Source organism: Agelaius tricolor, unplaced genomic scaffold, assembly GCF_023055355.1.
Source record: "Agelaius tricolor isolate 1412-34295 unplaced genomic scaffold, bAgeTri1.0.p SCAF_1, whole genome shotgun sequence".
Lineage (NCBI taxonomy): Eukaryota > Metazoa > Chordata > Aves > Passeriformes > Icteridae > Agelaius > Agelaius tricolor.
This window is the reverse complement of record NW_027269261.1, coordinates 78,739,366-78,882,115: the sequence shown is the minus strand read 5'-3', so window position 1 is coordinate 78,882,115 and position 142,750 is coordinate 78,739,366. Positions and strand designations below refer to the sequence as shown.

At 38.1% G+C, this 142,750-nt stretch overlaps 1 long non-coding RNA gene across 3 annotated transcripts; it reads left to right on the top strand.

Annotated features, from left to right (window-relative positions):
- Positions 1–34,226: 34,226 nt before the first annotated feature.
- LOC139591998 (uncharacterized) lies at positions 34,227–141,766 on the top strand. Of its 3 annotated transcripts, none has more exons than XR_011679851.1 (4): positions 34,227–34,416; positions 54,386–54,474; positions 54,592–54,642; positions 141,717–141,766. It is a non-coding gene; the product is annotated as an uncharacterized lncRNA (long non-coding RNA). The 3 variants fall into 3 exon arrangements; XR_011679843.1 differs by lacking the exon at positions 141,717–141,766 and adding an exon at positions 102,076–102,412; XR_011679862.1 differs by lacking the exon at positions 141,717–141,766 and adding an exon at positions 82,309–82,376.
- Positions 141,767–142,750: the final 984 nt, after the last annotated feature.

Below are 142,750 nucleotides of genomic sequence, written 5' to 3'. Positions count from 1 at the left end.
CTGGCTCTCTGTAGGTTGACTGGTTCATGCCTGATGTTGCAACCCCATCACCCATGACAAATTACACATGCAAGTCTTGCAAAATTGTATTCTGAATAAATAAAGGCTTGGAACTTTATCCCTGTCTTTCTTCAGCAAACAGGATCTTAGGTAGGATGGAAACGAAGAGGTTTGTGTGCTGCCGTGTGAGCATGAGGCTGTGTGTGCACCTGCATAAATGAACAGTCCCGAATGGGAGGGGGGTGGGCACCATTCTGCTTCTGTGCACCAAGCTGAGTAAGAAGCTGAAACAGGAAATTATGACATGCTCCTCAGCTGCTTCAGAGCAACCTAGCTTATCTCTCCAGTAAGAGGACCTGGGAAAGGTTTGGTGCTTGTGTAGGATGGAGATTTCCAACAAGCAGCGCTGGCAGCTGGAAAGGGAGAGAGCTGGTGGGATGGCAGTATCCTGGCTGTCATCTTTTCAGGAGATCCTTGTCTATACAGATACACAGGTTTTGTAATTGAAAATTTGTGTTACCTTGTGCATATATAGAAGAATAACAGGGAAAGAAACCAGTTCAGTTCTTAGATTCTTTAAATACCCTCAGGTGGGTTTCAGCACACAGAACTTCAGGTTTCTGCAGGAAGGATGTCTCAGTTTCTGACATTTCATGGAGACCCAATCTGCCCAGCCTGTGGAGCCCAGAGAGTGATTTATGTCATCCCAAAGCAGACACTGATATTTTATCAAATTAGTGGTGTCCTACACCCTTTGTCTGAGACCTATTTAGTTTTTAAAGCAGTGACCAAAACATGTAGCTCAAATATAGAAAGCAAAGTTGTCATCACCAGAAATCAAGAGAGCTGTATCCTACTTTTAGCCTGACACAAAGGCTAAGAAAATAAATGTAATAATTTACATTCCCATAGGTTTCCATGGGCCTTGAACAAGGACATTAAAAGTAAGAAATAAAAGAAGCATATGTGCAAACAGATATTTTTTTACATTAAAAAGTATGCATTTAAAGATAATAAGGTTTTTAAAGAATATATCTATTCATATGCTAATCCTATTACAATGTAAACTTGGGTTGCAAGTTCTTTGGGATGAGGACAGGAGGTTTCTTCCCTATATTTGTATATAGCAGCATAATAAAGGATATGCCTAGGTTCTTCTGACTACTGAAGTAAAATTAATATCTTAGAATGGTTGAATAGTTTTAGGATCAAGTACAATATGTCCTATCTTATGAGATCAGCAGCCTCCTGGTATTCTTCAGACAAGGCCTCTGCTCTTTTCTAATTGAATTCTCTGTGGATTTTTTGTACAAATTTTATCTATGAACTTTAGCTGCAACTGACCTAATATTGCAAAACCCATTTCTCACAGAACCTAAGCAGGTTTTAACCCAGCTTTTGAAAGGAAAGCAAAATATAATAATCTACTTCAGCAACTGGACTCAGAAAGCAATCTATTAAGGGCAATTTTCCTTCCATTGTCTTTCTCTGATGAAAGGTCACATAAAAATCTTGTAAACTGAGGTATTGTTTGTCATTTTAGATGCTCCCTGTGTACCTTGGAAGATCAGTTCAAGAAAAACATACAGTATGTTTTCTGAAGGCTTTCTTTAAAGCAAATAGATTTTTAGTTACATCAGACAGTTCATTACATGCTGTATAACTACACTTCAGAGTAAGCAATCATAACAGATTTATGAGATAAAGAAGAGATAGAAGTTTTTAAAGTTTAAATTTACAGGTTTGATAAGCATGGTTTACTGGTTTATAAAACCAAACTGAGTGAGACAGTGTCAACAATGATCCTTTCTGATCTGCACTGATGTTTTGTACAGTCCTGTTTGGTTTATTGCTATTGTTAATTTTATGAATATATTTATTCATTTATTTATTTATGCTCAGTCCTGACAAGTACTGAAAATATTGCCAGGAACAAGGCTTTTATGTTGATAGTCATAGCCTTGAACTTCTGTTAGGAAGGTTCCTGTGCCACTCCAGTGAGCTGCCCACATTGATCCATCTCCAATGCCTGGACCTGATTTCAAGCACACCAGAAAAAGAATTCTCTCTTCAAGGGTCCTCAGGCTGCAGTCGGTCTGCAAAGCCTCTGTTTGGGGTTCCAAAGCATCTTCTTACCCTAAGCCAGCACTGGCAGACCCAGGTGGGCACCACTGTGTGAAGGGCTGTGGAGTTTAGGAGAGTCCTAAGAGGAGGTGCTGCAGTTTGGTTTTGCTACACACCCCCAGCCCAGCCTTCAGATGGTTTCACACAAAAAGAAGTGTGTGAAGGGCAAGCTCAGTACCTTTGTGAGGTGGAGGTATGTCCTCTTGTTTATAACCCAGCATGGTGTTTCTTGCAACAGGAAATGATGCTGTAAAGGAATATTGTTGAAAATTATGTCTACTTAGTCCTTGCTGGAGGTTATTGCAACACAGATTTACTGATCTATTAATTATGGTAGGTTAATTATAACAAATCCCTCTTCCTTACTCAGAATGAACAGCCTTCATGAAGGGGAGGTTGTGAAACGGGAAGAGAAAGATTAATTTATTTTTTAAAAAAGAGAGAATTAGACAAAGAGAGAGGAATGCAGAGCACTCTCTCATCCCTTCTCACAGTTTGATACATTCCAGGTTCCTTTTTTTGTCGCTACTGTCACTTGTCCGACCTCCCATTGCAATGCATAATTCCCAGTCAATGCATTCAAGTATTTCATACATTAACACAAATGTCTTTCCAGCTTGTTCTGTAGTGCTTTCTCCTCTCATATTTTAACAGAGGTTTTGTAGTTTAGGGTTTTTTTTAAGACCTCATCTTCTGGAGTGTTTTCTTCTGCCCCTGATTTAAACTCTGTATTTATGTCTCATGATTGTACAGTGAAACTAAAATGACAGAAATGTAATAAAGTATTTTCAGATGTAGGTTTTTTTTTTTAAAGTTCAGAGTTTTTAAACAACCTGTGTGCGTTTTGAAGGCCTGACTTGTTTATTATTTTTGGTGCTGAAGTTGAACTGAACTACAAAAGCCAAGAAATGTTGTAAGCACAGTTCTAACTACTGTGTTGTAATTTTATTTCATTCAGCTGCTGTGGGCTTATATGGCCACTGAAAGGAATGCAATCCTGGCCGAGTACTTTTCCAGTGAAAAAATGTTAATTTGTTCCATGCCAGCACCATTTTTTCGTGTACCTATATTCAAAGTCAACTTTCACTGATCACCCCAGGTAAGATACAGAAGGAAAGAGAAGAAAACTGAATTTTAAAAGTTTAAAAGTTTTGTATTTTAGTGATTTTTATAATATACATAATTGTTTTACAAATCAGTATTCCTCTGCAAAATATCTCAAATGTCAGAAATAAAAGATAATAAAAATAATGCACATTATCAGTGAAACAGATAAAATAGAAAATTCCTTAGATGGCCATTTCACACCAGGAACCTTCAGAAGTAATGCTGTTTTGATCCCATTTCTGGCCCATGAGATGTTGGAGGTAGCTTAGAAGTTCCAGACCTGTGTTCAGAAATAACTGTCTGAAGCTGAGTTTCAATATACAAAAAGTATTTTGTATCATTATTTATTTCTATTAATTAGGTATTTTAAAAATATATAACATCTATCTAAATATTGCCTATAATTAATACCATATGATACATATTATATATTAAAATGATGTAGTGTAATAAAATATATTTCTGTGTGAGTGTAATTTGAAAATACTTACATCTTTAAAGCTATGCATTTATATATAGACAAAAACACAAAGGCCATTCTGTGGTCTCTTCTGTTCAGCTAGGTAAGGAACAAGTTCTCATGCTGCATGGCAAACACCTGTTTCATCAGGCTGCTCTGTCATTCCTTTCATATAAACAGGGCTAAGCAGAACCACTAGTGACAAAGAAGCAGGTTGCAGATGCCTCATTGCACAGATTTTCCTTTCATTCTGAGGAGCTTCTAGGGCAGAATGACTCAGGTGGCTGATGGTACCAATGCTTACAGGAAATAGGAAAAGGTTAGGTGGAAAGAATGCAGCAAACTGATTGAAAGAACTCAAATCTCCATAGTCATCCAGCGTCTTCCTGATCTGAATCTATTAATTTGCTTCCCTTCCCTTCCCTTCCCTTCCCTTCCCTTCCCTTCCCTTCCCTTCCCTTCCCTTCCCTTCCCTTCCCTTCCCTTCCCTTCCCTTCCCTTCCCTTCCCTATTTGCTCCCTTTGGACTTCCCCCTGTCCTGTGAATGGTGCTGAGGCTCCTGAATCATGAATTGAAGAGTGCAGTGATCTGATGAAATAAATTTTTGTTAAAAAAAAACCACCTCTCTATTGTACAGTTTCTCCCCTTCAAAATCCACAGTCTGAAAGGGAAATATCCCCTCTTCCATTCCCCACATGTTTGGAGAGTCACACAGAAACTGAAAAGAGTGGGCAATTTTGGATTTTCGTAATTGCCGCAAGCCAGTTGAGGCTTTAGGCTGTAGCACAACCACTATCCCCTATCCACTATTCAATCACACTTGAATGCACTGCAGCAGAATTTCATTTAGATTTTGTAAGATTTGGCCTTTTGAAATCAGCATAAATTATAATGTTCCAGTCAATAGTTTGTCCAACAGACAGCAAGTCACTTGATTTTGCTTTAGCATGTCTCAGTCTGATAAACAATAGGGCCTTTTCTTTGCTGAAGTGGGACTGGTGTGCATTCAGTAAGAATAAGCTCATTCTAACAGCTTTTCTTTGCTTTTCTGTTTTAGAGAGAGAGAATTTGTAAATACACTGCATTAAATCATGTTTGGTAGCAACCTGTGAACCATGCTGATAAAAGAAGAATTGACCCAAACTACTCAACCTCAATCTAATGAGATCAAAAAACATCAGGTAATTTTAGCTTATTTGTTTGGGGTGGGTTTTTTGTAGCTTATTTTTTCACAGCTATTTAATGGTTTGTTTTGGGCTTTTTTTCCACCAAGAACATCTGAAAACAGGACTGTGAAATGCTGTGGGATAGGGAATTCTTACATCATTTTTCTAGCTAAGAATGAACAAGAAATCCCACAAGAAGGATTCTTTTGATCTTTTCTGGACAATATAATTATGTGCTAACTTCTCTGTGGGGTTAACTGAATAGGATGTTGCTAATTACTAATCACCATCAGGAAAGGGATTAAATATGAAACCATACATATCCAAGATACTTTCCAGGTGGAGGAAGAGGTTTGCTGACTTTAACCTTTTGCATATTGATTTTCTCAATCTTGTTTCTCTTCACTATACTGCAGACCAGACACTGTAAGAAGCTGAAGGAGAAACTGTCTTTGGCACAAAGCTCCTTCTTAAACCAGCATCAAAATATCCCAGCTATTCCAGATTAAAATAAGACTGATTCCTCTCTTTTTGGGACTATTGCCCATTGCTTACTATTTTGGGGTTTCACATACCATGCTGTTGCAATCAGAAAAATTAATTTGCTACCACAAGCTAGAGGTATATGTTCTGATTCTTACTCCTCGTCATTTCTAACCAGTTAGTTATTTTTGGAGAACTGTTTTGGCTGAATATCACAAGCAAATTATTCAAACTATTCATCAGTATTGAGAAAAACTAAGCCTAGGTTCTACATGGATTTCTTAAAAGCTCTGTGGTAGAAATATTGGACCAGCTAAAGAGAATCAAAACCCAGCATTGACCTTGCTGGGACCAGATTTTCATTTTAGATGTTCTATAGGGCCACTGAATTATTTTTCTTTCTAATTTCTAAATGAAAATATAAAGATTTTTAAAAACTTTAAAAATGCTTACACAGTGATGTACATCAGTAATGTACTCAGTAAGTTCAAAAGTAATGATCATCTGCTCTCTCAGGATTTGGCTCCTTATTGAGTAAGAAGATAGGAATTAACTTTTTAGGTACTTTTTCAGGGGAAAAAAGGCTATTTTTTTTGTTTCCTTGCTCTCTTTCTACCTGGATGCTGTATGTAATTCCCTTTGAATCCTGGGGTATGCGTGTAGGTGGGGAGGTTTTTCTGTCTTCAGGATACCATTCTCTTTAGTGGATATTGGGATATTTCATATTCAGCTTCATTTCATATTCTGCTTTCAGTTGGAGTCATCCCACACTGTTAATTGCACCCATTTGGCAAAAGCTGAATCTCTGCAAACCAGAGCCCTGGGTCTGGAGTTTCTGTGGTCTGTAACAGTGGGGTTTTTTTGTTTGTTTTCTTTTGGTGGGCTTTTCTTTTGTGGGTTTTTTTTTTGTTTGTTTGTTTTGGTTTTTTGTGTTTTTATTTTTGTTGTTTGTTTGCTTGATTTTGTTTGTTTGGGTTATTGTTGTTGTTGTTGTTTTGGTTTTCTTTTTTTTTTTAGAGAAGAAGAATGGATAAAAGAATGATCCTGTTTTTTCCTCTCATTTCTGAAGGGAAATTAAATAACAGCCATGGCTCCACATTATAGCCTTCCTTTCTGCTTAACTTTAATTTTAGTCATCTTTTGCTGGTTCCTGTTATACCCAGTTCCTGAACTCTCAATACAATAAATGTTATTGTTCATGGGGAGAATGAGTTGCATAAATGTCAAGTCATCAACAATCAGCTGGCCAGTTGCCTGAAGCCTTTTTTGTTTTCTTCATGGGACATAACTACGAGCACTTGTTCATACAAATGAGTCTTACACACCTAAGTAGGCCTATTGACAGTAGTGGTGAATTGAAGGTGGGAAAAAATCAAGGTTGTGCAACATCTTTTAAATCTAGACTGAAGTTCTAGTTGTCACAAATCTTTAGCTGATGGTGTATATTTACTTGCTTTTGGCAATGCATGCTCCCCTATACAATTTTTTTTTTTAAAGACAGATAGAAGAAATCAAATTCAGAAGTAGCAAATTGTTTTGCAAGTAATTTCAAAAGCAAGGGATGATGTGTTTAGGGCAAAGATAGAGGCTCTAGATATGCTTACCAAAAACATAAAATTGGTTCTGTCTCATGCTATTAGAATCTCATTGAGTATTGATATCACTGAAAGAACATACTAATACAGAGATATTTTTTGTCCTACTTGATATACCAGACTCTTAAATTCAAGGCTGTGGAAGACAGACATGACAAATTTGACAATGACACCATCTAAAGAGGAGGAAGGAAGCTGAAGAGTAAAAACTAGTTATTAGAGAGCAATATAATGAAAGGGAACATTATACTTCTTGCAGTAGCAGGAACGGGAATTAATATTAGTTTGTTCAATAATAAAAGATGAAACCTGTAGAAATTTACAATACGTTTCAAGCAAATATTCAGTCTCAAAATCAAGCTCAAAAGGGAAAAACACACTTTGAACTTGATTAAAGTAGAAGTTTCAGGCAATAATATTGTAATTTAACAGGATCATATCAGGGGAACCATCAGCTTGAAATGACTGGTATCTGAGGAAGGGTCATGTGCAGACTTCTGAATTTACCATCATGAAGGTCTTCTGCCACTCCCACAGCAGTCACTACATGGCATGCTTCCCCACCTTGTTTAACATGCAGCATGTTTCCTTTCTCCTTACCTAATATGAATTATTCCAGGCTGCAGGGTCCCTTTCTGGGACCACCAAGCAAAACCTGTGCTTCTCACCTAAGGTGGGGTTCAGTTACTTAAACACAGGGGTCTAGCACTGCTTGAGACACCTTGGGCTGGCCTGCCCAGCCTTCAGCTGCTGGTTGAGACAATGCAGGTGCTCTCTAAGACCTCTCATAGCAGCATGTCTTATGCATCTCAGGTGTTATTCAGATACTTGCTTAGGTCTCTGACAGTTTTACATGTGAGCTTGGTATCTGGGCTACCAGTGAAGTTCAATGAGCTTCATCTTGTTCTGGTCACCTCCATGTGGCTCCTGACATGCCTCACAAACCCTGACATCTTCAGCTTTATTTCTCACCAGTTTATAGACCCTCAGATCGGCCCCACAGCCGTGCCCCCAGGTTACCTGCTCCTTAGCTCAGCAGCAAGCACCCATCCATCGTCCCCCCAGCACCCTGCAGGGTCTCTCTGTTCCAGCCCAATGCAACTAGGGTGCTGCTGTTGGCTAATAGCTTGGCAAGTGCCAGTGACAGTCCATTGGGGAAGGATGAGGATCTGCTGCTGAAAGGAAGCTGATTGTTCTTTCTGTTAGAGTCCATCAAAATCTGTACAGAGGACACCACAGCAGATGGACAAAGAAATAACTCATGCAGGAATTCTGAAATGCCATGAGATTTCTTTCTCTTCTCTAATACCTGTTCAATAATTCTGCCTTTCTGTTGTAAGGTCGGAATCCCTCATCTACAATTTGTGAGTCAATGATACTGGTGAAAACATGAGTGTCTGAGTGTCTGGAACTATGTGAACTTTGAACAGAGGACTTGTTTCCCAAAAGTTAATTTGACATTTCCTCTTCTTGTTTGGTTGTATTGCTTTGGTGTCTTAAAAAATCATATTTCTTCTTTTTTCTTCTCCTTGCAGCTGGAGCTGGTAGTTACTTCTCATAGAGAGATTCTTTTCTGCTTTACATCCTCTTTCAAGGTGAATTTTAATAATATCTCATGTGCTACAAACAATCTTAGTAATTTTAGTATTTTGTAAAGTGTCCATTTTTTTTAATTAAAAAAAATCTCCACAACAGCCTATCATGAAATCCATATTCAGTTTTTTTCCACAGTGGAAACTGTGAATTATTTATAAGAGTAGTTTGATTATATTAAAAAGCACAATCCCAAGTCTGCAGTACATTACTGGCTCCATTCCTTGCCTAAAACAGGCGTGTTTATATTTTTCCTCAGTAAATATGTGATAATTAAATGCAAATAGACCATATTTTTCAAATGAATTCCCAACCCTGGAAACTTGGATGATGATAATCTTGCCTAATAAATGCACAACTGCAAGTGAAATCAAAGTTTACTGAAGCAGAACATTCTTAGCAGTCAGTAGCAGCCATCATTTAGTGAAAAAAACCATACAGGATTAATACAGACACATCATTGAAAAATGGATAGCCCAAAGGTATTTTATAATTATGGAGTATACCTAAGTATTAATTGAAAACACTGTGCACTCTTTATGGGATGTTCTCAGCTAATCCATTCCTTTAAATTATTAGGCTATATTGAAGTCATGCCTAAGGCTGTCATCAGCTCTCTTGCATGTTCCCCATTGTGTGTGTTATCCCCTGTTTCTAGGTCAGCTTTTCAGCCTTTTCCTTTCCCTTTGTGAAAGAAAGCAATTTCTCTCCCATGCATCTCATTTATGAAGAGACATGTGCTTGTGTCCTGGCTGCCAACACCTGGTCTGCTCCCTCTCCCTTACAGCCTGAGGTCCTGGGTCTCCCTTGGAGCTAATGGAAGAACTTTTGCATTGCTCTGGTGGTTCTCTCATCCCATGAGCAGCTCTGTTTCCTCTCTTTTTGATGAACCGTGTCTCTCTGATGTCTTTCCAAATCTGGGCTAAAGACAGAGGAATGTAGAATCTCAGAGAAGAGATTATCAAAGAAAGGACTATTGCCTGTCAGCCTGCAATGAAAAACTGACACATCATCTGCAGCCATCCTTGTTCCCTCCTCCTTTTCTCACTCTTCCCAGAATGCTCCACTTTTACACAGCTGTTTTTTAACATCTGGAAATATATCATTGTATGCCCTTAAGAAGAGCCTCTCAGTGTGGGATTTTGTCTCAGTGGCAGGATGCTGGCAAGAAGCCAATCATTGTCTTTGTACTACCTGCCTGGTTGTTCTCCTTGTCCCAGATAACTCAGTTTTCCTTTCTGGGATTCCTGTAGCTGCACCCCCAAGACCATATTCAAGGGGTATTTGGAGAGATTCCTATGAATATATCCCCTTCTTTCCTTATGACTTCCTGACATTAAAACTGCTTTTCCCCTTTAACTAATTCTCCTTAACAGTTAAAGACAAAGGCTGCATTTTGTTCACTCTTTATTACCTTATGAATGGGGAAGAATATTATCCAGCCCATAGGAAGCGTGAATTTAAAGTCTGATGGCTATTCCTTCTGTAGCTCTCACTTTCACACAGTACTGTTTTCTTGCCTGAACCTGGAGCAAGAGAGCAGTGTCAGGGGAGGGAAAGGCAGGTTCCTGGAAGAAGGAGTAGCTGACAGGATGTTGCTTTTGTTGGAAAAGATCCGTCCTGTTGACAACAGGGAGGACCCAGTAAGGCTGAGTGTTAGCTACCAACCAAGCAGCATGCTGCCAATCAGTGTGGAGGCCAAACTTTCCTTCTTCCTGCCAAGAAAAGGCATTTAAATAAGGACTGATGCATGATTTCAATTTCAGTCCAGTTTAATGCAGACAGCAGAAAAACACAGTGACTCACTCAATACGTTCTTGCCTGTTCAATACATAAATTTTTTTCTCAGAAGCCTGCAATTTGGAATCAGTAGAGAGGCATGGTGAACACTTGGTCCTAGGATGTACACAGCACAGCAGCTGAGATTTCATGCTCAGAAAGGCCAAGAAATGAACATGTTGGAAAGGTCTCAGGAAAGGCCACAACTTACATTAATTTTCTGTTTCCTTCAGAGATATAGAAATAACTGCTTAAAAAATATGAAAGGATAATAGCTGATCCTATTCCAACAGCTTTAAACCTTAAAATAAACAACCTGCCTCAAAGCATCCACCTCTTTACCCTTGTGTCCTGTAGCTCTCTCCATGATGTATGGTGGAGAGAGTGAGCCAAAGGGGATGGCTGAAGGATGTATTGCCACAGACAAGGCTGTAAAGTTACTGTGTAAACTACTGTGTAAATTTACTCCCTAGCATTGCTACACCAAACAGTGATGGGTAGGGGAGTTTTTTTTCCTAAGTCTTCCCTTGCTTGTGTTCCTAATGCCTGAGCAGTTTCTCAGTCACATAGGCAAGGCCAGATGACCCCCAAAAGTTGGCAAATGTATTGGCCAGTGGCATCGTTTGTTCTTTATCTGAAGGTGACCAGGAGATATGAATAACAGCTTAATTTTGGATTTTAGATGCAAGCCTGAGGTTTTCACTTTATGTAATGCTTTCTGAAATGTCCTGAAAAGAACTGAAGAGTTAGGCTGAAGTCCAGGAAAGGAAATGAATGGTAGAAATGATACATAATCTCCCCTGACATCCTGTTAACATAGCCTCGTGCTTAGCCCAAGAACTCTGCCTTGCAGTGCTGGCAGGGTGAACAAGACCCTGCCTACAAATGTGTTTTTGCAGCCCTGTCGTGGTTTGCTGCGTACCACAGCCTTCAGTGTGTGCCAAGATCTCTGTGTTTGCTGCTGGAGCACTGTGCTGAGAAAGCCACACTTCGTGTGCCACATCCCACCCCTCGGTGCTCCTCCTGCACTGCAGCCCGGTGCCCAGACTGCCATTGTGCAGGTCATACAGGCTCATGTCTCTTCTCAGGCATACAGAGCCCGGCTCAAAGTCTGCTAAATGCAAAAGAAAGATTTTAACTGACTTCAGGAAGTTGTGTTCAAGTCCTTTGGGAAGAGCTGGGATGAAGGACAAGAAGTAAAATGTAATGTGAGGTGGGTTTTTCCCAAATAATTTTTTATTTATGAATGTATTTATTGACTCCTTTGATGTTTTAATCACTGTGGAAGCACAGCAACCTGATGGATCTCTATTAACATACATTTAAATACAAAAGGGGCAGTTTACTTTTCAGCAGTTTGAGCACCTACAATTCACATTAGCTTCAGCTGGAATTCTGTGTGTTCAGCAAATTAAACATTCAGTAAACAATGTTATAACAGCGTTGACTTTAAGATGAAATCATAAAGGCATGAAAACAGGACAAAGCCTATAGCTATTTGTAGCTATATTCAAGCTGTTATGCCTCTTGGTCCTGGAATAGAAGGCTGGAAAAGATCTCAGTGGCTGTGGATTAGCTCAGCTCTGTAATTATAGCACCTGAGATAAGAGCTGTTACTTTGCTTATATTAGATAACCAACACAAAATTGTCATATAAAAGGAGGATTAATTTTTTATTACAATACTAAAACCAAATTCATCTTTGAGCTACATTAGTCTGATTTGCTAAGTCCTGCAGGCCACCACCTTTCTTGTTAAATATGCTGAGGCTACTAATTCTCCACTTCTGGTGGGAAGAATTGGCAGGGTGTAATTTTTTGCAACCTTATTTTGCTTCTGCAATACGCTCTTCCCCACAGAATCCCATTTGTGCTGTTTGCCATCTAATACCCATGCATTTCTGGCAAAATCATGGTGCAAAAAAGAGTATCTTAATAAACATACTAAACCCAAGCATTTGTGCATAGTGAGTAACTTGACCTACTAAATTTGATCCATTAAGAGAGACTTAAAGGACCACTCAGGCCCTGTTTTCAGGTCAGTCCCAAAGTGTATTAACCTGTTTTGAAATGTCTGGAAGCTGTGGGAAATGCCCACTAAATATGCTAACAAAGTGAAACTAGAGAGCTTAAATGTAGCCAGAAAAGAAATAAAACCAATTTTCTATCTGCTTTGGTAAGATGTTACTGACTCAAGAGATTATACACACCAGAAATGAGATTTTGAGTCCTGCTGTTGGAAATCACCCCAACAGGAAAAGGCTACATCCTTCCTTGGATTTAAAAAATATTGTGAGAAAATCCCGTCATTGTGCTTGCCTTCCCCACCTCGTGCAGAGAGTACCATGGAGTCATCAGAAATTCTTCAGTGTACTGACACAGTCTCTGACCTTTTGGAGGATTATGGAAGTGTATAATAAGAGAAGTGAGCAGTTTGGAGCACTCTTTCTTGGTTTCTTACACAGGTACACCAGCATTTTTCTCTGTTTTTGATGTCACTTCACACAGCAGTGAACTTTGAGAAAAAGAGGAGCTGAAGATGTTAAAAAATGACCCATTATCTACTTCAGAGGAGTAAGAAAGCTAGAGGATGGAGAGATATGAAGTCCCTGTGTGGAAAAATAAAAATAAAAATGCACACAGTAAAGAGAAATAAGATCCCAAACTGACACCCTGTAAGTGTGCAGAAATTAAGAACATATATGTTACTTAGAAATGGGGACCAGAGCAGGTAAAACATTGACTGTGTTGTCACAGAATGTCCTGTCTAAAGTGGTCAGGTCCCCGTGAATGTCTTCCCTTTCAGCTGAGACCAAGGGTTCATCATGTCTCTCACTGAACAAAGGGCAGTCCCTTCTACCTTTGGAGCAATCCGATTATTTATCCAGGACCAGAAGCAGCTGTTATCCCCTCTCTTTCAAAGGGATTTTTTTCTGATCCATGAGAATTAGGGAAGTGCCCTGATGAAATGCTACCATTTATTATGAAAGCCTCCCTCAGATCCCTGTACTTCAGGGACTGTGTTATGAGCCTGTTTCTCTTTTGCAATCCCATTTCTAATACTTCTTGCAGTAAACAACAGCTGACCCTTATAAGTATGTGGAACTGACTGGCCCCAGGCTTTCTCATCTCTAAAAGAGTGAGCTGTGCTCTTGCATGTTCTTTAGCATGGCTGGAGGGTGGGAGGGGAAGGTTGGGTTTTTTTGGTAGGCTGAGGAGTGTGGATGTACAGTTAGTTTTGGATGGAGGGAACCATCATAAAACTCAGGCAGGTCTTGGGATTCTGCAGCTGGTAGTTCTGCTGTTGTTTCCCCAGATGAAGCAGTCGTGATGGGATTGTGGAGGAACTAGGAGAGACAGGGAGATTGCAGTTTTATGACAGAAAACAGGAGAGAGGAAATCTCTAAAGCTATATCTGCTTGTGGTTTCACCTTTACTGTATGAGAGTTAGTATTCCTGGGACCTGAGACTCTTTAGCCTGATTTACTGCTCTAGACAACTTGGTGTGATTGTTTACTTGGGACAGGGAAAAAGAAATGATGCAGAGTTGGATTGATCTTCCTCCAAAAAGAGGAAGACAATGCCCACGCATGCTGCTGGATAAATAAGGTCCCAACATGCCATTAGACATCTAGCTGGCTCTGAGACCATAAAGATGTGTTTATTGTTAGCAAATTTTGCTATTTGCACAGTGCTTGCCCAAGGCCTTTGTGGCCAGGTTCAAATCCTTTTTTATTCCTCCCACTGAGTAGTGGTTTATTTCGTTATAAATAATTTCCATACCTCATGTGAGACAGATGCCACTGTTTGCTTCTTTTCCATTTGAGATTTGGATGGTGATCATGAGGGATTCTTGTAAAAATCCTACAGAACAGATCCAACACAAAGTGGGGACATTCTGTCAGCACCTTGGCAGCTCCTTACTGACTTCCACATGCTTTCAAGGAAATTTTCTGGTGTGTTGGTCAGCACCAGTGGGCTAATGGAGGTCTCAGCCAAAAGTAAAATTTTCTTCAGTATGGTGTTTACATCTATAAATTCTACCTTAGATGTTAAAAATTCCAATGCCATCAGTTTCATGCATGGTAAATGAGAAGACATAAATAAGGTACAAGATGAACATAGTTTATATACATATCTGTTTCTAATATATAGCTCTAAAGTTGTAAATGTATTTTAAATACACTCCTAATTGAACCTTTTTCTTTATTTTATAGGCAAGAACTAAGCCCCTCTTTCCCTGCTTTTAGCTTTTGATTGTTTTCTATTAACTGAACTCTCCTTTATTATTTGGTGATGAGGAACTAGGGAGAAATGAATAATTATCAAAATAAATCAAATATATAAAGATGTGGGTGATGCCAATCCTCTAAGTCTGTATGGAAAAAGCATGTGTGGGTATGGAGAGCAATTGTGTCTTTAATGTGCCTGGATATGGGAATACATTTTAAAATAAGTGTTTTATCTCTCAGCTTGAGTAATAAAGGAATTTACACCAGAGTGGAGAGAGTTTGCTCTTGGAGGGATAGAGCTATAGCTACAGAAACATGCACATGACAGAGGTTAGGTATTTTGGCCTTGACTTTTAGTAGCTACTAAATCAGTCTGAGAAGATTCTTTCATTCCTCTCATTTTAGAGGCCAGCAAGTTTCCTACCTGTGGCCAAGGACTGCCTCTGAATTAAAATGTGGATCTCTAACACTTATGCAGAACTTTGTTCTGATTACTGACAACTGAAATTGCTATAACACAAAAACCTGTCATCTAAGAGTGATGCTGGATCAATATGACTCAAGAGAATAAACTGGACCACTTCACAGATAGTTCAGCCATGATATATTATCTCAAATTGAAATCAAGATCAGAAACACAGCTAGCTAATTCTTTTGTACAATCCAAATGGAGATCACTAATGTACTCTTCTATAAATCAGAAATGTCTTCATCTGTAATTTATGTGAAATAAAATTATGGTCTTCTGAAGAAAGTATTCTGAGGAGCTATTCAAAACAAATTGAAAGTGCTCAAGAGACTTTGAAACAGACCACTCATAGCAGGAGATTGATGTGAAAAAAATGTGCAAAGCAACAACAGAGATAGAGATAGGAGGAAATGCTTTTTCAGCCAACCTGTAATTAGCTTGTGGAAGTCACAGCTACAGAGAGTCAAGGGTAAGAATATAATTAGATTCCAAAAGGGACTGGAAATATATATTGATGTAATTAATTATAGCTCTGAATATATTTCCTAAAGTGGTTTTTTTTCAGCAATATTAAACCTCACTCTTCTCCCTGGAGGGATTGTGTTTTTGCAGAAGGCCAAAGAACACATGGGCAGGAAACAGCTCTTAGGTAGTCTGCAGTGCACAAATGACACTCCTGAGGGAGAAACAAAGGTGCTGTTATGGCATGAGCAGAAGGGCCAGTAAGGGGCTGGGTGGTCTGTGTGTGTGAGACTGACACAATAATGACTTAGACTAATACTCAAACATACAGTCATGGATGCCAGATGGTCACCAGCTGGGAGACAAGTCTCATTTTTGAAATTGTACATCCCATGTAAAATATCTCTGTCGCTATCAGCCTCTGTAAACTTTAACAGTCTGCTCAGTTGGCTGAATTTTACAGTACACTGTAAGTATGGTAATTATAGATGCTGAGGTAAATATAAGTTACAACTGGAAAGTTTTTCAAAGGCAACTATTATCATTAGTTTACATAAATTAAGAGGCTACTGTCACATGCAAAGACCACATGGAGCTTTCCAATATTGCACATTCATTTTTTAGTGATATGCAATGCTAGGCAGTGCCCTGGAGATGACAATGTTTTTACTGGGGGCTTATTTTGCCTTTTCTTATCACAGAGGATAGGAGCTAATATTTTCCTCAGGACTTAAACACATAGCTTAGCAGCTAACACGTTAGGAAAAACAAAGTAATCAGAAATAGGGTGGTGCAATCCCAAAAGTAAAATAAAACCTACACTGGAATACTAATAAACCATGTGATAAAAATACTGAAGGTTAGAAGTTCTTTTGCAAATGAGGAATAACAACTTTCTGGAACTTCTGTTCTTGGCAGGAGAGACTTGTGATTGCATTTGCCATGGGAGGTCAGAAGCAGTCAGGTGACACCATCTGACCAGGTTACTTGATGCTCATAACCAAACAGGCTCAGCTCCCTTGGGATCTGCTCTGCTTGGTTCCAAGGGTAGTTTTGACCCAGAGGACCATATGCAGAGTTATAAAAAGTATTTGTGAAAAGGAGATTGTGTAACTGAGGTAATAGACACGGGCACATGATCCCTTGACGTGCTCACTGAAATTTAGGGGTGCTTCAGGGCATTTGCATAGTTATTTTCTTCTTGGCCAAGGTAACAATTTCCTTTGGGTTTTTTTTGTGGTTGGAATACATTGGAAAGATATTTATAGGTGATCTCTGACTATTTCTGTTTCTTTCTTTGGATTTTCCATGTATGATGAAGCAATTCAAACTAAAAGAAAAAAAAGAATCAAAATAGAAATCTTTTGCACTGGCTTGATATGGTCATGTCTAGATTAAATTGTGAATGAAACAAATCTGGCTGTAGTTGTTTGTCCAAGTTGCAGAACAGTCCCATTTCACAAAAAGACTGCTAGAAGCACAGAAAGGGTATTGTAATGCACTGCAGAAACACACTGATAAAACTCTGTGAGTAACCTAGTGTCTGCTCTCAGTAGCAATATAACCTTGAACCTTAATAGGTAACAGAAAGCTGGAAAGCTTTGTCTGTGTCTCAAAAGTAAACTGTTCCTCCTAACAAAGCACAGACAGATAACTGTTTCTGTCACATATCTCTTTGGAATAACTGCATTCCATGCATGACCAATCAGTGAATGCTAGATCTAGGCTACAGCCTCCTCCTTCCTTTGAGGAACAACTGAAGCCACACCTCAACATGGACTTTCACAGATGTCATTGTAAGTGTGGAAAAGTGCGGTACTCCTCTAGAAAAGAAGACAACTTATATTATCTGGAAAAAAAAAAAAAGTGCGCATTTTCAAAGGGGCTGTTTCCTGAACGTCCTTTTCCAGGTCCTTCCTGTATCCAAAGAGAATTTTGTATGTATTTGCATACAACTTGCATTTGCATATGCAATTTGCCTGTTTTATGGAAACCAAACTGGTATGTTTTCTTCAGCAACAGTCTGAACCTTTATGGTGCTAACACTTGATTAAGGCCAGTTTAAGCTGCTGTTGACGAGTGACCCACTGGCTTTAACCCTCATTTATTCTAAACTCAGTTGGAGAGGGATCTCCTTCTTCCTCTCATTTTTTCAGGCTCCAATTGGAAATTTAGTTGGTTTGACCTAAGAGAAAACAAATTTAAAAATTCTGAATCTACCTTTTGTCCATTTCCTTTCCCCTTTCTTAGTCTTGTACCTCTTCAGGGACATGTGGACTTGAAGGAAATAGAAAATGTTGGAGCTGACAGTCACTGAAAAAAGTATGACATTCCATTAGCAGGACAAGCATAATTTTGGGCAAATGCAGTTCTAGCGAAGTACAGCCAGTGCTTAAATACCCACTGAGCAATCAGATGCCTTCCTCTCTACATGCAGCTTTCAGAGACATATTCATATTTCATGTATTTTACCTAGTGCTTATACGAGGGATGACAGTGAAGTTCATTGCTTTCCTGGCTGTCCACTCTCAAGAATACTATGCATTAAATGGAATCTGTTAATTCTGTTGTAAACTTGTAGGCCAGAGCACCTGAGATAAAGGAATTATCTATGAGAATAGCAACTCAGTAAAACGACATCATGGTGAGAACGTCAGACCCTCAGAGAGCCATGAGCTGCTCACAAAACCAGTAAAACCAGGTAAAATTTCTTAAACTTTCTGTCACAACCTTGACTCTGAATGCAAAAGCATAGCTAGAATAGTTTTGCAGCTTGTGATTGCAAGTTGATTCTTTACAGACCCAAAGGCATATGCTAGACAGATGTTGTCCTCAGTCTGATAAGTTTGCATATGGCACTGATGAGTTGTAGATATCAAAAAATTCTTGGATTTATGTAAGTAGATATGTCCAAGTAAAATCTGTGAATATTAAGGGGTTGTTATTCAGAACTGATGTAGCTTGTGACTGGAATATTAGTATTCTCCTTTAGGCTTCAAATATGTAGGATATCACCATGAAATAATTATTTTATCTTCATTTTTTAGATGTCTCATTAAAATGCAGCATTTAAGCCCCATTTCAGCAATATTTTTTACAAAAAAGTCAGCAGCTTTAAGAATCTATAATTTATTCAGATTTTTAAAATTAATTACAGTGCTATAGACGTTTTCATTTCTTTGGATTGTACTTTTTGGGACTTTGGGCAGGATGGATGGAATCTTCAATGGAAAACTACATTTTCCTTTCTGAAGTATAACAGCTCTAGTGCTAAAAAGGCACCTATTATAAATATTCTTATGATCTTCCAGAGGAAAATAGCATTTCCATTTGTAAATATAATGAAGAAGAAATCTGTGGGAAGTATTTTTCATCCTTATCTGAAACCTCTCATGTCACACTGTCTTGCAGCCTGAACATGTGAAAATCCAATGTGGGAGTATAGGAATTAGTTTATGTAAGGATTTGATTAATGTCTAGCAGTTTCCATAAGTTCCACTCTGATGTTTCCTCAATTTTTATCAAAAAAAATATACTATAATGAACAAATTTTGGTTTTTTGAAAAAGTGCAAAGCTGAAAGTCTGTCCTGCTCTTTCCAAATATGATGTGTTTCCTTCCAAGATATCATGGCAGTGGTGAGGACAACCTGAAGACAGGTTGTGTTTGAAGCATTCTCTTTTAAACAGGACTTGCCATTTCAATGAGTTGCTTTTGAGATAGGGAACTTCAGCCCTTGTCAAACAAATTCTTGTGGGCACAGGAGTGTTACAGAGCTTTAAGGGAACAGCATTGTTCTGATTCTTATATCTGCTGTGGGGGGCAATACCTACTTGAATTATGTATCCAGTACCTCATTTTACCCATGGGTACTGGATGCCTTTCAAGCACTCCCAGCCCATGTGCTTTTGAGGAGCTTGACCCAAGCAATTCACTCAGTGTCTGCCAGTTTGTTTGCAGCAGAATATACTTAACCTGTAAATTAGTAAATTAGCCAGTTAGTCCTCAGAGGAAGTCTTGAAGTTAACACAGGGTGCTTGAAGTTAATCCCAGCTGCTTCCAGAGAGTGAGGTGCTGTAGCTGCAGATCTCCTCTGGAGTTCATCACTCCTTAAGGATATGAAACAGCTCTGTAATGTACATTAGCTGTTCATGGTTAGTGGAGGACTGCCCAGCAAGGACTGCAGGAATGTGCTGTGTTCTAGCAGTGGCTGGAGCCCTGATACCTTTTCTAGTTCCTGTCTTGCCTGTCCAGGCTTTTTGCAGTTTAATTGCTGCCAGTACACATAGACCAGCCATGCATGTGTGGGTGAAGCACCCTTCTTCAGTCTAGCATAAAAAAATACTGAAAGCATCCAGGTCAGTACTTCTTAAGGCATTTTCCTTCAGTTTGACTCATATAGAGAAATTCCTCAGGTGACTTTCATTTCATTATTGTGGTTTCACACCTCTGCCCAACAATGAAATCAAAAATAATTAAAGTAGAGAGGTTAAGAGAGGGGTGAATAATTCACTGTGAAAGATGGACCCGCCAAAACTAGTCTGTTTCTCTGTTCATGGAAAGTCTGCAGGTTGGTTGTAATTTCCAGACATTTATTTATGACTTTAGTTTGCCTGGTGTTCTCCTGAAAATTTATTTTTATGCTTAGGAGGTATCACACAGAATTTGCTTCAAGTATTTGAACTGAAAATCTGAGCTGTGTTAGTTAATTGTGGTTGCTCATAGGTAGTTACATGAGATGTCAGGAATACAACAGAAGTGAAAGCCATTGAGAACAGGAAATATTGCCTTGGGGAGAACTCTGTCTGGGATGGGCTGATGATCTGCATACGTGGAATTATTTTAGTTTCTAAAAAATCATTGGTGTTCAGGAAGAATAAAACCAGAGAATGATTTAGGGTGGAAGGGTCTCTACAGTTCCTCTGAAAGTCGTGGGCTTTAACTAGTGTAAAAGGAACACAGCACCAGACTGAGGGTAAATGTATTTTTTCTGTAGCTCTGTTTCCATACAACAATTATCTCTGTGTGGGAGGTGTAATTCTCCCTAATGGATACTTTTGTAGGACACTATCTTATTATCTGAGTGTACCTGCCCTTAAAGGAGGATCTTAGGATTTTAAGGATTCTTCCCTGTTGTCTAAGGTGTAGGTGCATGTAACACAAACTCCATTTTACATTTTTGCAAATCCCTGTCAAACACGTTTGGGAGTATTTGCTTAGCTTCCCTGTTTTTCTTACAGAAGGAACATTTGCCTCATATGTTACTGCCACTGATTCCTATTTGAGGCCAAATTATTTTTAGTGGGGATAAATCTTTTATAGAACTAAATTTTTTATTACTCTAAATACAAAATATTTATGCTCCATTACATATTTACAATCCTATTCATGAAAAAATAACAGTCATCCTAAAGAAGTATTTCCTTGGGAATTATTAAAAAGAAGAGGAAAAATAGAAGGAAAAGACAATTGCACTGCAAGTTTCCCCCTACATTAAATGAAACACTTGCAGGTAAGATTTACAGGAGGGAGTTGGCAAGCACTAGATCTGTGTTTGCCACTTTTAAGTCCTGCTTTGAAATTCCCATTATGTCAGACATGATTACAGTGATGGACTGCAATGCTTTGGATAGAGACCTTTTCCTAGGCTTCTTCAAAAAAAAAAATTAAAAGACATAATTACTGCTTGCTATTCTATGACTACTGTTGCAGTGCAACTGGTGCTAAATTTTGTTCAAACATCTTCAAAGATCTGCAGTATTTCATTAAAAATTGAGCCAAATTAATGTTTGGAGCAATACTATTGAAATTCTGGTCAATGACCGAAGCAAAGCCCATAAGCAAGTGTGTAAGCAGTGGGGTAATCCTGGGAGTTCAGTGGAACTATTATCATGGAGAAGGTTAAATATGTGCTTACTTAGCTGCATAGTGCATCTCAATGCACAGCATCTGTGGGCCTGAAAGCCAGCTGAAGTTAATAGGAGGGCAGATTGAGAGATTCTGGGTCAGCCCATGAATGATCCCATGAATGTTCATTCATGGTGTATAGTAGATCAAATGACTTATTTGGATGATGGATCAAATGTTTCTCCATATCTGCAGACTATCTGCTTACTCTTCTCTAATTTTTTTTTCTTCTCTCTTTCTTTTTTTATTTTTTTTTTAATCAAAGGATGTTGCTCATTGCCTGCGACTACTCCAAGATCACCCCATTCAGCTTGAAGAGTCGTCCTGGCTCAGAATATGAGATTAGAAAGTTCAGTTTTGTTTTTCCATGCAGTACATAACATGATTTTCTTCCTGGACTGCAGAAGGTTTCTAGCCATGACACTTTTCTCTTCTGGGTAAGAGGCAAGAATGTGTGGGGTAAATATTTTCTTTCCCATTGCCCTCTTTTCAATAAGACAGTTACTGAAAGGAGCATTTTCCTGACTAGAATTTGTAATACTATTCTTCATAATGCACCAAGAAATCCTTTGTCAAGCAATTGTTTCCTATTTTAAATTACAAATATAAAGCAAACTAAAAAGGGGGGACAAAAGAAAAGAGAAATTTGCTTAGAGGGTTAGAGGAGAGAGTAAAGAGAGGTTGGGCTGAATATGTTCTATGGCAAATTTCCCAAGTAATTTTTGCATCAGATTTGCTAAACATTTCCTGTAATGTGATGTCAGGTCAAAAATTCTCTTTTTTCTTTGTGTGCCATTAAGGCATGCTGTCCAAGCAGAGTGGCTTTGTATTGTAAGAGGACAAAGTGAGTGCACACATCAGTGTATGTTCAGAGCTTCCCAGCATCATGAGCTCAAAGCATTTGCTGCCTCTTCACTGACACTTGGTGCTCTCAAATTCTTGAGAATACGCATGATCACATCAGACCTGACGCCATATATACTGCATTCACCTCGGAGACTCGCAGTGAACATGTAATCATTTCTCTCTAACTTCAGAAACATGACTCCAAGATACTTTTGTTCTGACTCTCCTTCAAGTACAGGAAGTTGAGTCATGGCTGTTTGGAACTGCAGGACTGCAGGTCATGTCCTTGTGTTCTCAGTGGATCCATATGATTCTGATGTTTTTGTCATGGTGTCAGAATGGGAGCAAGGAAGGGGTCAGTCCCTTTGCGACTGTGCTGGCTTTTCCTGCTGGGATACGTACAAGTAACATTTATATCTAATTTAAGTAATGAAATGTTCATCACCTTTTGGGTTTCCTAAAATACCCTGCTTCTCATCTCTTTGTGCTTTTTCTAGGGATACAAACGTGTTTACATCCTCATGTGAAAGGTGAACTTGCTTTCATAAAGAGATATCATGGGCAAGAGCCCTCTTGGAAGGAATAATAAACAGAATTAAGGAGGAAGCACTGTCAGGTGATAAGAGCAGAGTGATAAAACAACTCCCAAAACCTAGTTTCAAGAATACATAGAAAGTCTGTTTTGACTTTTCTTTCTAGGTACACCTGCTAATTTACAAACCTGAATACATGCAGTTATAGGGAGCAGGAGGCAGTTAGAGAGGTTGGGATTTAGAAAGGTTTTCAACACAGTATCTCATCTGGGACAGATAGAAATCTGATGTGATGCGCTCATGATCTCCAGCACTCAGAGTGACCTAATCCTCTGGAGTGTTTCAGCTGTTGGAAGAGCCCTGCAGAAGACCAGGTATGCATTCAGGAATCACTAAGAGCTGGGAAATCTGGCTGAGTTCAGCTTCTCTGAGCAATTGGGACATTGCCTCTAACACCATCATTGCAATAGCTCTGAAAAGCCTATAAAGATGCTGTCCCCTGGTTCCCACCAGCCAGACCTGTCAACTCTTTTTAGTCTTTTGCTCCCACAGTTTTCTCTCTTCTCATGTTTCCCTCCCACACAGCAAGCCTTTAGTGGTCCTCTCTGCTGGTCTCTGATCCTCTGTGGTGGCCCAGCTGGTCTCCCTGATCTGTCATGTGATGCAACCACTTCAGCCTGTCTACAGTCACAGGCTGTGAAACTGTGGCTCAAAATCTTCTCATGGAAAGACACCCATTGCCTTCCTTCACCAAATGGCTCAAATCTGCCGTTCTTCTACCCTATTACTCACCATGCCCAATGCACGTTCCTCCTGTCTGATCTGAGTCAGCACCTTTCTGCTTACCAGGAAAGAGGCTTCCTGAGAGAGGTCTCTGTGGCAGGAGTGTGTGGAGGGTCAGACTGCTCTGGGAAAAACATATAATTTTGGAAAAAAACGTTCCCATGGAGATTCCCTGCTAAATTTTCCTTCAGGTTCTCTCAGTACTGAAATGAACCTCAAATTATTTCTTGCAGAGTTCAGTTTCCTGAGATTTGAGCTTATTAAAATGTTGCCTGAGATACCAGTAGCTGTCTCAGTCTTTGCTGCAGGGGTTTTTCCCTCGCCCCTGCCAAGGCTTTCAAAGAGTATAATTTTCTTTCTTTAACTTGAGGCTCTCTATCCCTGAGCTATTCTCTTCACCCCCAGCCTTTTCTGCAGCAAATCCCATGGCTTTATACCTGAAGTCAGTTAATAGCTTGGTGTTCTCATCAGGAAGGAGCAGTGTGATTAATTCTCCAGTGTCTCTTCTGTTCCTCTGAGCTGTTTCCTTATGGGGAATCTGTAATGCAGCAGTGGGAGCCAGCACGGAACTCTCTTCTGCTTAAAATAGGTGCATCACCTGCTCCACTTCACATTATGGAATAAGCCACAGTGAGAGCAAAATAAGCAATGCTGTCTCATCATTGACTTGCAGTCTGTCTTTTGTCATCTTGCAAAAAACAAAGATAGTCTGTAACAAAGAAGATATGACTCAAGAGGGATGTGGGCAAAATACTACAATTGAGCATTAATAATTAGCCACATAATTATGCCATCTAAGGAGCACTCCCTGAAAAGATTTTGATTTACAGTGTGTCAAAAAGGAAGTGCAAATCAGAAGCATTTTGAGATAGATGCTTCTTAGCACATTCAAATGTGCACCACATCCAATATCATTTGTAGAGGTTATTTTACCCAGTAATGCCTTGATACTCCTGAATATCACACCCTTTTAGAAGGGATGAAGAGGCTTAGGAGTTGAGAAGTTTTGATTTGCCTTGGGAAGCTTCCTATTTCTCTCTGTTGACTCCAGGGGAAAACTGAACCAAGATACCTCCTTGCCTTGATCAAGTATCTGCAGCAATTGAAACTGATCCAGGTGAATAGACACCATCAGAACATGGTCTCTTCCTGCAGCTACTTACAATCCCTGATTTGTGCCAGGAATTCAGTCCTACACCAACCTCACTGGCTGATAACATGATTTGTGGCCTGGAAACAGCCATTACAGCAGAAGGTTAGAGACTCTCAGGGCCATTTAGTTCCTTCTTCAGGAAGAACAAGTTTTGTTCCTTCAGAGTTTGTCCTTCAGACCCAAAAGTTCATTGTCACACAGACAAGCTGATAGTGTTGTAATGGAATGTATTATATGCCCCTTAAGGAGAATGGTCTGTGAAAGAAACAGTTAATTTTCTCCACCTGGTAAAAAAAAAAAGTTAGGAGGTTTGGCTTTTGGTTCAGAGCAAATGATGGGCAAGCTCTGGGAATGCAAGTTGTATGGCAGGAGCTCACTTCATGCCTGTTGGGCTCTTTGGAAAGCAGGTGTTTGTACATTTTATTAGTCAACTTCACAGAGGAAGTGTTGAGTCATCCTAGCATTTCCTGTGACAGCACTTCCATCTTCCATCCAGTGTATTCTCTGAGCCCTAGGAATCATTCTTCTTGGAAGGTCATGACAGTGCAGAGGCAGAAACTTGGGGCTCATTTATAACTTTAAACAGAAATAACTCTAGTGAGTGAAGGCACCAGTTAGTTCAGAAAGATCTTAGCAACAATTAACAGGGCTGCTCTACAAAAATTGCCCCAGTTCTCAGTGTGGATTGTGGCATTCTTAAGCACTGACAAAAGATGCCATTTGTTGTGCGCTTTTTTTTATCCTTTTTTTCCCCTCAAGACAGCACAAGTGTGCATTATGTCCAGCAAAGTCAAGCTTGTTTCACTTTTGATCTTAGAGACTTTGGTTCTGTGAATGCTTATGCACATTGTCATCCTTAACTTCATTACTACTGGAGCAACTCATCAAATGTGGGTTTTTCTAAGTCTGGAATTTCAGACAAACAATCCTGTGCATTTCTTCAGAGACTGAGTGTTTCCAGAAAGATCAGTGGGTCTGTATGATAGACAAAAATACAAACTTTCTAATGTTAGGATAACGCCACCAGTCAATGTGAGTGTCTAGACTGTGATTTGTGAAAGTAAAAAATATTTTTCCTCCAGAATTCCGGCCTTGAAACTTTAGGACTGTGTAAAATAAAGCATTCCAGTTAAAAAAAATTGCAGAGATTATGAAGGCTTTTCATTGTACTTTAAGTAAAAAGTAAAAAGAAGTTCCTGGTAATTATCAAGATAAATACTTTTAAATATTCTATGCATGTGCTCTACTTGTAAATTTACTTTGAATCATACGCATAAGAATGATTTTAAAATTGCTATTGAGTTTTATACAAGAAGCCTGCCATTGAGGAAATGAGTGTATCATTTGGTTTAAAATTGCAGTGGAGAGGAAAGAGGCCTTAAACTACTTCCCAAAGAACAGGACTGTAGCAATCATGCAATCATGCTATAATAGTTTATTGTTTCTTATAATACAGCAAGTGATAAAAAGGCTTAATCTATAACCTAAATGGATGTTTACTTTAATAGTTATATACTCAGCTTCTTGTGCCAGAGATTTAATCTAGTCTGGGCTGCCTTTATATAAAAGTGACTTGTTTGTGTTCTGTAGGACATTTCTAGTCTTTTATGTGAAGTCTTACATGTCTGGAGGATTAAAACTCCTGCAGTGTTTTTAGAAAATAATGAATACTAAAGACTCTAAGTAGTTGGGCCACTAGAGGGAAAAATGTGTTACAAAGGGATTTGTGCTATGAAAATGAATAGATGTAGATAAGCAGGAAGGATAGAGTAATTTTTTTTCTGGCTCCTAATAGGGCAACTTTAACATGCAAAACATCTATGAGCTCTCAATTTTAATTTAAACTATTTGCTTTAATATGGTTTTTAATAGCTTTTCATTGTTTTTCTATAGTGATTTAAAATAGTGCTAATATTTTTACTTCCCTTAACTGAAAACATTAAATTCTCATCTTAGATGAATGAACTACCAGTGCAAAAGTTTTAAAATGATAAATGATAATAAAATACATCAAGCTGACTACATTTAATTGCAAAACTGACGTTCTATCTGGACAGGTGATGGCAGATTCCTCACTGGCTTCTAATGGCCAGGATTTTTTCACTTGAATTTGTTTTAACTCCAGCTTGTGGTGCAAAATTTCCTTTATTATCACTACTCTACAGGATGGGTCCCTGTGTCTTCCCTATTTTGGAAGGTATGACACTGATGGTTTGCATTCATACAAGGCTGAACACAATCCAATACAGCACATAAACCCATATTTAGGGCTTTTTTTTCATTGTAGCATATTAATTTTGCTCAAATTCTGGATTCAGGAATTTATGCAAAAATGCTGATTTGTTTTTTTCCAATGAGGAATAGACCCCTTTTAGTCAAGAAAACATAAGGAAAAGCTTAATAGTTCTAAAAGGTAGTAGGTTAAGAAGATAACAACTTTATTGTTCAAGAATTTGTGTGTGTATAAATCTAAGTGTGTGTGTGTGTGTGCATATGTATGTATTTACACCTTTTAAGCCACATTTTAAGGGGAGGAGATTAGAGGAAAAAGGGGCTGACTCACGATCCAAATGCTGTGTTAACACAGCTTGAAGGAAGCATATTCCCATGTCAGTGGGAATGTCTATGCTGTTATTTTAGCTCCTCTGTGTCCCCACAGTCTCTGTGCTGCCTTCCACCCTGGCTGAGCCTTGGGGTGAGGAAACTCATTTTTCAGGCATAGACTGGGAAAACTTCCTGTGTAAGATCAAACTCAGTCCTTACAGGCAATATGGGTGCAACTGGGGTTATGAGCTGTTCAAACCCAAGCTCACTGTCAGGCCTTGTAAAGAAGAAAGGAATAGAAAAAGCTGTTAAACCTCACACATGTAGTGTTTGGGCAAGGGATCTGTGTTGGTCACATTGGCTCTTTACCCAGGAGTTCCCATGAGCAAGCTCTCTTACCCTGGAAGCAGTAACTACACCAAAACAAGAGTGAAATCTGCTCATTTGGGATAGTAATGCAACCAGAACTAGTTTAGCCAAGCAAAATCTTTTAATCCTTTGCAAAATTACCAAAGAGATTGAACAAGAATATAAAAATTAAAAGCAATGTTGCTTAGCTGAAAACACAAGCTAATCTAATATTTTTCTGATAAGACAGATAAATCCCAGTAATTTAGCTCTCATATTGGGTACATAATTATTGGCATCAGGCAACAGCACTATTAGATTAGGACTTACTTCCTGTCTTTTCCAGAATATTTGGTAATAAGACTGAAGACAATCTTTCTGTGACAGCCTCCCTTTACAACAAATCCATAAATATCAACTATTTAGTTCTGTGATTAAGTGGTTAGCTGGAAAATGGATGAAGATAATTGAAATGATACACATTCCCATGTTTCTTTTATCTGGGTTTGTATTTTATTTAGCACAGGACTATCTGGAACACCCTGATTTTCCATGTGGTGTTTCATAGCTGCATAAACCCCTAACCAAGTAGATGTTTGCCCACTGTTCTGGCCAAGGGGGTTATCAGCTGTGTTTTACACCTATCCTGAGTATGTCCTCCTCCCTTATAAAGCTCTGGGTCTGTCCAGCTTCTGGCCTGAGGAATGGCTGAGGGGAGGAAGCACAACTGAACCCTTCCTCCTGAGCTGTGGTCCCAGCACACCATGGTGCTGGCACACTCACCCTGGCTGGCTCAGAGGGGACAGCTGCTGCCCAGCTAGAGCAAACTCTGAACCCCACACTTAACAAAGAGCCACTATTTCCTTCTTTACCTGCTTTAAAACCGTATATTAGAACTTTGGGGAATTCAGCATCACTGAGAATAAAAGCATGGTAGAGATGCTTTTAGGCTTAGCTTTGAATTTGACAGTTTTACCTCTTTGCTGCTACTGCCTTGTCACCATCTGCTGTGTTTGCACTCAGTTGTCTGCTGGGACTTGTGCACGTGTGCACTGCAATCCTCTTGCCTTCACACAGCAGTTTGCATGTTAGGGAGGGTGGAAGAGCACTGCAATTTATACAGCCCTTGATCAGCATCCCTGTATGCAGCACCACATTGTTTGAAATTTAACTGACATAAAATCATGAGGTGGAACAAATAGGTGCTCACTCAGATGTGTAGCTATATGCTGCATGCATGCCTTGCTGTAAAGGCAAACTGAAAGTGAAATAGGACCCTAAGACACCTCAGCTGTGGCCAGTAAGCCCCAAGAATCTCTCTGTTCCTATTCACTGAATGACTTTTTTAGAACCTAAATTTTTCCCTCTGTAAAATAGAAACAGTGAAACCTGCCCTTCTTTCCATCCCTAAGGGAGTAAAACTTTCATGGAGGAGCTTGGTGCCGTTCACTATTACAAGCTACGGCTTGGGAACATGCACTTCAAGGTAGGGCTGACTCCTTGCCCCCAAATGAAAGAAGGCCTAGGGAGCCCAGGTCTGAAAGGGAGTTGGATGCTGAGGGCTTGAGGAAGTGAGGTGCAGTCTCTCAGAAAAGGGAGGCAAAGAAGAATCAGCTGCATCCTCTGCTGAAACTAATGGGAAAGCTTTTACTGATTCTGACTTCCTCTTGGGCCACAGGAGCTCTCACCTTGTTCTCTCTTCTTCTCCTGTCCTTTGTGTCTTCTCAGGCTTGTCCATGGAGGCTGGGGTAGTTGAAGATTAAAAAGGGAGCACATGCTGTATGGCATCTGGCATGGTAGCAGCAAGATTCTGGAAGAGTGCCAGCAGGCAGCCATGCTAGTTGCTGGTGAAGATGGGGATGGAGTAAATGTCCTGTTCCCTTCTGTGCTGCATGGGACAGTCTGGAAAAGCCTGGAAAAGGGTTGCCATGAGCAAAGGGCCTTGCAAGACTCAGAGATGATTGCAGGATATTTTCCCCTATTATGCAGCTCTCCTGCACTGGAGGATATGATTTGTTATCCCCATAGTAAGGAATGGTGCTTTTAAATTCTACTAAATATTTCTTGATAACATCAGTGTTGACACAAATTCTCATTTAAAGAGCCTGAAAAAAATCATAATCCAAACACATTTGGATCCAGAATTTGAGCTTGAACTTTTCTCTATTTTCTAATTTATAGGAGCACTCACATAAGGATTTGACTGTCAGAAGGATGCAGAAACAGAAATCATTGAAACAGATTTTTAGCACTAAGGGGTCACTGATTTCTATTTGCAGCAATTCAGAGCTTGCCCCATATCTTCAAGGCTTGCTTACTGATGATACGTGCTGGTTAATTTAGTGGGTAGTTTACTAACGTTAGGACTTAAAGCTATGCTGCCTACAAGTTCTTGATGAAGATTTCCACTTATATTCTTTATTGATTATGCTGGGTGCAAAGTTTATAATGCAGTGGCTGCAAAACACCATGGTCTGATACAACTATTACTTCAGCATGCATATGTTTTGCCATAGATGTTTACCAATAGCTCAAGCAGAGAAGCCATCAGTAGCAATTAAAATAATCCATCCTTGTAATTTAAAGCTTCCTGCGCAAGGAAGTGGAGGAGCATTATTGTCTCCGGATTTAAGCCTGCTGAAGACTTTCAGATTGCGAATTCAGGAACCTGAGGGAGGGCAGAAAATTTGAGTAAGCACAATACCACTTCCTCTGGAGGAGTTGGTTGCTGTTCCAGTGGTATTGTAACCACTAAATGTCACCACGATCTCTCTGGTCCAGCTCAGCACTGCTCCACAAACTCATCTTTTTACAGTCACTGACTCAGCTTTATGAGTAGCTTCTGTACCTTTTTTTGAGTTCAGTAGGAAACTCAACTGTATATTTAGGGTATCTTATAAATAACTCTGCCCTCTACACAGCTGACACAAAATTTCTCACTTTGGTAATGATATACAGCTGTTGTTCCATTTGGCTTATGAAACATATATATGCTTCAATGAACGTTTCATATGTATATTTTTATATATAAACAGTGAAAAATTACTTCTGAGAATCACTTGCAAAGCCACCATATTTTATGCAGAAAAATGTCTTGCAGATATACTAAACAGTTCTTGCTGCTATCACAATTAAGCAAAGAAATCCTCATGCTTCCCTTTGTCTTTCTACATATATATCTCAGTAATGATGATAGAGCTATGCTTCAATATGACAATTTTTGGACAGGAGAGCTATTTTTCTGTTGTTGATTTAGGGCAAATGAAGAGCTGTTTATTCTGGAAAAAGCTTTGGTATATTTTCTTTTTGAAAAAAAAAAGATTACACAAGACTAGCAGTTTTTTTCTAATTTGAATTGAATTCTAATCTTGGCAATATGCTTGGCCTTTTCTTAGGGTGTTGGGGTTTTTTTTTGTGTCATCATTTGGGGTTTTTGTCTTCTTTATCATCAAATGATCCAGATTTTTTCTTTGTCTTGGCACTTGAATTGGAAAATGAAAGGTGAATGAAAAGTCAAGAAACAAAGGGAAATTTTCCCCTGCTGGAATCTGGGCTGTGACCTCAGATCTGCTGTATGAGATGAGCAAGTCACTTGGCCTGTGCCTCAGCTTCCCAGTCTGTAAAGAGGGACTATAACTGTTTTTCACTGAGATGCTTCACAATTCACATCTGAAAAGCACTAGGCGTGATTAATATCCAAGCATGTGATGTCTGACATGCAAAAATACCATGCTGTTTAATCACTGGTGCCTTATGGATGTTTGACATAAAGACAGCAGCTGGGTCTCTTCAAAACAATCAAAAAAATCTAATCACTAATGATTTACTTGCTATTCACAAGAGGTGTTTTACGCAAGTAATTACACAGGGACTAGGAATTGAACAGTGATTTGATCAAGATTCATCTGCATGATTGCAAACATTTTTGAATTATTTTTCAAATATTTATTTTTAAAGAAAATTAAATTAAAATTTCTTAAAGCCTGGTGTTTAAGATTGTGATTTTTTCAAGTGTCTAGTGGGAGTTAAAGGAAGTCTAGAAATGTGGAATGCATAATACCGAAAAAGAGGAAAAATGGCTTGTCCTTTTATTGCTTGCTCTCACCCTCCCACTTAAGAGGGACAGAGGAGGTCATGGAGGATCCTGAAATGATCAGTCACTTGCTGCATTACAGGCACTCCTGTGTCTTCCTGCCCACCACCCACTTCTGGCTCCCACAAATGCTAATCGTAATTAAATGGAACAGCCAGCGCGAGTAATAGCATTGAGGAGCAAAGACAAATCACTTCAGTGGGGGTAGTGTGCTTAGTTCTTTTTTGATTAAGAACTTCTCCTTGACTCCGTATACCTCTTTCTATTTAAAGGATTCACTCTCTCTGCTAACCCCAGTGACATTTTCAGTCCTACTTTTCTTGCTCACCCATTTTCTGGTTTTAGTATCCCCACCTATTTTTGTGCATCAGGGAGGAAGGAAGACACTACAGCAAGCTAGGTAAAATTCTAGGCTTATTAATACCTCTGTCATATTTTATAACTCGTGAAAAAGCTGATGTACTTTGTAATCAGACTACATGTTTGTTGTAGGTCCCTTCCAACTGAACTATTCTTTCTGTTTTGTTCTTTTCTATTCTACAGATGACAGGAATGTTGAGCTTGGTAATGCAATAGCTTTGTTCAGGGAGGGGTTCAAGAATAGATGCATATATTTTAAACCATATGTACAGCCTTGTCGCTGGCAGTAAGTGTCTGAAATTCCTCTTTGGCCTTCAATGGAGCTTGCTACTTCCATACATCCTGAAGTGTCTTTTAGTGATACTGATATGCCTAGCAATAAGATTAGAGTCTGCAATTGATGATTTTTTGTTTTATATTTTTTCTTTCTAATTGCTATCTGCTTCAGGTTTTCTTTTAAAACATTATCATTCCCTACATTTTTTCATCTTTCACTTCCTGCTCTTCCCCAGTGCCTGTGCTGCCTGCCTGAGCGAGGAGCACCTCCTTTCAACCTGACTTCCATTTCAACTCAGCAGGCACAGCAATCTTTTTCTTGGCTCCTGGTATCTCATCTAATCAGACACCACACTTTTATGTTGGCTCCCTGCATCTGTACTAGGTATTTTGTTAGACTATCAGGCAGAACTGAAAGCTTCCAGCTTGCCTACCTTCTTGTCTGCCAAACTGGAGAGAGGGGAGGAGAGAAGGGAAGGGGGTAGAGAGAGACAGTGAGAGCTCTTTAGTGTGAGTCATTTTAACTTCAGTCCTTTCCCTACTCCTGTGCCAGTGCTACTTGGTATCTCTAGTGTGCATGAAGATTCAGCCCTTTGCCCTGAATAAAAAGAATTCCCAGACCCTTTGACAATTTCCTGATAAACAGTGAATATATCTTTATGGTGAATTGCAGGAAGTTTAAAATAAAATGAAAAAGCTCTATCTCAATGAGCCGGTTAAGGTCTTCATATATAATTCTGGCAGTGAACACAAAAACAATAGCAGAAAGACAACTTCATCTCTAATTAAACTTTCAAATTTAGTAAGGAAGTCTGGTGTTTTAGTAATACAGGGAAAGGATCACAATTTTCAACTGCATTTATGTTCCACTTTTCACTACTGCATATCAAGTTTCAGTTACTGCACACTGAAAAATCAAAAAAAGTTCTCACACTACTCTGATGGTTTGGGATCTTCTAAGTTGCATGAAGTAAGTTAAAATGGTGATAAAGGCGTGCCTGGCCAGGATCATCAATCTGCACATAGTAGATGTCAATAGTGCAATTGGTGGCCACATAAGTAAAGGTGAAACGATGGGTATTAATGTTAGGCTCGTATTAAATTGCATCTTGACAAAAGTGTGGGTTCAGCCAAAAAAAAAAAGTGCAGAAACTAAATTATGAATGTGAAGAGATCATAATTTGGTGCCTAGGTAGATTTGGTGGAGAGAACTAGGCATTCTGCTGTACATTTTGCTTCTCAGTTGTCCTCCTGCCTCCTTTCTCTTCACTGCCACTTTGCAGGGAAGTGTTCATCTCCCCTTCTCACCAAGGCTTCATCCCCTTTCTGTGCCTGCACACTGGAGGGAATTAGATGTTTATTGGGAAGAATTACGGTCCAGAGTAGCCATTGCATGACGTTCACAAAAGCCACAGGAGACCATTTTCTGTTGGGTGTTGACATATCAAATTCTTTACCCCACAGCTGCTGTTACATATAGTTAAAATAAGCCACAGATCAGTTAATAATACACATGAAAAGCTGCTGAAAATAGCTAACATGCTTTGTGGTGACATACATCACTTGCTGATTTGTTTAAGAGAGGACAGTCAACAGCACATGTTTGATTACATCTGTTTTGGAGTTTTACTTTTGGAAAATCGTTTTTAAGAAGATGAAAAGCATTTAGTATAGTTTAAGTCAGTCTTTCAGGGTTCATGGAGAAATGCATGCTTCAATTTACATAATTCCCTGACCCTTTGCTACCTACTTGTTCTGGTTGAAGTGAATAAGTCAAACTTTAATGTGATTATGTGGTTGGATAATAACAGAGAGCTCTTCATCCAATTAAACTGCTCTTCAAGGTGTGTAGTATCTGATAAACCACAGACATGAAAGAAAAGAAAGAAACCCTTGTTTTCTCTTTCCCCTTTTTTGTTCTCTGTCAGTTGGCCGTTGTTTCCTTTTTATGTCATGAGATTAGGTTAAGCAGTTTATGCCCCTTGCTTATTTTTCCTAGGAAACCACTGCTTAATCCTTGTCTTTATGCTAGTTTTCAAGTCTGCAATGGACCTTTTCTTTTCTCTTCTCTTTTCTCTTCCCTTGTATCTATTGCAGTATTTCAGGTAAATTCTTTTTTCAGTTCCTTTATGTGGCAGCAAGTGCTGGTATTACATTCTTTCCTCGGCAACCTTGTAAAGCTGATTCTCCTATGCTCACCCCTGTATAAACCTGGAGTGTTTCAGGTAGAGGCAGTGAATCTGTGCCAGGGCAGAACAATGCAGATAATGGTGAGGTAAGAGGATACAAACTGTAAATAAACATAAAAGTGGCCTTTGCCTGCATATGGCAGCTACAAGCATATAGACACAATAATTTCACACAGTCCAGCCTGGATTGTATTTGCTGCAGGTTCAATGTGACCAGGAGCAAACTATATACTAATATACAGTCTTTCCTTAATGCAAGATCCATCATTTTGCACAAGATCATAAGTATGAGACTTTATTTTTGTGGACAAAAAGGGTATCTCTGGCCTAAACACATGATGTTTGCTTTTGTACAAATCACCTTTTTCTCTCATGTGTTCTCTGCTTGTTTATGTGAGCAGAATATAGCACAGAATTTTATTAATGTATCTAGAGCTTTAAGAATGGCAATTTTCCTCAAAATTTAGATGATTGTTGGTGTAGTAAAATTATCACCTTCTTGTAGGCAGTATTAAAAAAGATGGGATATTTTACAGCCTTCCTTCCAAGAAAGTGAGAAGTGACGACTCCTTAAAATCCAGAAAACTTGTTGCTTTAATAATAAGCTATTTAAAAGACAAATGAAAACCCTGTCGTACTTGAAGTCAATGATAGGACACTTAAAAAAAAAAAAAGCCCATATCAGGAAAGAAATTCATTGTGAGGTATATCTACCTCAGAACAGATAAACTTGTTATATATATCTCTGATAGATAGAAGAACTGTAACTGTTATTTAAATCATTAATAGCAAGTCTGAGGAAGACATAACAACTTGTAGTAAATCATGATAATAGTCTCATGATACACAGTGGTGTGAGGTGCCAGCTTAGAGGCTGGTAGGCTGACAGCCAGGTAGTTGGTAGATCTGAAGATCCTATAATGAGACTGTGTCCATGGGTAGACATTGATGTTCTTTACATTCTTTTTCTAGTTTTCTTTCTCTTTTTTCCCCCCTCTTAGTCAGTAAGGAGGAATAATACCTTCATAGACAACCACCTCTATCAGAACTGTGTTAAAGGCTTATCATGAAAGACTGATGTTGTGTTGGGTTATGTGAGAGTATTATGTAAGAGGAAAATGACCTTGTCTGTAGTGAACTTTGTATGTGTCAAAGGAATTCTGAACACAGGGAACTGATGTTCAATCCAGATGTCAGGTGAGGGTGAATAGATAGAGGATTCGAGACGGTGTTGGATTCTCTGTTTGAGGTTGTTAAAATGAGATTTACATACATTTCTGGCTTTGAATTCAACTTTGGGCAAATTCCTGTCATCTTTTATGTTAAGTATTAAACTGGCTAGCCTTTTGTGTATTTAGGTGCCTTACATTCCCCTGTTCTTTTCTTCTTTTACTTTGAAACCTTTACTTAGCCTTTTCACTGTTTTCTCCCTTTGTAACTACAGGATTTGCAGCTCTTTCTCCACAGTAATATTTCATGCTGGAGTCTTCTCTGCTGCAGCACTCAGGCAGCCCTGTGGAAATCACTGAGCCTCGTTTAGGGAACAGAGGGTTAAGCATTGCCTTAGGTATGCCCACAGCATTTGCAGCTCTAAATAAAGATATGGTTTTAATCAAATCTTATGCTTCAGGGCTTTTATGACTGTAAGAGTAGAGAAGAATATTTTCTTTCTTTTTCTCCCTCTCCTTTTTCCTTAAGAACAATAGACCATTTTTATTTTAGACTTTTGCTTACCTTATCTCTTGACTTCTCCAAAACTGGTGAGGAGGGCCATTTGTTGAGAATGAAAATGGAAAGAGCAAGCAGAGGTTAGGATAAAAACAGGAAGCCTGCTCTGGAGGTACATATACTGATGAGCTTTCTTTGTGCACTTAAAGTCTAGTAAGCTTTGGGGAAAATACAAATTTTGCAACTGGGAAATCCAGCTGTTTTAATAGGTTTTGGTTTTGTTTTTCAGTCAGTGGTGTGGATTATTATCTTCTTGGCATGGCCTCAGTTATGAGCTGAATTGTCTTCCCTGTCCTCTGCCTGTGGAGTGGAACTGTTTATTCCCTGAAGGACAGAAATAATCCTTCTGTCCTTTAGCCTAACAGTGTAGTTCAATGACACAGTTAATCAGGGGTACCTGTTTTCATCCACCTGAGCATTTCATTGGTTTAACTGTACCTGAAAAGGCAACCTAAGTATTAAAAGAGGAGAGAAATATAAAAGCCTGTATTATTCAGGAAATCAAAATAGATGATACAAAGGTCTCTTCTGTCTTTAAGTTCCGTGAAATGAAGAAACAGCGAGTCATACTTCAGTTTTTTTCACAGTTTACAAATACACTTAATTTTTTTCTTTAACACTGAACTTTTTAATTTATTATTTCTTTTTCAATATCACAGCTTGAAGCTATATGACTGTTTTTTTCTTTTTCAGTCTGTTCCTTTCACTAAGTGCATGTCCAGATTACTCTTTCATGCCTCATTTGCTGTGGCTTGCTGTACAAAGATATCAAGTGTTTCGTTAGCTAGTTTACTCATCCTGCTGCACTGCAGGTTTTCTGAGGCTTTTCTCTGCCCTTTCTGCCTGCATGCTTCCCTTTGTTCTGCTGCAGCACCATGGATGCTGTCTTGACTGAACACCATCCCTACAAATTGTTTTGATCTCTCCATTTAGCCCTGGTATGTTAAAAGTGACATGGTTTAAAAATAAATGTATAGAATAAAACAATAATTTCTTTCTGATCCAAAGACAAGGCAGATGAAGGCTGAGCATTAGGATTGCATACCTTTACCCCATGGAGGTATGTGATGTTGTGTGTGTGAGGTGCCAGGAAAAGAGCCAGGCTGTGGCCAGTGTGGAGCAGCCATCCATGCATTCGGGACTCTGGTTCCAGTGAGATAAGGGAGCCCTGGGCTATGTCTCACTCTTTACCATTACTGGTTTAATGCAGACACTTAACTTTTAAATGCTTAAAGCTAAAGATGTGCTTTACCTCAGTTGCTTAGGTGTGACACAGAGGCCTGAGGTAATGCTCTCCTCCTGCGCTGAAGCTGAGCTCAGTGTGAGTGCTTCAGGATCATCTCCTTGAAACCTTTTTTGAATTTTGATGCAGCTTATGACATCTCTCCCTCAGGGTTGCTCTGTTTAACTACTGCTTCCTTTGAGAATTGCTTCCAGTCCCTCTCACTGCTCTACAGCTGAGGAAGGTCCCCAGGAGATGGGTACACTCTGCACTTGCAGAAAGGGATGCATCTGCTGGAGCAAGCACTGTGAAAGCCAGATGGGACAGCAGCAACATGCCCTGCACCCATGTCTCTGTCGTGGGGCTTTAAGGGGGGCCAGTTTGCTTGTTTATTCTCTCCATGATTTTGTGTAGTGTTGTATAGCAGAACTATTCCCAACTCCATGGTTTTCAGTTTCTTGCATTTCAGCACTTAAAAGGAAAGTCTCCTGTCATTTGGAGATCCTACATCCATGGAAAGTCATATTACATCTGTGCTAGGTTGATCCTAATCTAGTTTTGGCAACTATTACAGATTTATAAATCCTGCCATTTCACACTGTTTAAGAAACATAACAAACTAGTGTTTGGTTCAAATGGCGAGAGTGGGCATGTTTCTACATGCAAAATGAATCAGCAGAATCTATAAACCAGTCAAGTATTGTATATTTTTTCCTGAAGTCAAATTACCTTCCAGCATGATGGAAAAACCCAGACACTTAATTTTCAGTAACTTCACTCCCTCTCCAGCCTCCTTTTTTTACTAAAGTTCTTTTAAAATTAATTGGGAGTTAGCTGCTGTTACATGTGTGGGTGGAGAATCAACCCTAAGCTCAACAGAAAAAACAAAAAACGAAACAGATGTAAATCAGAGGAAATATTTATTTTTAGTAAACTTGAGTATTTGTGCAGAGTTGGGGAATAAAAGCCTCACATTTGCAGTTATCTAACCTGAGTTTAAATTGTACAGATTGAAGTCAGGGGTGTTTATATCTTTTTCTTTGGTATTCTTAGGATACTTATTCCAGCTGACAGCTAACAGCAAAAAACCACCAACTTCTAGCAGCCTGTTCAAAAAATGTGAGGTCCAATATTTAATTGTTTAATTAAAATTAACTTTCATTTTTAAAATTAAAGAAAAGACTCAGTAAAACAGCAATTTAGTTCTTGGAGAAGATGATTATTTAATCTCAGATGTTTCCTTGTTGCTTATCTTTATTACTTGAATAAATTAAACTTTGCATTTGCTATAATAAAAAATCCTTGCTAAAACAATAAATAACCTATTTTTTCTTTATTTGGCAAGCAATATGCTCCATGTAGTTGATTTCTAAGGTGATTATCCTCTTGAATTATTGGTTTTTAAGTGGCTTCTTATTGAATTTCTTCTTCTGACATCCTGCTGGCCCTCAAGCCTTCCTGTCCTTGAGATCTGGGTACAATGGGGTTTCCACAGACTCAAATGAACCCCTCTGTGCAGAAGATGAGATTCTGATGGCTTTCAGTGTCTTCCCTGCCCTGTCCTTTGCAGGAAGGAAAAGCTTGCTGTTACCTGTCTAACCTGGATAAATTAATGAGAGGAATATAATGTGGTCCAAGGTGAGATTAGGGTTTCTGTTAAATGACTATCCTGTAAAGAGAAGATTAAGATATTTCTCCATCATTGTGGCTTCAACAGATCCACACTTGGCGGAGGAAGATACAAGACTGCCAGTAAACCCAGTAGGCTCTGGGTAATCCCTGAGCTTCCCTGGTGTTACACAAAGCTTTGGGATATCTGCTATGAATTTGGATTAGAGTTTTGAAACCATTTCCTCATAGGCATTCCACAACACTTTTCTGCCATCAAGGAAATAAATTTCCCTTGTAGAACAAGTTATTCCAAGGAATAGGGTTAGGAAGTCCTCTTTCTCTCTTTTTGGGGGTTATTTATCTCATAATCTTTCCCTGTGGCTGCTGGAAGACAAGGATCAAGATGCTAGCAAAAGTGTAGGAGGTACATAAGCAACTTTCCACTCAGTTTGAAGTAAACAGGGAGGTAGTCATCATCACAGGACACAGGGTGACATAAAGCCTCCAGGCTGTGAAACCCTACGCTCTCTTCAGAATAGCTTTTAAAAAACCTGATTCCATCCTAGATGGAAAATACAGTCAAATTTTACTTGGGCTTGCCACAGTTCCAAATATGTAATTGCTCTCCCACTTCCTTTTGGAGACCTAATATTTCTTATTGTTCCTGTGTTCTTTTTGGGAAGAACATTTCTGATATAATACTTCAACACTGTTCTTCCTAGTTTTGCGCATATTGCATATCTGGTCTGGCAAATAGGAGGAAACTCATAGCTCTCTGCTAGGATGATCTCAGAAAATGCATGCAGGGGGCAGCTGCATGCATGAATTATGTGGCTGTTCTCTGCAGACTGCACTCCTCCTGCTGTGAACTACATGGGATTACATGAGACTTGTCCCAGGGTGGCAAACTGCAGGATGTGCTCTGCCCTGGGATGTGGCAGAGAGGGCCCTGGGTTGCTGTAAGCAGAACTTGCTCCAGGATCAGGAAAGGGAGATGCAGTAGCTCTGGCTCTCTGCAGTAGCTAAGGACTCCTCTGAGCTATGGGAATGTATGCCTCCTTCAGCTGCACTGCCTCAGGAACTTCTGTGAGCCTCTCCATTTTTCCACATAATTGTGTTCAGAGAAATGGCTCAAAAAGGAAAGTTGCCTATCAGAAAGAATGAAGGGCAGATACATGGCCACACAGAGGAGGCAAGATGAAATACTGATCCTTGTTGTAATAGCAATTTTGACGGTTCTCTGATTTATTTTGATGTAAAATCAGTGTAATTGCAGTACCCTTAGGGGATTATAGTTTCTTCTGATGTGGAAAAAGGAATTGATGCTGTATATGAGTTGTCAAAGATGCTACTCTGACTATTTTAACATCAGATAGATTGTCATCTCTGCCTTGTATAAGCTTCTATGACTGCTTCTTCCTCCTATCATCCCTTCTGGATTAGGGGTGAGCCTGTTATCCCACAGCCCATGTTTGTTTCTCCCCTTCCACCCTGGGTCCCAAAAGGGTACCCTCAGGATGACAGAAGAAATATGTGTTAAGGGGCTAGACCAGAAAGGAATTTTTGTTGGACATCCTTGACTTGTCAAGGCTATGAAGATACTCTGGAGGCATGTATCTATGATGAATATTTCAATATCAGAAGCTTTTGAATTTACTGACAGAACCTATTTAGAAAATTTTGAAACAGAATGATTGGCTTGGTTAATACTTTTATTTGAGTGTTTAATCTTGATCTTCACTAAAAGGTGGAGCAAAAAAGCAAATGTCAAGACTGAAAACAAAGAGCTTGTCATTGAAAAAATTCTGAATTTCCCTGACTCAAGTTATTTTCAGAGAAACAGCTTGCAAAACAATAACAAAAATTTCAAATTTTTGTTTCATTTGGTATCAGAAATAAATTCAAAAGCTGAAAAATTCTCCCATAACAGGGAGATTCTTTCCCAGAAGTCTACCACACCCACTCTCCTGGAGCCAAGAATTGCAGCAGGCATCTGTGAAAGGGAGTTCAGTGAGGACCAGAGCACACAGAATGTTTTAAATACTGTTAGTGCAATAGCAGGAGAGCCTGCCTTCTCCAACCTGTCAAGTATAAATAATGGATTCCTACTTTGACATGAAGCTTGGAATCCAAAGCTGAAAAGCTTAAAAGGGATGTGTTGCTAGCACTAGGCTTCGAGTAGGGCAGTTGCTGGTCCTGCACCTAAAATCAAAATCTTTCTTTTCCCTGCCTGATCCCTTTCCTGACCTAAATTATTCATCATGGCATAGAGAAACTGCATCCTTTCATGAGTTGTTCTTTGCTACCTTGGTGTTTTCTGTTTTGTGTGTTCCTTGGCCTCTCTAAGGCCTCTGTGAGCAGCTTACTATATGTGGTTTTGCAATCATTTTCTGCTCTGCTTATCTGATTGGGTTCGTTTTGAGCTATTTGTAGACAGTACAAAAAGAGACCAGATTAAAATCAATGCAGACATTGTGTTCCCACACATGCCCTGTATTCCTAGGTATTAGAAATGGGAATGAGTCATCCAGCAATACAGTTAAGTACTGACAAATGGTTGTCTACATCTCTGATAAGTAAAATCTCTTTGACTTATTGCATATTTTCTGTCTCCACATGCTGCTGGTATAAATCTAAGACAAAAATCTACTCTTGGCCTCCCCAAGGACAGAACTTGCTGTCTTTGTTCAGGTATATTTTCCAATGAAATGTGTGGGAGTTTTGGGGACTAGAGCACTGAGACTAAATTTATGTTTTAGAACAGTGAAAAATAAATCCTCCTTTATAGACAACATTTGTCTGTAACAAGGGAAATGCACATGTGTCTCTGCAGCCAGAGAACAATGATATTTTTAAAGCTTTGTTTGGTAACTCTGCTTCTTTCCAGCTCAAGAGATGTCTCACTTTCTAAATCATGCTGGTTTTTGCTGTTAAAAAGCTAACAATGGAATGAACAAAAGTGATGATTGTGATAGAGAGGATAGTAAAATATCACCTGAAGACAACTTAATGTTTTATTTGCAGTGTTTATTTAAGCATATTCCTTGAGAATTGGGTTGGTTTAGCTACAGGGCTGTAGTTAAAGTCTTTTTACAACAGTTGAAGGACAATTTACTAGATATACTATTTATATGAAAGCTGGTACAGGAGTTTATTCTTAAAGCTTAAGTGAGAAACAGTTGCACAAAATCATATTTCAGAAGAATAGAAGAACGCACTGAATAAATTACTGCAATTATTTATTTGCCATTAATGCATGTATTCCAGCCAAAGGTAAATTCACTTGTTACTACTGGGAAGAGGATGGAGCTGGCCTCACCTGGCTTTTCATAAGAGTCTCTTAGAATCCCTCTTAATGGAGCACACTGTTGAAAGTCATGTAAGTTTACCTTCTAATTGCATAGTGTTTAATTCTCAATACACAGAGCTTTGCACCCCTGTTCTCACTGGCTGCAAGGTCCTGGCAATTTTTTTTCCCCTTTCTCTTACTCTCCTTTTAAAATACATGTGTGAGATATATTTGAATTTCTTAAGGTTGTCCTGAGCTGGACATTAAAAGAGTGTAGGCAGTAAATGTGCAAACATACCCTCCCAGTCTTCCTGATGCCAGTGACAGGCATCACTGCCACAGCCCTCTTGTTTCAAATCTGGGGTGCTTGGGAGAAGCAGCAGCAGCAAAGTGAGTAATGAATGGCTCTGATGACACTATGAGGGAATTCAGCTTTTTTTCTGCATTTGCATTTTCAACATAAAATTTGAATGCAAGCAAAAAAAGATGCAAAAATAAAGTCTCACCCTCTCCTTCCTGCATTCACAGTTTGCATGAGTAAGCCCTTGTCACAGCTCCTTTTAAGCCCTCCCCACCTTTTCACCCTCAGGACCCACCCACAGCTTTTTCCCACTTCTGGGCATAAATTGCGCTTCTTCTGCCAGAGGCAGCTGTGGGCTACAGCATCTTGTGTACCCTCTGTCCTGACTGCAAGTCATATTTCTTTGACTTGTCTAACAAAAAATAGCACAGACATTTAGATTTTATTAAAAATAAATTTGAAAAGAAAACACTCTGCTGAACACACATCTTCCCCTGAGGAGAGAAACAGAGAGCACAAACATTTGACAGATGTTGGATGTGTTGTTTAGTGTGTTACTAGAAGGCACTGAGACACTGCAGTAACAGCAGCAGCATTAGAACTGGAGTGAATGGAGCAAGACTTGGTGTAAAGAATGGAGTAAAGACTTGGTGGGATATTTAGTGTACTATATTTTGCTATTATCTCACCTTCCAGTCCTTGAAGAAATTTATGGGAAGTTATAATGAGAATAAAGCCTAAAAATAAAATGGATTTTTTCCTAAACATTCTGCAAAGGTTATTGCAAACTGAGCTATGTTCAGCCCTTCTTTAATTTGCTTTTAAAGCTTTGATTAGGGGTTGTTTCATAAACTCCCTGCCTGAGTAGCATACCATCCCCTGTACGTAATGTCCTTTGCTTCCCAACCATTCATACGCAGTAGAAATGGTCAAGTGGAATTGACCCTTGTGTACTAAAATAGCATAAGTTTTAAGTTCAGCTTCAGGAAATCTGCTCTTTTAGAACAAATACACAGTAGAAGTTGATATGCTTTAAGGCCATTATTTGCCCCAAAAAAACTCTCTGAAAACAGTCTCACACTCTCATATTGAGCTGTGGCTTAACTTTTCCTTTTTGCATTCTACATTAATTTATTTTATTTTTCAATACCTGTGTCAACTTTGTGAAATCCACTTTGGCAAGATTCAATATGTGCATCTTCCCTCCCTGAATAAGCAGTGTGCAGCCCTGGAAAAGATTTCTTCTGGGTCAAGAGAAAAAAAGAAAATAATTGGACACTGTATTGGGTCAGGAAAAGATAACTAATGGGTCAACTATTTATATACAGTGAAGCAGATCCAGAAATTAGAAGCATTGTGAGAAAAAATAATCTGGAACAAGGTCAGAGAAGGTATTTGACACTGGACCTGTTGTACTTCTTGTGTTCAGATGCTTTAACTTGCATAACCTAAATTAGTTACTGTTGCTCTTGGAAATTTAATCCCACCTCAGTTAAATTCAACTAATTCAACTTTCCAGGCAGCCATTTTTCCAGATGTAGACAAAATTCTTGCATTTTTTTTTTTGTGTTCCATGAATACTTCAGTATGCAGGTACTCAGAGCTTTACTCCACAGAGCAGTATTACAAAATTGAAACTCTTTCACTGGTTCATATGCTAACATATAATCCATCTTAAACAGGTCAGAGAGCAATGCCTCAAATATGTAACAAAGCTCTTGAAACCTTCATAAAAATGAACACTGTAAGGATGAGAGACTCTGAAATTCTTTAACTGAAATTATTTTAGATGTGCTCACTAAATCAGATTCTGAAGCAAGTTGTCAAACAGAGTAAAGGAAATATCAATGTGGGTGTGAATACATATATCTCCATCAAAATTGGACAATTATCGAAGAGTGATTTTTTGAGTACAATTCTTGATAGCCCTTATTAGACATTAAAATCAAGGAAAAAATTTATTGTTGCTTCTTTCCCAGAGTTTACATAACCCAAACTAATTCTTCACCTTGTTTTCCTAATTAAATCTTACTCCACATGCTAGGATTATTCCTGTGATTTGGAAAGACAGTATTTAACATCATCTCTTGCTGACATCTGTTGCAATTCTGCTGGAATGCTGTAATGAATTAAAGGGAAACTAGTGTTGATTGCAAGGTATCTTGTAATTGCAGAGATACTGCTTCTCTTTGGTTGCTTACCTTGTGATTTAGTAGAGATTTTAAAGCAAGGCTACTTCTTGAGGCTTGTAATCAGCCCTGCTTCTTGAGAATTTAGGTGCCTCCAAGACTACTTTCACATTTCTTGTGTTCAAATGAAATACTTTGCAGATCATCACAATAATGAGTGAACAGACACTGTGCATCGTGCTCTGTCTGAGCCAACCTGAGATCCTCAGTTTATCTGCTGCCTTTACTGCCAGACTGTCCTCACCAGAATACCTTCTTAAGCCTGATCTATCAAACGACTGCTCTGCTTTATGCTGAGATACCCAAAGAAGAGGGTTGTTAAGAAGTGTTTTTGAGGACTGCCAAGAAAATCTCAGCCATTAAGTGCAGCTTTATTAGAAAGGGTGACTGTCTGGCCTTGTTGACCTTTAGCTTCCACTTTGCAACTTGTTAGCATCACTTACCACTCAGATGAGTATGATTACAGTCTTTTTCTCTGAAGGATCATGTGTACTTTGAAAGGCTCTAAAACCTGTAAATGCCAACTGTTGATTTTGATTTACAGCTTTACCTTTCTTCTCAGTCTGTCTGCTGAATCCCTTAGTGATGGCATTTAACCATCATTGCTTTTCATGGAAACCTCTAATACACTCCTAAATTGTTTGCAAGATTCAACTCTGGCATTGTGTTGAAGGTGGAAGTCTCAGCTAGCTGGGTAAATTGTCCATGTTCTGATCTCTGTAGGCATTCAGGCAGACAAGCAGAGATCCTGCTGTAAATTATTTGTTATTTGTTGTTAGACTACATTTTCCACCTCAAATTTTCTGTCACCTTTATGGCTTTGGATCAGGTCAATATAGAAATTCAGTAAAGTTGGATCATTGCAAGTTAAGAATAGATACATATCTACTTCACCCAACCCCCTTTCCAGGAAAGAGAGGTTTTCAATGTGGGAGTCATGAAGTGTCAAGATTGCAATTATTTCTCAGATTATTTAGTACAGACTTTCCTGCTTTCTAGCAGGAACAAAGAAATCTTTCACATGAACTAAGGTGTCCTGCTTCTGAGAAGCTTGAGCATCTCAGCTGCACAGGCTGAAAGGCTTTTACCACTTAAAAAAAACCCTTGTCAAACAAAAGAATTACAGCAATAGTGATGAGCAGAGCTATAGCTATTTTATGTACTCCAGACTTTAGGAATATTCTGAATTGAAAATGAACTTTGATGCAAGGCCTACTCACATACATGAGCTCTTATTGCCTAATAACTTTGTTTAGAAAGGAAGATTGGATGCAAGATTTGTATTATATGGGAGAACATGATGGTTCCTACTTGTATTTCCATCAATGCAGACTTTTTGGGTGGGTTTTCCTAATTATGGTAGCAACAAGTATGTTCACTTTTGCAAATACTGGTTCTATGTTTCATAAGACAATGCGTCAATTATCAGCAGAGCATTATTGGTTTAAAATCAATTTTTTTGATGCAGCCCAGATTCCATGTATGAATGTTACCTGTTTTTCCAGAGGAGATGGGAAAATCTCAAGTAACTGCCCATTCTATGTGATATAGGGTTTTGTTTCATTAGAAGAAATTTGGTTGCCCTTAGCTCCCACATGTCAGTTCCAACAGCTGTTTGCAGCCTAGCAGTATTATGTTGCATGCAGGAAAGGAATGTGGGGATACCATAGTCCAGATTTTCAGATGGTACAAATCTGCATAGCTGCCTCAACTCAAAACAGATCTCTGCTGTTTTGTGCATTCTGAGAACACATCAATGCTGCAAAATGAAGTGTGGTGCAGAAATCACTGAAAAGAGGTAAGACTGTGGCAGTAAATCCACATGATATAGTAGACTCCATTCACATAATGATATTCTGAGCTTCATAATCAGGATAACCTTGGTCTCTGCAAAGCCAGGTAAATAATTCAGCTGCAGGATATGGCAAATGTTGCTGTCATGCTTCAATGCTGAGTATGTTCTCAGCCATGTCTTTTGGTAAGACAGTTCCCCACATTTTCTGGTGCAAGGTTATCATGTGCAGAGTTAGCCCTTGGATCTCTCAGTTGGCGTTGGTGTGCACTGTGTTCTTGACTTATGGCTTGAGTTCTACTTTACATTTCCTAAATGTAAAGCTAAAATTTTGCTTTTCATTTTAAACGATGAGTTTTAGTCCAAAGTCCCAATCTTTGAATTTTGAATTCTTCACTGCAGGCCTTGTATGTGAGACCCTTTAGGATTTTCCATATTGTTCATGACTTCCAGACTGCCACAACTGGAGATGGAAGGGATAAGCACAATCACCACTGGGAACTCTCTTATCTCTGATGATGTACCCTGGAACAAGTAGGGGCCTTGTTTTCACAGCACCATCTTTCCCTTATCTGCTGGACTCTAGTTCTAGCCATATTTTCTGGTTAGCTTTCACAGTTAGTTTCACCATCTTGAGAAAAGGATCCTCTGGTTTTTCAGCTTTCCCCCAGAGCACATTTCAAATCAGCTGCTCATCATGTGCTTTTTAACCTTTTCTTTCTAAATGCAGATTTACCCTTTATATATATTCCTTTGGAATTGAGGTTTACCTCATTCCCATAGCCCTTGACTGTGCTCAAGCTTTGGTTTTGATTCTCACACTGGCCTTTGAAATAGACATTCAAACATGTTTTCCCAATTTTTACTTTTCAAATAAAATACTGAAGCGAGATCTGCATTTATTCCACAACACCTTGAAAACTGAGTGAGTGGGGAGATCTGCTGAGGGCACACAACTGACCTAACCTGGGGAGATGTTTCTCCACAGGAAGAATCCAGCTACGTGTAAGACCTGCAAGGAAATTGGTGTTGTTAAGCATCATTACTAAGGAATAAGTTCCATGTTTATTTTTTAACTTCTATGGTTATTTTTAACTATTTTGGATTCTACTGTAAACAGAAGGGTCTGGATTGCGCATTCTGCTTTGAGCAGCTTCCAGCAGTTGGGGTTTTTGTTGGGTGTGGATATGGGACCCTCCATATCCTGAGACATGGAGGCCCAAAAGAAATTAAGGTTATAATCACAACAGACGATGCTCTTCAGGATAATCTGATTTACTTTTTATGATATTTTCCCTAAAGAACAGAATCTACACAGCACATAGCGAATAACCACAGCTACCACATGTTCATCCCCATGTCTATTTTTGGCACCCACCAGTCAGTCACAGGGGGCTGTTGGAAGGCTCCCATGGCTACTCTAGAAATGGTGAAGGTGCTAGGTATCATTTGTGCTTCACTGTTGTGTCAGGGCTTGAAACAAGTGGGATTTATTTTTTTAGGCAAATCATCAGCTAAGGGGAAACATGCTCTGTGCATATACATTTGTTGATGCTTTGTTTGCTCTTGCTTGGAGCTGTTGTACTGACATCACTGCAGAGCCATGGGTCCCGACAGCAGCTGCCAATTAGAAACAGAAGGAACATATCATTCTCAAATGGAGGAAGTTCACAACTGGCCTTTATTATCATGTAATTAAGTTAAGGATCTGGTCTTGGTCTTCAAAGTGTTTGGCTCGAATTGTTGCTTGGACTGTCTTTCCTTCCCTAGTCAGTGGTCACTAACATCACTGCTTCCTGAATGAAGCACAGAAGAAGCTTGCTTGCTTAACTTGTTTTTCATGGCATAAATTATTCAGCAGACATGCAAGACACAGAAAATAGGAATCAAATGGACATATAAAAGACACTTATATAGCCAGTAGCCAAAAGCAACTTTTCGGGGGGAGAAGAGAAAAATAAAAATTGGAGAAAAACTCAGCTATAATTCACTGTGGGAGGGCTTTTACTGCTTATATTTTAGATCTGTGCAGTTTGTGCCTTACCTGGACCTCTTCATGTTATGCACCGAGACAGAAGCTGTGCCCTTCCTCACATTTGTACATCCCCACTGGGACGGTGTTGGTTCTCTGTTTACATCTTCCCCTGCTGAACCACTACTCCTTCATGGCACTTGCACATAAAATCATCTTTTCTATTTTTAGTTTCTCCAGCTCTCATCTCTGGGAAGACTAGCAATGCACTGGGCATGTTCAGTTTAATTTATTTATTTCTCATAACTTATTAATGGTGCATAACACATGTATATGCCATTTAGATGCCTAGATTTATCCTTCATATTTTAAAAATTATGTAATGAAGTCTCAGCAGGCTTGGGATGCTTCTATTTATGCACTTTTTTTGTGCTGATGTGCTTTTGCTGTCTTTAAAAGTCAGTAGGAATTCTGTCATTGACTTCAGTGGAAATTAGAGTGCTTCCCAAGTGAAATTTTCACCCTGTATCCTCATTCCCCCTCCAAATTTTCTGTTCTGAAAAGTATTTAAATATGACACCAGATCTCACCACTGTCTGAAGTACCCATGGGACAGTATGCATTTTTTTAATTACATTTGAAATGAAACTTCAGGAAAAATCCTGAAAATTGAGATATTCTTAATGTTAAAGACACCAGATAAATTCAGCAAACTGAGGATGAACTTGCTTTCCTACCTCAATCTCAATGATCCAATTACTCTTTCCTTCTTTTAATATAATGACCCCATTTTCTGTTCCATTATAAAGTTACAAGATCAAGCCTCAGTTTTTCATTTTTAGGTAGCCAGAGTCTTTCATGGACAGCTAAAATATTGAGCAAAAGACTACTGGAATTCCAGTTACTGAGAACTTACATTTTTCCCTGACTTTAGCAAAAACTGTGGCAACTTGGCACTTCCAAAAATCAGGCCAGCCTACTGAGCTTCTTTATACATAGTCATGTAGTGACCTGACTTTCAAAGATGTTGAGTACAAATAAATTTTAATAAATCAAAAGCATCTTCATGTACTTCATGAATTTGAATATTAAGACAGCATTTGAATAAAATCAACAAAAAATTGCCAAAGTCTTAAGAAGTTTCCAGGAATGTAACAGAATATTAATTTAGTCTCTTGGGTTCTTTCCATAACACTGGATGTGATTTACACATGTAAAGCCCAGACTGACATGGGTAGGGTTTAACCACATCCTGAGCTTTCCTTTTAATTATTTTTCTCAATGAACATTACAATATGCAGTAACACTTTGGTACAGGGAGCAATGACACATCCTGTACCAGAACAGATATAAGCACTGATAATAGAACAGAGAGGTCTTTGTTCATCTGTGTGAAAAACAACCAGCTACATGTTTAATCTCTTTCTTTGATATACTGCTTTGTGCCTCATCTACAGTGTATAAGGGATTAAATTTGGGGTTCAAGGAAAAAAAAATCAATCATTTTCACTTTTCTCCAAAACTTTAAAAAATAAGAGAAATCTCTTTAGCCCTTTTACATACATGTGGGTCAATTCAAATGTCCTCATATCATGTGAAATTATTCTCAGAATGAGGAGATGAGCTCAGTTGATTGGAGCATGGTGCTAGTAACACCAAGGGTGTGGGGTCAATCCCCATATGGGCCATTTACTTAAGAGTGGGACTTGATGATATCAGTTAGTCAGTGTGGTGGTTACCCTCTGTCTTCCCCCCTAAAAGTGAAGGCTGTTCATTGCCCACCCCTCAGATTCCATATCTAGCTATCTTGTTAAAAATTCAACACTGGAAATTTTTTCTTCCCTTGTCTACTGCAAAGCCTTTACTTTTTTCAGATAAAAAAAAAAAAAAAAAAAAAAAAAAAAAAAAAAAAAGTAAACTGTCCTCTTTTCTTCACATATTTCTTTCCTTTTGGTAAAACTTAAAAGCCTCCTTTGGGACTGGACCGTTTGCTCCAAATCAGGGAAAATGAATACATTTTTCCCATGATTTTTATTTATTACTCTGACTTCTGGGCTGCAAATCAATACTGTCATTTTGCTTGAAATCCACAGAGTTTGCAATCACAATTTTCCTTTCCTTATTATTTTATTTAGTGCAATTTTGTTATTATTATTATTTGTACTGCTCTTTGGTCTCCTTTAGACCTGTTCTGTGGTAATCACAACGATTTTTACAATTGCATATACCTTATTTGTCTTTTGAAATCTTTAAAACCACTAGAAAACACTGGGCAAGTGGATAATGTTTTTACCACTTTCTGACTATTCAAATCCAGTATTTTGAGTGACCTTTTAAATTTAATTGAGTAATTAATTTAATATAGTGGCTTTAGCTGGTTATACTAGCCATTTTGGGATATTCTATATGATTAAGACATTCATTCTCCTATATTTCACCTGATCATATAGTATACATTCACATTTTGAGTCTGAGATATTCAGAAAGATTTTCTGTCTCCTGTAAAATACTGCATTTTGATCTGTCTCAGTATTGCTCTGGGCACTTTACTGAGCTGTAAGTGCATGGCTCTGCCTATGATATTAGGAGATTTAAAAAAAACAAAAACAAACCCTTTTGGTTTACACTAAATTAGTTTCTGCACATCAACAGAACAAGATGCTGACAATGTTCCAAAATTTAAAATCCTATCATCAGCTACACTGGGATATCAGTTGGGCCCTTGCCCAACTGGGAGATAATAAGACAGACAAATGGACAACACTTATGACAACACACTCAATTTATGAATTGTGTCATAAATTCTTATATGAGACTCATTGTGTCTTTTACTTGCCATTTAGTTGACTGAGGGCCATGTCTCACTGGCTGGGGGTAGAAGCCAGCACTAGATTGGCTTGACTGAATGGAGTTGCACTGTGCTGGGTGACACTGGGATGTCACCATGGGCCCAGGGAGCTTGTACCAAGTTACAGCAGAAATTCCCCAAAGAGGCTGCACTGAGAGATGTCCTCTTCCACAGGGGTAGGGTGCCCTGTGCTTCTTTGGGATGTTAAGGGTCCGTGTGAAAAGGGCGGAGGGGGGGGATTGCAAAAATGTGCACAGGGAGAGCTAGTATGGTTTTTTAGAAGAAGCCAATGAGCAGGAAAGCAGGATCCCAACCTCTCTGCAAAGTTCTGACCAAATGTCAGATATTTGGAAGTGAGCCTGTACTTGTTTTACTCTTTTGCCTACATTTAAATGTAAACTCAGATTTTGCCCTCCAGGTGAGTCTTCAGACTCCCAAGCTGTCCCTTTGCCGCTTCTTGTTTTTTTTCTTTCTGTCCCCATGAATGTGGCATTTTTTGTCTGCACAGGCAGGAAAGAAAACCTCAAAAAAAAAAAAAAAAAAAGGAAAAAAAAGGAAAAAAACCCAAAAATGGAAAAAAAAAGGCAATTTACACACACCTGAAACTTTGGAGATACTGGAAGGTTTGCTCCTTGTTGAAAGGCTCTGATCTTCAGGTTACAGTGTGGAAAAGAGTTGCTCCAGATATCCTGTCTGTTTTCTGACAGAACAGAGTAATTTCTCTATTTTAACAAGAATAATCTTAAAAGGAAATTTTTTGGTGCCAACCTCAGGATACAAAATGCCTCATTTTTAACACATCACACATTTTAAAGGCAATCCTGCAGAGATCTGGGTTTTATTTTTTCGGGTGGGGAAAAAGACCATCATTCTCTTCCTCTCTTTTTCCTTGTCCTTATTTTGTAGCTCAGTGTATGTGATTTCTTGTCCCTACATGTAAAAGGTCAGGGACTTTCTGTTGACCTGGCAGTGCAGGGATTAAAAATGTGCCTGGGCTTGTCTTGGCCTGAGCTGATTTTAGCTTGTGTTTGCTGTGATAGCCATTGCCTAGCAATCAGCTAACCATTCCCTGCACTTCTTTTAGTTTAGCTTTAGTTTCAGGTGAAGTTCCCCTCTGTAGATTGACCTGTCTGTGACTCAATATTGAAGCATGGATTGAAGAAGTGGGTCCCACTCTCATCTTCCCACCACCCATCATGCTCTCACAGGGTTTGTCTGATCCCATATTTCACTCTGCTAAAGAACATGATGTGGCTTTTGGAGATGGTTTTGAGAAGGACCAGGAGTTGGACTCAGTGATCCTTGTGGGTCTTTTCCAACTTGGCATATTCTGCAATTCTGTGAACTAATTGTCTCAAAATATCAGTTTTGACAGGATTTTTTTTTTCCTTTCCAGAAGAAAAACTTTTATCAGTATTGCTTTACATGGCTTTGGTCTGAAGGAAAGGGGAGTGTTCAAACACAGCTGTCTCCTTGATATTGTCATCACTTGCCTCATTCAAGTCATGTAACCCAGGTTTCTAAATTCTCCAGGATAAAGGAGCCTCAGATTTTTTTTTTCAGATTTAGGCCAGAGATATTTTTTTCCTAAGGTCCTCATTTAAATTCTAGCAAAGCAAAGAACTTTATATAGACAGCACCCCAACCTGCAGGCTATGGTTTCTTTCCCTCTGGTGTAACAATATCCTTTGCAGTCTGGTTTATTCAAATGCTGGTTCAAGTATTAGGCTTTTGCACAACTTTGCTTTTAAAAGGAAAGTTTAAAAATATATTTATTCCTACTGTTTCAGAAGAACTTACATTTTTCTTATCCTAGGAACAGTTGCTCAAGAAAAGAAGAAAAAAACACTGTCAAGAGGACAAAAACTGCTAGTTTTTCTTTGAATATAACCCCCACCCCAAATTATTCACACAGTTCTATTTCTAGGCAGAATTTTAAAGCCTTGACTACTTCAGAAGGAAAATACTGCAAATTTCTTCTAATAGGTTATCTCTGCGAAAAGGAAGAGACTGGTAATGAGTAACCTTTCTCTCTTTTGCTTCAGAACATTTTAATTGTGTTCCAATTACTTCAACATATTTAATATACTTCCAGTATGTATTTGTACAGTATGCAGGCAAATGATTTTCCACAGCCTTATACAATATAGTGAGTCATAAATGATTGCTGCTCCCCCTCCCCCCGATGGAGCATGAGTCACAAAGTGGTAAAGTTTGTCTCCCTGCATCAGCGAGTGAAATCCACCTGAACGCTGGCAGCCAGAGCAGAGCTGGCAGCTGAGTGGCACAAGGAGATCCCTTGGCTGAATGGAGTGTGCTCCCTACACGTTCCTTACCTGCTGTGAGCAGGGGCACATCACAGCCTTTCGGGCCATCCCTGATCCCACATGGCCCACGGCCACCCCAGCCAGGCCTGTCTGCATCTGTGCTCCAGCTGTGCACCCTGTCCCTGGGTTATGGGGGTGGATTTCCCAACCGCCCTCCATCTGGCACTGAAGTTTCCAAGTTTCTGGGCTGTGTGTGGGGACAGGCTCCAGTTTGACTCAGTACTTCAGCACGGCAGTCGACCGCTCAGCTGCGCTGGTGGGGCGGCAGCAGCCACTGAGAGGGCTTTGGCAAGCTTATAGCTGTGCACACACAAAACCTCTGCTCCCCACAAACACATGCAATGGGAAGGGAAGTGCCTTGAAATCAGAGGCCTCAAGGTGGGTGGCATTGCTTCCTTCTGTCCCTGCAAAATTGAAGCAATTTTTTTCCACTAAGGAAAAAAAGCCAACACGCTGTGATTTGGTAGTGTAGAGAAAAATGTACCTTTGAATGCTCATTTTCAGATCCACCAGACCTATGAGACCACCAAGTCCTTATCATCAGTTGATAAAGTTTACCAATGTATTCTCAACCAAATGTTTTACCTCTTGATGTATTTGATACAGGTTCCTGTCAATAATGAACTGTTTGAATAGTATCCTGGCAGTCCTGCAATGTGACAGCTACCCCTTCCTGAACTTCCAAGGGAGCAGAGGTATCATCTTTCATTTTTGCTGATATACAAAAATAAAAAGTTCTTCTTAAGTTCAATGTTCCCAAATACCTCTATACCATCATTTTTACCATATGATTTTTTTTTTTTTAAATGAAGAATCCCTCTCAGAAGCAGTTTGACCAGTTCTAGCAATGAGTGAAGAATCAGGTAAGGTAGCAATAGTTACCCTTTAAAATACTTTTTAATGTACCATTAAATAATTTTCTTCCTACATCTGAACTTTCTGATTTGCATCCCTCTCTAACTTAACCAAAAAAAAAATACCAGTCAGGGATCAAAGCTGTATTCCCCTAAACACATAGAAAAAGTCTTTTCCATTAAAAACTCAATAGTGTGGAACATTTATTATACAAATGTTTTAACATCCGTACAACTATTTTTCAGAGGAATTGCAGTGATTTCAGCATGCCCTTCATGCACTTCAAATGTGATTTAGCTCACTTAGTTTTGATCATTTAAATGCCGGATGTCTAGTATAACCAACCTTCCTAGGTTCCCTCTAGAGTCAATGGAGAGAGATTTTCGCCTCCGGAGGGGTGATTCATACCTCCCATCTTAGACTCCTGCCTCTCTCAATTGACAACAGAAGTGTAGCCTAGACAACAGTGTAGATTAGATTGCTATCTCTTAGATTAGGTGAGATAAGTCCTATTCTTGGCCATCTTCGTGCATACAAATTTGCAGGATTGGAACTAAATTGTTAAGACAGCTAAAGTACCTGTGGGAGCTGACAGATTGATTGATTTAGAAGATTTCCAAACTCTGAGTACAAGACAAAGACAAATCACCTAATCCTTCTATGGAGGAAAAAAAACCCGGAAAATCAGAAAATATTTTAATATTTACCTGTCAACTATAAGAACATGGTAACAATAAAGAATAACAAGGAAATATACCTATTATAAATTAGCATCAATTAGTAAAAAAAAAATCTGACAGCTAAGAGGCAAATTTGCTAAGTGTGTTTCAGTGATGCCCCAAACAGAACTTTGAGTTTTCAGCAATTGCACAGGGCTTCAGCTACATGCTTTAATACAGTGGGGAAGAATTCATATCAGAGTAATTACTGATTTTTTGTCCCCAGATTTCCCTTTCTGAGAAGTCAGCTGGCTCCTGTCAGGCAATAGACAGTGTGCAAACCAACAAGGTTATCAACCTTCCACATTTCAAGAGTACAAAAGTAAAATTTACTGCTAAGAGCAACAGACTTTCATATGTTTTCTGTTTTCCTTTTGTAAATGCTGACTGAAAAACCTCGCCAAAGTTCTGGTCTCTGCACTGGCAGTCTGCTTGATGATAAGCTAACAAAAGAAATGTATAAAGATGAGCTAAAACAGAGTCTTCAAATTTCAAATATTCTTCCTTCCACTTCTTCTTTTCTATGCTTTTACATTCTTCCCTTTCCTAGTTTCACCTGCACTTCCTAAGACCAGAGCTCATGCATTTGGACTGGCTGAGCTAAAGGCCTGAAAACTCAAAAATTGTCTACATGGGTAATTGTCTAGATGGATAACTCAAAAATTGTCTAGATGGGTAAGGTTAAATTGTGTTCATATATCAAATGTCACTAGACTTATTTCTCCTTTCTAAAAGGGATGGCTTTTATAGTTGTTAGGCCTATATGGAGCATTTGGTGCCTGCTTGTGTGACCCAAGTCTCAGCTAGTTGACTTTGTTCTTACCCAGAAGAGGGGGTGGGTCCCTCCTCTCTGATGAAAGAGCTGTGCTTAGAGTGTGGGAAGAACCTCAACTTAAAGTGGCATGTCTTCTGCATTTCTGCTTTACCTCTCGTGTTGTTTAACTTCCTAAAAAAAACCCCCTCAAACCCAAGGTAAGTGAAGAGGAATGGACTGTGGGTGGTTTGGGCATGCAAAAAGTATAATGTGGGAGACATGCTGAATTCACTGCAGATCTGGTGATAAAAGCTCTTAAGAATTTTGTCAGGACACAAGTCTGGGTTGTCTGGAGTGTCCTAAGCTGGTTGTGCATCACAAACAGAATACCCATATTAACACAGGCTAATAAATCTTTCTTCCTTGTTGAGCAAATTGTCTGAGTGGATGGAGCTCATCTGAACGTATATATTCTGCTTCTGATATTTATATATATATATATATATATATATATATATATATATATATATATATATATATATAAAATGATATATAATTGTTCATATGTCCCTGATGGTAGGAAGACCATAATAGTACTTCCTTCCCTCACAGGGGAATGCAGGATGTACTAAAATGTGTGAGGGACTGTCATGGTGATTGTAACTAAGTATATAATTGTGATGTGAAAGATATTATTTTTATATGGTTATTTCTTTTCTGCATGTACTGAATATCCTTTCTTCTAAAATCTCTGAGGTAGGGTTACAATTAACATTGTATTTTCCTCACAATATTTTGTGAGCTATAAAATATCTTTTGCAAAAGTAAGAGGCTACTTCAATTAAAGGTAGTAAAAATGCTGAGAAATAAAAGCATGAATAGGAGTTCAAGAAACATATGAACAATGGACAGATTTGAGAAGTAAGAAGGAATGATCAGAGATCTAGTTAACATGATCTTTTTATTTGGAGGAAACATTGAAGAAATCAATAGATTTTAGTCTTGATAATTCTTAAGAATGTAATATTTAATTGCAAAAAGGAAGGTAATAGACTATTGTCTGCTAAAGCAAACACAAACAAAAATAGTTTATATTCAAACATGGAAATTAAGTATTTTAGAGAAAAAGTAGTTTTCAGCAATGGTATCTAAATCTGTATTTCCACACTACTGAAGGTAAAAGGAAGGAAGGAAGGAAGGAAGGAAGGAAGGAAGGAAGGAAGGAAGGAAGGAAGGAAGGAAGGAAGGAAGGAAGGAAGGAAGGAAGGCACTTTCTGTTTAAAGACAGAAAGTCTTTAAACTTTATTCTAGTTTTTTAAACATAAGAACTTTGAAATGCACTATTTCAGCTGCAGTCTTGAACAATCTTCACTGAGGTTGGTGCTGAATAAGCCAGACCTTTAGAGCATTTCATTATTTACTTCTTATGGATACCAAGTGAGCACCTATCTGTACATCTGTGCAACCCAAATATTTTTTTTATCAGTGCTTAATTTTTCAATGATGACTTTTCTTGATGCAAATTTTACATTATTTATGAGAACATTTCTATTATTATGGTCATTTATTCTGCAGATTATTTGGTTCAGAATTGACCACCAAAAATCATTGTGAGCCTTCACTCCTGCTCTGCGTAGATGTTTGCTTGCAAATGGATTTGCTGTGATTCTACCTTTCAGCTTTCTGCTGTCTTCTCTGAAATTTTCACAACTGCCTGTCTCTGTCATCAACACCACAGTGGCCTATAGATCTATTTGTGTGCAATACAGGCAGCCTATCTATGTACAGGACAGTTAGACAGATATCCTTGGACTAATTATCTCTTATCTAAAATGCCAATAAGAAGGTGACTAGTGATACCATAAATTATTTCCTTTTTTATCTTTTTTCTAGAAATTTCCTTCCTATTATCTGACAGGATCTAAATGTATCCTCTAACGAGTATATTTCAGTGTGTTGAAAGGTTTTATCCACACTTTGGAAGCATATGTGCAGATGTCATTTATAATTACCTACCCTTTGTTTAAATTAAAAATAGAAAAGTCAGTCCAGAACTAATAAGTAAAATAGACAGTATAATTTAAAGGTAAAAGAGCTGAGACATTATGACAACTTTTTTTTGCACTTATGATTAATCATTTTTCTATTAAGGCTGCTGAGAGCAGGATGCAGGCAGTTCCCATCCTTTGCCACTGGTGATGTAACCAGTTTCAGCATAGCACTTTCAACAGACATCATTCAGTATACTTAGATTGAAAATGCAGCCCAAGGGCTGCTCACAAAACTGATGCAAACCTTTTGTTATGCTCTCTTCTGGAAAGATGTCACAGTTTGTCATATTGGCTTTAATAAAATCTCTTGGGTGCTAGATGAAGTTCCCCCTGAAATACCTGTTGAAAAGTGCCATTGTCAGCATGGTGTCAAAGCTGAGCAGGGCTGGCAAAGGTTTAAATTCTATTCCTAATATCCAGCACATCCATTCTCACAGGAATAATTTTTTTGCATAGTAACGCTTCCCATGCAAGCCCGTCTCCTTCTCTGGCATGAAAAACCTTCCTGTTGCCATCCCTGGGCTCATGTTGGATTGTAGAGATCCTCTGTCCCAGCTGAGTTCTCTCCCTCAGCTCCCCTCCTGCTCAGCCAACACGCCTCTGACCAGGGTTTTGGCTCATCAGCCATGTTCAACCCAGCCATGTTCACAGCCTGCTGTTTTTGAGATTGTGTCCTCCCTGGGCTTTCAACATGTCTGAGGGATTGCTGTCCTCATTCTCCCTCCTCGTTGCTTGATAGGTTCCAGATCTGATGTTTTACTCCAGATCTGCCTCAACTAAAACCTCACCCTGGCTTGCTTTTCCCCCAGTCACATAATTTTTACACAGCCCTGAGAAGCTACTGTCTGCTGTCTTTTCTCCGCCTGGGGTACTCAGGTCTCTTTTCTGTTCTTTTAAAATTTTTTGAAAAAACCCTTTTGGACTACAGCCATGCTGCTCCTCATGTTTGCTTTGTAAAACTCTCCAAAGCAAATTGTTCTTTTCTGGTCTTTCATAAAAACTCTTTTGTTTTAAGATTTCTATCCATTTTAGGCAGACACCATATCTGCTGAGGGTTTGGTGTATTGCTGAACATTAACAGAACAATACTTCGGGTATCCTAGCGTGATTCTTTCTGCATTGGGCAGCATGTATTTGGGTAGCATTTTCTTCATCTTGCTGGATGGGTGAGTTCAGGGTGGGCAGTGTAAAATTCTGGAAAAAGTTCCCACTGGTAAGAAGTGATGCCTTACAGACAGGGAATGTATTCTCTTAACCCACAGTATAAATGTTAATAATCTTTTCCTTCTTCTGTGTTGCTGAGAGGAGGAAGGAATAGGAGCATGAATGTGCTTTTTGTTGCCTGCCTCAGGCAGCCAGAGGCAAATGAAGCTGACTTTCCTAATCACATAGATACAAAGTGGGTAGTTTCCCACACAAGAAAACCACCTACATGACTCAAACAATTCTTTCTGTTCAAATGTTTCTATTATTGCTTGTTTGGATAGCTAGGAATTTCAGCAACACTGAATATGATTCACCCTGGACAGAGGGAATGTTGGGAGGGCAGGAACATTGTGGCCAGCTTTGTACCATGGCAGAGTCGAGTCACACTGTGAGGTGTGTGGGTTACAGCAGAGCCAGCTGTGATTCCCAGTTTGCAAGGAGCTTTGCAGGGGGTTTTATTCTCTATGCAATCTACCTATCACTCTTAGTTCAATTAGGAAACAAAGATCTTAATACTAGTAAGTGTTGAGATCTTTGGCTCTAGCCCAGACATTTATTAGGGATGTGTGAGTCAGATAACTTCTTTGGAATTGATGATGTGCCTAAAACTTAAGTTCATGCTTAAGTAATTTACTGAATTGGGACCAGAAAGCTTGGCAACTTGCAGGATTGAACCTTAAACTAATCCAAGCATGTTTTTGTTTTTAGTTAAAGAAAAATTCTCCTCCCACTACTCCTAACCCCATCCTTTTTAATAACAATTTCAGGAGTTTGTAATTTTATTTTTTAAATACAACTACTTGGAATAAAATTGATAATTCAGATTAATTTTTTTAGCTTAGTTTTGTATCTGCCACCAGATACCCTGCACAAATGTTTTTTTGGACTGATTTACAAAAGCACCTTATTATGAGTATAACTCATAGCATAGATTGGTAACATGTGTAACTTAATCCAAAGGGCAGCAGATTCAGAGTATGAAGGACTCAGATGCAGCTACCAAACTCAAAGAAATCTTCCCTTATTCTATATCTATGTTTCTTTTTTCCTCTGATTTTCATGGCCATGTTGGCAAGGTCTGAAATGAAACAAAGCTACCTTAAATTATTGCAATTAAAGCACAAGTTATTAGTATTAAGTAGTATAATGTTCAGTAATTCTGAAAAAAAACAGTGTTTGGTGTCAAGTGTTTCAATGAGAGATTTGCATTCAAATATAGAGATGCTTTAGCTATAACACATCAAATTCAGAATATTAACCTGAGAATTAATAAAATACTGGTATATATAATTAAATTGTCTGTAGTTTGTGGTAAAAAAATCTCCCTGAAAATAATACTTCCCACTTTAAATAGTGTTTGGTGATGTAGGAAGAGATAAACAAGTAAGATTTCCTCTGCTTACAGTGTTATGCCTGCTAGACAATATCTCTTTTTCTGACTATTAATTCCCATGGTATCCTGAATTATCTGTGTTGGCAATTCAGTTGGAAATTCAAAGGATAACAGACATTATGGATTTCTGGGAAAATTTTTCAATCAAAACCTAGGGACCCTGCTATAGAAAAGAACAATGAACTGTATATAATAAATGTAATTTTCTCTATAAAATTTCATTGAGTGAGATGTAATATAAAATATAAGGAAAAGCTCCTTTTACTAGAAAAATAGAAGCCTTTTTCTTGCTTAGTGTGTTTTTTTCAAGAATATACAACATTGAAGTGTCTTCTGATATTACTTGATCTGTTGTGTTGCCACAGTGTAATGACTCCTACTGGTACAGCTCTGAAGACAATGCTCAGGCCTAGGAGTTAGTTCTGTACTGAGATCTTCTTACTTGTAAGAAGAGAGTGAACTACATCTTCATAAGGCAATTAATGAGGAATTTTTTTTCTTTAGGTATCACAAAAACAAATGCTGTACTCTGAAGTAGCTGGCCAGCTTGCATTTCATTACAGAACTATCTGTATCACTTGAGTACCTATGCAGGCAATCTGCCCTTAAAGCCAGACTCCTTTGGGTCTGTTTATTCATTTTTAGTTAAAATGAAAACAGCAGTATTGAGCAAGAGTTTTCATGTCACGCTTTAGAGATGAACTTTTCTCAAATTGTGCAAGGGAAGTATTCCACTTAACTGTCCTGGAATGTTTCGTAAGGTTATGGGATCTCTTGTGCTTGCCTGTTATGATTTGCAACCTACTGTGGCAATCAAAGGCCTTCACCTGGAGTTATTTCTGGTTCTAAACATTTTCTAATCCTTTCAGACTGGTTCACAGTGTCATATGAATAAAATGGTAGGATTGAGTCTTTGTTGCTCGGTTCTCAGTTATGCAGCACAGAAGGGGCTGTGTGACTCTCCAAGGGGACCTCACTGTGTATAGAATTGCTGAGTTGTACAGTCAGAGCCTGGAGTTCTCTTTCCCTGGAGGCTCATGAAGACAAGCAGATTTCCTTCACACATCTATCCATCCTCTGCTGGAAGCTGTCTCATATCTGTTTGGCTGGGTGCCACATGTCCCGCTGCACCTCGTTGGCCACGCAAATTAGAAACAAACACCTCTGGAAAGAGAATTCCTACTTTCAGGCAAGCCCAAAAGTAGGACATCTGTACAGGTTTATGGCACACATTCAAAACCTGATTTCTGAGAGATTTATATAAAATCATCATGTTTATCCATGGGGGAAAAAGAGCAATCTATTTTGATGTGAAATGTAAGTGACAAAATGATACTGGTGTTAATGCGCAAGAAGAAAGAAATGTGAAAAATTGTCACCTTTTCTAAGTATGCTTCCTTTGCTAGGCAAAACAGGTATTTTGTCTTTCACCTGGTTTGTGAAGTTCTTGGCCATCAAGATCAGTTATGTCTCCTTGAATCTCAAGCCAACATGCAAGACACTAAGAAAATAAATAATCCCCCTTCTTTATTATTTTTTTTCCTTAGGGAGTTATGTGAAGGTTGTAGAAGCATAAGTCTCTAGACTTTTTAGAATTTTGGGGCAACAATATTCTTCAGTCTTAAGAAATTTCCTTACAGGTTCACACTCGTTTGTGTTTAATGTTTCTCAAATACAAGTAATACTGAAAAGATCCTGTGTCCTGTCCATTTTCATATGAATTTTCACAAGAATTTTCACATACAAAGTACCAAAAATCTGGAAAATCTGGACATTGTTACTGTACCACATGCTGAAATTTGCAGGCTGCACAGAGCAACCTTCTTTTAATACAGCAGTTAAGATTTTGTATAACATCAGATACCCATAGTTTTTTGACATGTGTAGAGTTATACCACTTCATACTACCTAATAACCTGGGCCAGTTTCTTTTGCAAATGAATGCTGACAAATAAAATTCAGAGGAAATCCCTATTTACAAATGTGATTATCCCTAAGGAGAGACAAATGAATGCAGCAAATGAATGCACAGGATGGTAAAATGTGATCTGTGCTCCGCATGAAGGTTGTGCACACTGATTTAGGATTTGAGACTTCAGCGTGTGGCTTCAAAAACACTGGTGCTCAAAGGAAACTTCCTTTCTAGCCCTTTTTTTTGAAGCATGCTATTGTTGCAAGGGAAAAAAAATCACATCCTGCAATACCTACAAAGAGCCTGGCTTTATCATTCACTGCTCACGTCAAGTAGTGTCTTATGTAAGAAGTTCCATTCACTTCTGTTTAAATACTGATGTAAGGGCAGATTACCCAAAGCAAGCAAGGTTTGCAAGAGCAGACCATAAAAACACACACACGCAAGGAGGAATATCACAGAGGCCAAGAGCTTGGTATTCACAGCTGGCTCTGTTCTTGAGAGTAGTTTAAAGTGAAGAAAAGGTGTTCTCTTAACAACAAGTTTACCCTTAAAGTACCCATAAATTACAAAGAGCTCTGGCTCTGTATATGAAATGTGAATTCATATTTACAATAGAATCAAAGAATAGGAATATTTTTAACATATTTGGGAACAAAAGGATAGGAAATAAAAGGAAAAGCTTCAGGGTGGAGCTTTAGATTTTTAGGCATTCTTGAAAATATTGGAAAAGGCAGTTTAGAGATTTTTTTTAAGCTAAGGGGATCATGGCTTTCCTTGGAACAGAGATTTTATAAATTCCTTTTTGACTGTCATCTGCAAATCATTTGACTGCTGGTAAACAGAACCTGCTATTTGTTCTGATAACAGAGGGAAGGCTGGAAATAAGGAATTCCACCCTTGAATCTGTTAAGGTAGGTCTAAAATTGATATGTATTGGATCAAAGGGTGGAATATTTTCCAGATGATCCTCTGTTTCTTCCGAGAAAAAGAAAAATCCCAAGAACACGAACCCAAAAATAATTTCCAAGGTGTTGGATTTCAGTTGCTGAGCATGGGGATTTAATTTACAATTTTGTGTCCTGCTAGGATGAAACATAAATTTGACAGTAAAATCCACTTTATCTTCTTTCTGGTTCTTTTACTACAAATTAAAAGTTACAGTCCATCAATAGCTATAGAGGTCTTAGAAGGAAAAATCAGATAAGCATAACTAATGGAAATTATTTTTCTGTAATCTTTATTTTACAACATCCTTACATATAAAAATAATTGGCCAGAGGAGCTTTCTAATTTGAATGAATCCTTAAATTTTATTGTTGGACAAAGTGGAAGCTTTTAGTATAGTATCTACTTAATTATTAGTCATTACAGCCTTGGAAAGTAAATAGGAATGTCAGCACAAATCAGCCTCCACTTAAATTTCAGTACATGCAAGCCACAGAGGGAGATGCTTTGGGCATTTCATCTTCAGCCCCCTAAGAATTTATTGTAAGTATGGTGAGCTCATTGGCCTGTGTAAAGTGAAGGCTGTGCTCTCAGATCCATTCCTAGGAAGCACTGACCACTTCAAACAAACAAAACCACCACCACCACCACTGCCATTAAATTTTCTTCCGTTTTAGTAAAATAGGACAAGGATGGGATTATGACAGAGAAAGAACTGTGTTCTGTCCTTCTGTGTAGCAACTCCATGCCTGACTTAGACATAGTTTTTTACAGGAAAGCTTCTTCTATCAGCATCAATGCTTTCATTTTAGGATTATTTGGTGATGTCAGAAAACACTGGTCACAGCCTAGGGTGGCTTGTGTGCCCTGGTTGTGTAACATGAGGAGGGAAGATGTGCAGCAAGTACAGTTGTATGTTCTCTCTGGTCCTCGCTCCACTGTGGGACTGCAGAAGTTTCTTCAGGGGTGCTTGGCATGTTTGTTTTTTTATATTCAAAAACAAGATTTTGGCTTGCACATTCAACCTCAGTAGGTGGCTAATTACTATCAATCAATTTTCTGTTGTGGCTCCATGTAAAAGTCCAGCTTGTCTTCCCACTCGTCTTCTTTTCTAATATCCTTATCTCCAGTCTGTCTCTCTGTCCCAAATATGAACATATCTTCCCATGCAGCAGGTTCTTCTTTTACATAGTTTGGCTCCAGCACCAGAAAGTGCCAAAGGCACAGGAAAGGGAGCTGCCCTGTTTCCTGGAGAGAATCTTGACTTTTCTCAAAGACAACATGGCGTGGCATGTTTCTGATGGATTTTTGCAGGAGCAACTAAGGATATATATCTTATAAAAGACTTTTTTCCCATCTATTTTCAAACCTGTGCTTCAAATAATAGGGTACTGGAATTTTTCAAAGAAAAGGTCATCAGAAATTTTAGGCCGTAGGTCAAGTACAATATTCTGTCCACCATTATTTTTGAAAGGGTACTCACAGATTTTTTTTGTTTTCTGAAATCACACATAAATCCTCATATATTATAGTGAAATTGTTAAAATCACACAGACTGCTCTGAAAATAGTTAATCAGCAATAAAGGCAAACTAAAATCTTTAGAGTGCAATTGTTGAACTGTTGATGTATCTTTTACCATTCAGAAGAGCCCCTTCTGTTAATGACCTGGTATCTAATTATGTAAACAAAATAATCGAAGAAACCCTACCTCATCCTAAATATCTGATAAACATTTGTTATTGCAGAATGCAAAATTTTGTGAATTCAGAGCACAAAAATACTTTTCAAATGAAGTCCTATCATTTATTCTGGTAAGTTCACTCTTCACTGAAAACATGGGAAAAAACAAATTAAGCGCTTTAATAACCAGCCAGCAGGAAATACAGAAATAAATTGAAATTGATGGCAATGCTCTGCATCTATATGGCTTCCTTTGCAGAGAGTATCTCAGCCTGCAAATTCTCCAAACTCATTAGTATGGAATCCTAAATTCCAGTAAAATTCCCTGGTCCCATTTTGCTTGACCTTCTGTTATTGTTGATCTACTGTGCAGTTCATCTCAGGGCTAGCTCTCAGCCAGATATAAGTGGAACAGATAGTCTTCAAGTCTGTTACAAGCAATGCCACCTTTTCCAATTTTAAGTTGAAGCTGTCAGTATGGACAGATGCAGATCTCTAGTTTCAAAATCAGTGCAGGGCATGCTCTTTCTCCTTATTCCCCTCAAGAGGGTAACAGTTATTTTCATAGTTATTCCCAGGAGTCCATTAGTAAATCTGAATATCTCTGTGTTGGGGTCATAGGAAAGATTCAAACTGACATTCCTTGCAAATGTGTCACTTGTAAGATCCAGTCTCTTTCCAGAAAAAAAAAGCCTAAAAAATTTACAAGTATTTAAGGCAATATTTCAGGATATTAGGTGTGGCGTAACGCAGCATGTTACCCCGGCATTCTTTATCTGATTAAATAAAAGACCTATGCATTTTCTAAGTGCTGTGGATATTTTCTGGAGTTTTATTCTGTGTTCCTACATATTGTATTGCAGGATGTTTGCTCTGGCTCAGAAATCTACATTAGTGCATTACCCATCCCAGTGCTGATAGTGTTGCTGACGGTGGTGATATCATTCCATTCCCACTCTCAGTCTCCTGATGCTCTCAGTATACACTTACATTCTCTCTGGTCTTTTAAACCTTTTAACGAACACATCCTGATTTGTTGAGGACATCAAATAATGGATTTCTGCTCAAATCTCTGGCCATGTGATTCAAATTTGAACATGGTCTTTTGAGGCAAATATAGTCCTTTTCTTTTCCTCTTAAATTGGTGATGTTATTTTCAAACAATATTGTGTTCTACAGTGCATTTACATTAAAGAGAAATATTCATCTGATGACGGGAATCTTGTGTGATAGTAAACATTGTACAAATTGTTGCAGTTATTTTGAATGCAGTGCTCTCTGTGTAATCAGTAAATACAGTTTCCAAATGTGACTTCTTTTTAAACTCCAGTATGGCAATGATTATCAAGGCTCTTTTTCCCACTTTAGAAAATTTTCTGTGTCTCAAACAGGCTAGCAGCTTCTTAGTATTTGATTTACTGTCCACATTACTGTATGGCATGTGGCAGTCAATTTCCTCACTGCTCATCACAACCATTTAGGAGGATTGAGTACAGAAAAATTGCTTTTCTAGAATACTAATGGTGAAAAAACCACTGATGTTTTATAAAACTTTTTTTCTAGCAGGTTTTCACATTCAGACATTGGGAATAATTCACATAAAATTAACAAATTGCAGTTGAGAGTTTATTTCAATCAATAATGACTTACAAAGGAAGCTCTAAGAAACTCTAAAATAATATTCTGCAGCTGTCACTCTATGTCCTTCTGATAAATGAAGCTCTGACTACAGGCTTCTGCAAGGCCAGCCACCGTGTGTGTGTGGGTGTGGTGGGTTTGTGCACATGAGCACACACTTGGTCTGTTTGAGTCCTCCCTTATATCAGTTTTACCTCCTGCACAGGACTGACTGCTGATTGACTATAAGGTGCTACAGAGGGAGGTACATTTTAGTAGTAGATGAAGCTTTCTGAAAGATCATCCAAACATTTTGTTTTACCCTCCTGTATGAACCAATGCATTTGGCACATACAGTACCTTGCCAAGCTGTAAGGTACTGTACATGCCAAATGCATTCCTGCTCCATTGTATATGGCTGATTGGGGTTCATGTTTTGTCATAAAATATCATTTAAGGCCAGTAAGCCTCGCTTTTCTCTGCAGAAATACAATCCCCTTCTCTTCTGAATAGATCCCCTTTGGTTCCTGGCTTGTTTCTTTCTCCTGCAGTGCTGGAGGGGAAGCTGAACAGGCAAGAGGATGTAATGGATATAGAGAGAGCCCTATGTATGTGAATATTAGGATTTCTGGAGACTGCACATGAGACAGTATATTGCAGAGAGGTGATGAGTCTCTGGAGCACCTCAGGGCAACAAGGGATGGTGCCAGGCTTGGACAGGCTCAAGGTCATACAGAGGAGGGGGTTCAAGTAGCTACAAGTATGGGCACAGAAAGGTCAAAGAAATTTTAATTTATCTCTGAGGAAAATAATCATGTATGCAGGGCCAACCAAGAGGGCTATTTAAGAATAAACCCAGCAAAAATGAGTTTGAAGATATTAAGGTAAGGCAGACATGGACAGGCCAATCACCTCTGACACTCCTGGAAGACTAGAAACATCATATTTCTGGCAAAAGCCAGAAATTTTCAAGAAAGCCAAATTTGCAAGTTGTGGGATTTTTCCCATAGGCAAGAAAGCCAGTGGGAAAGAACCACCACACAGTCATACTCAATTTGAAAGAACACTGAATCAAACAGTTCTGTTTCATAACAGAAACATAAAAGGCAGAAGAAATAGAAATGGCCCGGCAGTACTATCCAAATATTTCAGGATTCTCAAAGCACTTTTGTTCCTTAGTTAACATCTGCAACATCCTGGAGGGGCTAGCAATTATTTATTTTCATTATTTTTGAATTATCTCATCCAAGATAATTAGCTAATTTACCTAAGATAGCTGTCTATCTTTTAAACTTTTTTTTTCCCAGATTCCTCCTGTATTCAGTGAGGAAAGACAGGCCAATTGCCCTTACTGCCTCTCTTCACTGATAGGGAGAGTTAAGATGAACAGTTTTGACTACATGTCCAACTTTCTGATGCAGAAAACCCATTGAAAGAAATTTCATCCATACTAATCAGTGAAGTGTAAAACACTGACAGGGAAGGGAAGAAAACATGCTAAAAATAAGGTTGTAGAATACCATAATACCATTGTTCAAGTAAAAAACCCCAAGCTAATAAATTATTTTATAATGTAGATTAAAGAAAAACCTGAATAACTTCAATTCAATTAATCAGGAAACAAATAATATAAGAGGAAAAAATAATTATAAACACCAGAAAGAAATTGAGACTCACTCACTGGCTGTCTAAAATTTAGAGAAATCTTTGCCTCTTGGATCAAACCCTGCCCTTAACTGTATTCATATAACATTACTGAAGTTAAGAGCACTACAAAGGTGTGAAGACAGAATTTGAATCTCATGTAGTGTGGTGTGAGATCATATCCTTTCATTACCTAGAAACTCATGATGGGAATAAAATAGATTTTAACTACGTGACTTTCAAAATTCTTGCAAAATCTGGAACATGGCTTTTTTTCAAGGGTTACATCATGTTTACTTATTGGTAAAAAAAAGAGAAAAAAATGCATGCTGAAATTCTCAAAGTTTCAATCTGCAAACAGCCTTATTGCATTTGGCAAAGGCTGTATTTAACTGTTTGAAATAGAGTGTGCATCCTTCTGTTCTTGCATATGGAAAGGGCAGAACTGGGGAATGGAGCTGCTCATCCTGGCTGAGACTCCTAGGATTGCCAAGTGCAGGAGCATCCTCTCCAGCAATTTTAATTCATAAGGAAAGGTGATTCATTGCTAGACTAGGATCTGTTCTTTCCAATGGGCTTTTTTCAAGGAGCTTGGGTAAATTTACTAGGAGCAGGTTTGGGCCTTTAGCATTACTGGCAGGTTGCGATCCTTTATATTCTACATATATATACATATATACACACATATATCTATATATAACTTTCCCATTTTCAATCTTCAAAATTTAGCAGTTGTCCTTTAAATGCTGAGATCCTGCTACCCATAACTATGGTTACAGTTCCCAAATCGTGACCCATTTTACTTTTATAGAATTAATAACATTAGCAAATAACTCTGTTCTGGGTAGTATCAAACAGAACACAACATGCTAATGTTAGCTGGGCTGGAATGGATATCTATACAATAACAGGAACTATTCTTGTTTAATGAATCTACAGGTTCTAGTCTTGTCCTTCATGAGACAATAAATGAAAGAAAAATTTTATTCAAACTAGGATGACAAGCTTATTAAAGATAACAAAATCTACAAGTCAGGTTAGCAAAAGATTACCATAAAAACTTTTCTTTTTCCTTAAGTATTGTTTCTTCATGAGAAAAACCTAAAAACTTCAAAAGTTTTATGAGCATTAACAAAAAACATTTTTAAAAAATTATTGTACAGCAGTGACAAAGCAACAAGATATTTATATGAAAATGATAGCCAACATTCCCAGACTAGAGATGCACTAGGTACTGAGCTGGAAAACAAGCAGTTGCTATCATATACTACCACATATTTCACTTTTATAATTACTTTCACCAGGAGATCTGAAGATATGTGTCAAGTAAAATTCACTTAACTGTGAAGTGATAAATTAGACCCCTTCTCCATGTGTTTCCATTTCCTTCTGCAGCCACAGAAGAAGTAGCAGGGTAGTTTGTAGATCAGTGATGTGCAGTGCTGTGGCTCAAATGTTATCAGCCAAAACCAGGCCACTTTCTGCTGTTGAATGGTAGCATATTGAGTGTCTCCTGCTTCATCCCATCCTCCTGCCCATGCCCTCCTCTCTTTTTTAGTGTGTGCTGTCACTGGGCACTATGTAGAACACATGGTTTGCCGGATGGGATACTGCTTTGCCTGGGAGCCATCTCCATTCAGCAGCATCCTGTGTCAGACTGAAGTCTGCTCTGTGGAGCACTGGATGACTTGTTTGATGAGCTGCTAAAAAGTGACAAAGAAATTTTTCACTTAAAAACTCACATTTTATATAACCATAGCACTGTGTTGGGTTTTCTTCTCTAAAGTATTTATATAATAATTTAATTAATATTATATAATAATATACTGTATATAAGAATAGCTTTTTGAGGAAGAAAGTGGTTAAACAAACACACACAGTAAAGTGCACAAGAGACCCTTACGATTTACTTGCGATGAACATTTAGTCACTTCTAGATTATCAGTGCAGTAGGGAGTGTGTTTGTGTTATCATAGTGGTGGAAGGGACCATGTTGGGTTTTTTTTTTGTCTGCCCACATGCTCCTAAAATATGTTGAGAGCCCAGCATTCCTGCTCCATTAGCTTCAGTTCCCGAGTTTACCATGTATTTTCCCAGTTTGCATCACTTTCTCTTTTCAGTAGGTGCACTTTCATTTCAGTGCCGCAGTTGTCATCTTCCTCACTGTTCACTTGTGCACACCTCAGGAACTTTGCCAAGAGAGCCTGGGAGAATGTGTGCACACATAAGGGATGGATTATATCAGGGGTGCAAAGCTATTAAACCAAACATGCAATATGACTGCTGCCAGCAGCGGGGTCTGGAAATGGGTTGATTAGAAGAAGCACAACAGGAAGGTGAGTTTGAAACTGGTTTTGGTATAGCTGTGAGAATAGTGTTGCACATCTGCCCCACAGATGGCCAGAGATGGATCATTTCTGAGTCTCAAGTATTCATTGCTGTTTCAATTTAGGATATATGGGGGCTTCAGACTGAAGTGTGATTGTAACACATGCAGCACATACCAAGCCAGTTTTTATCTGAAACTGCATACCAAAGGATACAGCTGCCAAGTATTCAGGTTTCTCTGCAAGCATACTTGGCTTACAGAAAAAACAACATTCTGGGAAGGGCATTTTGTGCCATCCTAAGAGGAACAATGCAGATGATCAGAAGATAAAACTAGCACAGTTATACCTATACATGCAAACCTGTATCCTAATTGAAGGCTAGATGGAGCTTTCTGTCAACACACACTGTTGGTTGTTACTAACCTGAATTTATGTAGAATATCTTTCAAAGTTTAGCAGTAGGACATTTATGTCTATGTTCAATGAACTGCAAAAAAACAAAGCAAAATATTATTCTGCAATAGATTCTTTCACAGAATGTTTTCAATAAATATGCATTAAAAAGTAAATAAAGTAAAAAACGCCTTAAAAAAACTTTAGATTATGGTATTTTTCATGTTAGAGTTTCAAGAGCAGATGTTAGGAAACATGATGGACCAGGACACACTATGTATATTAGTGAAATAAGAGGTTGTGTTTACTATGAAAATCACATAGATGTCCTTTGGGAACAAGGGAGCACTTAATGCATTAAAACTTTGTGAAAGGGTAGAAGAGATAGTACTTGTAATTTTTACTGCTTTCCTGACAAACATATGTTTAATGGGTTTTTGCTTCGAAGCTACTTGAAAACAGCTTAGTGTTTGATAGCCACTTGTGAAACTAGGCACTGACATCAGAAGTATTTACAGATAAAATATGGGGTTTTTTCCTCTAAAACTGTAGTCCTGAAACTTAGGGCTTTTGCTCTCTTATTCGCATGTGTCATATGTAGGCACCTGACCAAAAAACCAAAACATTTAATCATAATCAAAATTTCCTCTTGCTTTTCCATCCATGGAACTACTGAAAACAATCTCTAAATATAAGAAGAGACAAGGAGTGAAGAAGACTTCAGAAAGTAACCAAAGAATCCCATGCCTCTTCTGAAAGGAGAAATCTATTTCAGAAATGGGTTAGACAGACTTGTCATGGATATCCTGGGTACATTTAATTTTTCCTCAAAGAAAGCAGATAGACTTCTGTATCTTTGAAGTCTCTTCTAATACTAAACAACTCTGATACATTTGTTTTTATTTATGTTAAAGGGATTAAGGCTGATTTGGTGAGTATTATACAGGATATACAACAAAGAGGTCTTTCTCTGATGAATTAACAGATTCCTTGCCCTAAGGATCTTAGAGTTCAACTAAAGACAAGCATACAGAGGTAGGAAAGCATAAAAAGAGAAGATCGTAACAAGAATCACAGCACTACACATGGCTTTTCATTAGCATGATTTTAACATTTTTTCTAATCTCCTCTAAGGCCATCTCTCATTTTTCTACAATAAGTGACTGCCAATACAAGAGAATTTTTACAAACACATCAAGATTAGTAATAATTCCTCTCCCCTTTGCAACTGAATTTTCTAACTTTGAGTAAACTGGTGAGTAAATGTTGTCCCCTTCATGAATCTCGCATTTTTTGTTTTATAGTTACCATTGCACCAGTGCCACTGTACAATTGCTAATGCAGATTGTAACTGGGAGAGACCATTTTTAAACACCATTTTTAATAACTGAAATTCAGAGCTGGCCTTTCATTTTGATCTAGTATTGTAGACATGTCATCAGTTTCTGGCCTACGGGCAGCAGTGCTGAGCAGGAAATGAAGTACTGTCAACACAAAACTTTTTTTTAATATTCTCCCTGCAAGCTAATGGGACATGAAAAAGCAAAATACAGTCTTTCAAGAAAAATCAAAACAATTTGTTGTCTGTGTAGTATAAAATAGGGATTACTATGGGTCAGGTATTATTATAGAAAGACATTTGTTGGCAGAGTAGGACAGAATATAATGGTTTGGAAGAGACCCACAAGGATAATTGAGTCCAATTCCTGCATTATTATTGTTCTGTAGAGAAATGCTGGGCCAAGAAATGACTGTAGAATCCTGTGATTCCAAAGAGAAAACACAATTGCTGCTGCCCCAGATCCATGTCACTGGAGGCCAGGAATGTTAGACTGTGGTTGGTGCCTTCTGCCTGGCATAAATTGGAGGAAAAATAGAGAGTGCAATGTAGGTATGGGGAGTTTCAAGGAGCTTTTCAGAAAAATGAAGGGTTAACAGCCCAGAAAGGTGTAGAAAGGCTTTTGAACTCAGGTTAGGGTGTTAGATAGCTACTCAAAGTGTTGGTCCTATCTTGCCATCATGGGATCCATTTTGCTATTTTTAAGTTACTCTCCACTGACAATATGTGAGCATCTGCATTCTATGGGAGGCTGAGTGTGCTGCCTATGTTGGTATGATCTATGCTTGTATGATCTGGAGATCTGCTCTCTCCAGAACCTTTACAAAGCTTTTGTGTAGTGAAGAAAAACAGACTGAACTTCAACAATGCCTCTGCACCCAACTCTTCCAGAAAGTAGCAATGTGACAATAAGATGAATTTATTTAAATTATTCTCAAATGTTACAAAAAGCTACAGTTGCAGTATAACACACTCAAGATGAACCTTTGTACTCTCTTTCCTGTGCTAGTTTAGGCATTGAGCTATTATGATTCAACGAGTTGAGGCATGAGATTTTCAATGAATTTTAAATTAAAAATACATTTCCCTATGTATATGAATAAACACTTGCTCTGACAAATTATATTATGAGTTCCACGTGGCATTACTAAAATAGTCCCACCAATCCTTTCTCTTCTCATAGTCTCTTGAAACGCAAGAACACCTTATATTTTTGCTGTCATCTTAATGGTAGATATTATTATAGGGGAAAAAGAGCTAATATCAGCTGCTTTTAATTTAGGCAGGATTTCTTTTACATTAAGACAGAGAATTTTTCTTCTATAACCATTTTGACTGGAAGTCATAGGGCCTTTGCCAAGAAGTTTCAATTATGCTTTTAAACTATAAATCCTAGGAGCCTTGAAATTACAGGGTGTGGGTAGTGATATGTTAAATGTTTTACAAGTGAGGAGAAATTAGTGCTTTTTGGCTTATCCTGAGTGCTGTTAAGAAACAAAACTGTTCTTTTGTTGAAGGTAAAAGTAGTTCCTTCCAAAGAAGTCTGTTAAAACTTGAAAGCATTTTCATATAGTTCTGTGAAAATGACACACAAATAACTTCAGAATGTTGAAAATAAAGCCAGCCACAGAGCCTCACCCAGGACATGTTCACCAGGAGGACATGGTGTAAACACAATTTAAGATGTTTTGGCTGCTAAAGAAACCATGGGATTATTTGGGGTGTGTATTAGCTCTACCCACCTACCAAATTTCCCATGTGGTATTTGGGTGGGGGAAATGAAAAACTACCCCCATGTCAGGTATGAAACTATTTCCTTTTTCAGTTTGAGGTTAAATGTATGCCTTGGTCGTTTGGGTGGAGGACACTAACAGCTGCAGCCTTGAAGAGGATATTTCAGTTGGGCCAGGAAAGATTTCTCCACGCCTTGGACTTGCTCATATCAATACTAATTGGGACTAAAGATACTATATCAAGAGTTAGTATAAAAGACTATTCACAAAGCCTTCCTTCAAGTGAGGCAAGTTTCACTGCAATCCTGCTGTCACAGATATGTTCTTTGCTAGTGATCAATAGCAAAACCAATCCTGCATGAAACAAGTGTGATCCAGCTTGGATGCGATCAGATGACTCTACTTCTATCATATTGGCCAGACTACACAGGAACAGAGTTTGTTTTGGCATTATGCATTTTTCCAAAGACAGGAGAACAAATAACATCAGCTCTGGTATCAAATATAATGGTGAAGATGAGCAATACCTACTCCAGTAAAAAATATTTGTACAAATTCAACACTTCAGTTATTTTTGGGAAAAAAAAGAAAAAAGAAAAAAAAAAGTGAGCCAGCTGAATGAAACAATATAGAATCAGCCTTTTACATCATATGAGTTTCATGTTTTGGACCAGTATCAGAAGCCCTAGAGGTGACATTCTCTGCCTTATATACCTAAGTCTCAAGTAATAAAACACACAGAGTTCCTAAAGTCCCCTGTTATGGGTACCAAAACCAGTGCACTTCAGAATAAGTGACAAACTTGCAGGCAAACATAACAAAGTCATACTCAGGGTTGCTATTGATACTTGCTGAAAATCTTTCAGGTGCTTCAGTCCTTGAGGCAGTCAGTGAGTTCATTACATTTCCTCCTTTCACAGCTGAAGTAGGGCTCAAGACCTAAATGGGTAAGAACGAGACCTAACTCTTACTTTGCTATGCTTTGTCTAAAAATTTGTGTTGAATTGTTCCTTTTTCTTTAATTAGCATTAGCAATAATAAACAGTTATACTTTTCTAACCAAAGCTTTGGCCTTTGGAGTACTGTAAGGAATCAAAGGCAGTTCACTTTTCCAAAGTGAGTTATTCTAGCCTGTAATCTATGGGAAGCAAGGAATAAATTCCTGTTGCACTCCTGAATGCTGAACATAAGGTGGTCTGCAACTGGGGTTCTTAATCACAACCACAAAATTACAAATCAGCAACAACTTTTATTTCAGTCATGGCCTAATTAGATTCAGTACACAGTAGGCTGCTGTGCTGACATTGGAAGAGCTGATGAATAGCAATATAATCACCTTTTTCCATCAAATCTGAACTACCGTGCTCAGTTCAGGAGTAACTTGGAGAAATGTTAGGCATCTGTGATAAATAGGAGATGAAGATTAGGCAGTTTAACAGTCTTTCCTCTAAAGTCTGTGATTGTAGAAGACCTTGTGAGTAAAGAAGATATGAAATGGATTCCTCTTAGCTTCATGCTGTGTTTGTCTTTAAGGTTGGTGTTTTATTCAAGATGATGTGTGGTAATGATTTATAGAACTAAAGAGAATTTACCTGGATATGACTGGATTTCTCTGTAAGGCTCTTACAGCAATTCCAGACATTTCTAAAACTTCCATGAAGCAAAAGGGAGCTGGAAGTGCACCACCCACTGAATGTAAACTGTGTCCAAGAGCAAAGCTCATGATCAGAAGTTAATCTTATAATTTTGACCTTACCTTCTTTCCGCTCCCTCTCCCCAAGGTCATTCAGAATTATATTTCAGTGATTCATGTTTCCTAAATTTCTGTTCAGTAGGGCATGTTTTGCTATCTTGCTCTTGACATTTCACAATAATTTCAGCAGGATATAACAGTTATTACAAAACCTGACAAATGAAATTTTTAAGGTAATCTGAGAGATTTTTTTAAGCAGGAAAGATTCTGATCTTGCAATTTGTTTGACATTGATAGGGCTCGGTACAGGATAACACAGGAAACAAATAATCAGGGATGCATTAATGCATAAGAAAGCTGTAGGATATTATAATCCATGTGGGTTTTCAGTATGTGACCCGTTTGTCCCATTATATCCGTTTCTGATATCTGGTGAGAAAGCCACGGTCCTGACCTAACAAAGCCATCCGTGTGTTCTGTTCATAAGCCATTAACAGATTCCTAGAATTGAACACATCAAAACAATTTTGTAATTGTTTTTTTTTCCAGACCATCCCAACTAAGCAAAGAACATCTGTTTGTGCTGAAAGCTGAGCTCATATTTAAGTATATAGCTAAGCAGCAGCATTAATTTTTAACTTCCTTTATGAAACAGTTCAGAGTAAACAAAGCCCAGTAATCCAGAAATAACTGGGAGATAGAACTTGAAAACTTGGCTCAATTTGTTTCTAGGATATGAGATAAATGTCTGAACCTAAAGTTACTTCCCACCCTTCAGAGATAAAAAGGTCAGGAAACATCCTTTCATTCTGCAAACATGCTGACCCCAAGATGGAGAAATGCTTTAAAAATCAAATCTGAATCCCTGCTCTTCTTAGGTCATGAACTCTTTTTTTTACTGTCAGAGTATTCAGATTAATATTTACTGTCAGAGTATTCAGATTATCTGACAAAAAAAAAAAGTGTCACTCTTGCTAATGTAGAGGGTAACTGTGGCTAATGTAGAGGGTAACTGTCGAATGCCCAGTGGCTTGTCTTCTTTTTCTATTGACCTGTGATACACACTTGTAAAGAATCAAAAGAATTCATTTATACACCAAGGGGATACTCTGTAGAAAATTTCAGAAATAAAAAGCTTTGGGGATTTATGTGTCAGACCAGGGCATCAGCTTCATGTTCAACTGAGGCTTCTTATCTTTATCCCACACTACCTAGAAGAATATAAATCTATAACAGGAGAAGTATGACAGATGCTGTAGTTTACAATATCTAGAAGAAATAACAGAGGCAGAGGAGGCATAAAAGGATAATTTTGCTTATACAAAATATCAGCCTGAAAAATAAAACCAGGAAAACAAACAAGCAGATGGAGAAGGCGAAGTCTGCAAGACACAGCTGTGCAAAGTATTTAAATATCCAGATGCAAAGCAGCTTAAGGGTCAGGGACAAGGAAAGGACACAGAATGCTCTTAGCAGCTCTGCAGCATGATTGAGTAGTCTGCTTTAAAATTTTCAATCACATTAATGATTGTTGATTGTCCAGCTTTCTGTCAGATTTAGCTGGAATCTTAGGTTTTGTTAGAAATCCAGATTCCTGAAACACCTGAGCAGCTTTTAATATTTGTTTGTTGCTATTTACATGGCAGTAAAATAATTAGGGGGGAAAAAAAAGCTTTTTCAGTTGGTCATTACTCAGTTCTTTCTTAGCAAAAGGAATAATAAGCTGTTTTTTTAGAATAGTCACAATTGTTTTCTGAAGCAGTTAGTACCCATAATAATAATTTATGCTTTTACTGTATACTGCCTTCATCTAAGGGATTCAAGTGCTTCATGAATGTTAATTAGGCATCTGCAGGCATCTGTTAGGCACCACCAGTTGCTAGAAGATGATTTGGGTCTATCATTAGCTGAAAAGACTCCACCTGCCTATTTTGCTTAGTATGCTGTAAAGAGGGTTTCAGGGAGGGTATCTGCAAATTGAAATGTGTGAAAGACAGATTTTTCTCTAAAATGGAGATGCAGTGGAAAGTGTTAACTTAAAATGAGTTCCTGAATAAGATTTTATTACTGCTTTGATTATCTTTCTGGGCTTTGGACTCCCTCCTGAGCTGGCAGATGTCCTCTCCCATCATGTCAGTGGCTGAAAGACAGATTTTTATTCCCACCCTCAGTCATGTCTCAGGTTCTTCAGTAGTTTTGAGTACAGTACTTCAAGGCTACAGATTCATTTCATAATCCCTCTACAGACAGATTCACATGCCTCAGCTGCTTTTCTGCTCACCACGCTTCTTTCCCTTCTCCTCCACTGCCTTCCTGTTCTGCCGTTGTTCTCTTCCATGTGTGCGATGGTCCATGTGCCTGTTGTGGCCCCTTACAGACCTGGTCACAGTCAGGAGGAGGCATTAAAGTCAGTTTTATGACTCAGCTGACTGAGGAAGGTGTCCCACCTGACCTGGGTTTCACAAACAGACAAGAATTTGTGACTGATGTGATGATTGGAGGTCATCTTGGGCACAGTGATCATGAAATGATAAGAATGCTTAATTCCCAGAGAAGTAAGGATGAGTTCCAGAAAAACTGCTACCAGTTTGGATTCTCAGAGGGCAACTTTAGTCTGTTTAGGAGACTGATTGAGAGAGTCCCATGGGGAACAGTCCTCGCTCTTCAGGACTGAAGAGGACAACAAGTCCAGGAGGATTATACATTCTTCAAGAAGGAAATCTTAATGGTACAAGAGCAGGCTGTCCCCATTGATGACTGCCAAAAGATGACCCAGTGGGGAAGAAGACTGATCTGATTGAATAGAGAATTTGGCTAGAACTCAGTTAAAAAAACCCACCATGTGTTTATGAAGAAGAAGGGATGGGGAACTTCTTCTTTGGAAGAAGGGATGGGGAACTCAGGAAGACTATAAGGATTTTGTGAGGTTTTTCAGGAGGAAAATTTGAAGGGCCAAAACTCAGCTAGAATTTTTTCTGGCTATGGATATAAAACAAAATAAAAAAGCTTGCCATAAACACTTTCACAACAAAAGGCGGGCCAAAGAAAAACTCCATCCTTTATTGCTTGTTGGGGCAAACATAGTGACAAAGGATGAAAAAAAGTCTGAGGTACTTAATGGCTTCTTTGCCTCAGCCTTTGATAGCAAGAGCAGTTGTTGGACTACCAGGCCCCCTGAGCTAGAAAACAGAGATGGGAAGCAAAAGGAAATCCTCATAATCCAAGGGGAAATGGTCAGTGGCCTGCTACACCACTTGGAAACACAAAAGTCCATGGGGCCAGATGGGGCCCATTCAAGGATACTGGGGCAGCTGGTGGAAGTGCTCAATGGCTGTACTCGATGATCTTAAAGGTCTCTTCCAACCTAAATGAGGCTATGATTCAGTTAACAAATTATTCACCCTTCTTTTCAGGGAGAAATCTACATTTTACTATATTTTTCAGTAAAAGCTTCTTTTCATCTTACGAGGAGCTTCAGAAACAAGGAAAATATTGAGAGGGCCAAGGGCAATGCTGAAAACTGAGCTAGCAATGGGAGCTACAGTTGTAAGCGTGGCACTTACAAAAACATACTGCAGTAACCTGCATTCCTCATAGGGGAAACCTGCAAAGCACAAAGAATATTGTTTTCCTAACTTCTGATTTCATAATTAAGGCAAGAAAGTGCATTTAGATGTTGAAAACACACACAAAGGTATTTCCTGTGACTAGAGGAACAAAAGCAAAAAGGCAATATAAAAGGACTTTGATAAGGGAAAGCTTCTCATTGTTCACTGTACTTTTTCAAGTGTATTAAAATTGTATTTCAGTTTGGTTTTAACTTGCAAGCTCTTTCTGTAGGTCTCAAAGATATCAGCTCCCATTTACATGCTAATAGGTTTGTATTAAACAAGGTACTATGCCATCTACTTTCTTGAGAATTTTTTTGTATGCTGCTCTTACAGATGGGCCATGTATTAGAGGTCTGATTCCATTTGTTCAGGGTCTACCACTATGTAGAGGCAGGAGGAAGCCCTGAGATTCTGGTCACATCCTTATGTCCTTATTTTCATGAAATACCACTGTCATACAAAAATAACCTAAGAAAGCTGGTTTACCCCTAGGCAAGTTTGGTATACATGGATCCAACAGAATTAGTATAATTTTACTGTGGATGGCTGGGTGGGCAAACTCAAAAATTATTCATGTGAGTTTTATGGACAGAATAGTCCCATGTCTTATAATTTTAAGGATTGATTTTAAAGCTTGCAAAAATTGATATACCAGTGTTGGTTAGACTTGAGATTTATCACGAACTGTGTCTTAGATGTGCCAGAATGTCACTGGGCTGTTCTGAGTTCCTTGATAAGGACACAGGCTCCTGTGTCAGAGCTGTCTGTAGTGATTGTTTTAAGGCTATGTATCACCTAATGTCATTCCAGAGGCCTGGAAGCCTGGTTCAACGCAGTCACACAGCCATGTCTGCTGTGGGTCAGGCTGGATGCCTGGGACAAAGCACTGCTGCCATCACACAGCCTGTCAAGATCCCCTCATGTCTAAGAGGCATCAGTCTGGTCCCAGGCTGCAGCATTGCTCACTTGTTTTTACACCACACATTTCAGTTCTCTCCAGAGGCTAATTTGGCCAGGGATCTGAGGTCAGAGACAGTGCTGCAGTCCAGCTCCCTGCCCCAGCCTGGTTCCTGTCCCTGCACCTCTGCTCCCCCAGCATGGCACAGACACCAAAGTTCTCCTGGTGTGGGTGTGCTCCTCCTCAACATTTCATTGTGGAAGAAAACAAGTGAAGTTCAAGAACTCCTGCTCTCTACATGTAGCTGCAGCATCATTTCCTAGCTATGAAATGAATCATGCTTTCATTTTACAGACTGTTACCTAAAAGAAAAAAAAAATAAATAAAAAGTATGAATATCAACTACATTCCTTTGTCCTTGCATTCAAGAAATGAAGCTAAAGCTGAAGATTGCTGAACATGGAAGCAATTAGTTCTTTATCAGCTACCTGAGAAAAACATACCCACTGAAGAACAAAACCCCAAAAATATGTTAGCTACCTCAAAATTTGTAGACATTTTTTGATTATTAATTCTTAAAATCCCTTGGATCCCAACGATTTTCCTACTGTTTCCTGTCATCAAACTCTTTTTGGTAAGCAAGGATTTCTTTTTTGCACAGACATTGCACATGATTCTTTTTTTATTTCTCCTCAGAAAAAACTTCAAAACTAGCATTGTTTTCAGAGCCTTTTCTTCCTATGTCCTCTTCAAATCCTTTTTCCTGAGGGACATCCTTGTTCATGGTAGCTTACTGTAAACAAAAGATGATATCAAAGTAATTGTTTCAAATATAATTGAAGACAGATTTCTTCATGTACAACACTTAGTAATGTCTTTGCATGCACATAAATGCTTTTGCACACTTTGTTAATGCTTAGGAAATAATCATCCTTTGGAAGAAACAAAAGGGACTAAATGAAAACCACACAAGTGAATTACTTAAAAGAGTTTGGAAGCTTGTAAGGTACATACAGTGCTTTTCCAAACATGGTCTGTGGCTGCATCTCACCAATACCTTCCAGCAGATTTTAGTATCTCACCCCTTGCAGATTTTGTGTTTGAAAGGTTTTATCATATACTCCTCCATATGCTATCACATATTTCCTGATAGGTTTTTTTTTTTACAGAGCACCCAGAAGGCTGCTTGGGGGGCCTCCTGTTCTTTGGTCAATCTGTAATATGTTCTGCTTTCATGCCTTCCTGCTTGGAAGTCTGTTTTCTTGTTCATTTTGTTATTGTCTCCATTCAGGGTTTTTAAAAATTGCAATAGGTATTGTGAGATAGCAAGGAGTATTTCACCACCACTGGGCCAATTCACCTTTCCCTCTCCATATCCAGTAGGCAGGAGAGAGCACAAATACAGAGATACAATTCAAGACATTTTGCACTTACAGGAATACTGATTTTAGCTGACTTTAAACTGCAAATTTTGGTTACTATTACTGGTTTATGTGTAAACAGCAAAGGCTATTTTACCACACAATATTGTGACAAAAAGAGATACAATTCCAAATATTTTTATTCTTATCATTTGAGACCAAAAATGACAAAAGCAAGCCAGGAAGAAAAGAAAAAAATATATAAAGGAAGGATTTTGAACCAAATTCAAACAATATATTTTGATTTTTTGTAAAATGTTTCTTGTGCTCTTCATCATTAATATTCTCACCTCCTTCCTTGTGTAAAATTTGCATATTCTTCCCCCGAAGGTTACTTGAAATAATTTTTCTATCATGGCAGAAGTATATCTTGTCCAGATAAGACTCAGTGGAGATTGTGAGTATTCTGAATTTATGGATTTATGATTTTTGATGATTCATCTTATAGAAAATAGTGATTTTTAATTAATACCCCAATTATTAGTTAATATCTGTAGGCACATAATGTTGCTGTTGTATTGTTTCTCTTGCCTCTTCCTTACCCATTCACATTCAAACTGAAAGTCTCATGCTTTGAGACAGTGGTTGTATGAGACAAAGTATAATGAGATGTCAACCTTGATCCAAATCTGCTTGTTTTAGCTCACTGCAAATAGATAATAGCAGCAGTAGTTTAAAGACAGTGGGTGGGATCCTCTTCATGTAACTTGGGAATATAATTGCACTTTAATTATAGACCCTTCGGGCGAGATTTCATTTCATGTAAATTTAATTGTTTGCTACGCAGATGTCTGCGTTTCAGCTATTTATTGTGGTTTTCTTCATACTTATTGGAGAAAAAAGAGGCACTTAGAGGCAAAATTCTGATCAGTGTTAGAGTGAGATGCATCACTTCCTTCAAGAAAGCAAGAACTTTGATGTGATGGGACACAGATGGGTTCAGGGGTTTCTACCTCAATGAGCTCATACAGTTTACACATAGAGGGCAGGTCTCTAGGAGAAGTGAGGTACCACTGTGGGGCTGGTGCCTCAGATAGAAAATTAAATAAGGTTTTGAGTATCAGCTTCTGATCTCATGACAATGGTGATCTTGATACTGATGGACAACCTTTGAGAAATCTTCCTGTGATTAGATTAGTACTATTACAAATTTACTAACTAGACAATGAGAAAACAAGCTCTTAAAGAAACTAAGTTTTCTGACCTTCCTGGGAACACATAAACTAGTACTTTTTGTAGAGCTGAATGCACAAGGAATAACTTAATGACTAAAATAATTTTCCTTTGTAAACATATGTCTTTTTCACAGACACCTTTTATTCTACTAGGTAGAGTAGAAAACACAATCAGTCTTTTTAAGTCCAGTAGTATTTTTTGAAATTCAGAAAACATATTTGGCTGAATTTTCTTTTCTTGCTTTGGAGTTCTCACTGAGATAAAAGTTTATAGTTGGGTCTGTGAACATCTGCAAAATTTGTGGATACCAAAACTGGTGTGAAAAATGCAAAAATATTAATACAGGAATTGCCTTTTGCCTTTCAACCTTTTTCAGGGCTCTCATATTTCTGGAAAAGTATATATCAGCAGATCTGCCCAGAGCATCATCAATTATCTTTTGTTCAGCCTGCTCCTGGAATATTTTCTTTGACTCTCTTGGTCATAATCACAAAACATGTAAAAGGTAATTTCAGAATTAGGGTACCAAGTATATCATTTGGCTTTGGACTTAGAAGAATCAGTTAAGCAAATCTCTGCAAATTTGATAAAACCACACTATCAAGAAAAGCATTAGAAGAACAAAAATAAAAACTTCCTTTAATGTAAAATTAGAATTGCCAAAACTTTCACAATTGTGTGACTATAAGTTAAGTTATTTTTAACATAGCATCCCTAAATTAAGATGCTGCTGGCCACTGAAACCTGATGCTAAATCATGAATTCTCTTACTGTAACCCTCCTTTTCCTAGAACAGCAGCAGTGCTCATGGCTATACTCTAGACCATGAAGAGCAGCAGATTCATAAGGACTTCTTTTCTCTTATCTACAACTGACAGCAGTGCCTTTCACTTACTAATATGTTTTTCTTTTAGCACATGAACATTATTTGACAGAAATATGGAAATGTTGGTTGGAAAAATGCAATTTAACTTTATTTCATATAGTTAGAAGGGCATGATAACCATTTAAAGACAAGGAGTAAAAATCCACAAGAGAAGAAAGATATATGGCTTTGATTTCACCCTCTAATTAGTTGCATTGCCCAAGCCCAAAGCTGTATACCATGAAAGAAGGCTTAAAATTGATTGTGTGATGACAGTTATGTAGCCATTACTCAATTTTCCCAAAGCAGCAAACTTATGTTCTGCAACAGCTTTTTCTAATATATTTTTTTATTATTTTTCTCTGTATTGTAAAATGAAATAAATACAATGGCAGTAAGTTCCAAAATATAAAACTTTACAGACATATTTTCTTCTGCCTCAAGAAAAGATGCAGATGTTATTTCTGAAATAGTTTACTAATGCAGCTCTGCTCACAATTTGTCAATAAAAAAGAACAAAAACTAAATTTGTACTCATTGTTTAACAAATTATGTGAAGTGTTTAAAAAAATTTAAAAATTAAATGAGGATGATTCATTCTGAAAATAATTGTTAGTTTGAAACCAAAAAAATGTTAGTTTTAATTTATCTTTTTGTAGATTAAGTTTATTGAGAGTTTTCTTACGACTGAGAACTAGTTCCAAAGCAGCTCAGTCTTCTCCAGACATACACATTCTGTGGGTTAAAGAAAATATTTCAGCCTGCTAATAAGCTCTTCATAATCAAAGAAGTGGAATGCTAAAAAGAGACAAAGCATCACTTATGACGAAATGGAGGCCATTTTCCATTGAGTTGTCAGGATGAATATTGGACATATGTGTAAACTGCAGCCCAGACATACCTCTTACTTCTGGAAATAGGTAATAAATAATGCACACCCACTTGCTCTAGGACTTCACTTTTAAAACCATTATACCTAGTTTTTTCAGCTTTGCTCAGAGAAGCTGTGGCTACCCCATCCCTAGAAGAGTTTAAATCCAGGTCAGACAGGGCTCTGAGCAACCTGCTCTTGTGAAAGGGGTCCCTGCCCATGGCAGGGGGATTGGGATTGGATGATCTTTAATGCCAACCCAGGCCATTCTATGATTCTATGATAACTAAAAAAAAAAGTTGCTTGAAAACCCATTTAAAGGGAATTAGGTTGACCTTCAAAGATTAGGGTATAGCTTTAAAAGCTTTAAACTTTCCTTTAAAAGTGTAAGCAAAGAGGAATAGGAGTAACATAATGTCATTCTTATGTACATTGGCCCATTAAGGTGCTTGGCTATCTGGACACTTCTACACTTTTCAGGAAGCAGTTCATGATGCAAAGATGATTTCTGACAAAAGGAAACCACACAGACCATTTAGCTGAACTAGTCTTTGCTTTAATATATTCCTCTCTTAGTTCCATAATACTTCATTGCATGAGCAATATGTAGTAGGCACCCCAAGAGGGAATTAAAAATAACAAAAAAGTAAAAAGAAACAGAAAAAGGAAAAACAGAAAGCAAATAAAAGGTTCCTTCCAGATTCACTCAACACTGAACGGCATTTCATAAAAAGTTTCTATTTTTTCCTATTTCTTACAAGTGTTTGATCAAAATGTTTGGACATATCAACTATTTTTTTCTCTCTTTTCATCCTTTCTTTTTTTTCCCTTCATGTTCACACTGTATTCCCCTAATATGTGCTGTAAAAATACAATCATGTTTTTGATAGCAAAAACAATTCTATGAGATAGAAATGAGAGGGGAATCATGGCACATCAGGAAAGAATAATGCATTTATATGAAGTTCCAAATAGACAAGGGAATTTGCTTTGAGGCCTTCTCAAAGCAGAGGGAGGGAGCTCTCTCTCAATGGTTGCAGCTTCCTAAGGGCAGGGCAGGGCAGGGCTGGGTGAGCCATGGGCTGGAGCTCCAGGTGCTCTTGACCCCAAAGGAAGCTTGGAACAGCCACTCTCCTAATGTAATCACACTAGCTGTGCATTTGTGGTTCCCCAGGATGAATCTGAGCCTAGCAGCACCACACTACAAAGGAGTTAAAGAACATTTTGATTCCTTTTATTTATAGAGACCTTCTGGTGAATAAATGTAAGAAAAAATGCTTATGTGGATGTCTAAACCACATACAGCATCTGATATAGTGTTGGGTAAATCCCTTTAATCCTGCCTCATAACAAACACATTACACAGTCATGCTCAGCATTAATTTAGGAAGAATTCTGAATGAGAAATCATATTCCTCTAAAATCTGTAAAGCTGCAAAAGTTCCAAGGATTAGGTTTACAATTTAATCTATTTACAGCTCAGTTAAAATGTACACCCATTTGAATTTGTCTGATGGAAATACTGAGCATGACTCACTAGTTCCATAATTTGTATTTTATTAAACCCTGTCAAAATACAATTTATGGCTAAAACAAGACAGCCTTGAGACATGAAAGCAGAAATCATTTGTAGGTGGTATATGACAGATGTTAGTCTGAGTTTTCTTCTCATGTTCACAATGCATAATTTGCATGAGAATAAGCACCCTGACTTCAGCTAATTGATATGTGCCTTTAAGTGTCACATCAAACCTCTCTGCAGCAGGGCAGACACCTTCAATGGTGCAGGTGCCATCCAAAAGTAACTTTCCAAATGCACAGCCATGATATCACCACAACCTATCAGCAATTTCAGCCCACTGCTGATGGTGCTTTAAATTCAAGGCATCCCTTTTATTCCTCACAGCCCTTAGAAGAACTGTACTGATCTAAACATTTCACACTATTCCTGAGCACCTGAGCAGGGTTTGCTAACATAGAGAAGATGAGAATAGTAGAACCGAGTCTGAAAATAGAGAGGGTAGGTTGTCCCAGGCTTGGGTATTATTTGGTAAGGATGAAAAGGGTTTTCTCAGTGTTCAGGGAATCAGTAATCTCTAAATTATACAATGAATGGGAGTCCAATTTTAATTACTGGTACTCTAGCTGTACAGCATTTGAGCCTTCCTACATGCTGTCTTCTCAAAGCGGGTTTCTGAAATAATTCTCTCTGTAAGTGCTGCAAGGATCCAATTAGAGGAAATTGCTTGATTTCTGACTCCTTTTGATCAGTCTTTGATAGTGGCCCATTTTGGAATCCCTCAGGAGCTTTCAACTTCATTGACAGTCCAGAAATAATGCCTTGTCAGGATGTCACTTGGTGCTCAGAGCTCTGATACACCCTCTATTCAGGCACCTGTACTAGACATTATCAGGCCACAGCAAGAGTCTTTTGGTAACAGCAATAAAGGCAACTAAAAAAAATGGGGATATTGGAATTGTTAAGCACTTTCCAAAGCTTCAGTTTCTCAAAGAAGAAACAGCTGACTCCTATCTTCAGAGAATTATGGTGTCTTGCTGAAATCAGTAGAAAGCTCTAGTTTTTAACTTTTTGTATGCTTAGGAGATTCCAAGAAAGTGTTCATGATATAGCATAGATACAACTTTTCTTTAAAAGGAACTTACAGAACAAGCACCACACTGCTTTGCAGAAGAACTGCTTTGCAGAAGAATGAGATTTGCGTCATTATGTTAGAGAGGAGTGAGGAGAATTCTGGTTTTCTTTTGGCCATTAGGCAAACAGTGGGAACAACCCAAGTACTTTTATATTCAGATGGAACATATCAGTGCCATATGCAGTGAAATGTCCTGCTCTGTTCACAGAATCATATTTCCTACATTTTCACTGTGTAGTTTTTTCTGTCTTCTGAAAGACTCTAGTGATAAAAAGGTTGGGAGAACTTTCAGCACTCATGTGAGTTTCAAATGAACAATATTGGGCTAAATATAGCAGTTCAAAAATCAGAAGAATTCCAAAACTTCTGCCTATAGACTGCTGTTTTCTTCTTCCTTTAGCTGATAAGACACCATTTGCAGGATATTAAATACCCTCCAATTTGGATATAACACCTTGGCTGCAGCCTCAATTTTGCACCTATCTGAGATTATTTAGTGTTTTTAAAGAAAGAGACAGAACGTTTGAAAAGTCCCTTCCTCTGGAAAAACACCAGAAAAACAAAAACCAAAATCAGTTGCATGTGGCAAAAATCACCTCAGAATATGCCTCTGTAGATTAGAACTAGCTAAGAAATTATCCTGTCAGGAGTGAATGTGTTTTTGGAGTTTCATCTTGTGGGAAGGTAGCTTTTAAATCATAGCATAATTCTTTTTTTACTTGTCCTTTTTTCCAATGACAAACCAAATCAAAAATCTTGTTATTTCAAAAGTTTGGCAAGACTCTCTAGGGCCATAGTACTTCAACAAAAAATGCATTTTTCAACAATGTTTTCCTTGAGTTTTCTCAAAGTGTGAATGCTATACTATGCAAATTTGTCAGGTGTTTGTAAAATGTTTGTATTTAACTGCTTCCTTTTTGTAAATGCATATATTATCTTTACAGTTGATAGTAATTTCACTTTAAGGTTGTTTTTGTCCTAATGGGAATGAAAGAACATGCTGGTCAGATGAGTTAGTGTTGCCAAAATTCTTAAAGCAACTGGCTTTACTGGAGAGAACTCCTTTAGGATTAATTACAGTAATAAAATAAAAGATGTAAGTTCTTACATCTTCAGTGCCTTTGATACCTAACATACATGTGAATTAATGATGATCCATGTGGATGCTATAGCAATTTACATCAGCTGAGTATATTATAGTTAACATTTTAAAGTAGCACTTCTACAACGAAACTTACTTGTTGGGAAAACAAATCAAAATAGAATTCCAAACTCTAAATGGAAGATGCTTTTAGGGAAAAAAAACTCAAACAAATAAAAACCCAGATGATTTAGAATAAATTATTGAGTCAAACCCTTTCCAAGTAAGTCTATACTAAATTATCCAGCAAAGCTACAAATTGCCCTTTAACATCTCAGCCTTTCTTTGTGACTTAGTGGCAATCTAGTGTTTGGTATCAGCCTCTGTTAAAAACAATTTTAACTTGATGAGTCACATACTCATTAAATATTGGTTTTAAATGCATCTACCAAGATAATATAAATGGTCTCTTCAGCTACTTGCTGAATTTTTAAATAGTTTGTCCCAGTCCTTCCTTGATTTATGTTGGTATAAATCAAGAATAATAATACAGAGGTGTGAAAATTGCTTAAATGAGGTTGTCATCAAGGTAATGATGCCCTAAGAGGCTACCTAGAAAAGAGGCTAGACAGTGTTAAAGGAATAAAGTAGATATTTATTAAAAAGGCCTTCAAAGGATACACCCTGGGCAGTAAAGAGCCCAGCCAAGGCTAAACCCAAGAGGGACAGCGAGTCATGAGTTTTTACATTTTTATAAGTTTTGGTCCATTTACATACTGGGTTGAATTGTCCAATTACAGCTTCAGGTTATGAAGTCCCATCTTCCCAGTTTGCTCTCCTCAATTTGCTGTTGTTTACACTTTTTGGGCCTGAAGCTGTAATGGTGTCCTTGGTTCTTGGCTGGAAAAGGATTGTTTTGTCTGACTAAACTTCTAACACTTTATATGAAGTTCAGAGTTATATACTAATGTAGCTCCACCCTACTGCTCTTGGCAGAGATACCTTCCAGTAGACCAGGTTGCTCAGAGCCTCATTCAAGCTGGCCTTGAACACTTCCAGGGCTGGAGCATCCACAGCTTCTCTGGGCAACCTGTCCCAGTGCCTTATCACCCTCACAGTAATGAATTGCCTTCCAACATCTAATCCAAACCTACTCTCTTTTAGTTTGAATTCCTCCCTATCCTATCACTACCTGTTCTTGTACACCATTACTCTCCACCATTTCTGTAGGTTTCCCCCAAGTACCGGAAGGAGATTCTATATTACATTCTATATTACATTCTATTGCAGAATTTTAACAGATTTCTTTGTTCCTTGCTTTATTCACAAAGGAGTGGGTATTTAATATTAACACATGAAAGAACTAAATCTATATAAGACTCTGGTAAACTCTGTTTTTACTTTCTCTATTCTGTTGGATCATGTCACTCTGAGCATTGAAAAAAAAGAAATGGAAAAATTGTAGTGTGACATTTGCACCAGCAAAGTACTGAACTACATGAGCAATTACACTGATTTGAAGATGGTTTCCTGAGTGCCAGTACATTTCCAGTGGAGCAACTTTTGTGTTGAGAAACATCCACAACTATAAGTGGCTTTCAAGTCTGAGGTTTCAAATGTGTATTCTGTCTTTTGTAATCTGTAGTCTGCATCCCAATTAGGTTATTTCATGAAATTTCCTGGATTCATTTGAAAAAGAATGTTGTTTTTGCCAGATTTTCTACAAGAGAAACCTGAGCCTGTTTTCCCGGAGACAGAAAAAATTTTAAAAGTGTCAATTAAAGGCTAGCTTCCCTAAAGCAATACTATATTTGGTCAAGCCCCATGACTCATCTTTGCTAGAAATACTACAGTGATATCACAAAGTCCATTTCCTTCTTGTTCCAAGTAGGTTTAGTCTCCTAACTACACAGGGAATTCAGTTTTCTGAAAGCTCTTTGATTTCCAAGGCAGCAATATTTCCTAATGCATTGGACATTCAGCAAAGAAAGCATCAGGCAGCTCTTCTCTCACTGTAGCAATTTTAAGCCTCTGTTTTCTCCACTGGTTGAGCCAAAATTTGTAACATCAACTCCAAAAATAGCCCATGTAACCTTTATAGGAAGGTCTAATGTGAAAAAAAAACCAAAACCATTTTTTTAAACACCCTTTAAGGATATTTATGTAAATCTTCAGCTGTGTTTCTTTAAAAAAATCCCATCTCTTGATCAAAAATATTAACCCGGAGGCTGAATTTTAATTTTTTATTCTGTAAGTCAATCCACCTTAAGCTTATAGACAGAGACATTCTGGGATATAAGACAAACCTCCATGGTTTCCCTAGTACTAGGTGCACATGGCTGTTAGCAGGAACAAGTTGCAAAACAAGCCATTTTCCAGGAATGGAAGGAATAATCTGGATAAATTTTATATTATCCCTCAAAACAGTTAAGAAGTGCTTTATCAATCCTCCCGCTGTTACTGTGTAAGCCATTGGAGCCTGGCTGGAGCAGTGGGGCCCTAAGTAGCTAAACCTTGTGTCACTGATAAAGTCAATTATCTGGCTGTATCTGTCTAGTTTCCCCTCATGCTCACTTGCTGAGAGAGGAAAGACACAACATTCAGTGAGGATGGGAAGCACGTACACCAGGAATGCAGTGTCCTTGGAGACCTCCTGGAAGTGAAAATACAACTTCAGCCTGCAGCAATAGGCATTACTGTAGCAATAATGTCTCTTTAGCAGGGGGAAAGAAGGAGCAGGGCCTGAATGTTTGGGAGAACATTCATGTTCAAAATCTGGCCTATTGCTTTGAGAAAGACTAACTAACCTTCACTGATAATTATGAGGTTAAAAATGTACAGCAGAATGGCTCCCATTAATCAGCAGATGTGGAATTTCCTGTAACTTTTAAAATATGGAATAACTGCTTTTCTGTGCTCCCAGTGAGTGAAGATTTTCTTTCTGCATCCACTGGTTTACTCAAACTGAAAGCAAATGTCTTTAGTAAGAAAAAGATACCAAACATGTTAGGGCTGCAATAATGGTGTGAAGTCTGTGTGGGAGCCACTGGGCATCAAAGAAAAAGCATAGCTTGGAGCTCTGTCAAAGATCAATGCTTATATTTTTTGAAATAATCTCATGATTTTAACTGTTGTCAAGTCTGTGATAAATATTTTGGAATATGCAAGAATTCAGGGCTCCTAGAAGATGTGCAGGTCACAAAAAGCTCAGTCACTGTGATATAAGCATAGCTCCAGCAGATTTCGGTGTTACCAGCTTAGAGATTAGAGTGGAGCTCATGGGAAAAACGGAAGCTGACACTAAATTGCTAGCATGGATTCTTTTATGAGGGAAAAAAAATCAAGATAAAACAGAATGTGCTTACAAGAAAGATGAAGAGGGACTTTTTATAAGACCTGTAGTGATAGAACAAGGGAGTATGTCTTTAAAATAAAAGGGGATTGCTTTAGATTAGATATATAGAAAACTTTCCTCACTAGGAGAGTAGAGAGGCGCTGGAATAGGCTGCCTGAAGTTCCATCACTGGAGTTGTTCAAGGCCAGGTTGGATAGGGCTCTGAACAACCTGGTTTAGTGAAAGGTGTCCCTGCCCATTGCAACAGGGTTGGAACTGGATGATCTTTAACATCCCTTCCAACCTAACCTATTCTATGTTTCTAAGGTTTGATCTATTCTTTCATGATGAGGTTATTAATGTGCACTGAAGAAGGATATGTCTAGAAAGCAACTTGCATGCAAGAGGGAAGTCTTTTCTTCTATAAGTATTGCAGAGAAGATCATATAACTAGATGACTGGTAATAATAATCCACATTGTGTTCATATCGTAATGAATATTACTTGGTAGAGAATAGCCAAGAGAGAATCTGTTGAGTTGGCAAAAGAGTAGGATATCAATTCCTTAACTTCAGCCACCTAGATAATAGTGACTGTTCTAATCAAGTTTCTAGTTTGCCTCTACAGCTAATGGAGAAGACAGTATTTAAGGCTGCTAAAAGGACCTGATGTGTTTGTAGGTGCCTGTCTCTTACCACTGATATATACCAGATGGGTGTGTTGCCCTTCAGAGGGACATGGAAGGTTTGGAGAGAGGAACCTAAAGAAATTCAGAGAAAGAAATGCAAAGTCCTGCACCTAGGGAAGAACAAAGTCATGCACCATTACATACTGGGACTGATAATCTGGAAAGCAGCTTTGAAGAGAATGACCCAGGAGTATTGGTGAGCAACAAGATGAACAATGTGGTCTTCATGGTGAAGAAGCCAAACATCATCCTGGACTGCATTTGGCAGACTCTTGCCAGCAGGTCAAAGGAGGTGATCTTTCCTCTCTGCTCAGCACTGATGAGGCCACACATGGAGTCCTGTGTCCAGCTATGGGTTCCCCAGTACATCATGGAGTTACAGAGAGTGTCCAGGGCACCTGGATACCTGATATTATTGGGGGACTAGAATATCTTTCATACACAGAAAGGCTGAGGCCAGAGAAGACTCAGGGAAATTGTTTGGGATTCTCTCTAAATGTAAGAAAGATTTTTTGTCACTTTGAGAAGGGCTGAGTACTGAAAAAGACTGTTTGGAGAGGTTCTAGAGTCTCTTTTGGTGAAGATAGTCAAACCTGACTAGTTGCAGTCCTGGGCAACGTGTCATAGATGACCCTGCTGTGACTAGGAAGCTTGGATTAGGTGATCTCCAGAGGTCCCTGCCAAACTCAGTTGTTTCAGGATTCTGTATGAGAAGCTTGCACCTAGTTCAGTAGATAACTGGAATGCTGAATTGTAAAAGTTAGGAAGGATGGCTTTTCCACAGAATTCCTTCAAATTTAAAAAATCATAAAAAAATTGGGCAAGGCAACTGGTGGATTCTGGGTTTGTACTGTAATTGCTACACAAATAAAGCCAAAAATTGATCATCAAGAATGAAAAATCACTGACTTTTACAGTTTCATAAGCATCTCAGTGTATCAGTACTACTAAAGGTGCTTTCTAATCTTAAGCTCTTATAAAATTCTTGAATTATCTTAAAATCTGGACTTTATGTAACACTGCAAAAGAATCATTAAAAGCAGTTTTAAAGCAGTCCATTAATATTTGTGTTGGTTTCTGTGCTTACTTTTAACCTTGCATATGCATGTATTTTGCATGGAACAATAATTACTGAGTGAAAGTATTTATCCAAAAGCAACCTTGGACAGACATAGTTATGAAGGCAACAGAAGACAGGGATGAAAAGAGATAAAATTTAATGCTTGTTGATCTATAAAGTCTTTATATTAGCTGAATTTTAAAAGTAATATTTCAGGTCTTACTGAAAACTTGGTATTAACTAAATATGAAGCTACATATGTGTTCAATTTCCATGTGAAAAGAAGATATCAAACTACTGAAATCTTCAAGTAATACTGAACTACTGAAATTAAAAATAGATTTTTAAGTCATGAGCTAATTGGACTCATGAAAGGTTCTGCTTCACCAAAACCCTTTCTACCTTAAAGACAGGGCAGGGTTAGTCCACTCTTTTAAATTAATGATTATCAGTGGATGAAGTCAGAAAACTCTCACCTGAAGAGTTTTCATGAACTTCAGACATGTAAGCTATAGGTAGTTCTAGAGGGTTGTCCACTGGAGGGTTTAATCCACTGGAGTTAGTGCCTAAGGAGAACAAGAACGGTAGCACAAGGTTTATCAATTGTACAACTCCAGTTCCAAGCAACTGCAGCTGGGATTACTCACAATTTAATAAATACGAGGTAGGTTTTTCTGTGTCAAATGTCTCTGGTTTATTTGGTTTATCAAGCTCTCTAGTTGGGACTTGCTGTCTCACTCTTATTGTGAGAACAAGTACAGTAGAGCTACAACTACAGAAATCAGATCTGATGCTGGAAGCAACACCTTTGCTTTACCTAATCTGCCTTTCCTCTTTCCCTGAGACTGGCCAAGAAGAAAAGGGTCAGTCTCTGTGCAGCTTCATGCTAACATAGAGCTGTTGTTCTCAGAGTTCAGGTTGGTGCACCTGAGTACTGCACTGTTGTGGAGAAACACCAAAGAGCTGGCATGATCATCCCTGCTTAGCACTGCCTGCACCCTGTGAATCTTTCTTCTCAGAGCTGCACAGATACCTGACAAAGGGAGCTATTGAGCCTTCCCAGTGCTAAAGTATCAGAGGGGCCGTTCTCTAGCCTTAATACTTAATTTTCTCTAGGTTTTCAGCTTTTCATGGGAGGAAAGTTACAGTCCTAGAGACAGCAGTCTCTCTTGCAGCAGTTTTTCTGAGCTCACAGACTAATGTGTTTTCTGAAACATTCTTTCCCTAGTGTCATTTTTTAACAAGAGCTGGACTATTTCAGTCATGTCTTCCTCCAAGAATTCACAGATATCTAGCCTAAAAAGCTGAGCTTGAAATGCTGAATTTGACAAGTGTACAACAAATGAGAACAGGCTCTCACGGAGACATGCAATAAAACAATTCTCTAGCTGAAGCCGCTGGTTTGGCCTAATGTAATATTTTGGTGTATTGTGAGGCTTCTAATTTCACACATTTCATAGTAAGCAGTAATATGCAACTAATTAGAGTGTACTGATGACCTCTATCATTATGAAATCAAATCTCACTGCTTTCATAATATCTATGGTATTTAATTCAGTCTTAAATAATTTTTTCAACCATGGTTAACCCTTGCTACCTCAGCGCCTTTATTTCCTACATTCCTCTGAAACCTCCATGTGCTACAGCAAAAGCAGCTGGTCTCAACCTGTTCTTACAGTGAGCATTTCATTTCATGCTAAGAGTGTTGCTCCACCTTTATTTTATCATCCCAGGCTCTGAAAGGCTCCCAATAGACAGAAAAAATCCCAGCAATGCAATGGAAGGAAGTAGCTCCTTAACAGCAATCTAAATGCCTTCAGAAGGCACTTTTTGTCTGCAGCCCAGCATGAGGTTTTAGAGATTTCTGGCAATTAAAACAATGCTATTAAGGGCCATGTCAGATAAAGTCTGCCATGTCTTTGCTATCTGAGGCCTCATTACTTGTGTTGCTCCAAGTTGATCACACTGTCTGCTTTGAAGAGAGGGAAGCCCCATCTTGCAATTACTTATCTACATTACTTATCAGGTTGAAGCCTGATAAGACTTCTTTAATACCACAGTCACCAGAAAACAAAGCTTTTTGAGATTTATAGTTTTCAGATTTGCTTTTTTTTTTACTCTTGTTAAAGACAACATAAGGTTTTTCTTATTGTTTTCCCCTGCCCCTCAAAAACTACAGATAACATATGTTCAATTAATGTTCTGCCATATGACAAAAGCATCCCCCCACCTGAAGCTCCCCAGTGAGTGGTTAAGTCCTGGTAACTCTCTTTTCTTGCTCATCTGTATCAATGCTGGACCAGAACAGCCCTAAGGCTTGACTTCAGTTCCTTTCCATGTGATCTGTAAGGCTGAGAAACCAGCAATGTGTTCCTAGCACTGAAGCAGGGGAAAGGGTTTGCTGATGGAGCAGTAAAAATTACCAGGTAGTAAATACATTTATTTATTAAATTTCTGGTATATGTGCCCTGAAGACATACAATGTCAGAAAGTGACAAATTTGATTGTTGCCCAAAGACAAATAAAAATATTACTAATGTAGTCTTGAAAAAATAAAATAATGTGAGCTACTGATTGCTGTTGCATCCTTTTTTGTGACAAATGCTGTTGTTTTCAGTTCTGAAGGACTCTTCTTAAATCTCTGTAGTGACAGGTGACTTTAAAAGAGTGCATCAGCCACCTAATTCATGCAAAGCTGCTGCCTATTTTTTTTTAAGGGCTCATCCTTTTTTATCATTTACAGCATATTTTAAAACAACATTTTTTGATGTTTGTTTGCTTGCTTGTTTGTTTTTACTTAAGTGGACAAAGTTGCTTACGACCTGAAAATAAATTTTTGTGCATTACTGAGAAAGACACTGATTTTGTCCATGTTAAAGATTAAAGGACCACAATCTAAAACTCTTATTCATGGATATAGTGCTATTCCCTTTGGCAAGTAATTTGAGAAAAACAGTTGTTTTAACTTCTGGACAAGTCACCAGACTGGTTTTAAAACTCTGCTTTGCCAGAGAGGCTTCTTGTGTGTTGCTTCCTAGCTGAAAATTAAGGATATTACTTTTTTTTCCCTGTTTTCAACAATTTATTTCTCCAGTCAGTTAAGACTTTTCAATTATTTCTAAGAGGAGCTTTTATCAAAACAGGAATATTTTTACGTTTCTTAGGCACTGCTACAATATCACTGATGTGAATAATTAAAATAAATAACTTTTCTCTGGTAGTGTTGCATTTCAAATGTAGTATTTGGATTTTTGCTGTCACAGGACAGAGTAACTGAGAACTGAAATTCTCTACCAAATGTACAACATTGCAAATGCTACACAGGCCAGCTGAACACAAGCATCTGAAATTCATCAGAAAACCATTCAGCCATGGTTTTTTATTTTCTAGGAAGAACGATACATTGGAACAGTTCTGTAATTTCATCCTCCTCTTAAATATAACCTAATTTAAAATTTATTGTGCTGAGAAATATTTATTCAAAGATTCAGGAAAAAAATATAGAATGTTTAAACCATTAAAACCACCCTCAGGTTATCTCTTTATATTCTATTAATTATGTACAGTGACTCCAGGTTTTATCTGTTTTAGTTTAATTCAAATATAGGAATAAAATGCAGCTATTGAGTTTCATAAGTTTTGAGAGAATAGAAGCAATAAAGTGCATAAACTATCAAAATTGTTTCTCTTCATTTAATGTGTTTTTTATTTTTATTTGGTTTGCCTTAACAGCTTCAACTATTTCCCATGTTTTCTAATAGTGATTTAGTTCTCAGTTCTTCAAAAGCCTTGACAAAGGCATCTTTGAAGGACAGTACACTTGTGTCTGAGTGCCTGTAGCCCATCCCTTTCATCAGCACCCTCCTCTCACACTGAATCTTGTGCCCATCACTGTCTGCAACAGCCACCGAGCAGCGCTGAACTGAACACTGACAGTTCAGTACAGCCTTCACCAGACAAACTCCTTTCTGTATTTTGGAGATGATTGTGGTCACAGCAGCTGCTGTATCTTGCTGAGCTTTCTCTCTGTTATTTCTTTTGATGCCTGTCTCAGCACCTTCTTGCCTGCCTTTTTCCAACTACCCCAGGCTTTGCCATGGACACTTCCCTCTGACCCTGCAGCACTGCTGGCCAGCAGCTCCTGTCCAGCTTTCCTCGGAGTCTGTCCCAGCTTCCCCATTTCTAATTTACAAGTCAGACCAACATCTTCCTCAGAAATCAATCTCCTTTGGCTCCTCTCCCTGCTTTCTGTCTCATCTGGCTCCTTCCCTTTGTCTGGTTGTAGATGTCCTTTGTTGTGCAAGCAGCCCTTCTCCAGTCCTTACACAGCTCACTGCTCCTCCCAGGTGTTTGCCACAGGGAAAAGGTAATGGGGCAATGGCTTTTGCTGTCAGAAGCTTTGTTCCACTATCAACGTTTGGCAAAAAATGTACAGTTTGAACAAAAGTGTTGTGGGCCTGAATCAATTTCCACTGAAGTCAGTGGAAGTTTTTGCTCTTACTTTAGTGGGCGCTGGATCAGGCTCTGATGTGTGGTGACTAATGCTTTTTTTGTTATATATTTCATAATGCAAATATCCACAGAGGAACATGACCCAGAGAAATATGAAATACTTATTTTTCAATATTCATTCCCAACTCTCAGCAGTGCAGTCTAACAAAAATATTGTTTTTAAATGCAGTCCAAGGAGCTTGTTCATCTCTAATCACCTAGCAGCCTAGAAAAACAAACCCACAGTTTAGAAATCTGTTTGGCTAAGGCAACATTTATATTAAAACAGACTTATTGAATCTTTGTTAAAATAGAATATATATTGTCTTTTACTGCCAGGTTCAAACTCTTTGTTACCTGGGCTCCCTTTCTGCTTCCAGTAAAGCTGTCACTTGCAATACGTGGGCTCATCACTTAGCTGCTGGCAAAATATTTACTGTGCACTGCATCTTACCTTGGCTGTGCAAGTTTGCATATTTATCATGTTAATCCCTATGCTTGGAATCTGAAATTAGGGTATTATCTTGACCAAAATAAGTAAAAGTTAGAAACATATTGACATTTTTTTTTTCTTCCTTCTGCAGGCATATTCCTCATCTAATTTGGTACTTGCACAGTAAAAATTATTAACTATTCAAGTTTATACCACCTACTCCCATATATAATACAGATATTTTTTCCCTTACTATTCTACTGTATAGAGAGAAACACTTGTCTGCAGTGCACTAGGACACAACAGGTGAATATGAATGTAAATTCTACAGCTACTTCAGTAAAATTCTTAATGAAGGTAGAAAAAAAAAATCCAGGCTCTCCATACACTTCGCTTTATCCTCAAATAATTGGCAGCTATCATCTTCAAAGGGTTCATTTCTACCAAAGATGCTTCTGGTCCTCACAGAAAAGAAACTATTATGTCTCAATCTTTGTCTGCTCAGTTGTCTTCTTCTAAAATTGTATTGCGACCTCATCTTAAATTGGTAGATTAAAAATAAGTGGATAAAGTGCCCACACTTAAATGCAAGGTGGTATGCAGGATATGATTAATGCATTTGTCTACACTGCAGAGTTTGGATTAGGTGTGTTCAAATCCCCAATAAAAATACAACTCAACAAAGAATAAGTACCAAGGAATAGTGGTACTTATCCTTATACTCTCATCATTCAGTATTTAGGGTGAAAATAGGAATTTGCAGTGTGACAGTATCATAATACATTTTATTGTGAAGATTAACAGATTAACATGCATTGCAAAGCTGGATCCATGTTTGGTATTTCATGGGTGCTTGGTCTGTATTGTGAAAATGCTCTTGATTTTGGGTGGGATTGCTCAGATCTGAGAGTGGGACTTAGGAGATTTCATCTTGCCTGTTCCTCAATACACTTCTGCAGGTTCCTGAGGGAAATGGGAGCTGGCTCTCCCCTGGATGTCCTGGCAGTGGACACCTTGGGTTCCCAGGGGGTCTGCAGCTGCCCATGGTGGATGATGGATGTTTTCCAGTGCATGCCTCAATGGCTTTCTTGCAACAGGGCATAAACTTTGCCAGAAACTTTGGGCATTACAGATTGAAAATTATGTCAAAAGTTACTGAATTTTACTTTTTATGACTTTATCACAGTACATTCTCCTAAAAGATAACACAGAGTTTTAAATTAATATATTAACATTGAAATGAAATAAGGAAATTGACAAAATTGTTTAAACAATATATGGAAAGTATGCATATGTCTGAAGTATTACAGTGCTCTTAATGGTGAATTTCAGCTCAATGCCATATAAAGTAACTAAATACTTCTAACTAAAACTCTTAGAAGATGAGCCTTTGTTCTCCATATAAGCTATCTTTGTCACTATAAATAATTGTTAGCATGTTTTGTTAGCCTTTTTCATGGGTATAAGATTTGTGTTGTCTAATTTATTATATTGATTACACAATGATGAACTGCTTTGGCCTTCTCAATGTGCTGTTATGGGATTGGTTATCCATTCTAGTTCATTACCTCGAGCTACTTTGTTTTAAACATGAAAGAATTGGAAAAGCCAGCCAATAAAATGACATAGCTGTGGAAAGGTTAAAGAACTACACAGGGTCCGACTAAAGCTGACAAGCATTGAAGTTTGGATTTCTCATTCTTATGACAAAGATGGTAATGGAAAGAGAAAACAGCAGTATCTAATCCATTTTTATGACAGTGAGTGTAATTAAATTGGAAAGGATATAAAAGCAACCTGTTCTTATTATAATTTATATATCCTTATCTTATGCCCCTTCCTTGATTTTTCTAATATAGTCACTATACTGCTGTAACCTTTGGACAGAGATTCTTTGGGAAACATGCAAGACGACATGTACAGAGCAGAGTGTTATGAAGTGGCTTATATATTTCTAAAGAGAGTAATATCTACTGATATTAATATTCTAGATGAGAAAAGGAATGGCTTAAAGTATAGATAGCAATTTTACTGCTTGATTTTCCACAAAGTGAGCTTATATGTCATGTGAATCTTTTGTGAATCATTATTCGCAACACTTAATGGGACTGATCTTTACTTTGGAGTGACCAGCGATTGAGATTCAGGAGTTTCTGTCTTCCATTATCTCAGACATTAACTTTTCTTAAGAAAATGAATGATATAAATGATACGAAATAAGGATCAATCATTTTTATCAGCATTTTAATATATAAAGGAATCCACCTACTACTGAACTAAAGTAAAATGTATGACAGACTAAATATTCCACCATAAAATTTAGATTTTTATTATATTGAGGCTGGGGTATTTTTCCAGCTTTTCTTTCTTTTCTTTTCTTTTCTTTTCTTTTCTTTTCTTTTCTTTTCTTTTCTTTTCTTTTCTTTTCTTTTCTTTTCTTGCTGTTGTGTTGTTTGTTTTGTTTTAAAAAGACTATCTGACATAGAAAATGTAAGGTTTTTTATTCATTTTTATCATTGGGATCTATTTATTGGCATAAGTTCTCTATTTTCATAGACTAAATAAAGGTCATATTTGACAAAGTAATTTCCTGTATTCTTTACACTGTTAGTTCTAAACAATTTTTTGAGAGAAAATGACTGACTGGCTACCATGTAAAGCCTCAGTCATGTAAAAATCTCTATAAGCATAGTTACAAAAATTATCCACAATGGCTTAGCTCAGCATCTTGCAGCAACCAGAAATGGAAGCTTCTGTCAGAGCACACAGAATAAAATTTCTGTAGAAGTGTAAGGAATGTATGTGGCATGAAATGTCAAACATGAGTGACATTTGAGAATGGCCTTAAATACTGATACAAATGAATTCACAGAGGTCTTGCTGTTCTGAAAATGTAATATAGAACTATAGCTTTGCCCGTCTCTTGTGTGGATCACAGTGTTTATGTCAGCCCTGTCCTCAGCCTACTGTTGCTGCTCTTGCCCTCACAGTTTACAACAGCTTGGTACACTGCCATATGAGGACCCACCAAGTTAACTGAAAACACTGTAGGAGAAAAACAGTTTCATTTTTTATCTGGTATTTAATGCACTTATCTTGTATTTAGTCTTGCAGATCAGTGTTTGGGTTGCAAGCAATGATATACTAACATTTCTCTGATCTTTTTTTCTTTTAAAAAGGGATAGTTTCCTTAAGAAGTTTCCTATTGGTAAATATTTGTCACGATAAAAAACATGTATGTGCATATTATTAAGAAAAGTAAACATAAGATTTTTGATTAATTTTCAAGTTCTGGTCAAAGCTTTTTGCATCCCTACTGGGGTTATCGCTTTATTTTTCATGCTGTATGAATATGTAAATTTAGCACAAACAGTTTTAGTTTGTAGGGTGTGATGGGCAATAATCATTGTATCAACAATTTATGTATTTTTTTCCTTCATAAAGATGGTGGACCTTTGAGAAGGTGACTGATGTTTCCTTCATCTGGATCAGGCAGAGCTTTTTGAGGGAGGATGTGCTCCTTGAGAGCTTTTGAAGACCAAAAGGAAGCATATCAGAAAGAAGGGGATATATGAAAACACAGTGAGCGAGAAGATGGAGCACCCCAGAGTTTGAGAGACTTTGGAGAAGATGGTGATGTATATCTGCAGTTGTGCTGCTGACAGGATGGAAGGAGGCTTTCAGAGCCTTTAGAGAGGCTCTATGGACTTTGTTGCAATACAGAAAATTGGCAAGGTGCTGGTTCAGGTCAAACCTAGTGGAAGAGCTCACTTGCAAGAAAGAAATGGATAGGGAAGTTCCACTGAAAACCCTGTTGGTTGTTTTAGCATAACAGAATAGTGAATTTTCCCCCTTGAAACTCCAGCTTGCCCTATGGTCATAGCATTGCTTTTTCAGGTGAATTAGTGTAAGTTTGTGCTTACAAATAAAATAAATACTACTGATTAATTTAGTTTTGATTTGTGCTTACAAATTAATATCAGCAGGTGTCATCCCATCACAAGAATTAGTGATACAAGTGTGATTCTCAGAGCATAGGTTAAAAGACTACTGTGAACATGGCACAGACTTTTGCAAGGGGAAAGAGGATGTTACAGTCCATGTGTACACATTTTGGTGCTGTGGGATCTAAGACAGATTTGGATCTGAGATCTGATTTTCAGCTGTAGTAAAAGAAGACCATATTTTAACTTGAATTTCCAGGTTCAGTTCTTCCAGGTAACTACTTACTCAACTAACACTAAGCCTGGTGAAATCTTGCTGTTGGGATACACTTACTAAATGTACCATGATTTGAAATTAGACACTAATCATTGCATAAAATGATAATAGAATAAAGGTACTTGATATTTTTTCATGCTCCTGGCAAAAGACCTCTATACATGCCGTTTTCTCAGGGGTGTGATTAGCAAAATCTGACTGAATTAAAGAGTAGGGCAGGGCACACAATAGCACACAGGACTATAGTTTCTGTGTTGAAAGAGAATTATTGGTGGTTTGAGGAACATTTTAAACTGATGAAAGCATTAGGTGCTATTCTATCCCCAGTCTCTGCCCATGTGTCTTGCTGTGCTCCCTGTGTCTGCAGTACCAATTACCTATGTGACTCTGGCTTTGCTTGTCAAGAAAATGATCCAGGTGGAAATTAATACTATTTTGGTTTTGTCAGATTACATTTTAATCTCTTTGGTCTTCCCTTGTGGCAGCAACAAGCATTTAGCAGGAGGATTTGGGAAAAGAGAATGGAAAAGGGCAAGATATTTGTTTTGGCAATGGCCTTTGTCAGCTTATGTTGGTCATATGGTCTCATGTCAGCTTAAGTTAACTGTCAATACTAACTTGATTTAGAAGATAATAACAGAGGAACTGAAAACCTTCTGCTGCTTCTGGTGTGCATGAACCAGACTCAGTCACAATCTTTTGTGTAGGATATAGGGCTCTCTCCACACATTTCTCTGTACTGTGGGACAGAAAGTGGATGTGGATGTCCTTAGAGCCTTTCTCCACCTTGACTGCACATACCCATATCCTGCTATGTGCACCTGTGCCTACTCTCTCCCCCTGCCTCACATGGAGTATGTGCAGACAACTACACTCAGGGCTAGGTCCCCACACAAATTCTCTCTAAACAAAACATATTTCCTTTTAGATTCTTATCCCACAATTTGATTTATTCCTTTTGTAAATATGCAGAGCAGCAGTCTCAAGGTGTAGAGCAGGTTTCAACATCTTTGATTGGCTTCCATGTCAGTTTGCAGCACAGTGTCATGTGTGTGCCTGTGACAAGAAGGAAGACTCTGTACCTGATCTATCCACCCTTTGCCATCTGTGGTGGATGCCATGGCAAACTACCTTATTCAATATTTACTCTGACACAGGAGAATATAAAAGGAACAATATTTATAGGTAAAAGGAATGTCTTTTTTAAAGTCAGTTGTTATTTAGGATAATTTCTCTTCACGTGTAGTCTTCATTTCAAATAAAAAATTAAGTTACTTCTAGGCAGAATAAAACCAGTGTCATAACTGGCACATTTTTTATAGATATGAGAAGAAAGGTAGGAAAAAATAAACCAAATATAGGCATTTTTTCTTTTAAATTCATGCCTAAACTACCACAGCAGCTATTATACCTGGGATATATGGACGATTAAAAGAACAGTGTCAAATCAGTTAATCTTGTGATAGCAGATATTATTTTTAGTATTTCTGAATTCTTCTCCTTAGATTATTATTTCATTCTTTCATGACTCTGGAAATACACAAGAAGGAAAAGCTTGCAATGTCACCTTTGTATTGGCTTGCTGAATCTCAACATATCTAAATCTCTAGAAATTATTCAAAAGTGGTAGAATTGAAAACTGGTCTGAATATAATAAAGGGTTTGGTTATATTCAGTATAAGACTGAAAGTCTTCTATTACTCCCAGATCTGTATCAACTCAGCAAAAGATTTTCTCTGGTGTAATAGCAAAAACACATCAACATCACAACTTGTTATGTAGTGACATCACTTTTTTGCTTATACAAAAAAGTGAAACTTGGATTAAGTAATAGGGACAAGGGAAGACCAGTGTTTGTTAACCTTTTTGCTTTTCTCTGTATTACTAATAACTGGTGATTTGCATGATGTGTATGTCACTAGGTCTATTATTGGCTTGTGGGGGTTCTGCTTCTTGGTTTTAGTGGTAACAGCTGATGCTGTGGCACAGTACAGGTGGAATGAAGTTTTAAATAGATGGCATTGACTGGCATATAGAAACTTAACTCTAATTGGTTTCCCTTATTTTTTAACTTGGTGTAGATGAAGGCTCAGATAAAAGTCAAGGGACTGCGACTCTTAACAAAGCATTTTGTCCTCATTTGAAACTCAGATTTTTCCACTGTGCCCCAGCACGAGAAATTTAGAGGATTGTGCTCCTAAAAATGAGTGCCCAAATCCCAGCAAGTTGCATAAGAGTTAAACTGGACAAAGATTCTCAGTCTAAAACTACCTGGATTATGTATTAGGAAGATATCTTTACCTGAGATCCATAACTTGGAGTCCTTTCTTAGCCTCTTGATTTTTGCATGAGGTCTCAAGTTGTTGGTGGGCTACACTGTTAAAGGGGACTCTAGCTGTCGCCAATACCAACATTCTTTCAAATTTAGTATTGACTAATGTGTTTTGCATGCAACCTGATTCGACTAGACCAAGGTGAGACCTTGCAATGATGTCAGCACTTGGGATTGTGTGAAAAAGAATAGAAACAACTCTTTTTCTTCCTTAGGTATATGTGTACTTATGATATGTTCAGGGTAAGACAAAAGAGATACAGAGGCTCAGTTTTGGATGATTTTACCTCTATTCTTTCTCTCTTTATTTTTTTTTCAATTTTGTCTTAAATCTCAGTTTTCATTGGAGTGATAGAATTGATAATATTAACTGTTTGAAAAATGTGCTGTTCTGTGATCACATTTTCTTGAAAACAACAAAGAATTTTCTTGAAAACTACAAAAATAAGGCTGTTACCTCTGCCTCGTTAAAAAAAATTAAAATAAAATTTTTAGAAATTGACAAAGTAATGGTGTTTCTCATAGAGTTATTCTGATGCTTAACTACTGTATTTGAAAAAAAAGCTATAGTTATGAGGTTTTCAGATATATCATGAGCCACATGCAAATGGCTACATTTTCAAAATACAGTAAAATATGCAAGAGCTAAATATTTGTTACTGGATTCTATCAGCTGAAGAGATTTATGACTTGACTTATGAGAATAAAAATATTTCCAGTTAGGCAAAAGTTATAACTGATCTTTCCCTCAAATATGTTAACAAACGGACAGTAAAATAAAAAAGAATTTAAATGCTATATATTCTTTTTTGCTACCTTTTACCTTTGGCTGCATGAATTTGCAGAGAGTTTTTTGAGTTATATTTAACACCCACGGAAGACAAAGTCAGACTTTCCATTCACTTTACAGTAGGAGGACTTGTTTATTAGTTGTTTTACTAAAACCCAGTGATTTTCCTGTCACCTGTGTAGTGCTAGTGATCCTAGACTGTTCTAAGAGACATTTCAAAAGCTATAAAATGTTGGAAGACGTTTGAAAGCAAAATGTATGTTGCAAAGTTTAAAAATCTATTTAGGAAATCATGACTTTTTATAAATAGGCAAGAAACTACAGGGTTACTTATACAGAGAATATGGTGTAATTTCCAAACCACTGCTTTCACAGTCAATGAAACAGACTAGTAAGATAATAGATTTAGAAGTGGGAATAATATCTAGCAGTAAAAGAGATTTTAGAAATCTGTAGCCTTGAGATGATTCACATGTGCTTTAAAATTACTTGGAGGTGAGACCATATCTCTGCTGTGATTCTGAAGTGCCTCAGCACAATGCACTCATTGGTGCCTGGAACGTTATACCATTTTACAGTATGATTACTAATGGTAATACCTACTAATTGTTCTAAAAGAAAAAAAAGTTATTGGCAGAAGAAAAATTCTACATACCATCTGAAATGGATTGAGGCAGCATAAAGACACCTTTATCAGCATGGTTATATACCCAGTAAAAACAAAAGAGAGAAACTGCTACCAGAGCTTCATAGGAGTTTTATAGATTTTACTTGTTTTGACATTAGACATCAGACTTTAAATATATTTTCTTACATATGTAAATATGTGATGGGTTGTGCCTGCTGAGGTAAACTCTTCTTGAAGCTTTGGAATGAATCAAATGTGGTTTGCAAAGTTATAGTTTTACAGACTGAAATATGACATCCAGCTGTCTATAGGATTTAATTTTGTTCTGTCAATAAGTCAGGAAACATGGATTAACACAATGTTAAAAAAAAAAAAAATCAGGATGATTTAAATGTACTGATGTAATGTTTTTTTCTAATGTGCAGTTAAAGAAGGGGTTATGTCATGATGTACTAGCCGCTGAAATTATCACATGGAAAATTACCTTCCGATCATTTGCTTCCAGATCAGATATTAGAGGATTACACTAACTTGGGGATTGTCTCAGTGTGTCTCTCAGATGTAGATCATTAGATGCCTTAATTTCAGTCACTGTTTTTACCCAGTACAGCAGTTCAACTGAGTTACACTGAGGATTAATTTGCTGGATTTCTTGCTCCATCACAAAGCATCTGATCATTCTAGGTTTTTGTCTTTTTTTATTATTATTGCTAAACCAATATGACATGGCTGTGTTTGCTAAAATTAGAACTAAGGAGAGCAAATTAATTTACCTTGAGTGGTGAAGATGGTTATACTGTTAAAGATATTGAGCATGAGTAGCAAGCATTAAAAAGTATCTTGAGAGAAGTTTATCAACCAAAACTTTGATTTGGTACAGTGACCCTTTTTATGATACACCATTGTCCAGATTCTTCATTTTATCATTTATCAGCTCTATTGTATTAGCAAGGAAGATGTGACAATAAAGGCTGAGCAAGACTGTGCTTAGGAAGTAATATCTTTTATTAAACAGAAGAAGAAGGAAAGGAAAATATTATCAATGTAATGAGAATAGCAGCCATGGTTTCACTTTCTGAGTCCTGATTATAGAACAGTCAATGTAAAAAGGGACAGGAACAAGCTTTCTGAAGTCTTGCTTATACTAAGATTTTGACACCTAAGTTCCACCCCGCTGATTCTCAGTCAGCAGGCAGAACACCTATTTGCTGTCCCTGTCTTGTTTTGTACATGGAACACTAGTTGGATTGGATGCCTTGATAGGTATAGGTACCCACACCATAGTTCAGACTACTGTACTCTGAGGAAGGATGTGGAGAAACTTCATATTTTTGCATAATAGCATATTATGGGTGAACTCTTACTCAGAAAAGGGAAGGGATTCTCCTGCCCCACTCTCTCCCCCAGCAGTCTGAGCACACATTTGATGAACAGTGCTCTCATGCTTAGGTTCACATTCCCAGGACTGTACAAAGCTGGGACCAGTTATGTTCTAATACTCAATGTCTGTAGGTATTGCAAGGAGTAAGGTATAAAACAGTACTTGTAGCAGGCTTTCCCTGGTCTGCCTTAGAACTCATCATTATATGGTATTACCTCTGCAACAGCCACAAAATAGATCTGGGGCTAGGGCTCTCTTCTGTAAGTTCTCAGGCTAAGTGGAGGAGATCAATGAGCCCCAAGCCTCTGTTTCTCAGTCAAATCAGCTAAATAAAGTCAATTATAGAATATAGTGACTAACAGGATGAAATAAAAATTCCCAGTACCCACACTTTTCCCTTTGCAAAGGGTCACAGTTACCTGCGTGGTGGTCTAGGCTCTGGCAGGATGCTCAGGGTTGTTTTTTGGTTCCTCAGGCTTTTGTCAGAGAGACAGAGCCTCCTTTAGGTGTCCTTACAGTGCCCTCCGGAGGTGCTCCGAGACACCTACAAGTGGCGTTTTTAGGGAACTTGTGACCACGGAGTTGTCCTCAAACTAGTGGAGCTCAGTGTAAACTCTGATCCCCACCCACTATAAACCACAGTAACTAGAGACCCTTGTTAAAGGCATATGGAGCCAGGAGTATTCAAAGGAAAAAAAAGGATAGCTGTAAAAAGACAAAAGAGAAAACTCTTCTCCCAAGTCTGAGCATTGGAAGTAGAAGAGGGGTGGAGTGATGAGTGTGAAGATAAGTGAAAATTGGAGTAGAAAGAGATGAAAGAAGAGAGATGAATGATATGGATGATGCTGGTGAAGAATGAGCAGTGGGAAGCAGGGATTGGAAGAGTCTTTCTCATTATTCACATTCAACCAGGTCATTAACATTCTACCATCCTACAGGTGTAAGGACACTTGCTGATGAATGTTTTCAGTATAGATCAGTAGCTTGATTTACTCTACAGCCGTCTTGTGTTTTTCAATTTGCTAATGTTTAGCTATATTAAATAGTTCAGTGTCTTCTCTTGTAAGGTAAAACTAACTCCTAATGAAAGCAACAGGTCTAATTAAATGGTCTTTCCTAGGATTTGCCACTGTTGTGATTCGTTTCTCCATGGTGATCAATCTTGGTAGCCAAATCAAACAAACAAGAAAAAATAGTAAGTCCTAGGTTGAAATTACTTTGAATTTAATCACTGCATAATGTTTCCCACATGAGACTGTGCATTCTCATAAATGTCTGCAGTTTGTTTGTTAACCATGGCACGGTTTGTCCATCCTTCTTAAAGTGAAAGTATAGCATTTTTCATGCAGGCAAAAACATCTAACAAAAACAACTGGAAAGCCACTCAGCTTATCCAGACTGGGATAGGGATCTGATTATTTCTTCACTCTAATTATGCTTCTATCAGATTTGTCAAGGGAAACTGAAGAACTAAGAAATTATTTAGTGTGAAAAGAAAATCAAAGTGTGATGATGATTCCAAGTAAAATAAATGGAAGCTAAGGACATCATCTTCACAGAAAATGATGAGATTTAGGTGCCTACCTCTCTTCAGTTTTTGAAAACCTTTGTCTAAACTCCTTCTTTTCCTGTCTTTCCAAAGACAGTTTATCAAACAATTCATCAAATTAATTGCTTTGTAAAGTAATCAAGTTGGTGCCACCCTGCAGGTTACAAGAGGTCTATGGTTATTTTTGCCTCTATAATGATCTTGAGTTTTTAATGTACTTTTGCTAGCAGTGATGGGATGTATGTGTGGGTGTTAGGGTTTTTTGTTTGGTTGTTGGGGCATTTTTTTTTGCATTAGGAAGTCTGTTTTAATGTTTCATATATCTAACAGCTGTCTTAAAAACAATGGACAGATTTTTTTTTCTTATCTAGAGTAATAGCCAAAATGATTGATTCATTTAAATTGTAAATTTAGAACATTTGGTAATCTACTTAGCTGACTAAAGCACTAACTCTGTCATTCTTCCTGTGTCATTCTTCCTGCTGCATGTAAAGCTCCTACAAGCTCCTCCACCACAGCACACATTTGCCTGCGATTTCTTTTTCTTATTTTGGCATTGCTTCATAGTTCTTCAGTAAAGTGAGTTTCAGCTTACACCAGAAGGAAGCAAAAGGAAGGCCCATTCCAGTATCCTTAGGGAAGGGAAAATGTATTTGCAGAGAAAATACATGGAGTAACAGCAGCAATAATGTGTTTACTTTGCTGTCTTCTCACTAACACTTTCATAAATGCATTTGATAAAGAAGGAATAGCTATGGGGAAATAAACTTCTATCAAGTTCAAGTGTCTGGAAAAGTTCATGCTTTTTCCTTGAGCTCTCTGTTTTGTGAGCTTTCCTAGTACAGACCAGAGTGAACATGAGCTTCAAGGTGCTAAACAGACAGCATGTAAGAACATAAGTTTCAACAGAGAAATTTATTGGAAATCCCTGCCCCTGACTATCATTCAGAGAGAAGGGAAGTATGGCTTAGACTCACACTTATTCTCCTAGGGGAAAGAAGTCATTTCTGGAAAGCAAAGTTCAACAACAGATGAACTCACACAAATGAAGGAAATTGCTGTCTTCTGCCTCCCTGGCTGTTCCTGCTAAGGGAAAACACACATTTCCCATAATCGAGCTCTCAAGTATTTTCTTTATCTTGATAAAGATGTTTGCCCATCTTCTTCCTATTAGTAGTTTCTTAGACCGTTGCTTTTCTTTTCTGTCAGTAAATTCTGAGACTGAGAAAATGATCTCTGTGGCAGCTGCTGGAATAGTTTGGATTGAAAAGTAATATCCTGAATAATAATCACATATTTTAGCTGCCTTTAATAGGATTTAGAAGGTGGAACCAGGAGAGGTACCATCATATGAACCAATATATACTGTGCGGGCTAGGGACAGCCTATAGATTGCAGCACGTGAGCTCTTTACCTACAGGGCTTTTTTGGGGGAGGGGATGGTTGTGGGGCCATTTTGGCAGAGCTTTTGGAATGGCTGGTGGACAGGCATGCAACTTGAGGAGGAACTTAGAAGCTTTCTTTGTGAACTGCTAGGAATGCTGTAGCTACGTTTTCTAAAAGCAGTTTTTGGAGGATGTAGCCCAGCTGCTGATGTAGAACAGAGGGTGGAGAAGGCTGAATCACAGGCACCTCTCTTCCCTGCTCTCACAGGGGGACAGAGCTGTGATTTAGCCTGATCCCTAATGGGCCCCACTGAAAAAGGGGGAAAGTATTTTCCACCTTTGTCACCATTTCTATAGAGCAGCCAATGAAAAAGATACAAATATAAAACAGAGAGGAAAGACCATAATGTATTTTCTAGCATTTTCTACATATTGAATTAAGTGAGGATCCTTTGAAAGAAAATAAACAACTCCACACATGAAATAGTATACATCACAGAGGTAGGGAACGAACATGACATTACTTTTTTTTTTTTATAACAGTGTTGAATCTTATTTTTATTTCCGTTTCAAACAAAGAAAAAAATATTATTCCTGAAATAGATATCTAATAAATTTGTTGCAGATGTACATGGCATTTGAATTCTGTAAGACTGAAATGTCCCTACTTTAAATTCAAGGGAAAAACCTTGTATATTGGAATGAAATTTTATTTTTACATTGATCAATCAGATGTTTTTACACTAGTGAGCTTTTTGTTTTCCTTCAGAAGAAAGTGTAGACAAAAGTGATTGGATTTTAAAGTGTTTTGATTTTGACATAATTGTATTTTCTGTTAGAGAACAGCTTACCTGAAGTTATTCTGGCAGCCTGGAATGGTGTCACTTGCATAAACAGAGTTCACTAACTAAACTACTCACTTGAGTAAACAGGCTGTTGACATTAGTAGATAGTTCTTCCCTCTAGAGGAGAAAATCTTTCATTACGTTTGCAGTGGTACAGATATTTTACAGCAGTGGAAGGACAAGACTGTTCAGAGTACCAAGATCCAGAGAAAAATGTGTCTTGTAGTGACTTATAGACAGTTTTGTGTAGGCAGTTTTTTTTCTGATTCGTCTAATTTCCTGCTTTTCTGCTTTGCTAAAACCTAGTCATGCTTGCCATCCTTATTTGTGTTTATCCATCCCTGTTGCCTCCTGCAGCTTTCCTGCTAAGACATAATGTCACCTATACTCACTCTTTACAGCCCTGAATTTCTAATTAAGCAGTGATGTACTGGCAGACAGTGGTATCCAAAGTCTCAATTCTCTTGATGAGAGACAAAGTAGAAAGAAGAGCAAACAGTCCATTTGGCCACCAAAGTGCAGTGTGCTCTTTGCAAAGAAAACAGTCATTGCCATTTGCTGTTAAATGAACATATTTATGTTTCTGTGGTGTTCACAAGCTGAAACTTTTGAGGTATCATCATCTCACCACGTTTGGATTGCTTTTCCCCAAGGATGGCAAAAAGTATTTCTTTTCACTTACATTTCACTTACATTTCTGTCTTGGCTGGAAAGCTTGGGCTACTGATAAAATGGGACTCAGTTATATTTTGAAAATGACTTCGTTTTTCTTATGTTTCTCCTGAGGAGTAGAGAAAGTGCTCAGTATGGGACAAATATCTGTTTTGGAAAGGTCTGAATGAAAGGACAAAAACTAAAAAAAACAAGTGGAAACTGGGGTTTTAAACAAAAACAGTGAAGATTTACTAGCTCCATCATTATTCAGTAACCTGAAGTTTTTATGGCCTCACTTTGCAAAGGCCACATATAGAAAATCTGCAGCCTCCCCCAAGCTCTGTATTGCTGTTGGGGCATTTACTCACTCAGATGACATCATTCAGGTCACAATAAGCCAGTAACAAAATAAGGCTGGGCAAATTATCCTTTATATTCAGTGGAATGCAGATGGGGGAAATAATTAGTCATGTATATCCCCTTTTGTGAACAGCTTCCTTGTGCTCTGGGAAGGGATGTCACACTGTAAATTAATCACTTGCAATCTGTCATTTCTGACCCACAATGCTAAAATGACTGTCCTGCTAAACAATTTGCACAGTGCCTGAAAACTCTTGTGCTACTATTGACTGTACATGAGTCAGATTTGCAACTGATTGCTTAATCAATCTGCACCTTGGATCCTGGGTGCTGTTCTTATTCTGCTTTAACAAAGAAGCTGAGTAGCTTAGCTGAACCTGATGTGCATGGACTTCTGCAGAAAATTATTTTTTTAGTTTTCTGGCCTCTAATCATCACCTTCAAAAAGACCAGAAAGCCAAAAGGCCTATCTACCTGTTTTGTGATGTACTTCTGTACTTGTATGGGAATCTTCTTCCACTTAAATGCCACTAGGTCCTTTCCTGAGCAATGTATCTCATCAGAAAAGGGCTTAGTGCACCAAAAGATATTTCTTAAAGGATAAATGTGGAAGTTCAGGTTGAGAAATCACTTGGGCTCATATTAGATAAAGCTAAATTATTCTACCTTCATAAGTAGCTGTGTCTGTCCTTTGTACAACACCTAAACTTGATTATTCTCTGGAAGTAATTTAGCAAGAATTCAATTCTCTATATGATCTATTAAGAAAAAAAGTGAAAATAAATATATTTTGCACATAAAGGAGGTAACTGTGCATTGGTGACAGACCACTATAGGTCAGAGGAAAGAAATCATTAGTTTTGAAATAATGAACTTCTGCAGTGAAATTCCACTGAAATTCTATTTTGGGCAGCACTGCAAATGAAGGAATTCTGTTGTTCAGCAAGAACTGCCAACAAGTCTTTCCTGAGGGAAAAGGTTTGGAGCTGACCACAGATGGCTTTAGGCAATTAATCTGTTCCCATTATAAGGTTATTTCATCACCCTGGACTTATATTGCAGGACTGTTTGTGAGCGAAGATTAAGTACCACTAAGGTTATCAAATTGTAACAGAGCATATGGGTACTTTAAAACCATGAGAAAACGGCTGGGCCTGCTTTGTTAGAGGGAAGCAGGCAGGTGTAAAGTATTATTATTTAACGTTCTAAATACATTCAGCCTAGTAGGAGCAGAGATGGACTCTGCTGGAAGAAATTAAAGAAGTGTAGGCAGTAAGATTGTTTTTCTGGGAACCAGCACCTTCTACCCTTTTGCCTGCTAATTTTGGAGATGAGAGAAGTGTAACTTTCTTGAAAAAGAGCTCATGAAAGACCATTTTTTTCTACTAGTCCTGCAGCTATCTTGTTTATCCCGCATTCCCTTTAAAAATCTTGTAATAAATTTTACTAATAAATTGGAAAAAAAAAACCCTCATTAATCTGTTAGTGAAAGAGAAAGAAGGGAGACGTTCTCTGCTGAAGAGCAGGTGCATGCTTAAGGCCTTGGAATGCCTCGTTGTCCTCCTGGGGCCAGCGAAGCTGCTCGCCCAGGGTGCCGAGCCGGGCTGTGCGGGCCGGGCTGTGGGGACCGGGCCGGGCTGTGGGGACCGGGCCGGGCAGTGCAGGGCGGGCAGTGCAGGGTGCCGAGCCGTGGGGACCGGGCGGTGTGGGCCGGGCCGGGCCGGGCCGGGCAGTGCAGGGCGGGCCGAGCTGTGGGGAACGGGCCGGGCTGTGAGGGCCGGGCTGGGCCGTGGGGACCGGGCGGTGTGGGCCGAGCCGGGCTGTGCGGGCCGAGCCGGGCTGTGCGGGCCGGGCAGTGCAGGGCGGGCCGGGCTGTGGGGACCGGGCAGTGCAGGGCGGGCCGGGCTGTGGGGACCGGGCGGCGCGGTGCGGGCCGGGCCAGGCTGTGCGGGCCGGGCTGTGGGGACCGGGCTGTGCGGGCCGGGCCGGGCTGTGCGGGCCCGCAGCGCTGCCGCAGCCGCGGGTGTGCCCTGACACCTCGTGGTGCTGCGGGGAAGCACGGGGAACTCTCCGACACGCCGGTATGGCTGCACCCCCCGGGCTAGACACGGGTTGATGGCACCTTGGTTTTCCTTTAAACAAGTCTACTACTCCAAGGCAGTCATGGGTTGTAGAGCCGCCAGGCAGGAGAGATCTCTAGTCCGGCCTGCTGGATACACCTATTCTGCACAGGAAGGCAGAGACTGAAGTAGTTGAGTGATTGTTTGATAGAAAAGGGAAGTGCAAGAAGTGCAAAGGAAAACCGAGTTAAACTCCACCTATAAATGAGCCTTGGGCAGGAAGGGCTGGATGCTTCAGCCTGGCATATGCTCAATTGCTGGCAGAGGCCAGTGGCAGACCTGGGGCACAATGAAAGACAAAAGTTATAATTTTCATAAGTCCTTTGCTTTACATCATACAAGTTCACTGGCTGATGTTTGCTGCCACTTTGAAACCTATGATATAAAAACTCCTGCTATCAGGCTTGTGGCACTAAATTTAAGTAATGGACTAAATGAGAGAAACAGTATCAAACTGTAGAAGTCTATTATCAGGTGAAAAAATTGCTCCTTTTTCATAGTGATACTGGTTTTGTTCTCCTGTGTTTCTTGGGTTGAATCTAACTGTAAAGAGGATAAGAATGCCTATTAGAAATCCCTGTGCAAGTTGTAAGTGCTTTCTCAATCCTTGCCAAATTAGTGGGACAGTGGATGCCACAACATTTAGAAACACATTGCAACAGATAAATGTGTGAATGTCCGTCATAAGAGGAGGTAACTGTGCAAAATTTAGGGATATAATATTGTTTGCTTATTGTCTTCTGGTCACGCCCATTAGACTCTAATTGTTTTATGATATTTTGAGGTTATGGTTGCTGTTCCATATATATAGCCTTTGTATAAACTGGGTAGGTTTTCACATAGAACAGAAATTGATGCATAAGTCACTTGACAGAGTTGACAGAACTTCTAGTTTGGGTTAGTGAATGTAGAGAAGATAAACTTCTTTGCTTCCACCTTCATTTTCTGAATGTGGTATGTGGAAAGGGAAAGTAGTGATGTTAACTTCACCATCCCTAAAAATGGCAAAAGAAGTGAAGATAAGGGAGTCTTCTGGGAGGAACCACAACAAAGAAGAGAACGGTGAGAGAGGAAAGCTGCTATTCCTTAGCCTGGTCTTTTATCCTTACTAGGCAGTGCTTTCTTGCCTTGAATCTACCATTAGAGAATTATCTGGGCTGGTAAAGTTGAAATAGTTTTGTTTTGGTGGGGGTTCTTTTGTTTTGTTTTTTTTTGTTTTCTTTTTAAGTGGTATGGACTATTGATATTACATTGGGGGAAAAAAAGCCCTTAATTTTCCTGCCAATTAACAGGCTGTGACCTATTTCTGTTACTTGTACCTGCCAGAACTAACCCAGAACATTGGCTAAGACTTTCCAGAGGTGTAAGAAACTTAGAAGTAATGTTTTCAGATGCCATTCATAATGATGGCCAGCAGTAGCTGCAGTACCATGTGCTGTTGTCAAAGTTATAAAATTGAGGGAACTTCATTTCAGTTTGCATTATGAAATTGTAACACAGTTTCAGTGATATTGGTGTGCATCCTGGAAAGACAAAAGGACAAGAAGTAGTACAAAAATCACACAGACAAAATCAACACCCAAGTCCTAGCACTTTTACAGGTTTATGTATTCTCCTTATTAATGCCCTAAACAGTGGAGGCAATAGAAAAGACAGGACTGTGGAAGAAATTAACTTTCTTTCAAATATATCTTCAGCTTAACTTGTTCTCTTCTGAAAGTTGTTTGTGTCTTGGTCTCCTCTCTCCTCATGGGACACATGCATTTCGATCAAGCTTGTCCTTGTTACTGATTTTCATTAAAATAAACTTTATTTTTTAATCTCCTTCTCAATTTTCCTGAGAAACCTTCCCAAGAAACTTGTTATCCATAGAAGGACAAACAAGGCGGTGCTCTAAGTGGTCATCAAGATGAAAAAAATTAGACCTGTAAGAGACAGAAAATTGTTGGGGAATATGAAAAACAGAGATCTAGCTTGCTTAAACTTTGTGGAAAGGTCAAAAGGAGTAGTGATATAGAAATACTCAGGTTATCATTTGAAAATAAGAAAGGACAGGAGATGTAGGAATGCTGGGAATGTTACATAAAGGGACTAAGAGCATTTGTGGAAGACAAATTGTAGGTAAGATGAGTATTCTGTGGAGATGTAAAGAACTCTGTTGATAATTAAAGCAGTGAGAGCTACCTTTAGCTGATAAAAAACAAATACATACAATTCTTTCTAGGGTTCCTTCTGTTAGTCACTATTCTGAGCTTACATCACTAAGTCCAAAAATCAAGATTTCACATAATGATTTTTCATCCAATGACAGCTCTCACCTTTGTGATGTGATTTATTGTAATATTTTGCGAAAAAATATATTCTATCTCTTAACAAACATTCCAATGTGAACATAAATCTTTCAGGGACAGGAGAAGTCTTAGTTTGACTTTCACTGCTCTGGAAATTATTATGATCCAACTTTTTAGAGCAGGGAAAGAAAATGAGCACAACAGTGATGGAACAACACTCCTAGTGTTAGCCTCCAACATCTTGTATTCTGTCTCATTTTATTCATAAGCGCTAACATGACTGCAAGACAGTATTGTGATTCAGGAACAAGTTTCATGACTCCTTACTACATAGGATTATATATATTATTTTCATTTTCAAAGTATCTGGAACTTAAATTAATACATGGTAAATGTCTATTGCCATAGTATGTACTTTTATTCCATGGCAATGGAACAGTCACAAAAGCCTAATGATGGTTCTTGTGTCTTCTTTACTGTCAAGGATTTTAAGGGAATATGTTAAGTAAACCTATTGTCTCTCTTTCTACAAAATGCAGAGTACATAGCTCCAGTATTAAAAGATGTCCAAACACCTTTCTCCTTGAGTTCAATGTTTTTTTACTTTAACTCCAGTAGAAAAAAAATAATTTAATATTAAATATTCCTTTATTTTAATAACAGAATTCATAAATATATGCTTAATCTGAAATAATATGAATTATAAGTGTACCAAAAATATTATCAAATTTATCTTGAGGTAATGGTTTTGGCCTGTAAAATAAGAGGAACATGTAAAGATATCTACAACAAGGGAACATCTGGAGGAACTGTTTTTTTTAACTACCAGTGAATCATAGAGGAATTTATTCTGATAAACGATTTTAGTCATAATTCCAAGGAGTTAACATTTGTCTACACTTCAAGGTTGCATTTGACTTTTGGCAGCCTGGGTTAGAACAAAATCATGACAGAGGTTGTTGGAATGATGTACAGATTGTTCTGCCAAGTCTTGATTCCCAAAGCAATCCATGCTCAGGTAAAGAGGGTCACTGTATCAATAATTAGCTTGAACTTTCCAGGAAGAAAAAGTAACGTACAAGTTGTCAGGTCTAAATATGCAATGGGAACAAAATTCTGCAGTTATGCCAAGACTAACAAGTGATGGAAATGGAGATCTATTTTTAAGACAAATAAGAGTGTATAGTGCCTTTGAAACACATGATCCTACTTATCTTTTGATAAGTTTTTTTTAATTGAACTCACACATGATTTTAATCTTCTCCCATATTAATCATAACTATTATTTCTGTCTTTTTTTTACTCTTTTTCTTATGTATGACGTGTGCTTTTTTAATGCATTCTTCTGCCCTTGCTTTCTCATTGTTAAACTGGATGCAGTTCTATTGTATTTCATACAGAGAGATTACAATAATATGAAGAAGGTACAATAATATGAAGAAGGCAGAAGAAAGTGAGGCTTAATATTCCTCTGTCTTTGCATTCTGTTTCAACGAGGTAGCAGCACTTAAAATGAAAATTACACCTGAATTTCTTTTGTTACTCCCACCTGGTTTATTCTGAGTACACACTGAATTTACTACAGCAAAATCTCTGCTGAAGATGGTTGAATAATTTGAAAAGCAAAGGCTCCTGACCACAGAGCAATTCTCTTTTTTTATCCCTATTCACCTTTGCAAACTTTAATTCAATTCCTCAGTCAACCATTCTGTGTAATGAGACCTGGGCTGGAACCTTCCATATTGATTTGTGTAAAATCTCTTTCTCTTGGGACTTATTTATTCTACCTCATCCTACTTTGCTCTCTCTTTCTATTGTTTCCCTGATCTTTATGTCTCTCTGGGTTTTGTACTGTAATATTTTTTCCCTGCTGCTCATTGTGATAAGAACCAAGGCCTTATTCTTTTTCCCCCCAGCTGTCTATGTGAAATATCTCTCTTCTATTCAAATGTTAACTTCATGCTTAAATAACTTTACATTTGAGTAAATTTAAAAGGAAAAAGTAGATGACATTTCTGTATTATGAGGGAGCCAACGAATATTTCAAATATTTTTATGCAGAGAATTCTGTAATAAATATTGTAATATACGTGTGTGTGCTATGGCTGTCCCTACCAGTATGAGATTATTCAGGTTCTACGTACCTATTTCATGTGAAATCTGAAGTATTTTCAGGCAGTTTTTTGTTTCTATGAAATATATAGGCTTTTATTTTTTTCTAAAATATATCTAATATCTTACACTTATGAGAGACCATTTAAAACAAAATTGACTTTTTCATTACATAGTTTATTGTTTTGAGAGTGAAATACCAAAAAAACCACTTTTTTTGACATTACAATGTGGTCATGACATTTGTAAATGTTTTCAAACCCATCAGCTTCACAAAAAAACAGAATCATCAAGCAGTTCTAGTTTCTATTTAACCTTATCTTCTGTTCCTTTGTTTTTCCCAGCTCTGTGATGTATACCAAAAGTTTAGACACTTTATATAAGTACATATTAATGAACAGACTCTTCTCAAACCTCTGCATTTTGGAAATAGGTCTTTGCCACTGAATTCTCTAGAAATTTATTGTTAATAGTTGTTGCTATGGTGGTGCAGAAGCTGTGGTTGCAAAGGTAATAGTGTTCAAATACACCATAAAAACATTTTTTTTCCCTAAAATTTTACAGTCTGTCCATCATCCTGACTAAGGTGCAGCACTAGACACTCTTATTTCATATCCTGCTTCTGGTGGATTGTAACGTGGGTGTCTCATAAATATCGGTTCTTTTTCTCACTGACAGCAGTACAGAGATGGTGTTCCTACTTTTGTGTTGGGTACTGATTCACCAGGAGCCAGCAAGGAATGAGAGCAGAGCAATGCCTTAAATTGTGAAGGAAGGAAGGGGAGCGGGAGAACAAATTATTAAGGAGCAGTCAAGAGGAATTACATTTTCTGAGGTTTAAAGAGCAGACCTGTGAACAGATCTAGGAGTTAATCATGGATTAACACTGCTGGGAGTGAGGGAGTCAGCTCAGACTCAGTAAAGCTTGTGCTGGGTAGTGTTTAAAGGCATTATCTCACAAAAGATGGGCATTGCCATGGAAAATGTAAGCAAGGACTGCAATTATTTGCATTAAAGCAGCATGACTAATCTGCTGGTTTTGCTTTATCTGAACAGGCAATTCTCTGATGGGTTTAAGAGTCTCCCAACTTCTTCATTTTTTTATACAAGTATGGAGTGGTGGCTTCCAGGGTACCTGGTTAACAGAAGATTTTTTATCGGCTCTGAGGAGCTGATGTTACATTTAAAGTACTATTATAGGATACAGTAGAGATAAAATATACAAAATTCTTCTACCTTAGCAAAGACATTATTAGTTGTCTCACTTGGGGCTAGCTGGGCTTCATTCCCTTCAGAAACACTTCCTGAGAGTGATTCATCTCAATATAAGATAGATAAATTAAACAGTTCCAAAGTTAGCCAAGTCCCACGCTGAATTAATATATTTGTTGCTTGTAATGCAGATCCCAAGATTTACTGTACCAGGAATGGCTAAAATAACTTTCTTCCTTTTCCTCTCCACCCCCTCTGTTCTCAGTATGTATCTACTGAGAAAAGACACAAGGACTCCATTTGAACATCAGCTTTGTTCCACTTTTGGCCTTGATACTCATCAGTGTCTGAATGGCTGTAAACCATTTTGAGTACTTCTGGTTGGAATATTTGTGTTTTGTGGTCTGCATGGCAGAATTTGGCCTACACAGGGTGTTAAGAGTTGCTTGTTTGGAAGTCTGTCTTTCTTTCTGTGCAGCTCTGAGTGAAAAGGCTATTTTATCAAACAGAAATAGTCACATTACATTACATATCCAGGATCCAGGATCCATATTTCCACTCTCTCTGTATGGGTTTTTAGCTCTTGCATAAAGTACCCACTTCTGGATGTACCACCTTTGTGGTATTAAATGTTAGATTATAATGCATTTCCTAAAATAAATATATATGCAGTGATTAACACGACATATTTAAGGATACCTTTTCTGCTCTCTGGTTTGCCGTGAAGTTAGGGAAAGAAAAGCTTTAAGGTTAATGGTCCCAGTGGCAACATGGTCATAGTTTGGAGATGGCACCTTTCATAGCAGGGAGATGCAGGAGATCAGGTTGTTTTCTCCTGCAAAGCAGGGTTTCCTGGTTCCCAGTGGGAGCCAGGACACCACTGATACTTTTGTGTCAGAAAAAGGTGCTGGTCACCTCTGGAAGAGTCTCCCACTGCTGTCTGCAGCTGTTGTTCCCACACAAAGCCAAATTTGGAAGAAGCAGTGTTACTTCCAACCTCCAGGCATGCAGCACAGCAATGGAAATTCTTTAAGTGCTGCCCTTGTCACCTCTGCTACAAGATGGTGATGCTTGTTTGGTGGAGCTCTGCTATCTAATATACATTGGAACTCTGCCAAACTGTCTAATTGGTTTGCTGTTTTAATTTTCAAATTAGTAAGAGAAGTCCAGACTCAGCAGTATATTTTATTTTGTTAATAGTGTAGAATTTTTAGGGTACTGTCCAATTATCTAAGGATTGAGGAACAGAAGAACTGGTATAAAAATCAACAAAACCAGAAAAAATAAATCAAGATTTCTATCAGGTATAATACTGAAAACCAGTTGCATGGTCCTCATCACCACAGGCATATGAACTCTCACATAGCAAGCTAAAGTTTATGATCTTCATAATAAATTAGAGAAAACAAGAGGGAAGACTGTAAAATAAAGCATATGAATTCTTCAGTTTTGCCCCAGAAGAAATTTCTCTGAATGTATTTTGTTCTTCATTTCTTGTCATCCCTGTCTGCTTCAGTTCCCCAGGGAAAGGCTCCTTTCTCTTTAGAGCAGCTGCTCTGATTGGGCAAGGAGGATTCCTCCCTTCCAAACAAAGGGGAACACCCGCGGAGCTGTGGCCTCCCATCAGCACTGCAGGAGCCTCCAGCTGTCCATTGCTCTCCTTTGTTCAGCCACCGAGCTCAGAAGAATTACTGGGTGCTTAAAATTAAACAAAAAGACTAATGTTTGCAAGGTCAAGGCCCAAGAGGCTTCCAAAAGCAAAGACTCTTGCATGCTGTTGCCACCAGGACAGAATAATTTGGGGCACTTATTACTCAACAACAGAAGTAGACTTGTCTGCAGTAGTATAAATAGTAATAATCAGAAAAATCTGTTGGTTCAGGGAAACTACAAAACCACAACCTGAAAGACCTAGCCTTTGTTCTTCATTTTGTAGTTTGGTACTTTATCAAGATGTTAAATTCACATTTGTTTGCATTATTCCATTTAGAATGTCATCAAATATAGTCTGAGCTCCAGAGAGGTGAGAATCTGTTGATCTTCAGCCACTGAATGGTGTTTCAAGTCTTGGAGAGGTCTGTTCTCTTTAAGTTCCTGGATGTTTTTAAGTCTTTGTTGGACTTGTTCTTTTTATGATGAATACAAACCAGTTATTTGTGCTGTTTAATGTCGATCTAAAGTATTTTTTTTCAAATTACACACAAATTTATCTGTGGTGAATAATTTTCTTACAGATTTTGTAACTAGATGAACTAGATGCTAATACATTAATTCTGTGCTCTCTATATCAACCTTTCTCTTTCCTAAACTAAATTTGGAATGCTAGAACACACTAAAAATAATTAAAGGAGAACTGTTCATATAGTGGAGTTTATCTGCATACACTTTTAATTACTTTTTTGAACATTTTCATCTCAGAATAAACTATTGATGTAGTATTAATGAGAAGAAAATAAAGGGGCAAGTTGAATCCAATGCTTTGTGTTCTGAAATCATGAAAAATGAACTTTGCTCAGTTACAGCTGTGATAGATGAGTAATGTGATGGCTGACTCTCACAATTAAAAGGCAAATATTATGTATATATGTTAGGAGAAATTTTATAGATTTATATTTATTGCACCCTTGCATTGTTATCATGGGCTAACCTGGGTTTGGGACATTTGGTCAGGTTGGTTTGTTACTATGGCAGCACCTGACCTTCAATCAAGATGTAAGGAACTGAACTTCACCACTGGACAGTGAAGAAGGAGTTGATGGACAGAACTTTGGGAGGGGCTAAAGAGTTAAAACGCACCCATTGTGTGGGTGAGCACATGGTGGGAAAAATCCTCTGCTCCTGGTGCTTTGATTTTTTCTCTATTCAGTCTTTTTTTGTATTTTTGATAAGGTTTAATAAACCTTTTAGAATTTTTGAAAGTGAGTAGCATTTCTCACACAGCAGAATTAGCAGATATTTGAAATAGAAAAATCCAGAAAAAATTTTAAATCTTTATGACATGTTGTATGTCATTTTCACAAAAACAAGAGTTTAAAGTAAAGACATACATGAAGAGTCCTGAAAAAAAAGTAATTTTTCACTGCAAGTATACATGGAATCTTTAGCCAGCTGCTATTATTTTTATCCAGTTAATTCAGTAGATGTAGGAATTCTAATAATTTGTTGATTTGGATCCCTTCCACACTTATTCTTGTTTAAGGATATTGCTGGGGTATCTGCAGCAGGCTCACTGAATTCCACCAGTCATGGGGAGCAGTGGATCAGGTCAGTCAGAAAGCCCTGACCTCATTAAAAGGTAGTGCCTATTTTAGAATTGTCTTTATTGTGGTGTCCTGTGAAATTTTTTCTTTCAAAACTCTCAGATCCAAGTTAGCCCCTAACTACCCACTGAAAAGGCCTTCCATGATTTCTAGAAAGTCTGGATATGGTCAGTCTAAGAGATTGGCCTCTGTATCAAATTAAAAGCATGGTTTCTCTATTAGGCTTAAAGAAGTGACTGTTTCTCAGTTATGACAGAAATACAGGTGAGGAGAGTCTTGTCTGACTGTTTTTTACTCTGAGGAAGTAAAGGTGAGCTCTTTAGAATGCAGCATGGGAAGATTTTGAACACACACACACACACTTAAAAACTAGTGGCTGAGCTCACATTTTTGCTTAGTAACAGCATTTCCTTTGCATGCAAATTAATACTAAATTCTAAAGAAAATCTTACTTCCAGTACTAAGGTGCCCTGAGATAGGGTATGATAACTGTAAAATGGCATTTTTAACCTGCAGCCTTTATTTTGAGAAGTCAATAAAACTGAAAATTCAAGTGCATATACTGAATCTATTTTTCTCCTTTTCTCCTGGTTTTGGCTTAGATATGTCAAATAGAGTTTAGGGGGTAGCATCTCTGTGTATACAGTGTGCACCACCACTGATCCAATTAGAGTTCCTCCAACTGTATCAATGCTAGTGCACACTGTACACATAAAGATGCTACCTACCTGATGTTTGCACACCTGAATTGTAGAAAAATTACCTAGCAATGCAAAGAGTACAAGTAAGCACATGAAATAAAGGGGCCAGTGATCTCCAGCACCAGCAAGTGAATGCAAATTATCAGCCTCTCTTCAGAAGGAAGATCTGGCTGCTGTGTCCTAATGCTGTCCCTTCCAGGAGCACGTGGTATGATCAGAGCAGGACAACAGTGATATTTCTAACAGTAGGAGGTTCCCCTGACAAGGAGCAGATGATCCTGAGCTCTGTTGAGGTCGAGATTAAGGCAGAGATGGCCTTGGATTTGTACAGTTTAAACTATCTTTCAACTCTAACACAAGGGAACAAAATGTTCTCAGAAGTGATTGAAATTCAGGCTGTATTTCTGACACTGTTGGTTCTCATTTCCTGGCTAAATTATATCACAAGAAAATATAATCCAGCCTACCTGCATTCACCTGTGGGCACAAGAGGATAAAGTAGCCTTCATTTCTGCCTTAATATACTGCACAGTGCTCCTGGCAGTGGGAGATGTCTGCTGCCTTCCCACCCATAGGAGTCTATATTTCAGCATGAGTGCAGTGATCCATGTACTGTTATTATCACACCATACAAGGCAATCTCTAAAACACCTTGGGGTCCATCTCTGTTGGATGAAAGACATTATAAAATGAAAAGTATGTTCATAACAGTTTGAAGTAGAATATTGCATTAGCCTCATTGGGCTACAGTGATGGATTAAGGGGAGCCATTGCCCTCGAGAAGAAAAGGCCTGAGTGAGTTATGTACTCCATTTTCAATGCATTCCAAGTATACATTTATTAAAAGGACTTTCGGCATACTCTGGCAGAAAACTGAGAAAGTCACAGGGAGGTGACCAGCTTTTGATAATAGCTCATTAACAATATTTGTCATACTTAGAACTCTAAAGTACACACAGAAATGGCAATTCACTGCTGGGGAGAGGGAAAAACAGAGCTGCAATGTAAGAAAGGAAGCACATTTTAAAATGTAGTTGATTAAATGAAAGCTTGAAGAAAATTAGCCTTCTGAATTATTCATATGCTTTAGAGATATCTTTAAGTGACTTAATGGGAGGTCACAGTTTGAGCAGGGGGGCAGAACTAAGAATACAGCACTATCTTTAGCCTTACAGCCTATAACTTTATTCCCAGCTGTCATGAGTGAATGGTTTTTTATGGAATAAAGCTTCCTGTGGGACTATACTGGCTGCAGTAAAACTTTCAGGGGACAATTTGCCTAAAAGAAATACACAGAAAAAGATTTGTTGGTGGGCAGATCGTAGACTTGGGAGGTGGGAGAATTTGGTTTGGCAGTTTTGTTCAAATTCAGAAAAAGTCTCATTCAGAAACTCATCCCAGATGAGTTTCAGAAATACTTTACTCTCTTTATCTCATTAAAAGGAGTCAAAATTCTTGGGTTTGCTCCAGCCTGGAGCAGAGGATGTTTTTGTGACCTCAGCCTGTTCTCCAGAGCAGGAAAACAAGTTTCCTGTTCTACAGTACTCTTCCCAGGGCTGATCATTCTGGGGTGGGGACACAGTTATATCAAAATTATTTATATATATATATATGTAAAATATCAAAGAGTTCATAACAGGGCTTGGGTTTAATTAATATTATAATTTTTATTTGAAGCTGCCTATCAACTTTACTTTTTGGGAATAAGAACAACTGAAATGTGGCTTTGCTGAGGACAGGAAAGTGCTTCAGGAGGCATTGAGCTAGCACCTGGATTGAACAGGGTTGATCTGGGTCTCAGATTCTATTAGTTGGGGAGGCAGTGTCCTTCAGAAAGATCTACACACATCCCTGGCATAGCTGGCTGCTAAGGTTGTAAGTGAAATAAAGGGATGTGACCTTTTCCTGTTCTTTACCGTCCCTGTGGCAGAAGGAAAAAGTCCTTCCCCCCACTGTCCATTCTGTGGCACTGGCAGGCAACAAAGTGGGAGTGAGAAATATTTTATATCTTCTAATGTCCCCATCTGGCCGTTTAGATGAAATCAAAAGTTGGCCTGCCCAGGGGAAAAGAAAAAGGCTTAGTGAACTAAATATTGAACAGTGTAATTTGCTCCCCTGATACATGTCTTTGCAGGTTTAGGTTCAATAATTATTTGTCAGTTGGTTTTCTTTCATTTTCAATATGTTCTAGAACTTTCATTTTTTAATCTGAACCCTCAGCCTATCCATCATCCTCCAGATCCATGTGGCATATCCGTTGTTTAATTTTCACTTGTTTCTCTCTTCCTCTACCTTTGACTCGTATTGATTTTTGTAACATTCAGTTAATATTTCACTATGTTATTAGTTTGTGTGACATTTTCCAGTCCATGAAGCTAAATTACTATGGGTATCTTGAAATTATTGGGCAGGTAAGTCAAATAATTAAATTAACTTTCAAGGGGAAAACTGGCAGAAAAACAACACAGAAGCTTTTGACTCTGTTGAAATAATTACTTTTGCGTCTCCAAAATACCAGAAAGAAAAGGGCTGGTTGTAGTTTTAATTTTATTCAACTAACTTAAGTTCATACATGTTCTCAATGCTACACTTATTTAGCTGTCATTATGACTGAAAATTCATCCTTAATGTACTTCGGTCCTGGTAAGTCATATATAATGTGTTAGTTCTGATTTAGGGTCTCCTCATTGTCTCAAAACATTTCCCTGTGGACTTTTGCTAGCTGATCCTCTGCTGGCAAAGCAGTGGATTATTTTTATGTACATGGGGAGGAAGGAACAAGTAGCAGCTAGTGGAGATTTTAATTATAATTTTGGCATAGCAGAGTGTTGTGAGTTAGCAGTTATTAATTAATGTTTTTAGACCTGTGGCACAGAAACATGCTACCTGTAACACCTTCAATGGATATGAGTATAGGACATAAGCATTTTATATGTAATACCAAGAATGTTTTAAGGTAAATCCTTCTAAGCATTATATTGAATATTATGTTTCTCACTTTTGATGAGCTGGACTCAATTTTTAAAACATCTCTTACACAAACAACACATAAGGCTTTATTATATACCAGTTCTGTACACATACAAGGAATAGTTATATATGAATGTTTGGAGGAGGATTTTTACTTCCAATGCAAAGGTTCATACCAAAAAGCTAGCATTTTCTCCCTTTTGCCAATAGATGGCAATATGTTATAAACATGTGGAATCACATAGCCCAAATTTAAAAGCCCTTCTTTACCAAGAAGTTTTTTTAAACATTGATTGATCTGCATAGATGGCAAATGCAGTAAGACCAAGCCAAAATAACTTTCTGTTTTTGTCTTCTAATTATATGTCTCAGTCGTGGTTAAAGCCCAGCTGACAACAAAGCCCCATGCAGCTGCTCACTCACTCTCCCCTGCTGGGATGAGGGAGAGAATTGGAAGGGTAAAAGGGAAAAAAACTCAAGGGTTGAAATAAAGACAGATAGTTTAATAGGTAAAGCAAAATGCTGCCTGCACAAGCAGAGCAAAACAAGGAATTCAATCACAACTTGCCATGTTCAGTCGTCTGGGGATAGCAGGGCTCCATGGCACATAACAGTGGCTTAGGAAGACAAACAGCATCACTCTGAATGTCCCCCACTCTTACTCCTGACCCCAGCTCTACATGCTGAGCAGGAGACCACATGGTCAGGGGTATCTCTTGGGTCAGCTGGGATCACTGTCCTAGCTGTGTTCCCTCCAACTCTTGGTGCACCCCCACCCTCCTTACTGGTGGCTAGGGTGAGGTGAGGAGCAGAAAAGGCCTTGGCTCTGCTAATGACAGCTCTGTACTATAATGTAACCACTGAAAATATTATGGAACTTGTAAGGACATTACAGTAAAGTTGGTATTAAAATTGATAGAGAAAAGTGGTGTGAGAAAAGATATAAAATTATGGCTGGGGGATGGCAGAGATGAGTAAAGACAGAGGGGGTTTCAGTTCTTAGCAAGATCTACCCTGATAAAATGAGCGAGATTGTTGAAATCCAAGGATGGGTATTAAATTAGCATTTACTGAATGGTTGAAGGTGTGAATGTCATGAAAGCAGCTGTATTTTCCTCTTCCTCAGGTGTGACCTTTGCCAGTCCTTCAGCTTTGCTCCAGCATCCCTGCTTCGTTGTATTTTTTTTTTCATGGGCTTCAGGGGAAAATGAGACAAAAGCTTTACACTCGCTATGACTTTTCCATGGCACTGGAAGTCTGCTACAGAATGCACAGCTGCTTTTCTGCACCCATGGAGAAATGGCAGTTGCACAAGCTTATTGGAATAGACACTGAGCTGCACCAGGGAACTGAATCTTTGAGTACTAAAATAGTGTCTTCTGTTATACTTTGTGTTATTAAAAGCAATAGAAATAGCAGCTTTGTTAAATAAAGGACCAAAATATTTAAAGAACAAAACGAAGATGTCCAGCAGTAGAATATGTAAGGTGGTTAGAAACTACACCAGCACTACACCAGCACTAGTTTTTTCTTAAATGAAAAAAAACCCAACAAAACAACACAGTAAGGTGGAATGAATGTAGTATTTACCTAAATAATCAGGCAATATCTTAGTTTTTGGAGGAAACAAATAATGAGATGAAAGTAATGTATACTTCCCCTTACTTTTAGAATTAACCCCTAAACACATGATAATTTGTATTTTTTCAGTAAGATTGCTTGTTTTAGTTGCAACTCTGGATTCACAAGATCTGTATCTGCTTTGTTCTGAGGGGCTTTTGTAGTTGGAAGAGTTTAAAAAAAATCAGTATTTGCATACTTATTTGGCAGTGAAAAGTGTAAATTTAACTTAAAAAGTCAGTTGAAAGAATTGATCATCAACACCTGTTGCTTCTTCCAAATCAAATTTGCCCAATTTAAAGATCTAAAAAAAGGTTTTTTCCTAAACTGGATGCACTGAAAAGAAGATAAAAATCTATTGTCTGAAGAGCAAGACTCTGCTCTTTTTACTTTGCAAGCTGTCACTAGAATCAGAGACTACAGATCTGGGATTCAGTTGACAGGGTTGGTAATGGTGCATAACATGATATAAAGGAAAAGGAGGCACTCTGTATTTGTAATGCACCAACTTTACAGAGCAGTCAGCTAGAGGCATTCTGGCAATTTTTGACAGGTCCAGGGTTTTGGAACAGGCTCATTAAAAAAAATTAGTATTCAAAGCTACTTTAAAATTATTGCAAATATGGAAAACATGGAATGGATTCTAGAGTTTGGTGATGTACTAGCATATATTACTATCATAATTGGTGATTCAAAAATTAATTCCAGAAAATACTATATATGATATATTTTTAGGAAGAACTTATTTTCACTTCTTTTTAACCTCAAAAATGTCCAGATTTTTCATTTTTTTTTACATTTTCAGTTCAAAATGTGTTACAATTTAAAAGACTCTTCAGTATATATCACTGTAATCTTTAAATCATAGGTGGGATCAAGAAAAATTACTTTGAACTCTCCAATTTAAAAAAAAACCCACTTTTTTAATTTTTACATTTTTGAGAAAACAGTTATTTAACTGTAAATACATCCAACAGTAATACCTTCCTCATTTAACAGTTGCACAAAAAGAAATCCTGTTGAGCTAATTGCCTGTTATTTAGTTTTGAGATATTACAAATGATTCCTAGTTTGCCCTAAATCAACTCATCTGTGATTTTTCTCCCTGAAACAATACAGCTTTGCACATCACCATAACCCCAAGGGATAGAAAGAGATTAGTTTGTTATATGCAGAACACCTGCATTTCTGCCTGTGTTTTTATGAAATTTTGCAGGTGCTGCACTGAATGTGTGAAATGGCTCCAACACATCTGAGAAGCACTGAACAGTATTGTTAAACTGTTTTTTTTTCCAGGAGGCTGGAAAATGAGTGCAGTCCAGAAAGGCTTTGGTTTATCTCTTGCTGTTCATCTTCTTGGGTCCATAAAGCCCAGACATGCTGAATCCTGGGGAAGGTGATTTCTACTCTCCAGATTGCTGAGCTTTGTCATGTAGGCAGAAAGTGACACAAGATTGTGGAACACAATTTGTCCTGCATTCTCAGCTTCTTCCTCAGCTGCATAAACTCTGGACCAGCTGTGGAAGGTAGAGAGGGAAAAAAAAGGAAAAGAGAAACATATGCTTAACCTGTAGATTGTCATAAATTGGGCACATAAATTGTGCTATCTTGGTTAAGTTGAGAGACAAACCAGATAGAAGAGATGGGAACCCTTCCACTATGGAACTTTGTGTATTTTTTTGAGTCTTGCAAGGTACCCTGACTCCAATGAGCAAAACGCTGAGACTTTTTTCCTTGTGGGAATATTTGCATGCCTAAATTTTCATGCCTTAAGCAGTATTAAATGCTGTGCTGCATTAGATGGTGTAGAAGTGAATTAAATTGCTTTCAAAACCTCAATCAATCACAACACATGGTAGGCATTTCTGTGATTCTTGTAGCAAAAACGCTCTGCACCAGTGGATGTCACTGTGTGCACCAAAGCAGAGTAGATTAATGATGCTGCAGATGAATCCTTGCAGAAGATGCATGGGGAAAAAATACCCATTTGTGGTTCAAATAGGTGCTCTTGCCACGCATTAACAGATAAGACTAAACTGTTGAGAGTCTAAACCCCCTTGGTACAGCCCCACAAATCCAAACAACCACAACAATTTAGCATGAATGTTTTCCCAGTGTATTTTATCACCTAAAGTCTTGTATCTCCAGTTCTTTTCTATCTAGAAAAAATCAAAATAAATACCCCCCCTCCTCTCAAATTTATAGCTAAAGCCAGTGATAAATATTGCTGTGTCCATGAAGTATCTGGTTGTCTTGCTATAAGTAGGATAGTTGAAAAATTTGGAAATCCCTGAAGCACCAGCACAGAAATTTTATTTATGTAGACAAATAGCACTCTTTTAATGTGTTAAATCTGTTAGAATGAAATCTGTATGGTTTCAGTATTTGTAATGTGAGCATTTCAGAATCATAAGTACCAGTTTATGCAAATAGGTCCCAAACTCATCAGTTTTGCCTGCCTTATTATTGATATCTGTCTTCATTGAAGCTATGTACTGAGTGCACTTCTTTAAGACTGACAAGCCAAAGGCTGCTCCTTCTCCCTGGGAATTGCCATCTTCTTTACAATGCAAAAGCCATTAAATAAGCCTTTTACAGTAAGTCAGCTCTCTCTCTTTTTCACCACCAATGGGGGATATATTTTTTTTTTTATTTTACTCTACAAATCCTACTTAAAGAAACATGTGAAGATCCCTTACAATGAAAAATTTTGCACATTTTTCCCTCCCCAGAGCAATATATTTATTTCCCAGTGTCCTAGCTAAATGTTAAGATACTAACACTGACCTTGTAGTTAAACCCTGTGTGGAAAGTTGTGCATAAACTTTTTTTAATGTCTACTGCAAAGAAATCTTATTTCTCTCCATTGACCCTGAATTTTTTAAAATCCTTTTCCTACAAATGCATATTATAATGCATTTGTTATACAGTGATATTTAAAGGTAAAACAAAGCAAAGTTGTTTCTACAAAATTTTCTGGCTACAACTGCTGGATGAGGGAGATTTATACTCACAGACTTAGTATTTGTCCAAAATTTGCTGGAGCCTTTTCTTACAGGTTTCTTTCTAGATCACTTAATGTATGGTCACATGTGACATTTTAAAGGACAGTTCAGTACTATCTCAGAAAAGGATTTCCATTGAAGTGGTATTAAGAAAATGCTCTCATGTTGGTAGATAATGCAAAACAAGTTTTGTATTGTAAGTCAGGGCTCTCTGTATGTTAAAAATCCCACTCCTGTTCTTGTCACGTGTGTTCTGTACACTGCTCAAAATACATGACTATTTCTGTGGCTGCATAATGACAGATCAGCAGCTAGAGTTGGAGTAACATATTTGAGCTTGATTTTTTAACAACATGTTATAAATACATGGAAAAATGTTCAATAACTTCATTTAACTCACTTCTCAAGTCCTAGGCACAGGCTCTTGCTGTTACTCTAGGCTGACCACACTGGAAGCACTGTAAAGCACTGCCAAGAGTGAATTGGTAGGTTTGATGCAAAACTAAAACTTTGTCTTAATCTGTGAAGTGTTTTTGAAAAAATGCCCCAAGACAACCACACCATTATTCAGCTGGCTTGCTGCTATTGTGATTGATGGCCTGCAGTCAGAGAGATCCATTCAGATATCCCAATGTGCCAGGTGAGCACAGAGGCTGCAGTGCCAGTGGATGAGGAGATGCTGATCTATTTTGCATTTCCTTTCTTTAGACAGGAATAATCATTCCCAAGGGCTTAAATGGATTTTCAGATTGTAGTGAAGAAAGGGGAATTTAGGATTAAGTCCCTGTGGTAGCAGGAAGGAGCACAGAGGACAAGATTTGAGATTCGGAATAAAGCTTCTCTTGGATAATATTTTATAGTTGTAGACCATTTGAATATTTAGGGTTTATTTCACCTACTTTCAGCCTTTCAAATTATGGTGCAGCTAATTGTCTCACTCATGATATTTGTAGGAGTTATCTACTGTTAATGCCTCAGATTCTTTGCTGCTGCTGTTCCCCCTCCATCTCTCAGGAGCAGTTCTGCTACAGATTGTGTGCTTGTAAATCTCTATATAATGATCCAAGGGATGGGTACAGGCTCAGAGCCCTAAGTGGGACACAGACTTGATCAAGAGAAAACACCTGCTTTTCACCAGGCTTTTTAATGGTAGATATGCAGTTGGATGTCTTCAGCTGTTCTTCAGCCTTTGCAGGAAGCTGTCTGCACTTTCATTGGCATAGGGCACGTGTTCTCCTTTTCAATTTTATTTTCCAAAACACTCTCCTTATAGGCTCAGTTTTTTCTGAATTAAAATAAAAATACACCTGTTTCTGCTGTGCATGCACATTATAGGTCAGTGGGCTGAGATTTGGGAAAAGTGATGATCAGGGATTTCAGTAGTTTGTCTTGGAAATGTCAGGATGAGGGAAAGTGTCTCTAGAAGAGGTGAGGTTTTTCATATGAAGCAATCTTTCCCTATTCCTAGCATATGCATGTGTGCAAATGCCAAGAGGGAACTAAACTCAGAAAACTGAATTATTTTTAAATTTTTTTCCCCCCAACAACTTATATTTTTCTTTCTACACAGTGACTCAGAGGGGGTGGCCATGGAACTCTGAAAATCCATGAGCTGTCTGCAGAGAGCTTTGTATCAAATTCTAGCTGTCTATTAATATTAATAAGACAAATTTATCTGAATGAAGAAAACCTTTCTATTTCCCACTCATGGGTAAATGTGAGTCCAAATATAGAAAAGGCTTTCAGATACATTGTCAGTAGCTTTCTTGGGGCTCCCATATTGTACTATGCTGTTCTGAGCAGCTGAATACACAAGAAAACACCCAAAAGAGTAATTTTATAGCCTCAGTGGTGGTAATTCCAGTAAATCAAGTCTAACTTACATGGTCTTAAAATTCAAATAGCCTCCAAGGGACTGCCTGTTTTCTATTAAGGTGGTAGGATTACAGAGGGATTGACTTGGTAAACATTTAATTTTCATAGAATCAGAGAATTATAGTATAGTTTGTGTTAGGAGGGACCTTTAAAGATCATCTAGTCCTATCCCCCTGCCATAATCAGGGACATCTTCAAATAAATCAAGCTTCTCTGAGTCCTGTCCAACTTAACCATGAGTCTTTCCAAAGGTGGGGCATCTACCACCTTCCTGACCAACCTACTCCACTCCCATGACCAAAATTTCTTCCTCATATCTAGTCTGAATCTATTCTCTTTTACTATATAATCATTGCACCTTATCCAATCAAAACAGGTTCTGCTAAAAAGTTTGTCTCCATCTTTCTTAGAGGTTCCCTTAATGCAGAGAAAAGCTGCAATAAGGTCTCCCTTATCCAGGCTGAACAACCCTCAGATTTTCTCCACTGGAGATATGTCTCATCCATATGCACATCTTTGTGGCCTCCTCAGGACTGTTCCAACAGGTCCATGTTCTTCCTGTGCTGGGGACCCCAGAGCTGGATGCAGCACTGCAGGTAGGGTCTTACCAGGGCAGAGGGGCAGAATCCCCTCTCTCCCCTGCTGCCCACGCTGCTTTGGATGCAGCCCAGGACATGTTTGGCTTTCTGGGCTGCAAGGACACATGGCTGGGCCATGTCCAGCCTCTCACCCACAGCACCCCCAAGTCCTTCTTGGCAGAGCTCCTCTGCATCTGTACATTGCCTAGATCCAGGTGCAGCACCAGCACTTGGCCTTGTTGAACCTCATGAGATTCCCTTGAGTCCAGTTCTCAAGCTTGTCCAGGTCTCTCTACATGGCATTCTGTCCCTCTGGTGTGTCACCACTCAGCTTGGTGTCATTTTCTAAGGCAATACTGTTGCAGAGTTCTTGTCTCCATAACTGAAGCTATTTCTGAAGTACCTTTTCTGAAGTACCTTTTCTGACCTGGAAGTTGTGTTTGGAAAGACTTTTTGAGTTGGGTAATTGTCATTTGGCTGATGTCACTGGTTAAAAGTGATAATATATATAAACATATATACAATAAATTAATTTACTCGTGAACTGATGTATACTGCTTAAATTGTAAATACTTGTTACAGACATAAATATTTTTTGTAGATTTATGTTATAAAGAAATAAAATCTTACAGTTTACATACCCATTAAGTAACTAAACCTGCTAATTTTCAGCAGTGGTAAACTCAACATTTCTGAAGGAACAACATCAGGCAGAACTTCCTTCTGGTGCTGTTATGGTGAGAAGTTTAACTTCTGCCATTCCCAAAATTGTTTCAAATGAATACATTTTTAATTTTAAATTTTCCTTATTATGCAAATGGAGCTCCTTTGAGGAAAGATCTTGAATTTGAACATGAAAATATTAACTCATTTTAGCACTTTTTTATTTGGAGTACAGGAGACTAACTCTGTAAGTCCTATATAGATGACTGAGAAATGCATAAAAACTTTCTTGATGGTTAGTAAAATTTAGCTAAATTGCTGTCTGGAGGAGTGTTATTATCTTTGCAATTAGAATATTAGACATAAGTCCTGTCATTATTTTAAAGTAAAAAGTAACATCCATTCTGGTCTCCAGATTCCTGTTGGACCCTCCATTATAGGTAAAAGTTAAGTTGAATCAGGGTACAGTTCAATTATACTGTATTAATTATGTTATATTAATTGTATCATGTTAAGGGGGGGGGCTTATTAGAACATGCTAGGAGAAGGGTCCAGGGTTAGGTGGAACAGTGGTCTGATGGGGCAAGGCCAGGTCGAAGAGGGATTGGATGGAAGATCTGACCAATCATTCGAAGCCCTGCAGAAACGATTGGTCCAGAATGAACGGTGTTAAAGACCAATGAGAAGCCTGGAAATGGACCAATCACCATGCAGATCCAAAATGGACCAATCTTGGACTCAAAGGGGGCTATAAATGGGAGGAGTTCGGTGGGGTCAGGGTTTTTCATTTTCAATACTTTTTTGGTGGGGAGAGCACAGTGCACTTGGGGGTAGCACACTGTTTTGGTTTTGGCTTGCTGTGTGTGTGCCTGGGCTTATCCTGGGTACTCCATTCCTTGCAGCTATTTTAATAAACAAGAACCTCTTTCTTCAGAGAAGGTTGGCCTCGTTCATATTTGTAACACCTGCATCTGTGGAAAGTCACTGCAGTAAATGTACTATTGCTCCTAAACAAACTAAACAATTCTCTCAATTTGTGTTATCACTTGATACCTGGCAGAATAGAATGTGCTTATCCCCTCCTGAAAACGCTTTAGACCTTATCAAAGAGTATGTTTAATCCACTGGTGTTGGAAGTAAATATTGCAAGATGTACATGCTGAATGCAGTCTAATCCAAAGAACGTAAAAGGACTGGAAGACTGAAAGACAAATGGTTAAATATAATTAGGTTTTATTGCAGATTATTGTTCCAGTGCCTGTTCAGAACTTGTCTATCATGTCTCATCACAGACAATAGGCAGTATTTAATGAGTTTGTTCAGTCCTTTACCTTCTCTTTCATAATGGCCGAAACAGCTTCAATTTCTCTCAGGAAATTGAAGTCCTATACAAAAGTTCATTCACTTAAATACTGCAGAAGGAAATCGCTTACCTCATTGATTGAGTGTCCCTGCACTGTCTGTAAGTCTACTTGTGCTTAAAGAAGGATTAATGTATTGTATTTATGAGGAACAACATCTGTTTTAGTTACAATATTCCCTAAAGTGATGACAGTTCCCAGACACATTCAGAATTTCATTTCATTATTACTATCAGTAATCATAGATATCTTTTTTTAAGCTAGCATGGAAAAACTAAAGATGGAAACTTCACTTTAGTTTTGCTAAACAAAAGGCAGAATTCTCCTTCCTTAAAGCACTTTTTTTTCTTTTTTTCCCCTCTTACAAATATTTTACAACTGAGCCTGAAACACCGTGCAGAGTCACAGTTTGGTGAGAGCACAATACATCAAAGGCAAAAAATCTTTGAGATAAAGTTAATTTTGCTGAAGTCTTTTGTAAAACCTCTTAGTCACACTGGGCAGTGTTGGTAACTAACTTCAGTGCTTGTATAATCATTCTGGAGCTATCACTATATCACATTGATATTTCTACTAATGAATCATCACAGAAGCAGAAAAAAAACCCCAGAAAGGCATAGGAACTCCCAGAAGCAAGAAGAGAAAAAAGTAACTTGTTTTTTCACCCAGAGAGTTATTACCACTTTCTGCTTTTATTTCTCCTATTCAGCTGACTCATCCTTTTCCTTAGAAGAAATTTATTTCTTTCCCCTTTCTTAGAATGTTTTCATCGCTTCTTTTTCACGTGACTTCTCAGTTCCATCTATCTCCTCTAATATCTGAATGTGTTTGGACTGTGAGTCATACAAGGAAAGTAACATTCTGCAGCCTTATCTTTTTATAGCCAAACTTAGTGTAGCTGAAGGCTTTCAGTTGCTGAGAGAGAAAGGTAGTATAAGGCAAGGAGTTGAACATTCAGCATAAGAAAGCATACTTCTCTTAAGAAAGGTGCATTTGAATTGTATTCTAAGCAAAAAAAAAGAAGAAATATTTGGGAGAAATATGTAAATTAATCAGGGTGATGAACTATTTCTGTGTATGATTTTAAAATATTTTTAATTACTTTGGTAACCTCTTTATTAATTAAAAAATACAAACTTGTCCAATTAACACTGTTCTTTGAGATTCTGCACTATATCTTCCTCAAATTCCTGTGACTGATAGGATTTGGTGCTGGCCAGTCCTGAGGACAGCAGAAGTCAATAATCCATATCATCCCTTAGCTACACTAATTTTCCTAATTGTTAATTTTAACCTTGATATTGTTTTCCCCCCTTCATATAGAGAGAGTTTAAAGGCAGAGGTCTATTGGGGGAAAGAAAAATCCAAATACTGCACAAGAAGGACAGGATCTGCTAATGTGCATTTGGCTAATAAAGAGAAAACTGGCAATAAGGTGAAATTATTAGTGGGAGGATCATCAGCTTGGACAAAGCATAAAGAGGGTTAAAAAGGAAAGTATGCAAAGACTTGCATAATCAGAGAGGAACTGATATATATTTAGAAATCTATATCTTAGTACTTGAAGTGATGCTCAGGTTGGGTAGAGACAGACTATGAATATGGAACTAAAGGAAGCCTTTCAGTGCACTGATTATTCCATTGATAGATCTCAGTATTGGTAGATGAAACTTATAACTTCTTATCTAATACTGGTTCTCATGGAAACTATGTTAGGTGACAAAATTAGATTCCACTATTATATTATTTAAATGTCAAAAAAGGTCTGAATTACATGTACTGTTGAAAAACCACAGCCTATCTCATTCTTTGCTTCCCAACACCGCCTCAGTCATATGACACACACAGAAATAAATTGATTAACATATTCTATCTTCCCTCATTAGATTAAAGAAGTGCTGTGCATGCCCACCTAAAATTAACCAACCCATGAACAATCACTTTTATTAGAGAGATAAAAATTTAGTTATAAGATTTATGGAGTCTGAGGAGCGAGGTTCAAAGTGTTGACTTATCCTGGTCTCTCAAGTACTATATAAATAAATGTAAAGTCTTAGGTTTCAATGATCAAACATCTAGCTAGTGGCTTTGATGATAACTCAATGAATTATGTATTATTTCGTTTTAGAGAAATCATTGAGAGGCAGATAGAAATTTTAAGGAATATGATGTTTAAAATCTCAGCAAATAATTGTAAAGAACTTATATGCAAATCAGCCTTCTAAGAAAGCTGCACTAGGGTAATTATTCTTTAAAAATGTATGTTTTTTCTTTCAATAGCAGCTTCTTCATCTGTGTCCTGTCTTTCAGTACTATGAATATATACAAAAAGCTTTGTCTAATGATGCTAAGAATTTAATCAATTTTCTTTGATGGTGTTTCTGAAGGTGTGGATTTGCATCTAAGCAATGTAAGCAGTGCTCTGCTCATCCACTGATATCTCCTTTGTTTAAGTTAGCTTTATATCAATTCAAACTTTATAACATCCTTAGAGAAGGACTAGGTAGTTTTGGACTCATTAGCAAGGATAAAGATGTTATGTCCTAAAAGCTCTAAAGGTTGTAGAATACCAAGGAATCTTATACAATTTGTTACTGTGCTGCTTTTAATTGGCAAAGTAGAGAGGGAATGTTATTCTCTGCTGTTGTACAAGCATATTAGGTGCAAAGATACTTTCTGGATTATGTAGAAGAACAGCCAAGATAGGCAATGTGATGCTGGAAGATTAAAGAGAGGGAAGTGAGGAATAATAAGTGCAGTTGTAAAAAGGGAAAATGCGTGGAAGAACACAGCAGCTGAATAGTCACTCATGCTCAGAAGTGGGCTGCACTCCACAAAGTTAGAAAGGAGCTAGTCAAGATTTCAAAAGAATGGAATAGAAAGTTGGATATTTACATAAAATGATAAGGGGAGAAATAAAAACATATGGAGGATCACAGAACAGGTGATTCCTTTTTATAGATGCAGAGAGTCAGATATTCAAAGGGATTTGAACTCCTTTTTCCCTCTAGAGGTATTATGAATCCATTCTTTGTTTCCACAGGAATCCCTAAAAGAGTTTTTTAGATGAGGGACACAATGTCTTCAATTTAGTAGTCACAAAGTTTTCCAAATACTGTTAAAGGTCTTGAAAAGACATTAGAAAACTGTTATCCTCCCTGTGTAATCCCTAAAGGAAGTGTTCCCTAGGCTATGCACAGGCAATGATTAGAAGTATTCAAGTTTGCCTTAAAAGGAAAATTTTGGAATACTGGTTTAATTCCTGGTATTGCATTACAGAACTTAGCACAGGACAATTCAGCCAGGCATTTCCTGGGATAGGATTTGGCAGAAGGTGCCAAGGAGGAAAAAATACCTATAATTCTGCATGTAAGAGTCTATCATCCTACAGTACCTTGCTGAATTAAATTACTATTTGTCATCAGTATTAACCCTACTGCAGTCTTTTCCCCCTCATAATAAAGTCAGAGACTTTTATTAGAGCCATGTCAGGCTTATAAAATAATTTTCTCTAGACTGCTTGTCTAGGCTTCTTTCAATGGAGAAAATACAGGGAAGGCCAGATGAAACCAAGAATATCCCATAGCATAGCTATTGCCAGAGGACCTGGAAATGGTATGCCAAGTCTGTGCTTTACACAGAGGAGGAAAAGAGCTATTGTGGGAGTTTGTGGTAACTGTTTCAGAGAAAAAAAATGCACAGAGGACCTGATTTTAAAACCTAGTGAGACACTCAATCAAGAAATACTTGACATATTAGTATGTTAAAAAAATTCTCACTGCATTTTTTACTATTGGTATTCTTGAGACCACATATTTATTGTAGAAAAACAGGAAAAGCTTGCATTTCTGGGTTACAGTAATATATTATGTATCCTTTAGTAAATTGTACAAAGTTGGCTTTTCATGGTCTCTAATCTGAATCACTATCCCTAGCCTTACTCCTAGAGATAAAGAAGAAATCTTCTTTCTGTTACCTCCAAATGGACTTTGCAGTACTAATCCATGTCCTTATTTAGCTGTTTTACATGATTCCTTTTTATTATTTCTTTCTTGACTACATGGCTCAGTGGACCATTATCTTAAAACATTAAACTTTTTTTGTAAAGTACCTTTTCTATGTTCTGTACAACAATGCTTCAAATATACTTATTTACAATCCCATTATGTCTTGATGTGTTGACAGGCCCGTGTGTGTCCATGTATATATCATGTATACATACGTGTTAACTCCATAAGTATGGCACTCACAAAATGCTATTCCTTACAGAAATTCCTTAATTGCTTCCCAAATGCCAAAGAACAAAACCTCTCAACACCTTACAGATGTGCTGATTGTTAAGCATTTTTAATTGTGGAAGAAGTAAAGAAAAGAATTATTCAGGTGAATTTCTAAGTTCTATGGAAAAATTGAGAAGTAAAAAATTAATGCAAAATTAATGCACCTGCGTTCTTCCAAGAACACTTTTCCTTTTCTTCTTTTTATTCTTATGTTGTAGTTTAACACTATTATGTATTATTTTTCTTTAGAAGCTTAGGTGACAGCTACATATTTTAGTTAGAAGAACAAGTGAACAAACAAAGAAACAAAGACGTGTGGGAGGCATTTTGTGAGGAATGAAACTAATGGAATTTATTTCCCTTTTTGTCGTTTCATTACCTCTATCTCTCAAGTTTTTATCCATACGATTCTATAGTTTGATTTGGATTTTCAGCGGGACAAGGATTTTTTGGGCTGCAGCCAAGTTAAGTGGAAACCCCCTTCCCCATTCTGGAAGGACAGCACCTGAGCTATTATCACCTTTTATCAGAGAGAGCACACTTGAGATCCCAGAGCTGCTGATTTTCATGAAGCATGTATCCATTCACTGTCTTTCTTTTGGCATTTAACACTGAATTTCATTGATGTTGACGATAACATTACAAATTTTCTATGGAAAGAGGGAAAAGAAGGGGTGAGGAGCCAAGTGTAGCTGTAAAGCCTATTGTCAATAAGAAGGCGAACTAGAAAGCAAAATATTTATGCATAGATAAAGTAGATGAAATTTCCTCCTTGAAATTAGACCTGTAACATACTTTCAACATGCTGCCTCCTAGACACATACTCAGGGAATCACAATCAATTTCCACAAGAGAATGATCTTTTTAACTATTGTTATTATTGTTATTGCAGGAGAATCTGAAGACTCATGAACGTGCTTACAGAAGAATATCAATTCCAGGTAAATTAGTTAAACAGATAGTAATGGATTCAGAGTATTGAATATCTGCTTCTTACCTACTACTTGGTGCTAGCTGGAAACCCTCTGATTTTAGCTCCTGTTTGGCTATACATATTCTCCCCTTGTCTTCTTTCCACTACATTCCCAATTGCATATGCCAACTCTTCTCAGCCAAAAAAAGTTATAACAGAAAAAGGTGCAGTGCATCCTCCAGAGGCTGCATAATGCAGATGTGGAGAACTAATATGTTTTCATCTGTCCTCTCAGGGAAAAAGAGTGTGAACAATCAATTTATGAACAGTTAATTTTTCTGTAATTTTCAACATCTAGATGCATCTGGATCAGGAATATGTTTCTTATTCCAAGGACAAAATGATAATTTGCTAAGCCAGCATGGTATGTCACTTTGAATAAATGCATCTGCCATGTGGTATTTGAATAATCCATAAAGATTAATTCAATTAATTTGATTTTCCACCAGAAGAAATTGAGGTACTGAAGAGTCTAATCTCTGGTTTTGATGCTTTGTTGATGCTACAAAAAGAGCTTTAATTTTAGCTTGCTATTTTTTTTCCCTTCTTTGTTCTTTCCCTTTTGGAGAAAAAAAAAAGATTACTTTTCCCTTAAATGTAAAAAAAAAAAGGCAACAAAAAATCCCCAAAAAACCAAAATCAACAAAACCCCATAAAAACCAACCCAACCCAAAAACTCCTAAAAAGCAACCCTGCAATTCTCCCATTGCTGCTTCTGCTATAGATCTTCTATGACCTAAATGCAACTGAATGGGGAATCAGCTGCTTGAAGATGTACACAGGGAAGGGGAAAATAGGTCACTGCTTATCTAAGAAGGTATACCTCAATCACAGTTCTCACAAGTAGTGTGGATTTTCACACAAGTAGTCAGGGTTCAAATGTTGCCATAAAAAAAATAGTCCTGTTGACTTACTGACTGAAAATAAGTTCAAGCCAGTAGTGCCAATTTGCA